Raw genomic sequence first — 144,179 nt, 5'->3', positions numbered from 1 at the left:
CAACATAAAGGTTAGGTCCTTTTATCCCTAATTATTTATGGCATCTCTAACCAACTAATAATTAGCATGAGAAGAAGTTGAAACCCATTCTCATGGTGAATGAACTACCCTCTAGACTTGAAGCTCTTAAATACAATTATTTTATACTAACACATCAAGTCTTCATCAAAGCTTCAATCAAACCTCTCTAATGGATGTTTAGCTATGGTTCATTAGACTATCGTGGAATAAATCATAAGAAGAAGAAGACATAATTAAAGTACTACTTGATTAAAAATAACTTGAATTGTATTAATGGTAGCTAGGCTAATAAAATACATAAAACTATGTTAAAGTAAAGATAAGAGGTAAGAGATAAGAGGTATGAGAGAGTTAGAGTTTTACCTTAGTCCTCTTTATATAGGAGGGGGCTAGGTTTACAATTTCATACATGGGCTTTGGAGGTATGTTTTGGGCCACTAAATCAAGCCCAAAACCTAATTACTTAAGTCCAAAAAGGGTTTCTCTGTTGGAAATTACTGCAATAGAATTTTCGTCCATGTTTACTCCTTTAATTGGATCAAGGCCTAAACCATTAGAAAGATCTTTCTGAGTTGGTCGTTTTGACATATAATAGGCCAAATCCCAAGGTCTGAGTCCAAAGATACAGCCTGTGGAAGTTCTGCTGACTTTTATGCTCTATTTCTGCCTGCATTGACTTTGACTTTTCAGCTTTGACTGGGCTTTAAAAAGGTTTTTTCTCCTTGAAACTTAGGGTTTAAACATAGAACTTCTTAGCAACCAACCTTTGCTCCTTTCTCTTGCAAAAGTGACATATTTCTTCACATAGTTGACTCCAAGACCTGAAATACACAAAAGTACGTAAACAGTACTAACTCTTATTTATTATAAAAATAATTGGTCTAAATGTAATATTATTAAGAGGTTAAAAATACAATTTTGGGCTCTTATCAAGCACCACCTATTTTTATGACAAAATCTTATTTTGGTGAAGTGTTCATAATTTTTTTCTAGACTTTAGTGTACAAAATTTATATTCCTACTTGTAAACTACCATATATTGGATTGCTATGCATAGATAACAAGTTGGTTTCTTTCGCAAGTCTTCTACATATATGTGGCATAAATATTTTATCTTGACTAGTGTTGTTATGTTTTTTACATGTTTTGCATCAAAGATGCAGAGCAACACAAAGTGAGGACTGAAACATACAACCTGTATGATAGAGTCAATTTAGTTCAAACTCAATTGAAGGAAGTCCAAAACAAATTGAAAGAAGTGAAAAGTGCTTCAGGTGCTGCGGTTTGTAAACAGGTGGAAGAGTTTGCACAGCTGAAAAAGCAATTTTCTGAATTGGTTAAAGATAAAAGGACACCAATATTGGAAGATGGCATTAACATTATAAGTGTCTCTTTGTATGAAAAGGAAAGCTTCAAGACTCCTCCTTTTGTTAAAAAAGGCAGACAACTATTTAAATCACCGCCAGAGTCTGCAAAGAAAATGAAAGTAGTCGTCGATATGGAGGTATCCTTACTTGGCCATATACAAAATATTTTTATTTAGGTGAATGATAAATTAACATTAAAATTTGTTTTCTTTTGTAAGCTCAACCGTACCTGACACTGATATTGAAGATTCTCCTTTCAAGAATTTGAAGAAGGAGTGGTTGAGGCCACACAAGTCATTGACTGCTGAAGAAGCTAACTTCTTCCGATGGATATTTTCACCGTCTTCCAACTCGAGGTAAAGGGTCTCGTCTTTCTGACATTTTTTAAAATGCTAATTATCTCATCCACCAATTCAAATGCCTTAATTTTTGGTTGTAGAGACTTCATTATGCATTCTACAAGGTGGCAAGAGACACAAAGTACATTCAGATACCTGCTAGGGAATACTAGCGTGACAAGCTTTGTATGTTGATCACCGTAATTAATGTTCAATTTATTTCCTTTTAAACTACTAGTGTTGCTCTAATACAATAGTTATTTGGTGGATTGATAAGAGCCCAAAACTGTAGTTTTAACCCTGTAACAGTCATACTTTTAGACCAATTATATGAGTAATAATTAAGAGTTAACACTGATTACGTGTTTTTATGCATTTCAGGTTTCAAAGTCCATTATGTGCAGAAATGTGCCACTTTAGCGAGATAAAGGAGCAAAGGTCGGTTACTAAGTAGTTCCGTGATTAAAGGCCAATATTCAAGAAGACAAAGCCTTCCTAAAGCCTGGTCAAAAGCTGAAAAGTCGACACGGGCAGAAACAGCAAACAAGTCAGCAGAACTTCCGAAGGCCGTATCTTTGGACTCATACCTCAGAATGGGGCCTACCTTATGTTAAAACGACCGGCTCGGAAAGAGCTTTCCAATGGTTCAAGCCTTGCCCCAATCAGAGGAGAAAAAGTGGATGAAAAGTCTGCTGAAGCCAACTGCAGCTGAAGAGGCCTTTTTGGACTGAAAGAATTGGGTTTTGGGTCTGATTCTCTGGCCCAAAACATGGCTCCAAGCCCATGCACGATTTTTGGATCTGAAAGTATAAAAACCAAAGCTTAGCTCTTTGTTAATGGTAGCTAGTTAGACCTAAAACAATATAGATAATTTTAGATCTAGTTTTCAGTAGATTAATTAAGTTTTAGTTCCATTTTCAATTCTTGTTTTAGATTAAGTCTTTGAATCATTGTTCTTGATTGATTAGATAAATAAAATAGTTATTTTGTCAATTTCTATTCTTGTCATTTACATTGTGTTAGATTTGATTTCATTTATTACTTGGTATTCAATTCTTAGTTATTAATTCGATTTTAATTATTGTTTAATTTAGATTAGTAAATTTCAATTCTTTATATCATGTTTAGTTTTAATTTAATCGAAATGATTAGTAATGATTCTCGACTAAACCTCCATTAGAGGGGGTGAGAAGCCTTGATGAAAGCTTGATTCGATTATCGTAGAGTCGTCGTAATTTCCTTTCCACTCTAGAAACGATTAGTTCACCATGAGAATGGGTTTAATCGTTCACATGCTAGTTATGAATTGGTAGGAATGCCATGTGTAATTAGGGATTAGGAAGAACCAATTGTTCTGCGAAGCAGTTCAATTCTGATTCTGACGATTAAATTGGTTAATAGGATTAAGTTGAGTTAAGGTGGAATCAATCCCCCTCTAACTCCTTATAATCGAATCAACATAGCATTCCCATAGTTATTTTGATAACCGACTAATTGCATCTTGTGGGTAGTTGCATCGTAGTCTAGTTGTCACTTTGTAAATCTCTCATTAGACTTAGAGTAGAGTAATTAGACTAGAAAACACAGCATGCGGAAGGACTAGGAGTGGAACGAACTTCCTACTCCACTATATCTCATAGGATTGAGAGTAGAATCTTTGATAAAAAATAGACACATAACATAGTTTTAGTTTACTTACGTTTTGAGTTCATCGTTCATTTCGTAGGTAGACTATTCAATTTTATCGTTTATCAAATGGCGCCGCTGCCATCTTAGTTTCACTTTCGCATTGTTTTCGTAGTGTAAGTACTTTTCTTAAAGTCCCATTTTCACCCACCCACCCTGGTTTGATTCATACTGTGGTTTTCCAATTCATCGTTGAAAAGTTCGGACAAAAATACATCGAAGCCGATCAGCTTATAAGGAGCACACCGCCCTATAGCCTAGAACACGAAAACCAGCCCTAAAACACTGTAAATTTGAAAATTACATCGGCGCCATGAGAGATGCCTTGCTAATAATTTTTTTCGAATTCAACAGTTTTGATTTGAACTTTGATTTTTCAAGTTTTTCAGTGTTCTAACTTGTTATATACACCGAACACGCCGTAAACAAGATGTTATTCATAAGCGAAGCAAGGGCCTTGTCGGTATTCCTTTCTTCCACACCTCGCGATCTCCGTTAAAGGTTTATACTAGTATATCGAAATTGTTTGGAGTGTTGATGTGTTTAGCTAAGTTTTGTTTTAGCCTTATATGAGATTAAAGGTCCGGCGAACAAAAACACCCAAGCGTAATTACACAACAACGTCAACAAACAAGTCTATCTAGTATACCACCCACTACACCTCTAGCTACTATTTCACACACATCACGACACAATGCCGGGCGAAGAAGAGACTCCTCTCTCTCGACTTCTACAAAGCCTTGGCGATAGCCCCAAATCTTGCATCGTTCTAGCGGACCGATTAAGGGGATTTCGAATCCCCAAAATATTTTAATTTGTTACCCGTTTTCATGGATTAGACCATGAGAAACCTTATCGGCATTATCGTAGGATTGAACAAGTCCTAACAACATTCCACCATCCTACAGTTGGTGCGGAACAAATTAAACTAAGGGTATTCCCTTTCACCTTAGCCGATAAGGCGGCGTCTTGGTTAACTGCCCAAGCGCCTAATTCTGTGGACTCATGGACTAAACTTGTTCAGCTGTTTATGGAACATTTTTACCCACTCCTAAAGACGGATGAGATGCTTTCCAAGATTCATTTCTTTCGACAAAATCCTCATGAAACATTTTCAGAGGCTTGGAATCGTTTCAACGATCTCCTTATAGAGTGTCCACATCATAACTTAGCGAAAGACACGTTAGTTTGTGCCTTTTTCAAAGGACTTCTACACCACCATAAAGAAGTCCTAGACATAATGAATGGGGGTAGTTTCTTAAGCAAAGGAGCCTCGGAGGCTTATAAATTTTTAGAGGATCAAACTAAGCGAAATAACAACTGGGGGGGTAGTGATGATATCCACCGCTCCGCTAGTTCTTCTAATACAGTTAAGGCCGCCGGTATGTTTGAAATTAAACACGACCCCGAGCTTAAAACTCTAATCGAATCACTCACTAAAAAGGTAGAGGCCATTTCTGTTCAACAAAAGCCTATCCCGTCATGAGCGTAAATTCAAATCCATGTAGTTTCATTTGGAGCCACGAGCATCCCGACTCCCATTGTCCCTATTGCCTATGAACGGGCTTGTTCCATTAATAGTGAACCTAACGCCCTTGGAGACAAAATCCCAACTTCGTTGGAGAAATAACCAACATGTCACACCTCCGGGTACAATAATCAATATGTTAGGCCAACACAAAGTTTTAACCAAGCTCCACCACAACAAGGGCGGTCGGGGTAATTTTAATAATTATAACAACCAAATGCAACCTCGACAAGGTCAAGCACAAAGTCAAGGTATTTATAATAATTATAATGCTAATAGAGGTATCGTTCCCAAATAATAACTATCAAAATCCACCCATAAATAATTCCGCGCGAAATAGTTCGATCCACCACCCGTGACTACTACACCCACACAACCGATCGTCTTGACACCTTCATACAAGTGAGCCAAAAACTTTTCCAAACCATGGCTCAATCTAACTAACAATGTTCTACAATCCGTTAATAATTTAACCCAACAGTTGGCTCAAGATAAAGCCCAACCCAAAGGTGTGTTTCCAAGTCACGAAATACCTAATCCTAAAACAACAAATACAGCCTTTGAGGTAACCGATAATACTAGTAATGAATATGAAAATGTAGGTGAGCTAAAGGCCATCACCACTCTCCGCTTACGGCAGAGGTTGATAACAAAGTAACTATGCCTATAGTTACCCACCCGATAGCCCTACACACCGCTATTTTACTAGATACTAAAATAGAAACTGAAGAACCTACCACTATAGAGGTACCAGTTACAACACAACCTAAGAAACAGAAAGCCACGGTTAAACATCCAGGTGATACCATTGCTAAATATAAACAGAAACCACCGTTTCCACAAAAATTAGCCGTTTTAACTAGGGATACTAATTATGTGGAGATTAGGGACATTTTCAAGAATCAAACTATAAACCTTCCTTTCCTCGAAGCTATTAAAAAGCTACCACACCATGCTAAGTTTCTTAAGGAATTGTGTACTACTAGGCGTAAGACCAATATACCAAACGACGCCTTTTTAACAGAACAATTCCCAACTCTATCTGAACATAATGGAATTGTTAAGTACAAGGACCCTGGTCGTCCTACTGTACAATGCACCTTAGGAGATTCTTATACAACGACCGCGTTATTAGACTTACGGGCTAGTATTAACTTACTCCCGTTTTATTTGTATAGACAAATAGGTCTAGACGAGATGCAACCCACTAAAATGACGTTGCAATTAGCTGATCGGTCTATTAAGTATCCTAAGGGTGTCGTCAAAAATGTGCTAGTAAAAATTCAGGATTTCTACTATCCGGCTGATTTTGTCATCCTCGATACAGAAGTCGTTAACGACTCTGTGCCGATCATCTTAGGGCGTCCTTTCCTGGCAACTGCCAATGCGCTCATTAATTGCCGCGATGGTTCAATGTCCATGTCTTTTGGCCATCTTGCTGTTGAAGTCAATGTTTTTAAAACAAAGAACACGCTTACCGATTAGCCTATGGATGGAGAGGTTAGCATGATCGAGAGTTTTGCTCGAGATTATTTCAACAACACGTTCCCTGATAATCATATGCCCAAATTTCTTTCCTTTGGAAGTTCAGACTCCAACATTTCCATCCCTACACTAGTCGATACACATATTACGGATGAGGATGAGATAGATGACTTTCTCAAAGATGTAGAGGACTATCATAGTAACGAGGATATGACCAATCTAGATGAGCAATTCGATGAGTTTCTTAGAGCAGGTGATAATTCACCCTATCCACTACACCATAACAGGCTATTTGCAACGGCAAAAAAGCGTTGCTAATAATTTTCGCAACGCTTTTTAAGCGTTGCAAATATGGCGTTGGTAAAGTGTTTCCAACGCTTAAAAAGCGTTGCAAACAGAACTTTCCAACACTTATTATAACTATTTCGTACACACATTTAAAACCTTTGCAACGGGCAAAGTTGTTAGTTAATTTTTAAAAAAAATTAAAATTCATTTGTAACAGCTATAAACCGTTGCTGATGGGTTGCTAATAAAAAAAAAATCTCATATTTTGTAGGGAGACCAGCTAAACCTACAATAAACAATGAATACAAGAATACAAAATTTCTCATATTTTGTAGCGAGATCTTAATACATTCTAAGATCGCCTCAACTATCTCATGGGGTAGATCACTCTACACCTCCACTAAATAAGCGACACGTCGTATTCATTATCAACTTCCGACATATAACGGAATCGTGTCCTAGTATTACAACGGACCAAAACAAGTTGTTATTATGCAAAAGCGGACCAAGTGATTACACCTTTCCTCGAATACACTAATCCCACTCCTAACTTATTATGTCGGTGTCCAACCAATACCCGCACGGAAGAAAAATGAACTAAGAATGACGGCCGGAAGGATCCGCCTAATTAACATGAGGGATGATAAGTGACATCTAACTACTTGAAAACAGAAAGTTTGAGTCCGCTCTGCGGCAAAGTTTGACCGATCGTTATAAATCCTCGTGAAGAGGCATGTTGATGAGCATCTGCGGGATCCTTACCATTACCATCGGGCATTCCCTCCTCTAGTCCAATACTCGAGATGGTTGGTCACACATCATGATTAGTACTTTCGAGGATGGTGTATCGATCTTGAGCCGCAGTGACTAGGCAACGAATCCAATTCATCCAATCATTTCGCTTCCTAACTTGGTCACCCCGAATCAAGAATATATTTAATCTAAGACTAGAGAAAAATGATGAGGGAAACAAGATTTATTTAATGTACTCATGTTTCCAAGCTTGAATCTATGATACTACACCAAATACAGGTTATGTTACGACACCAAAGACAAAGTTATACGACGTTTTGTTGTGCGCATCACATAAATTTCCTGTTAATAAGATTTCACTAAATTTTTAGTGACTGTACTTCCACTACGGTTGATGTAATACAGATTCCAATATAAAATTTGGATATTGATCGCCAACCGCTTAACCTCGCAAAGAAAAATTCAGAATCTCCGTACAAATATGAACCTTTTACAAAAATACTGTTTGACAACAACGGGGCACTAATTCATGTGTCATGTCGGTTCAAGTCTAAAAATAATCCATCTTAAAAAGTGTGTTGCGAAAATAACCAATCATCAAAAGAGACGAACCGGTAATACTTGTGAAGAGCAAATATATATAACGATCTTGATTATGTATGTGTATCTGATTGGGACGAAATGACTAATTTACTAGAGGCCTTCACAAGTCCGACCACATATAGTGAAGTTATTTCATTTCTTTAATCGAAACATATAGAGTTATGTATACACAACTAGAAAATATTCTTCCATTCATCTCACACTATCCACTAAGCGCACCCTTCAGTTCTGAAAACCTTCTTAATGGACTGGATAGCACAATCTTAAAGCGTATGAGTCAGTTAAGACATTAACTTTGTGCATAAATCAATAATCAGAACGAAAGAAAGAAAAAGATAATTAAATGAGGGTTTAGGCCTCGTGTTATCTGAAGATGGCAGTCTAAACAAATAAAACTAGGGATCAAAATAAATGCAAAATTGAAAATTACAGAGACAGATGTATAGTTATAGAAGGGGAGCAGAAATATTGACTACAATGATAATATGAAAAACATCAAAACCAAAAAAGGAAAGGGCAATCATGCATAAATTTTTTGTTAGTGTCTGGCTAGCGCGCCGAACCGAGGCCCACACACCATGGATCTAACTTCATCCCCATCTTAATCACCACTGAGCCTGGTTCGTTATGCATCCATTGGGCGGGGTCCCATTTTCATAAGGTCTCAATACTGATAGGGGTTGATGTCCAACTCAATTAGTTGGCTTTTGACTCTTCTATTGTGATGTGGGACTATTTCACGTCAGTCCAACACCAACAATTCTAATGAGCCCATAAAAAAGAGACGCAAACCCTCGTACAGGTCAAACTACATTCATAATTCCAAAAGTTTGAGTTATGCCAACTAGCGGAGGTAAATATACGACCACTTAGCTTACTACGTTTTAAGAAGCCTATTTGAGCCTACACGGAAATGTATTTGGGGCTGATAATTTGTGAAGATAATCCGACATCATAGGGATCATCTCACAAAATCAAGACTGTCTATCTGTAATCTTGGAACGAAATAATATCTATCTGTAATCTTCAATTGGTGATAACTAAAGGAAGGAACTCTTAAGTAAAATTGAAGTTAAATTATACAACCACTACAAACCACATAGCAAATCCCACCACTCTCTTTACTTAGTCCACTAATTCTTGCTTAGAGACATATGAGTCCTTAATATAATAATTTGTAAACAACATTCTTTGTGGAATTAATGATCAGCTAAAAGGTAAATATAGAAATATAATCACCTATGGTTCTGATAAGGGAAATGTACTTTCAAATTCAGTATCTCCAAATCTATGACCATATATCAACAAAAAAAAACACAGCTATAACCTCATAGTAAATTTCATATGGAATCATTGCCCACTAGTATAGCATATCATGTTCTGATATTAGCATGCAGTGATAAGGATTACCCCACAAATATAAGGAAAATCAGTCTATGGTATCAACTACTAGTATAAGTTAACAAGCAATATTGTACCATAATCAAAATAATAAAAACCCCTATCGAACAATTATAGTTAATACTATGAATACCAATATAATTTTAAGTTTTTAAGGATCGAGCTAACTAGAGAAGAAAACAAGGAAGATAAGTAGGATAACTCCACCAAACAGCAAAAAGGGGAACCAGAGGAGCACACTATTGGGATGGGAAATAACTATTGAGATGGGAAAGAAAACCAATATAATCGTAAGACATTTAAACGTGCCATATCAAGCCACACATTTTCCTTGCATGCATATACATTATCGATTCTGATGAATTCCTAAATCAACCCGTATTTTGATCACTAGCACTACCTCATGGCTACTCGTAAAGTCGTAAACCAAGAATGACATTTATCAATAAAACTCACTATCCACTTTAAAACTAAATTTCATTATCAAAGCTAAAATCATACTCTAACAAAGTTTCAACACATAACAATATCCATTATTATAAAACTATGAAGTCAAAGTGAACAAAATGACAAACCTGAAAAGCACACCAAGCAAGATTGAGCAAAGCTAACAGCCCCACAAAGTGAACAAACCTAAAAAACCTGAAAAGCACACCAAGCAAGATTGAATATGCTAAGTCTAGCTGGTCTTCTACATTACATGGAAGAAGGGAAATATAATACAAAAAACTTAATAGAACCAAAAGGAGATGAACAACAAAAAATTTCTTCGCCATAATTGAACAACTAAGATTTGACATATATTGATATGTATGTGGTAGAGTCAGTGAATTTTATATGTGGGAACATATTCTACGTGGGCTAGTGGGACGAATAGAAGGATACCTATGCAACTAGCTGGTCCTATGATTTTAAAATATGATTTCACTCAAACTGACAGTCTATCCAGGTAGTCATCCAAATGATTTTAGAAATGCTATCATTTAGTTAATACTTAATTCTAAAAAGAAACAATACATGTGATTCTTTGACAAAGAAAGTGTTGGTACTCGTAAATTCGTAATATATTAAAATATAACCTGAGCTCTGTGGAGAAGAATATCCAAGTCAAACCCAGATATGTTGTGCCCAACAAGGACATCACTATCTAATTTGTGTAATTCAAGCATCAGGCGATTCAACAAGGCTCTTTCACTGCAAAATAGTTAACTAAAAATTTGTGAAATTGATTTGCAAGAGGATGATGGTAAATTTTTCCAGAAGAACTGTTAAGACGTTCTCTTAGAAAGATGAAATGGAACAATATCACATCGAAACAAAGTTTACCTGCTTTCAACACCAAGTATATTCAAACCAGCCTTTAAATTTCTATCAAGTAACCTCTTTCGTGAAACCCATTGGAAAGATGCCTCCTTCAAGCTTTCTTATAACAAAAAATGGCTAAGTGCTCCAATTCTATTCAACTCGGATGCCAACATAGGAGTGTCAATCTGAAAGCAAAAAAAAAAAAACGATCGGCATTATTTCCATCATACCCAAAACCAGGGTTAAGTTGTTGCTTGTTCCTCGGGGAAAAATTTAACACTACTAATAAAACCTTGGTTATAAAGCTCCATCAAACAAAAGATATTCTTCAAGTCCAAAAGTCATGTTAATTCCTAGGCTTAAGAACTTGCAAATTTTTTAGGACTTAATTAAAAGTTCACATCAATTTTCATGTCCAAGTAGTGCTGTCTCATTAATACAACTCCATGAACAGCAATCTCATGAATGAAAAAAAAATAAAATACTACTATTAGCTTGAAGCGAGAACATGAATCTTTGTGATATTACGAGTTATTGGAACTAGACTCACATAGAAAATGCACCAATAACAAATAACATAACTAATGATCTTTATTCGAAAAAATTAGATGATTGAACTCCTGGAGAAAACTTCTTGTAAGCTATAAACGACCATTTTTTATATACGCTAGTTTCCAGTTTTGAAAAACTACTCCCTAGTGGCGTCCTCCTGATATTGGTAAACCAAAGCCAGCAGATTGTATAATGGAAGTCAGTTGGCGTCCTCCTGATTTTGGGTTTGTTAAAGCCAAAACAGATAAAGTGCCTAAGTAAAAATATCATGACTTTTGGCATCCAAGAAGCTTGGCATTGACACCAGGCACAATCCTATTCTATGCCTTCCATCTAACATAATTAGTGCGAGAGAACTTGGTGAAACCCCATCCACGTACGTCCTCCTAACTTAATAAGGGTTTGGGAAGACAAGACAAGACATATCCTCTGTTCATATTCTTAGTCTAGACATAATTAAATTAACAAATTATTACCTGAGATGCATTTCCAAGCCCTGAAGATTGTCGCTTAAGGTCTGCAACTTCATCCTCAAGTATCTTGCGAGCCTTGTCTGCTTCATCAAGTCTTGCCATGATCGCCTCATAACCTGACTCACTGCTTTCACACGCTTTCTTCTCTCTTTGAGCAATATCCTTATAAGGAGCTGAAATATTAGATTCAGTTACCATAATGAGTTGATTAGAAGGGACAGGTTTTAGACTGTTCACATTTAAACATTGAGTGATTGAGATAATATTAAATAGTACGAAAATCCAAGGACTACCTGCTAGTATGCTACCATTTTGTTCTTAGTAGTAGGTATAGGAACAAATGAAGAGTCCAGCCAACAGCCAACAGCCAATAGCTAACAGAAGTACATTGCATACAAGGGGTATGGCATAGAAGCGTCTGCGGATCGCAGCACAAAGCGGTGACTATGCCACCAAAATCCACAAACAACAAACAAGGTCATAAAAGTGCCAATAGCTAAGGAAAAGATAAACAAAAGATATTGACTCACTTACTTAATCATATCTGACGGCATAAAGCGAGCAACTAGTTACTTCATGTTCCATAGGACCAATGAAGCTGGATAACAACAGGGTGTGATTGGAAAAACATTGTTGACCACGATTTCAAGAGAGAAAGAGAGTTGTACAGGTAGAAGAGAGTACACGTGGTTCAATAAAATATTATGTACATACAATTCAACTAACAAAAAACAATCAAAATTTTAAACCAAAACAAAGTTTAATTTTGTGATAAAAATCTCAGTTGGTACTAAATAAATATCGTGAAAAAGGAAAGCCTACTACTTTGATTTGCACCAACCAAATCAAATATTTCCCATGCCCCTCCCTCAGTTTGTTCTCTTCGAAGAAAATTATGAGGGTAGAAAATAGATTATAGAAGCTTCCTGCTATCTCATGAAAATTTACCACAACAAACTGAGTTGTGCACCATGGACTTTCTCTCGTGCAAAAAAGAAAACATAATTTTGATAGAAATGTATGCGTAATATATTTATCCCACCAAGGACAACACCAACAACAAAACCCCTCTTTTATTGCTAACTGCCCCAAGTGAGAAGCAAACACCAACCAAGTCACGCATTCATTCAATCAAACACATAAAGAGCAAGACATGCTATTTAGAGAAAAACCAACAAACTACAATGAATCATCACAAATAAATCTTAGTAGAACATTTATTGTAAGTTTGACTAAGAAAAACAAGTACATATATTTATGCTACAAATCAGTATTTAGTATAGAAAAATATAAATATAAAATCATGGTCACTCCGGAACTGATGAAAAACTAAAAGGAATATAATTTGCATACACATATCACTTGGTGCACAAAACAAAAACAGAAAAGAAAACAAATAGAAAAATAACAAAAAAAAGGAAGTTGCAAGCAAAATGAAGATACACCTGTAAAAACTTCTCAAGCTCCTTTCTGAAGACATTTATAAAATCCAATTGCAAGGGGGTCAGTTTTTTTTTCCATTTTGCCTGGCAAAGATAACATTGCAATTCAATTCAAATATGTATGTGTATAGATATATATATTACGATAACTACATTCCATTAAATTCTTGTAAAATCTCAGCAATAAGACCACATGCCTAATAAACCTATTAAAGATCAAATAAGATAATAATAAAACATTGATGATGCCATACCAAGTAATCGAACCATGGTTTCCCTTCTAGAGAAATCAAGAAACATCTTTGCCAGTTCAAACAAACACATTTCAACTCTCAATTATCTAGAAACGAACTAAACAGAATTAAATGACCTAATACTTACAATGAAGGTGTCATTAAACGTTGCATAAATATGGGCCACGCCAAAAACATACTCCCCATCTCAATGCAAAGAGGTCCAAGGCTTGTCACATCTCAAACTTAATTGGCAAGAAGTCTACTAAGATTTACTCAGAGGAGTAGGAGTGTGATGACAAACATAGATCAAACACCAGAAATTTCAAAGTATAAACTCGAAATTCTTACAAGATGAGAATGAAGAAAATTGAAAAAGGAATCAGAAGATCTTGTGAAGCACGAAACGAGAAGAACACAACCTGATCTCTTAAAGTTTAAAATTTATAGTCATTCAAGTATACAGAGAATAGAATTAAAACAACAATGTCACTAAATACATAAACAAAAAAAAAATAGTCTTTTCCAAACAATCTATTAAACCAAGAAAGATTTAACAAGTAGACATAGCGAATATGAGAAAAGGAAAGGAAATTATAACGAACAAAAACATACGATTAGGAAGATAGCTTACAGAATTTCTTCATTGAAGTTTCTGGTTACTTGACAAAATCTCTTAACAAACGCTTGTTCAAACGATACAAAACAAAACCACAAATATTTCTTCAAGAATGCATAAATTTAAAAACAAAAAAACAAATGACTAGAAATGGGATTGGGATTAATTTGAAGAGCGAGAACGAGAGTGGGCTACAGAAGTTTGGTTGCACACACACTGATCTCTTAAAAGTTTGGGTTCGAATTGCAAAAGAAAGTTTAAGCCTACGGTTTGGAGTTGGTGGAGTGTGTGTGGGCAGAGAGAGAGAGAGGGAGGAGACTAGAGTGTAGCGGCGGTGAGAGAGAGGAGAGAGAAAGTAAAGTTATGTTTTATATTTCTAATTTGTAACACTTCTCAAACGCTTTTTAAGCATTAGCAATTAATTTCTGAAATTCATCGAAATAAAGTAACGCTTTACAACATTGCTAACGCTTATAGAGCGTTGGTAACTTGCTAACGCTAAATAAGCGTTGCAAAGCAAAAAAAGTGCGTGTTGCAAATATCCTATTATGGTGTAGTGATCAAGAACTACTTTCCACAACACCCACCTCGACTTCCCTCCTTCCACCCTTTCAAAGGAATCTCGAGTTTGCATTCGATCCTTTTGTTTCTTCTGTGCTTCATAAGTTTTTAAATCTACCTAGTAAACAAATACTTCAGAAGACAAAAGCGTTTGACACCTTCATTTTCAGACTGGAGACAGTCCCTACCTACACTATGAATGAGTTTTGTGCTAAATCCACATCCTCATTTTTTACATGCTGTCCTTCTACAACTTATCCATATCCACCATATTCTCCACAACCATTCACTTTTCCACACTAATTTACTAGAACACCCACTCGTTCAAAAATGAAAAAGAAGGTACATGCTAGGTTACGTAATAGGGTTATCCGACTTCGTTTTCATTTCACTAGGGTTAAGGTCCTAGGAAATCTTAGTGCTTGATTGTGTTTGGATATGTTTTCTGTGATATTTATTTATGGAATGATCCACAACTATTTCGGTTGTTGATATATGATAAACTGCATGTTCATACATATGTTTAGATAAAGTCTCGAGTATCTGACTATAAACGACTCAACTTTTTTGTTTGGTGCATTTCCTTTCATTTCCATATATTGGTGAGTGCACCATTAAGGTTACCGGGCCCTCCCTATGAAGTGTGTGGCTGTAAGTACCGGATCCTAAGTCCACATTTAACATAATTCACGTTTTCCACTCTTGCATGTTTTTCTCGGATTTTTGAGTCATGTTTATTGTACTATGGGGTGAATTATGTCTTTCTTGTTTATTGTGTTTTTTTTTTAAATATATATATATATATATATATATATATATATATATATATATAAACATAATAAACATAGTAATCTAGGAAGTCTCGGGAATCTGACTTTAAAAGACCCACTGCTAAAAACAAATTTTCCAAGCTTCGTTGTAAAAAAATTTGTTTGGGGGTGGGGTATTCGTGTTTCCGTCCTAAAATGTTTTATGTCCCATTAGAATTGCTTAGGCCATTTAATTGTAGTCCGATTCGGGTTGACATAATCTATGAATTTAGAGTTCAGTCGTTCGCATAACGTACGTCATGCACGCACTTTGAGGTGTTTTCCACTATCTTATATGTCATCCACAGTCGGAATAGAGTGTTTTATGGATCATTGGATTGGAAATTCTCTCCTGATCATTTTCATATCTCATTCGCAAAAATCGGACAGGTAACGAAGCGGCAATTTTGATTTGAAGTTTCGCGAAAATAATCGAAAAATTCACAAATTTCGATTTGGGCTTGAGCGCAACCCGCGCCCATCGACAGCACACCCGCGCCCTTACCTTCACCATCAGTTCATCGTTTTTTTTACAAACCGCCATTAACAAAGCTTCAAACAAAATCAAAAAATAATAATAATAATAATAATAAAATAAAAAAATAAATAATAAATAAAAAAATAAAAAGAAAACCTAATCAACCCACGCCAACAATCAAGACCCAACCCAAATCGACTCCAACCGCACCGCCCCACAACCAAATTACATCAACAAAAATCACCGGAAATCAAAATAAAATAAAAAATTTTGGTGCTGCCGCGCCACCACACCACCACCACCATCGTTCCTTTTAGTGAGGTGTCCCTCATTGCTTCCCCTTACCTTCTACAAATCTCAAACCTTATTCAAACTTCCAATGGCTCAACAACGCCGAATTTTACCAGAGCAAGCTTTTACAGGCGACCACTTCGCGCCGTTTTACGGTGACGAAATGATCAGTCGAGACTGGAATAGCTTGTGGTACTCGACTGAAGCCTATTACCATGAAGACTTAGTCAGACGGTTCTACAATACAAGGGAGTTGGAAGGGACTAGAATTTTTGTTGTGGTGGCGAAGAAGAGCAAGGAAGTGACTACTGGGTTGTTGGCTGAGATTCTAGGCATTCCGCCTAGAATCCATCCGATGTCACGCGTTCACGAGTCCCAATATAATGGGGTAGAGCCATTGATGAACGTGACAGTTACAGAAGGGACCTCAATTGCGAGATCGTATTGTGTTCGCCAGGCATCCCTTAGGACCAACCAGCTGGCTGCAGCTCAGTGGATTGGTCGGGCGCCCTGGAAGAAGGAGAAGGTCAGCGACATCGGCCTGAACTGCCTCCACATCTTATGGATACTCCAGGAGCAGAAGTACGAGTTCTGCATCTTGGAGTTTTTGCTTAGCATGATTAGGGGAGTAGGGAAGTCTGTTGCACCTCTCCCTGTGTTGATAACCAAGATCATGCTGAAGTTGAGAGCAGCTCAGGCGTCTGATAGGACATACATCACCCTACACCGAAACCCTCGCATCTATAAGGAGTGTGTCCAACGAGTTTGGAGGTTGGCTGAGGATAGAGAAGAAGACGAGGAGGATGGGGGAAACGAGAATGCCGAGGAGGATGGGGGAAACGAGAATGCCTCGGAGGATGAGGAGGATTTGACTTGTTTTGATGACGGAAGCCCTGGAGAGGTCTTTGGTCGGGGCCTTAAACGCATGGCCGTAATTCATCGTGGCATCGCGTTAAACAACACCATCTCGCGAAGACCTTCGGACTCGACGACGCAACTATCCATCATAACCGAGATCCGTTACCCGGAGAGGATGAGAGGTGGGAACAGATGAGGGCCGAGCTAGAAGCTCAGCGCCAGTTCCGGACCGACATGCTCGCACGATTCCCACCTCACGGGGACTCTCTTTCTGAGGACACACCATCGAGGCACGAGCGTCGTCGCCGAAGGACGAATGGTGCTGGCCCATCGAGAGCTCAGGAGCCATCTCCTGAGCGTGTGCCCTCCGCTACCAGTACAGGAGTGATTAGGGATAGTATCGTTTGATGTTCTATTTTTATTTGTAGTTTCATTATTGTCATTTATTTTCATGTAAGTTTTATTTCCGTAATTTGAATTTTGTTGTGCAATGTACTTCGAATGAAAATTTTAATATAATGTGGTTATTTTCATTATGCGTGGTTGTTTAATATTGATCCCACCTTCCCAAATTGTTTGGGGGTGGTTTTATCTATTCCAGCATTATTTTTATATGACCCTCGTCTTAGAATTTATTATGAGTCAAGGTGAAAATATGGCCGTTTAGGCATATCTATGAATAAGTATCATGGTAGGATGAAATATCGATTAAATAGGTAGATTCTATCATAAATTTAACCTAAAAGATACTAGGTTTGTTTTAGAATCAAGAAAATGAGTTGTTTCCGTTTTCGGTTAGGAAATTTTGTATTTCGAAACTAGCTGTAAAACTTTTGGCAACTTCCCGATCCGGTTTAGCAACTTAAAACCTATATAAACTTCATACATTCTACACTCACAACTCACAATACACCTAACCTCCATCACTCACCGTTCACTCCCACGAATCCCACGTTTCGTCTCATTTTCCGAAGTTTCAAAGAACTCCGAAAGCACTTTCAGCTTCTACAGAGGCGACTCTTTTCGCTTCTGCAATTTTTTCAGTTTTTTTGTCAGAGCGCACTCGCGCCCAAGGTGAGCGCGACCCGTGCTCAAACACTGGATTTCCAATTCTTCAGAGCGCACTCGCGCCCTGTCTTCCGTGGACCTGAAAAATTCCAGTTTTCTTCGGGTAGTTTCCGGATCATTCGCACCTATTCCAGAGCGTAATTTTGAGATGACATCTCCAACATTGATACCGGAACAGTCTTTCAAAGATTTTTTCCAAAGCACTACTTATGGTGCTTGGTTTTGCGAAGCGATCACATACGTTGGTTGGGAGCCACTTATGGTAAGACCTGATGCACTTTATTCTCCAACACTAGCATCTTATTTTTACGATAACTGCATTTTCTTTGAAAGATCAGATGGAGAACAAGTGTTCTCCATCAACATTGATAATGAACCAATGGAAATTACCAGGTTCTTGCTAGCATTTGTTCTTGGACTTGCTATGCCCGCTGAAATACAAGACCCATGGTGTTATTGGGTAGATAATATGTATGTCTACACTTATGAGTTTTTGCATGAGTCGTATGGGGCGGGCATTTTCCGTATCGAGGACCAAGGGGACTATAACGTCGCTTTTGGTAGCCTGTCCATGAACATAGGAACTGTTATGTTTTGGATCATGCTAAACATTTTCGGGGAATGGCGTTTTTCTTCTATGAATGATGCCACTTGCAGCGTTTTCCTTGCTTTAGCCACGGGACGTATGTGTCATGACCTTCCCCGAACCTTGATGTCTAGTTTAGCTCGATCCCATAGCATGAGGCATAAGTTCCTTCTTATGCATGTTCTAGTTTCCCGTATTATGCTATGTTTCTTTCCTATTTTTTGTACACGTTTCACGAATTGGATTACGGTCGACATTGTACGACCCACCAATAGTATTATTCGATCCTTCCGTGCAATGACTTGGCAAGGGTGGAGGATACAACCTCATCAGGTTGCACCCTACACCCCGTCAGACCAAGTGGCCCTTAATAGGTTAGCAATAATAGATGATAAATGGCGGGAAGCCTGGCAAATTATCATGGCATGGCAGGACGCAAAGGAACCTCACTTCTTTATGGAAGAAGAGGATGAGGAAGATAATGAGCAATGCGAGAGATAAGGTAAGTTTTCATTCTAGTTAGTGTCTGCTTATGTCCCAAGCAATTTCATTCTTGTTAACCCCATAATGGGTAGAACTTCATTATAGAGTTAAGCGTCGGTTTTTATTTCTTATATTAGTGCGTTCTAACTTTGTTTTGCAGATGTTCCCTGAATTTCACACGTTTCAATGGTATTTTTCCTACCCTCTTTATTTACAATACTTTGAGGACAAAGCATGCTTCTTGTTTGGGGGGGGGGGGCATAGAAACACTTGTAATTAAGGCATCTGCTAGGATATAGATATGTATAATATGCATTTGTTTTCTAGTTAAAATTTCAAAAATTCAAAAATATAAATAAATAAGTTATGCTATACACTTAGGAATATTGGTATTGTTTTCTTTCTCTATGCTCTTAACAATCTAAAAGTCTCACGTAGCTTTTGCATCAGAATAATTGTTAGGAACTTAGGTTAATATGTAGGTAATAATCTTTGCATCTATCTATAAATATATTACATGAGTATCTATGATTGTTAGAAGTAAGTTTCTGAAATTCAGGCTAGAGTACTTATTCTACAAATCCTGTGAGAATATAGCCTAAAGCCTTATATGAGCGAAACATTTGAGAAATGACACAAGGGAGAAGTAAAATCCGGATAGAGAAATCACACGTCCACTTGCTTAATCATTATGTCATATCCTAAGTGAGAATTTAGGCCCTATTTGGATCGATATAGCCAGAAATTCAAACCTATGGATTATTTTTCGCTAGTCGCCCCTCTGAGCCTTTCTTTAGCCTTTCATAAACCACAAATCCTTTACCCTGTTACAAAACAAAACAAAATAAAAAATTCAGCCTACCCAATTTAGATAAGTCTGAAAATAAAATGAGGAAGAAAGAAGAAGAGAAAAACTTGTGTAAACAAAAGTTAGTTAATGGCTTCAGAAAATAAAGAAAAGAAGTTTCCATCCAAAGAAAAGAAAAATAAAAATAGAAATAAAATAAAAACTCCAAAAATAGAATAAAAGGGAGTCGAAAGCCAAAGAAAAGAAAAAGAAAAAAAAATGGCTAAGGATGGAAACAAAGTGTAGAAGCAAAAGTAAATAACAAGGTTTTCTCTAGTTACATAATCAAAGACTCTATTATCTCGGACTTGTCCTTTTTGAATATCCATTTCCTTCCTTCTTAAACCATCTCCTAATCCCATGACACCCTAATAAAGACCTCTAGCTCAATTAGGAATAGGTTAGTGTGATAGTAAGTGGCAGATGTGTTTGATCGACTCCGACTTCCTTGTTGTCATTGAGATTGTAAGGTAAAGTGTGCCCACTGCTGGAGTAATGAACTTGAGTGGAAAAATCAGTGTTGTATCTTGACTATTATTGTGAGAACCTACTTAAGGACGCTTATTTCGAAGTTTTCAAAACTAACCTGCTAGGTATTTCATAGTATTACTCATTGTATATATGTTTATTGTAGATGATTGATTATTATGCATATATTAGCTTAGGTTTTGACTTGATTACTCTATATGCATTGCTAGTGAGAGGTATAGTTAATTTAGAGCATGAATACGGAGACAATAGTTTTATTTCTTAGTCATTGTAGTATTGATGAAGTTTGTGAGTACCTTCACTGGAAAACTCTCACGAGGCTATAACTCATCCACTAGGGAATTCCTAGTGGTTTAAGGCCTTGTTGCATATGGTCAATGTAATCGCACTCAGCGAAACGAGAGTAGATAGAACTCCATTTTTGGTCACTTATTCTAATTTCTCATCTTTACTTGAGGACAAGCAAAATGTTATTTGGGGGTGGTTTGATAAGAGCCCAAAACTGTAGTTTTAACCCTATAACAGTCATACTTTTAGACCAATTATATGAGTAATAATTAAGAGTTAACACTGATTATGTGTTTTTATGCATTTCAGGTTCCAAAGTCCATTATGTGCAGAAATGTGCCACTTTAGCGAGATAAAGGAGCAAAGGTCGGTTACTAAGTAGTTCTGTGATTAAAGGCCAAGATTCAAGAAGACAAAGCCTTCCTAAAGCCCGGTCAAAAGCTGAAAAGTCGACACGGGCAGAAACAGCAAACAAATCAGCAGAACTTCCGAAGGCCTTATCTTTGGACTCAGACCTCAGAATGGGGCCAACCTTATGTCAAACCGACCGGCTCGGAAAGAGCTTTCCAATGGTCCAAGCCTTAACCCAATCAGAGAAGCACAAGTGGATGAAAAGTCTGTTGAAGCCAACTGCAGCTGAAGAGGCCTTTTTGGACTGAAAGAATTGGGTTTTGGGCCTGATTCTCTGGCCCAAAACATGGCTCCTAGCCCATGCACGATTTTTGGATCTGAAAGTATAAAAACCAAAGCTTAGCTCTTTATTAATGGTAGCTAGTTAGACCTAAAACAATATAGATAATTTTATATCTAGTTTTCAGTAGACTAATTAAGTTTTAGTTCCATTTTCAATTCTTGTTTTAGATTAAGTCTTTGAATCATTGTTCTTGATTGATTAGATAAATAAAATAGTTATTTTGTCAATTTCTATTCTTGTCATTTACATTGTGTTAGATTTGATTTCATTTATTACTTGGTATTCAATTCTTAGTTATTAATTCAATTTTAATTATTGTTTAATTTAGATTAGTAAATTTCAATTCTTTATATAATGTTTAGTTTTAATTTAATCGGAAATGATTGCGTAATGATTCTCGGCTAAACCTCCATTAGAGGGGGTTGAGGAGCCTTGATGAAAGCTTGATTCCGATTATCGTAGAGTCGTCGTAATTTCCTTTCCACTCTAGAAACGATTAGTTCACCATGAGAATGGGTTTAATCGTTCACATGCTAGTTATGAATTGGTAGGAATGCCATGTGTAATTAGGGATTAGGAAGAACCAATTGTTCTGGGCGATTCAATTCTGATTCGACGATTAAATCATTAATAGGATTAAGTTGAGTTAAGGTGGAATCAATCCCCCTCTAACTCCTTATAATCGAATCAACGTAGCATTCCCATAGTTATTTTGATAACCGACTAGTTGCATCTTGTGGGTAGTTGCATCAGTAGTCTAGTTGCCACTTAAATAAATCTCTCATTAGACTTAGAGTAGAGTAATTAGACTAGAAAACACAGCATGCGAAAGGACTAGGAGTGGAACGAACTTCCTACTCCACTATATCTCATAGGATTGAGAGTAGAATCTTTGATAAAAAATAGACACATAACATAGCTTTAGTTTACTTATATTTTGAGCTCATCGTTCATTTCGTAGGTAGACTATTCAATTTTATCGTTTATCATGGATATTATTATATTTATCGCAAATAGTCTTTGCTTAGTGTGCTTATCTAAATGACAAGGAAGGAGATACTACTACCCTATTGTAAAGGTTATTTTTGTTTTCCCTTATAGATTCAAGAAAGGGAGGCAGATGATGTGTAAATATGATATTGACCGAGTTCGTATTGATGAATTGCCTACGTATCAAGTCTCTATCTGGGGGGACTTGAATCAGGTCAGACGTAGTTCCTCATCCTCTTTATATAGGCAAGGGGTTAGCGCCTCCGGTTCACGCGCATCAGGTCAGATCTAGGTCTTCAGGTCACTCGCGCGCCATGATGATGAGTTAAGGACATTTATGGTGAAGCATGCCTAAAGCTCCGGTTTTGATGATGGTATTTAAGACTTACGTTACTGTCCGTTGGTGCGAGCGAGAATCTTGAAGATCGATGTGCGATAGAGGTCATTTGTGCGTAGTGAGTCACTATGAAGCGAGCTCGTGTGACGAAGACTTCAGGTCGGTTGACTATTATTTAGTCAGATCGATTGCCATAGGTAAGTCGCTATGAAACGAGCTTTGAGGACGAGGATCGAGGGTCGATCTGTATTCATGTTTGTGCTAGACACGTGCTTGATATTCATTAGATGTGAATATTACTCCCTCACACAGCCCCATCTCAGTAGGTTGTTAAGTTCACGTTATCGATCTGCTGAGAGTATGGAGTTTGCGCGTGTGCAGCACGTGGTACGTGTGATTTGAAAGGTTACAACTGAGATGCCTCATTTTGCGAGAACACGTGGCATGCTAGGTTGAAATAAAATGATTGTGTTTTTTTCGAAAAATGAACTGGTGGGTGGCTTGTGATATACTCCTGGAGAAGTGAAGAGCTCTCATTTGCTTCCCTTGAGAACGAAAGCTAAGGTCAGTTTCCGCCATTTTCATTTCTTCCACTTTCCTTATGTTTTCTTTACTTTTGTTGGTATCTGGTTTTGGTTTTGGTTTAGTAGTTGTTGAGATCTTGAAGAAAGGATGAATAATGTTTGATTCTGATGATACCCGTTCTGAGGAGGTTAGGGAGGTTGAGTTGAGTGAGGAGATAGAGGATGTTGGTTTTGAAACTGTGGTCGCGGTGGTGAGCAGTTTTGGAGCTTCATCCTCTAGTGGGTTGCCTCCTAGGGTAGTAGATAAACGAGCTTTGAAAAGTTTCGGTGACTTGAGGCGTACTTATGGCATATTTTGTAACGATCTAGAGATTCACGAGCTGGGTGAGGACACTGACGTTTTTAGTAACGCGTTCGTCCCTCATGATTATGGTGTGGTTATCTGCGAGGGACAGCTTAGAGCGGGGTTGAGGTTACCGTTTTCTCGGTTGACATGTGAGTTTTTAAATTTTTGTGAGAAAGTACCCTACCAGTTCGTTGGGAACACATGGTGTTTGCCTAGGGTGTTTGATCTTTTGAATGAGAGTGATGAATACAACATTGGTGTTGTGGATATTGCTGAGCACTTTGTTGTGAAGCAATCCAGTGCCAACAACTTGAGTTTACAGACTTTGACTAGAAAGTCTAGCGTTCTGGATGGAGTTAGTAATGAGCCTTAGGAGAGGAGGCCATTTCTGATAGTTGGTAATTTTTGTGTCCCTAGGTTTGGTGTGGAAACTAGCTAGGGTGTGTAATTTCACTGGTACGTGCTAGGTTGTATGGTTTATCCATGTCTTTATTTTGTGTGCGATGAACTTGTGCTATAACGAACTAACCTTTGACTTTCTTATGTGCAAAGATCGTTATTGCCAGAAAGAAAAAGCGTAGTGTGATCGAGAGGTTCGCTTGTTTAACTCGTGCTGAGAAGCGAGAGAAGCTCCCTGAAGTGGCCCATTACTTTGTTGAAAGAGGTGGTCATGGGATCAGGGCGAAAAGGAGGGAACAGAAGAAGAGGTCTAGGGGTGAAGACGTTGTGAGGCTTTCTAGTGATCAAAGCATGAATCGTGAAGATAGCGGGATAGTAAGTAGGGAGCAGAGGAAGAAGAATGTTGGTGGGTCAATGCGGCCTGGTGGAGGTGCTAGTGGAAGGGGGAAGGAACAGGAGAGCTTCCCCGTTGATGTTGATAACATCTCTTTCGTTCCTCATGAGCAAAAGAGTTCCCTTAAGAGGAAGGCTGAGGAGCCTATTTCTAGGGCGAAGGTCGCTAGAGTGGCTGAGGTCATCCTTGGTGGTAGTTCTAGTGCTGCTAGTGGGGAACGAAGTGGTGGGAAGTCAGCTCGGTCCTCCCAATCTAGGATGGACTTTAGCATTCTGGGTGACGGGGACGCTGGTACTGCTGCTGAGAAGACGAAGGAGAAGGCTCCTGTTGTGAAGGCTGGGAAGGGTCATGTTGATGTTGGTGGGGATGACCTGCAGCGTACTCTCATGTATGTACACGAGCGAACTGGTCGGGGGGTGATTGTGAAGAAGTCGGACTATAGTTATAAGTCCTCAACTGTAGCATCGTGCTTGCTATAGGGAATTACGTTGGATCGTGATCAGAAGGATCTGGATTCGAAATATCTGTCTGAGAACATACGAGCGTTGGATCGAGCTCACTGCTTGGTAAGTGCCAACCCGTTATTTGACAATGAAGCTTTGTTTTTGCTGCTAATCGTGTTTACTTGGCTGCAGATTATAGCTGGGTACCATAAGATGAAGATTGTTGTTCAGTTCGCTGAAATTGAGAAGAACGAGCTGGAGAAGCTGAGGGACAAGCTTGCTAGCATTCGAGATGTGTAGCAGGCTGAACAGAAGGAGTTGCTTGACCTTCAGGGGCAGGTCGCTACCCTGTCTTTACGGAGTACGATCGCAGAGAACCGAGCAGCTGAGCTGGAAGGGCAATTGACCACAACAATGACTTTGCTGACAAGTGTAAAAAGGTAGCAGTGGATGCTAAGGAAGCATATGATCGTATGATCACCGAACTAGAGGAGCTAGAGGAGATGCATGAGCAGCTCGAGATAGAGCATGAGCAGCTCAAGGAGGCGTATGCTCGTGCAGTCACGGGTAAGAAAGAGTCTTTCCCATCGTAGATGCAAGTGGCGATCTTGTTATGGTACCCACTCCTACTGCTCCTGATGTTGAGTCGCTTGCTGAGACTGGCATGGAAATGAACTCTGAAGTTCCTCGTGCGTTGACCTCACTCCAGGTCGCCTCCGAATCTTCTGTTGATCATCTTCAAGTTGATGATGTTAACCAATTTGTGTAAAAAGTTATAAGTTTCTATAATTGGCTGTGGGCCTAATATATTAGAACTGATAACTTGGGGAAACCTGAGCAGTTCGTTTCTATGATGTGTTTTGAAGGAGAATTGACTGAACTGGTTTCCCGAATTGTTCTAGGCAATTCGCTTTGAGTAATTGTTATATGGCCTATGGCCCGATACATTCAGAATTGATAACCTAGGCTTGCCTGGGCAATTTGCCTTTATTATATGCTTTATTTCGGTAACTTTAGAGAACTAGTTTCCTAAGTCTGTTCAGGAAGTTTGCGCTTTATATTTCTGAAATGCATGCTTATTTTCCTTGCTCTTTTCCTTGACGTCTTAAATGCCTTTTGCTTGATACTGTTGTACTTGTACTGTGTTGTGTGTTCCCACTTGTGAGAAATCTTGCTCATAGAGAGCGTTCTGCAGTGAGTTGCCTCTAGTGTTGTAGGCTACGATTAGTGAGAAGTGATGAGGCTATGTAGCCTGTGAGCTCGAGTGAGCGTCCCGGTCGTAAAGAGCATTTTCCATCTTAGAGTGTTCTGGTTAGAGTGGACCTTAGCGCATGTGTAGCACGTGTGAGGATGTGAACCGTTTGGGAGCCAAAAAAGGTAACCTTGCTGATTAATGGGATTTTCAAAAAATGGTGGTTCTTTCGGCACGTCAGTTAGGGTTTTGGTATATTTATGGTATACCTTGGGAAGTGGAACGGTTTGCCTTAAATACTTTTTGTGTTAGTCTTTAGGGTTACTGGTTCGCCATCTTTCTTAAGCTTTTTGCAAAAGGTCTTGCTCAAGTGCTGCTAATGCTCTTGCCAAAGTACTGTCATAGCTCTTTCCCAAGTTCTTTAACGCGTCAGGTTCATTTCCTCCCTATGTTCATTGCTCTGCTTTGGTGATATGTAGGCTTTGTATGGCTCTTTTGGTGACTGTTGTGTTTGCAGAATGTCTCGGACAGATAGGGACGACTTTGAATATTTGGTCCCTCCGATTGGAAGGGTGAGGGAGACTTCTCTACTGGTCTTGAAGGAGATTGAATTCTTGCCATGGCGTTCTCGTGATGTGGGTAAACGGAAAGCAGCTGCTTTTGACACAAAGGCCAGGAAGCATTCTAAAAGTGCGGGTCGCTCTGAATCTGGCTCGTACAAGCGACCTGGAGTTGTGGTGATCCGGGGCCCGAGCTCTGGGCGTGGGGTCGACCTGGGTGCTCGCATTCATGCTATGGCTGGGAAGGGAAAGGTTGTTATTGGGGAAAGGTCTGGGGCTGATTTACTTGGGGGGCAGCAGGATGATGACCTGGGAAGACCGCCATCTATGCAGGGAAGATGGGGAAGAGGTGTAACGCCATATTTAAAATACGTATTTTTCTATTTATTAATTAATTAAATTATTTATTTAAAAATTGGTTGGATTGGATTTGGGATACGCGGGCCTGATTTCTGGGCTCGAGTCTGTGTTGGGCTTGGGTTTCAGACCCAAGTATATAATCACATTATTCTAGAGAATAGGGTTTTAGAGAATAAAAAAATAATAAAAATGGAAGTAGAGCTAGAAACTCGTTTGCTGGAGGGTGGAGCGCGACGATTCGGACGAGGAGGGATTCGTCGAGTTGAGTTTTAATACAGGTGAGTAGATATTTTATGGATTTTTACTTTTATAAAATCCTTGTTACTGTCAATTTCTTTTATGTTGAAATCTGTCGTGTTGTTAAAAACTTAACTCTCTGAAATTTGATATTGAACTGTCCTAACTGTTGAAACTCGGAAAACTGAGATGAAACTGTCGAAGTTTGATTTGGGCTCGTTAATGGCGGCGTGAGCCCAAACAAACAGTGGTTGTGTACATGGCTTGAATACTGTTATCCTGTATTGTAGTGTGGGTTGATTTCGGTTTGGAGGTTGAACTGTTATACAGTTTCGGATAGGTGATTGAACTGTTAGAGCTCGGTAGTGGTCGTTAATGGCGGCCAAAGCTACAACCTAGAAATCGCCAGTTTATGCTTTGAATTTTTTTTTATTGAAACTAGATAATGTGATTTATGTTGTGATGATGGTGGGATGTTGTTTGGTTGTTAGTCGATTGAATGGTGGTGGTGGAAGCTTGAAAACAAGCTGTTAATGGCGGCCAAAGAATCGCCCAGTGGATTTGATTAAGTGAAAGGTTGTTGTGTGGGTTGGACGATGTTGGGGGGGGCTAGTGTAGTGTGTAAGGGATGCAAATGGGGGTGGTGGAAGCTTGAACCAACCATTAATGGCGGCGGGAAGTATTTCATATCTGGATTTAGGAAGAGTGTTGATTTTATGATTTTCGGTTTTTGCATTTGTTAAAGTTGGTTTTTGATTTGGGGTAAAACCGATTTGATGAAGTGAGGAGTGGTGGCCGGTGGTGGCTGGTGGGATGAGGAAGATGGCTATTTCGGGCTTGGGCTTGGTCATGGGCCGTAGCTAAGTTTAATTGTTTAGTTGGGCCGAAATTGATTTGTTTTGTTGGTTGGGCCGAAACTGATTTTATGTTTTGCTTGGGCTTGGCCCGAATAACTAAGTTGGTTTTGTTTGGGGCCCAATAATCTATTTTAGTTTTGGGCCAGTTCAGTTTAAGTTTTTGGGCCGGTTTCAGTTCAATTTTTGGACCGAACCACTTAACTGTTTCGGGCCAATTTCTAATATTGTTCGGGGCCAGTCCATAAGACTTAAAATAGAGATCCAAATGGGTCTTTCAACATTTAAACTTTCGGGTTCTAAGGTTTGGGCTTGGCCAGTTGGGTCCGAACCATTACCTTGGTCATGAGCCCATGAGCCATGCACCTTGACCTTAGCCATGAACCATGGCTATGACCACGCACCTGTTGAACATAGAAATGACAGTTTGACTTCTACAATGATGTGTTGACTTTGACCATTGACCATTGACCGTTAACTTTGACCGAAAGCTTTGAGGAAAAAGCATCAGGACACTATAACTGAGAGATCGGTGATGATCAGTTCAATGATCGACTTGCATGAGAAATTGGGTGTAGTAACTGAGCATGCCAAGCAATGCAAGTTGGTTGCTCGGCAGGCTCAACAGGCATATGATCAAGTGTGCGAGGATTACACATTGCTGGAGGAGACATACTTTGAACTGAGAGAAGAGCATGAACGTGGGGCTCAAGACGCGGGTGTGTTTGTTGTAGTTGGAGATGTTAGTAACGCTCTGTCTACCAGTATTGTTCCTGCTGATCTAACTCTCATGCCTGTTGAAGATAAACATGCTACTCCCGACGCGTGATCACTGCTGGTGCATTTCTTCTTATTTGGTGAGGTTTGTTTCTTTGTTCTCTCTAAGTCCAGAATTTTTAGTGGTTGTAAAACTATAGAACTAGTTTCCTGGGCTTGCCTGGGCAGTTCGCTTTTTGAAATGTTAGGGCTCTTGAACTGATCATCACCGATCAGTTCAATGCAAGTAACTGAGCACGCCAAGCAATGCAAGTCAGTTGCTCGGTAGGCTCAACAGGCATATGATCAAGTGTGCGAGGATTACACATTGCTGGAGGAGACATACTTTGAACTGAGAGAAGAACATAAACGTGGGGCTCAAGACGCGGGTGTGTTTGCTGTAATTGGAGATGTTAGTAACGCTTCGTCTACCAGTATTATTCCTGCTGATCTAACTCTCATGCCTGTTGAAGATAAACATGCTACTCCCGACGCGTGATCACTGCTGGTGTATTTCTTCTTATTTGGTGAGGTTTGTTTCTTTGTTCTCTCTAAGTCCAGAATTTTTAGTGGTTGTAAAACAATAGAATTGGCTTCCTGGGCTTGCCTGGGCAGTTCGCTTTTTGAAATGTTGGGGGCTTGGCCCAGATACATTAAGAGCTGATACCCTGGGGAAACCTGGGCAGTTCGACTTATCTATTGTTTTATTTTCGAGATCTGAACGAACTGGTTTCCACCTAAGTGGCAGTTTGGTAATTGTTTAATAACTGGTTTCCTGAGTGTGTTTAGACAGTTCGTATGTGCACGTAGAAATGCATGCATATTTTGAAGTATGTTCATACTTTTGGCTGAATACTTGCTACCTATATTTTCGTAGGAATTAAACCTAGGAATATATATCCCGTTGTCTAGGAAGACATATGGTGTTATGAAGCGTTTGAGCATTTTAGCTTAAGCGTACGTGCTGCTCTCGGAGAGCATTCTTCACATTGCTAATCCTAGCAATGTAGGTTTTGGACTTAGCAAGAACTACGTAAGGCCGTAAGCTATGTTTCCATTAGCTCGGGTGAGCGTTTTAGTCATTTCAAACGTTTGAGCTTTGGAGAGCGTTTAAGTTCGTTTACCTGTTTTGCCCTTGGAGAGCGTTCTTCGCTTATTTGACTATCGAAGTGTAGATCTCCCTCTGGCGAGTAGTGTTAAGGCTAAGTAGCCTGTGAACTATGTAGCTCTGGGCTTCAGTGAGTGTTTTGGCATTCAGAACGTTTGAGCTTCGGAGAGCGTTTAAGTTCGTTTGAATGTTTTTCCCTTAGAGAGCGTTCTGCTCTTAGTTAACCCTATAAGTATAGGTCTCCAACTAGCGAGAAGTATTAAGGCTAAGAATCCTATGAGCTATGTAGCTCTGAGCTCAAGTGAGCGTTTAAATGTGGAGAACGTTTAAGCTTTGTAGAGCGTTTTTAGTTCGATTCCGCGTTCTACTCTTCGAGAGCGAGTTGTGCGTCGCTTTGACAATACTTCGAGATTGCAATGCATTGATGCAAAATAAAAAGTATGAGTATCAATACTAAAAATAAGAATTCATGAAATGGAATTGTTTATTGATAAAATTTCTTTAATAAGAAAGTATTCCAAGGACGTGGAAGTGCATGTCCCTCTTGGATTTTGATCCAATATGCTCCATTGCCAACGACTCGTTCCAATATATAAGGGCCTTCCAAGTTGGTTCCAATTTCGAGTCATCCCTGGTCTTTTTCAAGACTAGGTCTCCAGGTTGGGAACTTCGAGGGTTAACCCGCTTGTTGTAAGTCTTCCTTAGGGTTTGGTGGTAAGATGCCACTCGAATGGCTGCTAGGTCACATCGTTCTTCGAGTAAATCGACCTCACGGGAGAGAATGGAATCATTCTGACCAGATTCGACGATCTCTAATCGATTCGTTGTAATTTTCAGCTCAGTAGGGATGACGGCCTCAGTACCGTAGCATAATGAGAATGGTGACTCTCCTGTACTAGAACGAGCTGTCGTTCTATGAGCCCACAGAATGTTTTCTAGTTGCATTGGCCACTGGCTTCTGTTATTTTCATTCTTCTTTTTTGAGTTTTCTAGGATTGCTTTGTTACTAGCTTCCGCTTGACCATTGCTCTGGGCGTACTGGAGAGTGGAGAATGCGTGAACGATCTTCCACTTAGCCAAGAACTCTTTCACCATTTTTCCTTTGAACTGAGAACCACTGTCCATCACCAATGTGTGGGGGAGGCCAAATCTGGTAATGATGTTGGTCCAAATGAAGTTTTTGACATTAGCCTCTTTGACATGTGCCAATGGAATTGCCTCCACCCATTTGGTGAAGTAGTCTATTGCAGCTAGGATGAACTGAAAGCCTGTGCTCTTATGTGGAATGAATGGACCCATGGTGTCCAAGCCCCACATATGCAATGGCCAAGGGCTAGCAATGTTGATCAGTTCCCGAGCTGGATGAATGATGTTGTGCCCAAATGTTTAGCATTTAACACATTTGAGTACATACTTCTTGGCATCAATCTGCATTCGTGGCTAGAAGTATCTTGTGAGATCGCTTTATAAGCCAAAGAGCGACCTCCTACGTGGTTACCGCATTCTCCCTCATGAATCTCTATGAAAATCGTCTGACCTTGTTCTGGGCTTATGTACCTCAGATGTGGTCCTCCAGCTGATTTTCTAAAATGTTTCCCGTTGACGAGGTAGTAGCGACCTGACGGATATTGAACTTTTCAGGCCTTTATGCGATCTTCTGGTGCTTTGCCTAGCTGAATGTAATCTATGGTAGGTTGCATCCATGTTTGACTCATCTGACTGTCAGAGAGTAGGCATAGGGCGGTAACTTCTAGGATATGCTCATTTCGGTAACCAGGTCCGTCTACTACTTCAATGAGTAGTTTCCTAGGGTCGCAGTTTGGTGTTTGGGTTGCAAGGTATGCCAAGCTGTCAGCGTGGCGATTCTCATCCCATAGAAAATGTTGTATGGTGACTTTTTTGAAAGATGGTAATAATTGATCTATAACTTGAAAGTACTTAGAAAGGTTACCTTCATTAGTGGTATACTCATAAGCGACCTGGTGAACGACCAGTTGTGAATCGCTAAAGACTTTGAGCTCCTGAACATCGAGCTTTAATGCCATACGAAGTCCCATGATCAGGGCTTTGTACTCCGCTTCATTGTTTGAAGTCGCAAAATCAATACGAACTGACTTTTCCACCATGGAGCCATCTAGCGAGACCAAGACTATGCCGACTCCACTACCCCCTGGATTGCTAGCTCCATCTATGAATAGTGACCATACCGATAGGTCCCATTGTTTAAAAGTTGGGACGCTCTCCTCTGGTTCCCAATTCAGGTCGTCCACTGGGAAATCTGCTAAGAAATCAGCAATGACTTGACCTTTCTGAGATGTTCTTGGGGTGAACTCAATGTGGTGTTCACCGAGTTCTTCTTCCCATACTACCATGGAGTTATCTTATTGGCTTTAAGAAGGATCTTCTTGAGTGGCAGGTCGGTGAGCACTTTGATTGGATGTGCTTGGAAGTAGGGCCTGAACTTTCTTGCTGAATAAAGCAGTGCCAGTAGTGCCTTTTCAATGTGGGAGTAGTTATTCTCAACTGGCAGCAAAGTCTTGCTTGTGAAATAGATCAGTTTATCTGCATTCTGGTCCTCTTTGAAGAGAACTAAACTGATAGTGAAGTCAGAAATTGCTAGATATAGCCCCAGCGTTTCATTATCAATCGGTTTTGCCATCACAGGTGGTGTTGTCAAATATTCCTTGAGAGTAGAGAACGCTCGATGGCATTGATCATTCCAGGAGAACTGTTCTCCTTTCTTGAGGAGTTGCAGGAAAGGTCAGCATTTGTCTGACGCTCTCGATATGAATTGGTTTAGGGTGGCCACCATTCCTGACAATTTTTGTATTTGTTGTTTTGTTTTTGGATCGGGCATATCTAAGAAAGCTCAAATCTGGTATGGGTTTGCTTCAATCCCTCGTTGGGATACTTGATACCCCAGAAATTTCACGGAGGACACGTCGAAGACACATTTCTCTGGGTTAAGCTTCATCTGAATTCGTCTGAGTCTGGAGAACGCTTTTTCAAGATGGTCTAAGTGATCTCTAGATTTCTTGCTTTTTACAACCATGTCATCAATGTAAACTTCCATGGTGTCTCCTAACATGTCCTGGAACATTTTAGTTACCAATCTTTGGTAGGTCGCTCCGACATTCTTTAGACCAAACGGGAGGACGTTGTAGCAGTAGATGCCCTGTTTTATGACGAATGATGTTTTCTCTTGGTCTTCTTCGGCCAGAAGAATCTGGTTGTAGCCGCTGTAGGCATCCATGAATGACATGAGTTCGTGGCCAGCGGTTTGGTCTACGAGCTGGTCAATTCTTGGTAAAGGGAAGCTGTCTTTAGGGGTATTTTGATTGACGTTGGTGAAGTCGACACATAGGCGAACTGTGTCGTTCTTTTTTGGGACTGCCACTTTGTTAGCAATCCACTCGGAGTAGTCCACCTCTCTAATGAAGCCTACCTTTTTGAGATTGTCAATATCGTCATTAATTGCTTTTCTGAACCTAAGAGATAGTTTCCTGGGTCATTGGCGAACTAGCTTAGCATTGGGGTTTGCATTTAACTTATGGCATGCAATATTAGGATCGATTCCGGGCACATCAATATATGACCAAGAAAAATCATTTTTATTCAACGATAAAAAGCTTACAAGTTGTGCCTTGAGAGTAGGGTCAAGGTTGGCTCCTACATAAACAAACTTAGGGTCTGATAAGAGCCCAAAACTGTAGTTTTTAACCCTGTAACAGTCATACTTTTAGACCAATTATGTGAGTAATAATTAAGAGTTAACACTGATTACGTGTTTCTATGCATTTCAGGTTTCAAAGTCCATTATGTACATAAATGTGCCACTTTAGCGAGATAAAGGAGCAAAGGTCGGTTACTAAGGAGTTCCATGATTAAAGGCCAAGATTCAAGAAGACAAAGCCTTTCTAAAAGCCCGGTCAAAAGCTGAAAAGTCGACGCGGGCAGAAACAGCACACAAGTCAGCAGAACTTCCGAAAGCCGTATCTTTGGACTCAAACCTCAGAATGGGGCCTACCTTATGTCAAAACGACCGGATCAGAAAGAGCTTTCCAATGGTCTAAGCCTTGACCCAATCAGAGGAGCAGAAGTGGACAAAAGGTCTGTTGAAGCCAACTGCAGCTGAAGAGGCCTTTTTGGACTGAAAGAATTGGGTTTTGGGCCTGATTCTCTGGCCCGAAATATGGATCCAAGCCCATGCACGATTTTTGGATCTGAACATATAAAAACCAAAGATTAGCTCTTTTTTAATGGTAGCTAATTAGACCTAAAAATATATAGAATTCTAGATCTAGTTTTCAGTAGAGTAATTAAGTTTAAGTTCCATTTTCAATTCTTGTTTTAGATTAAGTCCTTGAATCATTATTCTTGATTGATTAGATAAATAAAATAGTTATTTTTATCAATTTCTATTTTTGGCATTTCAATTTATAGATCTAATTTTAATTCTTGTTGATTATCATTTCGTAGTTGAAGTAGATTGAAACATTGTTAGTTAAATTAGTTAAGTTAGAATTTTAATATGATGAGTAGTTATAATTCAATGGGAAATGATGGGTTGATGACTAAAGGCTAAAACCTCCATTAGAGGGGTTGATGAAGCTTTGATGAAAACTTAGTGGTATAGTGTAGTAGCGTTGTAGAATCTATTCCACTCTAGAAGGTCGTGACTCGCCATGAGAATGGGTGGACGACCTCACATGCTAGTTAGTATTTGGTAGAAATGCCATGAACACTAGGGATTAGAACTCGAAATTCTTGCCGTAAGAACGTAAGAATCGAGATACAAGAATCTATGCTAGGTTATTAAGTTGGATTCGAGGTGGATTCGATTCCCTTCTAATCCTTTATCTAGATTCAAAAACAATCATATTTCCATAGCATTAAGTAGTTTAAATTCAACATAATCAATTTCATATTGTATCGTAGTATAACACCCTTCGTAAAGCTCTCATTAGACTTAAGACTCGATTAATTAGACTAGAAAACATTCCATCTTTGGAGAACTAGGAGTGGAACAATTTGTTACTCCACTCTATTTCGATAGAATTGAGAGTAGAAACTTTGATAAATATAGACACGTAAATAAGTTTTAGTTTACTTACGTTTTGAGTTCATCGTTCATTTCGTAGGTAAACTATCAATTATCATTTATCAAATGGCCGCCATCTTAGTTTCACTTTAGCATTGTTTTCATAGTATAATTAGTCATTTTTAAGTCCCATTAAACCCACCCACCCTTGTTTGATTCATACTGTGGTTGTCCGTTTCAGCGTTGAAAGTTCCGCAAAAATATACACGCGGAGCGACCACCTTCTAAGCGAAAGCCTGCACCCAAAAAGATCAGAAACACCGAGCGACCAGCCCTAAAACACTGTAACTTCAAGTTACACGCCAGAGCGACAGCCCTAAAGTGAGCGCCGCGTGCCTAAAGCTAAATTTTCCGGATTTCTACAGGTTTGTTTCGAACTTCGATTTTTTAAGTTTTTCAGTGTTCTAACTTGTTATTTACGCTGAACACGCGTAAACAAGACGTTATTCATAAGCGAAGCAAGGACGCTATCAGGTATTCCTTTCTTCCATACCTCGCATCTCCAGTTAGAGGTTTATACTAAAATATCAAGATTGTTTGGAGTGTTGTCGTGTTTAGACTTAGACTTGCATGAGATTAAGATCTGGTCGGAGAAAAACACCGAACATAATTAACCGTCAGCGTCAACAAACAAATCTATCGAGTATACCAATCACTACACCTCTAGCTACTATTCCACCAACCACACCGGACATAATGGCTGAAGAAAGAGAGACTCCTCTCTCCGACTTTTACAAAGCCTTGAGCGATAGCCCTAAATCTTGCATCATTCTAGTAGACCCAGTGGGGGATTTTTGAATTCCCCCAAACATATTTAATTTGTTACCCGTTTTCCATGGTTTAGATCATGAAAAACCTTATCAACACATGTGTAGGATTGAACAAGTCCTTACAACATTCCATCATCCTACGGTTGGTACAGAACAAATTAAACTAAGGGTATTTCCTTCACCTTAGCCCGATAAGGCGTCTTGGTTAACGCCCAAAGCCGCTAACTCTGTGGACTCGTGGGCTAAACTTGTTCACCGTTTATGGAACATTTTACCCACCCCTAAAGACGGATGAGATGCTTTCCAAGATTCATTTTTTCCGACAAAATCCTCATGAATCATTTTCTCGAGGCTTGGAATCGCTTTCACCGATCTGCTTATAGAGTGTCCACACCATAACCTAGCAAAAGACACGTTAGTTTGTGCCTTTTTCAAAGGACTTCAACATCACCATAAAGAAGTCCTTGACATAATGAATGGGGGTAGTTTCCTAAGTAAAGGAGCCTCGGAGGCTTACAAATTTTTAGAAGATCAAACTAAACGTAATAACAATTGGGGGTAGTGATGATATCCCCCGCGCTGTTAGTTCTTCTTCAACAGTTAAGGCCACTGGTATGTTTGAGATGAAACCCGATCTAGAACTTAAAAATTTAATCGAATCTCTAACTAAAAAGGTTGAGGCTATTTCTGTGCAACAAAAGCCTATCCCCGTCATGAATGTTAACTCCAACCCATGTAATGTCTGTTTGAGTCCTGAGCACCCTGAATCCTATTGTCCTCTCGCCTATGAACAACAACAATTAGAGCAAGACAATGTTTGCTCCATTAATAGCTATCCTATTCCTAATGCCCCATGGAGACAACATCCCAACTTTAGTTGGCGAAACAATCAACAAGTTTCACCTCCAGGGTTTAATAACCAAAATGTTAGGCAAGCAAACAACTATAATCAAGCTCCACCTAGGCAAGGACAGGGACAAAGTCAGGGAAATTATAATAATTATAACAACCAAGCGCAACCACGACAAGGTTTAGCACAAGGTCAGGGTAATTATAATAGTTATAATACCAATAAAGGTATCGTTCAGATTAACAATAGTAACTATCACAACCCACCCATAAATAATCAACGTGAGATAGTTCCAGTCGCACCACCTGTGACTACTACACCATCACATCCGGATCGTATAGACGCCTTTATACAGGTTACCCAACAACTTTTCCAATCAATGACTCAATCAAACCAACAGATCTTACAATCCATAAATTAGGGCTTATAACAGTTAGCCCAAGAGAAAGCCCAACCAAAAGGCGTGTTTCGGACAAAGCGATACCAAACCCTAAAAACAAAGAAACACAACCTTTGAGGTAAACGGTAATACTAGTAATCAAACCGCAATCGTAGGTGACCTTAATGCCATCACCACTCTCCGCCTGGAAGAGTGGTTGATAACAAAGTAACTATGCCTATAGTTACCCCATCGATACTCCCTACACCGATATCGAACTAGATACCGCGATAGAAACTCAAGAGCCTACCACCGTAGAGGTACCGGTTAAACAACAAACTAAGAAACAGAAAGCCAAGGTAACACATCAAGTCGAGCCATACGCTAAATATAGAGCTTAAACCACCATTCCCTCGAAAGTTAGCCATGCTAACCAGAATACAAACTTTGAGGAGATTAGGAATGTTTTCAAGAATCTAATGATAAACCTTCCTTTTCTCGAAGCTATTAAAAGCTCCCTAACCACGCTTTAAGTTTCTTAAAGAGTTGTGCACTACTAGGCGTAAGACCAACATACCTAAAGACGCCTTTCTAACCTGAACAGTTCCCAACTTTATCCGAAAATAATGGAATTGTTAAGTACAAGGACCCCGATAGTCCCATCAGAAATGCACCTTAAGAGATTCCCCACGATGACCGCTTTATTAGACACGGCGAGTGTTAACTTACTCCCCGTGATACTTGTATAAACAAATAGGTCTACAGAAATGCAACTTACAAAAATAACGTTGCAATTAGCGGACAGTCAATTAAGTATCCTAAGGGTGTAGTGGCAAACGCGTGCTTGTTAAGGTTCGATTTTTACTATCCCGCTGATTTTGTTATCCTCGATACGTAAGTCGCGAATCTGTACATCGATCATCTTAGGGCCCTTCTTGGCAACCGCCAACGACTTATAAATTGCCGCGATGGTAAGATGTCCTTATCTTTTTTGGCCATCTTACGGTTGAGGTAAATGTTTTTAAAATGATGAAACAGTTACCGATTCGCCTATAGATGGGGAGGTTAGCATGATCGAGAGCTTAGCTCAAGATTATTTTAACAACACGTTTCTCGAAAACAATATGTACAAATTCCTTTCTTTTGGAATTTCAGATTTTGTAAATGACTCCTACTTAGAGGAAGTCAACACCATCTTTGAGTCCACACCAATTGTAGACCCTTCGATTGCTCCATATACTGAGTATGAAGACTTGCTACCTAAGCAAGTATTCATTATGCAAAATGAGGACCCCGACGAAACATCTATTGATTTTCCTTCCACCCCAGTGCTTAAACCTCTTCCCCCGGAGTTAAAATATATTCAACTTGATCCGGATGGTAGTCATCCGGTAATTATATCTTCTCTGTTATCTAAGAATGAAGAGACATGTTTAATCCGGGTGATTAGGGAACATCGGTCGGCGATTGGTTGGTCCCTAGCCGACATTAAGGGAATTGACCCTAATGTTTACACTCATCGTATCCATTTGGAGGATAACGCGAAGACTTCTCGTGAACGTCAGCGTCGCTTGAACCCTGCCATGAAAGAGTTGGTTAGGGAAGAAGTCTTACGATTACTTTCGATCGCGGGTATCATATACCCAATCTCGATAGCGAATGGGTAAGCCCCATTCATGTAGTTCCTAAGAAATCGGGGAGTTACCATGGTTCAGAATCGGAAAGGGTGACTATGTTGTCACCACAAGGTCCTATGAAATGGAGGATCTGTATTGATTACAGACGTTTAAATGCTATGACATGAAAGGATCACTTTCCTTTACCTTTTATAGATCAAATGCTCGAACGCCTAGCTGGTCATGCTTTTTATTATTTTCTGGATGGCTACTCAGGCTATTTTCAGATTATTATTGATATTAATGACCAAGAAAATACTACCTTCACATGTCCCTTTGGAACGTATGCCTATAAACGAATGCCTTTTGGCCTTTGTAATGCTCTTGGTACCTTCCAGCAGTGTATGCTTCATATATTTAGTGACATGGTAGAGCGCCTTATGGAAGTTTTCATGGATGATTTTTCTATCTATGGAGACTCCTTCACAGACTGTTTGTCTAACCTGTCTAAGATTTTGACACGGTGCGAAGAAAAGAGTCTCGTTTTAAATTGGGAAAAGTGTCATTTCATGGTGAAAAAGGGCATAGTACTAGGTCACATCGTATCTAGTGATGGCATAGAAGTAGATAAGGCCAAACTAGATAAGATAGCGACCCTACCTAAACCACGGACTGTCCGTGATATTAGGGCCTTTCTAGGCCATACAGGTTTTTATAGGCGGTTTATTAAAATATTAAGCAAAATTACTTATTTATCTTTGTGACACAAAACCACTCTTTTTCACACTCTATATTTTTCTAATATAGTAAAATGATTTGGGACCATATTTTTCTAAATAGTACTCTTCGGATACTATCATGCTACATTACAGAGTGACCTGGAAAGCCACAAGACATGTGCATCCTGTTGTTTGTGCATGCTTGACAAACAACTAGTACTGATAAACCGATAAACACCAAGTGAATACACATTCTCGTCTACACATTTTATGTTGCCTTTGGATAAACATCAACGCCACTCTAATAAGCGGACCGTGTATTGAACATGTAGTCAATGAATGCAAGAGCGATTTTTTTTGGGGGCTTTCTAATGGTCGGGAAAATGAAATTCCTTATCAAGTGACTACCATTGACGATTGCGATTCCCTACAAAATTAGCGATTGTTCCCTATTTTGAAAATTGGTTTTGCGATACTCCCATGAAATAATTTAATTCAGATTACCCCCCACATTCTAACTTTCCGTTAGTCAAACAGTTAGTTGACTTCGTTAACCGTAGTAAAGATTTCAGGCAAATGATACATGTCTGAAGGAAAGGTTGTTGAGTCGGAGGATGAAAGGGAGGATATGACATGTCTCGGATGACGATGCATTAGATAATTGTAGTTCTAATTTAGAACGCATGCAAGTGTTGCAAACTGGCTTGCGTTGCGTTTATGGTATTTGTGAAGATATCCGAGATAGACAGATTGTAGTTCGAAAAAAGCAAACGAACCTTCAGACGAGACTTGAAATGCTCGAAAAGGTTCAGGACGATATCTTGTCTAACATGGAGACTATCCACCAGCATCAACAAGCCCAGTATGCATTACTTAGGACTGAGAGGGAAGCACAGCGCTTGTTCCGAATAGAGATGCTACGACGCATGCCACCCGTGGAGGACTCTGCTTCAGCCGAGTCTGACAGGCATGAGCGTCGTCGTAACCCAACCCAACTCAACTCTAAGGTTTATCAAAACAGAGTAACAGGGACGAATTGCTAATTAAATGGTAATAATCAATCACAAACAATACTTGAGCAAATATATAACCATATCCAAAGTCTCAAATATATATATATATATATATATATATATATATATATATATATATATATATATATATATATATATATATATGGCCAGCTACCTTGACATACTATTCTAACATACTATCTTGACATACCCAGACAACCGTTAGATCTTCCAAAATCTAACGTCTAGATATGCGTCTAAAAAACCAAACAAAGATTAAAAAAAGGGAGGGCAAAAATGACATTTACGTTTTTCTCATAAACCTTTTCTTCTCTTCATTCACGCTTATAGCTCATTGCTGAAAAAAATTCTCAAGTCGCCGTCCGTCAACGTCACTATACCAAAAAATAAAAGGAGCAAAAAACGATTTGCTTTTTTCAATTTCTACTAGTTTTGTTTCAGGCAATCGTTGTAAGAGGAATCCATATTGAAGATGAGCGTGTATCCCTTCCTCCCTCAGAAGTTTTACATGGAGGAGATGAAGATTAGAATTGATACTCCCTTTAGGGTCGAATTTTCAATTTTTTAACTGTTTTTTTTTTTGTAAAAGATGTTTTTCAATTGTAAAAGTTAATTTCTTATTTAAAGTTTTTCACATTTTCTATTGTCATTCTTGATGCATTTGGGGATGATTATGCTTGAACCAGTTACCCATTAAAAAAATGAAGAAACAGTTATCATTATGATTATCCTTCAGAAGTTTCTTCATGATGCTGAAACGACTTTTATAACAACCTTAGATTGAGATTTCACCCACCATGTCTCTTAACAAGGGATCAGTTTTTAAATGTTGAAGCAATTGCTCTTTGTACATAACTACGAGGGGCTTACTTCCTATTTGATGGCTTCTCATCCAAATATTGATATAAAGGTATGAATAGGGAAATAAGTATCCGAAGGATAGGTCCTCCAGTTATGCCAGCATGAGGCTTCATAACCTCAAAATATAGCATCTGTTGTTGAGTGTTAGTACCTTGGAAGGTAATCAAGGTGTCTCATTGTATCAAGCTTGAGAGCAAGTTCTAGTGTCACAACTATAATATCATAGTATGGTTGTCATCATGAAACCAGAGAAGAGGACCAAACTACAATAACACAGAACTTGATATTCACGTTGCTTTGACATTTCCCAAAAGAATTCCGTCGTTATCATTATACTCGAAAAAAAAAAAAAAAAAGTAGAGCATGGTATTATGAGTTAATTACTGATCATATTTTGATTAAGCATCGTATAAAATATTCATTGACCAAAATTTAAAATTTGCTTCTTTGTATGCTAAGTGCTAACAAGATATGAGGTTATGTCATGAGTAAAAATACAAATGACAGGTGGATATCAAGACAGGAAGTAAAAACGCAGACAGCTCAAGAGCATATCAAAGTTAAAAACCAGCTCTTTCTTTAATTCAGAAGGTATATTAATTTAAGGAGCTCTAACTAGTAACATGTTAATTTGAACTGCCATGGATTAGGTTCTTTTTTGTGTTTGGATTGTTTCTTAGATCTCTTTCATGTTGATACTGATACACACCTTGCACTTATATATGTGAACTGACAATTTCTCGATAGTAACAACACCACCAACTTAGCTTGCAATCCTATAAATACAACAGATCAATACAGTTTTCTTATTTAAGTTGGCTGGAAAGAGCTGCTTCCAAACATTATTCTTTTTTGAATCATCGACCAGTGTATCCGTCCTCAACTTTTGAATTTAAGAGTCAAAGCAGGGAGAGTACAGGTTAGAAAATTGGAATAGTTTAATTTTCTTCCCATTCTTCCCTGTCCCTAGGAACAGCTCCAAAATGCTTAACCAAGATGTCCGCCACAAGTGGAACCATGTCCTTACAAGGTACACTCTTCTTATAAACATGTACGAGATGAGAGGGCGAAAACCTATCCCTAAAAAGTGGCTCCTTTAGAAAGGCGTCAAGTTTTGATTTCTCAACAATAGAGATAATAATATTTTGTTCCACAGTCCGATGAAGCTCACGGCGAACCATACCGGCTATTCGGCCTACTTCATCCTCATTTATACGTGAATGAAGAAGAAGAAAATGGTTTTTCTTTTGTGGAAAAAAATGAAATGTCAATTTTGCCCCTCCTGTTTAATTGTGTGATTTGTTAATTAGAAATGCATATCTAGACGTTATATTTTGGAAGATCTAGATGTTAGATTGATCTAATGGTTGTCTGGGTATTGTCAAGATAGTATGTTAGAATAGAATAATTATGTTAGAATTGTATGGATAGTATCTCTACTAGTAGTATAGCCTATAATAATCATGGCCTCTTAAATTCATTCGGGTATTTTTATGATAGTATAATACCCTTAATGAATAATAAAATCAGATGCCTAGATATTTTTTAATAAGGACTACTTTGTCTTTTTATGCCTTTATAAATTTTCAGTACCGATATTGTCCTTAAATAAAAATATTGCTTAACACCTTTAAATAGGAGCAATCAGTTTTTTCATGTGGCAGTATATTAGAAAACCAAATCTACGCTGATTCTCATATGTACGCCATACTATAAATGTCATTTAATTACTATCAATAATTGGGTTATTTAATAAGAGGTTAAGAAAAGGGAAAGTCTAATCAGAATACGAACCGATTCTTTTCTCTTCTGTTTCTCATAATTTTATTTTTCTCACAATGAAACAACTACTCTCATATTGGTTGAAAAATCTAATAACCCCAACTTGGAGATAACGGAGGTGGAGATATACAGGTAACCTCCGATTTCTTAGTTATTTGTTTCTGAATCAATCTATTTCATTTTCAATGACTGTTGGTTCCATTGATTTTTTTTTTTTTTGAAGTTGTGCTTAAGAAAACTTGATTATATCGCACTTGACCCCGTTCAATGATTGTTGGTTCTATTTATATCGCACTGGATTTCTATCTTCATATCTGCTTAAGAAAACCGTTTTCTATTTTTTTGGAATGACTGAGTAGTGTTTGTTTAATTCGAGCTATGGATGGATTTAGTTGTGGACTTTCTTGTGATTCACAGTAGAGCTTTGTTTCACTAAGAAGTCGAACAAGTTTTGGGTGGATTAATTCTTTCTCGCTTTTACATTTCAGCTAATCTATAAAAAAATTGATTCAATTCCATTTTTTTAATTTCGGGTTTTTATTTCACCCAAGGAACTTGTGTTCAAGGAGCCGGTGTAATTGCTTTTAATTTTCTGAGTTTTAATTTCAGGTCTTTTAAGCAATGACTGTTCCGTGTTAAAGGAGCTTTTGTCTATTGCTTTCATAGCTGATTCTGTGTGGTCAATCAATGGGTGCTGTGTTCAGCAGAGAATTTGACGTGCGTATTGTTTTGGGATGTGCAATTTTTTCCTTGTTGTATTTATCTTAAGAGGCCTCGGAGAGCACTGCCAGTGCTTAGCTGTTGGCACCATCAGTTTTTTTAGTTAAAGTTTTTATTTTACTGTTACAATTCCTTTTTATGGTCAGAGTTCTTTTGAGAATGCATCAACTTTCTTCAGCAAACTTTTGCCTATTTAGCTAGAGAACTAAATTTAAAAAAATGCTGATTTGAAATGTTATTTTGCATTTGTATTGACAAGGGAATGATATGGATAGGACAGAAGTGTTTTAGGAAAGCCCATGAGCTTCTACACAATGTATTAACTGAATTGTTCGACTAAGAAGTGTTAACAGATATAGCTTCTACACTTCTTCATATGTTGCACCAATTCGCTTTCAGATTCATGTTCTATCTTATTCTATTAACTGAATTGCTTATCTTTATTCATTGCAGGTTGTCACAACACCAACTTCAGCACCGAATGCTATATCTGTTGAAGCACTCAAAAAATACATTCTGGTGTCACTAATACAGAATGGGTAGGTTCCCTTAAATTGTTTCTTAAACTTCTGAATATGGGCTTCACATTGGGATTTTAATTCTTGAATCTTTCATCTGGTTTCTTGATTAGCCACTTACAATTTTTGCACGTTAAGAGTTGTATTTTTAAGAGTACGTTATCACACTGTACATTCTCAGTATCACACATTAGATTATTTGGTTTGATGAATAGTTGTTGGTGAAATTAAAATGAGACTGTGTTGTGTTTTTTGTTATGATAGCTTCCCTTTCATAACTTTTTTTATTACTCTAGCTTTTTTTTTACTGTACTATAGATTATGAGTCGTCTTTGTCATGTCTTTAAGATATTTTCCAATGTTCAAGGCTCTTGGGTCTTAAAAGCCTAAATATCTGTGTTGCATGAGTACGGGTACGAGTGTCCAATTTGGACATCGGTACAGAGATTTGGACACGGCATGTTCTAAAAAGCAGATACGTGGACACACCTAATATTTATTTTAATTTTAATTTTTTTTTATTAGAAAAACGATTTGGCAATAAGGTTATTTAAAAGATAAGTAAAATTATGTGGTTATAGGATCTCTCAATTCTAATATTTTATGTTTCTGTAGGTCATATCTTATAAAAGATACATTATCCTACACCTCTTATTGTAGGAGTGTAGGTGTCGTGTCCCGCACTGCATTACTTACACGGGAGTGTAGGACATGGCAACACGAGACACAACAGAAAATATGAAGTACCCATGCAACATAGCTAAATATAGACCGATTCATCTCGGTTAGGCGCATTAGTGAATCATTGGTAATCTCAATTGATGGTGATGGTTGGCGTACATGGAATAGTGATTGCATTATGTTTTACAAACTTATAATGCTGAAAATTATAGGATGAGAAAGAAGCTAAAAGAAACACTTTATCAGCTCTTCGTTCACTACAAAAGAAACGATGTGATTGTTGGGATGGAAAATTAGGCATATAAGTTCTCATGCATATTTGGGGGGTGGGTGGCTGGTTTCCCTACATTATTTGAAACCATTATCCAAATTTACAGTTGGGATTGGTCTTTGTATTTAGTGTAAAACCAAGTCTGGGCAAGTGAACGAGGGGAAGATGTGCAAGAGCATATTCCTAAAAAGTGTTTACAATGGTAAACATACAGAGTCCCTACATTCTCATAAACCATTATCCACGATTACAGTTGGGACTAGTCTTTTAATTTAGTGTAAAACCCAGTCTAGGCAACTGAACGAGGGGAAGATGTGTGAGAGTATATTCCTAAAAAGTGTTTACAATAGTTAACTTACCAAAAGTGTTTTAGATGTAATGGGTAATTTTGTATACTGTCCCATGATGTTTTGTTCTCCCTCCTCTAATTTAATTGCATTACATGTTTGCAGGTTCTGAAAAAGGTAGACATGATACGCAAGAATGATGTGGAGAGTATTTTAGTTGAGCGTGATAATTTGATTTCGGTTCGCAATCCTTTTGTGGTGAGCAGTCTAGATAGCATAGCTTTTATTACACCTTTATCTCTAACTAATTTCCATCTTATTTGTAACTCAAATTTTATTAGGTACGGTTTTTCTATTCCTTCACATGTCATGAGAACTTATACCTTGTGATTGAGTACTTGAATGGAGGAGACCTGTTCTCATTGTTGAGAAATTTAGGTTGCTTGGATGAAGATGTTGCTCGTGTATAAATTGCAGAAATTGTAAGCTAAAAATATTTTGTTTTTACTTTGCATGTGCATCTGTGGAAAGGGAAGAAAAAACAAATGTAAAATCAAATTGTGTGCAGGTGCTAGCATTGGAATATTTACATTCATTGCTTGTGGTTCATCGAGATTTGAAGCCTGATAATTTGCTGATTGCACATGATGGTCATCTCAAGGTTAGCATATTTACAACATTAACATTCTACAAATAACATTTCAAATTTGAATACCTAACTTATTGAAGTTGTTGGTTTTGCCTTCATTTTCCATATCGTTCATGTGATGTATGTCCTATTGCTTATCAAGAACTTGCTCCCTCTTTACTGGGATTGATCATTTCGGTTGTTTAATACTCTTCTTTGATTTGTAAATTTTTCTCATGTATGTTGCTCCATCCAATGACCTTGTGTTGAGCATTCTTAATTCTTGAATATCCTCATCTTTTTCGTCATATTTTGGAAGCTTTCGAACAAGTAAAATTCTTACCTAGCTGACTGTGATTGGGAACAGTTAACAGACTTTGGGTCATCAAAGGTTGGTCTTATCAACAACACCGATGATTTGTCTGGTCCAGCAGTTAGTGTGACGACACTACTTGAAGAAGATGAACCTCAGCTATCGACATCTGAGCATTTAAATCAGCGTGAAAGAAGGCAGAAGGGTTCGGCTGTAGGCACACCTGATTATTTGGTACCCGAGATACTCTTAGGGATAGGGCATGGTAATCTCTTTGATTTTCCATTTTCCCCTTGATCTATTTAACCACTCAAACTCTTTGACTCTTTGTAAGATCTATTTAATTACTTTGTGGCTTTTTTTTTGGTTAGGTTATTATCTATTTCATGGAGATGGAGTATTCGTAGGGGTCTTCTCATATCCAACATGATTTGGCGTCCTTAATTAACTTAGGTATCTACTTTTCAATCTCGGTTTTAGTTTTGTTTTTAGATTTATGAACTTTTGAAGTATTTGTTGTTTCGTGCCTAACATTTAATCGATATTTTTGTTAATGTGGTTCATGAGTTGTGATTTTATTTTTTGTTTCATGAGCCTGGATAGGCAAGCTAATTCGAATTATCCGCGGTTAAGAAACTTTGATTTGTGAAAGCTGCATTCATGGGCCGATGGAGTTACTGAATTCAGGGATGGGCGAAATCAAGAAAGTACCAGCGAGGCAGTGAATGGATATTATGTTGCTGCCCTGTTTGGATTTAGTTATGGTGATGCTCGTGTTAATGATGTTGGATCAACACTTGCAGCGATTCTGGTGCTGATTTCGGGTTTAGAGTGTATAATGATCATCATTACCATTTGGGATACTTTCTTTATGGTATTGCAGTGCTTGCGAAGATTGATCCAACATGGGGTAGCAAGTATAAACCTCAAGCGTACTCTTTGATTGCCAATTTCATGAGCCTGGATAGGCGGGCTAATTCGAATTATCCGCGGTTAAGAAACTTTGATTTGTGGAAGTTGCATTCATAGGTCGGTTGAGTGACTGAATTCGGGGATGGGCAGAATCAAGAAAGTACCAGCGAGGTAGTGAATGGATATTATGTTGCTACCCTGTTTGGATTTAGTTATGGTGATATTGGTGAGTTGACCACATTACGTAACTATTGCTTTCTTTGGTGGTGTCAGGCCTATCAATGTTGACAACAATTATTTCCTAGAATTGGTTGTTGAAGACTTCAATCTCTGTCAAACAATCCAACGCAAAGAACTCAAACAGCTTGAAAGGTACTTGATAAAACATAAAAAGATAGTTTACCTATGAAATGAACGATAAAACTCAAAACGTAAGTAAACTAAAACTTAATACGTGCCTACATTTATCAAAGATTCTACTCTCAATCCTATGAGATATAGTGGAGTAGAGTGATTCGTTCCACTCCTAGTCCTTCCGCATGCTTGTTTACGCGTGTAATTACTCTCTACTTAAAGTCTAATGAGAGATTTACGAAAAAGGCAACTAGACTACGATGCAACTACCTACCTAAAATGCAACTAGTCGACGATAGGAATAACTAAGGGAATGCTACGTTGATTCGATGATAAGGAGTTAGAGGGAATTGATTCCACCTTAACTTCGACTTAATCCTATTAACTACTTAATCGTCATAATCCGAATTGAACTGCTTCGCAGAACAATTGGTTCTTCCTAATCCCTAATTACACATGGCATTTCTACCAATTAATAACTAGCATGTGAACGATTAAACCCATTCTCATGGTGAACTAAACGTTTCTAGAGTGGAAAGGAAATTACGACCAATCTACGTTAATCGAATCAAGCTTTCATCAAGGTTTCTCAACCCCTCTAATGGAGGTTTAGCCGAGAATCATTACGCAAATCATTTCCGATTAAATTTAAACTAAACATGATATAAAGAATTGAAATTTACTTAATTAAACAATAATGAAATCTAATTTAATGACTAAAATGCAATAAGGACAGGAATTTAAATTAGATCTAGAAATGGAAATGACAAAAATCGAAGTTGATAGAAATACTACTTTATTGATCTAATCAAAATGAAGAACAAGATTCAAGGGTTTAATCTAATACAATAATTGGATTTTTAAACTACACTTAATCAAAAACAATTAAATAAAACTAGATCTAGAAGCTATTTTAATGGCTACTTTTTACTCTAACCTATCTACCATTAACCATCTACCCTTAACAAAGAGCTAAGCTTTTGTTTTATACATCCAGATCCAAAATCGTGCATGGGCTTGGAGCCATGTTTTGGGCCGCAGAATCGTGCCCAAAACCCAATTATTTCAAATCCAAAAGGCCTCTTTCACTAGATTCGGCTTCAACAGACTTTTCGTCCACTTTGCTCTTCTGATTGGGTCAAGGCTTGGACCATTGCAAAGCTCTTTCCGAGTCGGTCGTTTTGACATAAGGTATGCCCAATTCGGTGTCCGAGTCCAAAGATATGGCATTCGAAGTTCTCACCGACTTTTGCTCCTTTATCTCGCTAAAGTGGCACATTTCTGCACATAATGGACTTTGAAGCCTAAAATGTATAAAACACGTAATCGGTATTAACTCTTACTTATTATTCACATAATTGGTCTAACAAAGATGATTATTAAGGGGTTAAAACTACAGTTTTGGGCTCTTATCAGTACTACAATGCATGCGGTCTCGAAGAGAATGTTATCAAGAATATCGTTCCCCAAGTTGAGAAATTGGCTCTCAGTTCTCTTCGCTCTTGGGACACTGCTCAGTTCATCAACACTTTCCAAGAAATGAAGACGGTGCGTGATTAAGTGTATCAGTACTCTCTCTCTCTCTCTCTCTCTCTCTCTCTCTCTCTCTCTCTCTCTCTCTCTCTCTCTCTCTCTCTCTCTCTCTCTCTCTCTCTCTCTCTCTCTCTCTCTCTCTCTCTCTATTGAGAGTTACAAGCTCACAGTGGGAGTTTGAATTCATTTGATTATTGTTTTTCGTTGTAATGCACCGCAAAGACGCCGTTTAATGTGGCACTACTTTCAATACTTGGCAAGGATGAGATTATGTACGAGAAAGAGCTCGAGTTGTTATTATGTAATCGGAGAAGGGGTACAATTCCATGCCCATCAATCTTCCAGGGACACTCTTCAACAAATCCATGAAAGCAAGGAAAGAGCCGCTCATATTCTTGCCGGATCCTCTGTTCAAGGAGGCGGAGGAAGGAAGGATGTTATGACTTGCTTGCATCTTTCATGGGTGATAGTCAAGCTCTCACTGATGAGCAGATCACTGATAATGTCATAGAAGTCATCTTTGCTGCCCAGGATACCACAGCAAGTGCACCTCGATCCTCAAGTACCTTGGGGAGAATCCCAAATTCTATAAAGCCGCCACCGTAAGGATTCTCGTCACACCCAATAAAGCAAACCAAGATCATCATCTCGATCCACGACTTAACCAAAACCGCTTATGCTAATCAAACTTTTGTTTTGTTTGTTTGTGACTGACTTTACAGGAAGAGCAAGAGTTTATACTTAAAAAAAAAGTGCGGTGATGAGAAATTACTGAATTGGTCGAATACAAAGAAAATGCCAATTACCGCGAGGGTGATTCAAGAGACACTGAGGGTTGCTTCAATTCTATCTTTCACTTTCAGAGAAGTTGTGGAAGATGTTGAATATCATGGTTTGTAACGCTATTGCATTCTAATTCCCATGTATTATTAGTTTTTCGTCTTCGCAAAATGAAAGAAAAAGAAAAATGACTAATTGCGTATAAAATATCGAATCCAATCACAAATGCCCATGTCTTATTAGTTTTTGTGGTTAGTTTCTGATCATATTCTTCTCTGTAATAACCTATTCATGGTACCTTATACCAAAACATGAAAAGTAGATACCTGGTTTATCTAAATCAAATTAAAACGTTTGTCTAATTCCCTAATTCAAGTGAAATTCTGGTGAGAATCAGACAATGGGTTTAATCTCCCTGGTACTTAAATGGTTGCACAAAAACCCCCTATAAGCAAACAAATGCATAAAACCTCACTATTATTTAAAACATAACATCAAAGCCAAAACAGACCAAAATACCCCTGTGAAAATCGGGCTGACGTCATCAATATTTGCTTATAATTTCGGCTTAAGGACAAACCGGGCTGACGTCATCCTATGTAAATTTGTATTTACATATGACAATATAAAATTACACAGTCTTCTTAACCTATTTAAATTTAAATTTTCATATAAAATTTTTTTTCATAGGAAAATTTAAATTTATATTCTGTCTGGTGTCGTCGGAAAATTTTCAATCCCAAAAGTTATTATGTAAATTTAAGTTTTCATAGCTCCACTGACTATATAAATATAGGTTTACATATATATGACTATGTAAAAATACATTTACATATATTCTGTTAGGTGTCGGAAAATTTTCAATCCCAAAAGTTACTATGTAAATTTAAGTTTTTATAGCTCCAATGACTATGCAAATATAATTTTACATATATATATGACTATGTAAAAATACATTTACATATAGTCGAGAAATTTTCAATCCCAAAAGGGTAAAAAAGGAAATAAGATAAAATGGGAAATAAAAACAGACCAGATTTTATCTCTTTTTTGGAAAACAGGGAGGTTATTTAACGAGACCTAAATAATAGGGAGATTATGTGATATGGGTCAATGGGAGGGAGTTTATACTCAACCGAGTTAGAACCAAGGGGCTGAGCCTCATTTCTTGGAATCAGCAAGCAGCCAGGGACATTGACAAATTTAAATAGTACCTGATTAAGCTTAACCTTACAGAACTCAACTCAAAGTAAACCATTCCAGATGAATGCGTGCATTATTATCTTTCATAAAACGTTGCTTCAAACTCCTATTTCCACTTTTCATTATTTTTCCAATTTTCATAAAATAATTTGAACATGTCTTGAGTACGGTAAAACAAACAATACAATCCCATCAATAGAACGGAAACAATTCCAAAAATTTTGAAGTTCACTTTCTTATTTTTGTTTATACGAAAAAAAAAAAGAAAAAACTATTGTCGTTGATCGTAATGTACAGATGCAACCTATTGTCGGTACGTACATAAAGGATGCAGATGCATTGATTTAAAGTTCCATGTTTGTCTATTCAAATTCATTGTGATCACCTACTTTAGCTTTTGTAATTGTTAAATTTAAAGAATGATAAAGTGTATCAATGGATAATTATAAATAAGTTGTCACTTGTAGTATGGTTGAATCATCTGACATATCATCCAACAATGGTGTCATGCATGCTATGACTTCTTTTACTAAATTCATTTTTACATTGTTTATATTATAGCAAAAAATTCAGAAATTGCCATCTTTGAAAATTCCTAGGTTGATTCAGGTAATAATAATCCACTCGACACAAGTCACAAGGACCTTTTCATTAGTGATAAGTCGACCGATCTATTTATAAATAACAAGATTCCTGATGATTTGATTGTATTTTTACAAAAAAACATTCGAAGATTAGAAGGTTTTTGGATGGGATCAAGTGATCATCTGCTTCCTTTTTTTAAAACAAGGGTCAATCAGATCAAGGAGATAGACCCCTATATATTATAGTACAAGTATGCCTACTATGTTCTTTGGTTTTGATCATTCCTGGTGAAAACTTGGTTTAGTTTCATATAGTCAGAGATGATCTACCTTGATATAAGATTTTGGTTTTGAATCAATTACACCTAATTGATTGAGAATCAATATAGATGATAGTAGAGATAACAATGCAACCGATATCTCAATTATTATATCCTCAGTAAATAACCTGAACTCTTAAATTCATCTGGCTTTTTTCCTACCGCTTAATGCCCTTAAATCAAATTATCTAATTACTTTAAGAATGACCACTTTGTCATTTCATCCTGCTTAATTTATTGCTTTTGATGATACCTTTAAATATACATTTTTTTTGCTAAGTAGGATTGTATTATATCACTGTAAATAAAAGTGTACATTGTATAGAGAAAAGTAGAGAACAATTCAAGTCTTCAACATTCTTTGTTTAAGCCCTTAAATATACATTAAGGAGCTGGTAAGAAGTGATAAACTTAAGTGTGCTTATTTTCGACGTTCAGTTACAAAAATAGTATCAACTATGGGTTGTAGCAATAGGCACTTAACGTGATTAAGGCTGATTAATGAGCAAATGGATGACATTTCTAAACTCGACTTGATCCAAGGAGAGGTACTATTCAATTTCCACTCTTATTTGTTCTTTTGTTTTTCCATGGGACACAATGTTGATTTTTGGTACCCGTGAAAAACTAATGTTTTGGACTGATATTGGTTTATTGACACATGAACCCCCCTCTAAATGAGTGGTAACATTGGCAATGTAGGACAATCTTATGGTTTGTTTGATGTATAAGTCAAATCTTAGACGAACTCTATAACTAGGACAGTGTTACTGCAATTACTTCGAATTGTTGGTCTAGGAATATATATTGTGAAATTGTGTTTGGCAAAGAAATTGGAAGCTAGCAAATAATCTAATTGCATTGTTTCCAGCTTTCCATAATATCAGTAATTAGTAGCTGTTGTTTACAATTTTGTTTTGTTGTCAAATTGAGAATTGGATTTTCAACACCTTGAACAATTGAAGGACGACTTCTACACAATATAGTTGTATGGGTTTCCGTATTTTCAAAACTTTTGAGAAGTCTTTGTTTTGAAGAGTTCAGATATTAATAAGACTCTTGGGTAGATATCAAATTTGTCCAGTAGTTGCACACTTGCCAAGTCTTCGTGAATAATCTGCCTTGTGCTAATATTTGTTTACATATGGCTTTTTTGATTGTTTGCATGCCTTTAGGTGTGAACGTATGATATTTCGTTTGAGTTGCTTGCGAAATTGGAAAAGAGGCCTAGGGATCTTTAGTATAAACCTGCAAGGATATGTGCTCAATTGATGATGTGGAGCATGAAAACATCATTGGAGATGATGAAGATAGCTCGGAAAGAGAATTGTAGGTAATCTCAGCAGTTACTTTTGGACGACATTGATTTCAACTTACGCTGTAGTAATTTGTAAGGACACTATAGATAGCTTGGGAAAGGAGTCGGAGGAAAGTTCGAAAAGCTATGGAGAGTCTGAAGAAAGCATTTTATGGTTTTTGGATTGTATTTTGATCTTTGTAATCTATCATTTTTGCTGATATAATCTTAATCGAGCCCGATAGATGCGATTTTTTCTGCATTTTCTACCATCTATTTATATATTGTTTTCAATGTCTAACAAAGATATGTCGAAGATGATGATATAGGTTTGAATTCATTATTAATTTCAGGAATCCTTATTCATGAGCTTCTTTGTTAATTCATAAATCACAGGTTAGTAATTTGGTTTTATTAGAGGATGTTTTTGGTTTTTTTGATTCTGTCATTGGTTACTAGGGGAAAAATTAACATTATTACTTCACTGCTATTCATTCATACGTTACTATGCAGGACTGATGATCTTAAGGCAAAATTGTGTGGGATCTCAAGTACACCAACTTTGTACATTAACTGCGCATAGATATTGGAAGATGTATAAGCTGATTCAAGATGTAATAATGTTTCTAAAATATATTTAGGGCATCATACTAATTGTGGGATGTATGTCAATGACTGTTGTTAACATTCTCTTTATAACTTTTGGCTATTGCATAAATCATGCATTTCGATTTATATATTGGATCTTGGAAAATGTTGCGCATAATACAAGTTTTCAATCTTAGATAATGTCCCTAATATGTATTTTTTTTATGGGAGATAATGTCTTTGATACTTATTTTTTATGGGAGATAATGTCCCTGATACGCATCAATGTGTTCTATCTTTTTTGGTTACATCAACGTGTACTTATTTTTAAGAGATGCAACAAATCTATATTTTCAATTGAACTCTGATTCAGTCTACTATCCTTTAGTTATACAATTGTCATAAATGAGTTTCCAAATACTTTGAACAAGAAATGTTTATTTTTTATATTCAATATTGACCGCAGCATAAAAAAATGCTTCTAAAGGAAGAACTCAACCATGTTGGATATAAAATAAATACATGTTTATATTATTCTTCCAATCAAGACATTTTCAATTACATTGTTGTTTTGGCCACGTGCAAGCACGTGCACTTTTGCTAGTATATATAATCAAGCACCAACATTCACCAAATATAAAATTGATTAAATAACATACCATTCCATATTCCACTAATTTTCAATAAAAATATTTCTACAACCCAACAATCATCTCACACTAATACCGGGAATCTACTATCCATACAAGTTCATACAATTATTCACATTAATCAAATCCAAACCAACATATAAATACACATATGTGAATACCAAACTTCACACAATTCAACATAGCGAGCGATCCTAAAGAACAGAGAAAATGCTTGGAAGTATGTCAGATACAGCATAGCGAATGGCAATGGGATGAGTTTTTGGCACGGCCCATGGTGTGCAGGCCCTCTCATCTTGAATCCTGATGCAAGGTTACTCCTAACTGATGTAGTACCAATAGATGCGCTAGTCAGTTCAGTGATTGTAAATGGGGAGTGGGCAAGGAATATCATCGATCTACCTAAATGTGAGGTGAAGATGTGTGATAAGAGCCCAAAACTGTAGTTTTAACCCCTTAACAATAATACTTTTAGACCAATTATGCGAGTAATAAATAAGAGTTAATGTTAATTACGTGTTTTTATGTATTTCAGGTATTGAAGTCAATTATGTGCATAAATGTGTCACTTTGGCGATATAAAGGAGCAAGGGTTGGTTGTTAAGAAGTTCTGTGATTAAAGGCCAAGATTCAAGGAGAGAAAGCCTTTGTAAATCCCGGTCAGAAGCTGAAAAGTCAGAGTCAACGCGGGCAGAAACATCGCACACAAAAGTCAGCAGAACTTTCAAAGACCGTATCTTTGGACTCAGGCCTCGGAATTGGGCGTACCTTATGTCAAAACGACCGGCTCGGAAAGAGTTTTCCAATGGTCTAAACCTTGACCAAATCAGAGTAGAAGAAGTAAACAAAAAACTTGTTGAAGTCAAAGCCAGTTAAAAAGGCTCTGTGGACTGAAGAAATTGGGCTTTCGGCTCGATTTTCCGACCCAAAACATGGACCCTCAGCCCATACACGAAAATGTGGATCTAGTCTCCTCCATTTCCACACACAAGACTTAGCTCTTAAGTATCAATTAGGTTAGGATATAAGGTAGCCATTAGAGAATATTTTAGGTCTAGTTTTGAGTTTTTGAATTAGTTAATTAATTAGTTTTCATTCCATTAATTAGTTTCATTCCTTGTTTTAGATTAGTTATTGGAATCATTGTTTATCATTCATTAGATAAATAAAATAGTTAGTTCTTGATAATTTCGATTTTGTTATTTAAATTTGCTTAGATCTAATTTCAATTCTTGTTTGTTAATGGTTTCTTAGTTGTTAATTTAGATTTCAATTATTGTTTAGTTAAATTTAATAAAGTTAGAATCTTTACATTATGTCTTATTCAATTTCATATGGAAATAATAGCATAATGATTCTAGGCTAAACCTCCATTATAGGGGGTTGAAGAAGCCTTGATCAAGCTTGATCCTTGTTAACTTAGAAATCATTGTGATAATCTATTCAATTCTAAAAAGTGATTAGTTCACCATGAGAATGGGTTTGGTTGCTTCACATGCTAGTTATAAATTGGTAGAGATGTCATGTATAATTAGGGATTAGAATTACCATTTTGATATGCGAAGCATTGAAATTAGGATCACGACGAATCTTTGTTAGTTGATTAAGTCGAGTTAAGATGGATTCAATTCCCCCTAATTCTTTATCTAGATTCAAACCTTAGTATTCCGTAGCATTTCGTAGTTTGAGTTAGCGTATCTTGTTCTTAGAATTTACATCGTAGTATAATCCCACCATTACTCTCATTAGACTTTGGATAAACTGATAATTATAGAAAACTTTGAATGCTAAAGAACTAAGAGTGGAACGAATCTTCTATTCCAACTCTATTTCAATAGTATCGAGAGTAGAAATCTTTGATAAACAATTGTCTTCGTATAAAGAAATAGTTTTACTTCCGTTTGATATTCATTATTTATTCAGAGTAGAATTATTCAATTTTATCGTTTTATAAAATGGCGACGCTGCCATCTTAGTTCCCTTTAGTATTGTTTTCTTTAGAATTGTTAGTTTTCCAAAGTCCCATAACCCACCCACCCTTGTTTGATTCCCACTGTGGTTGTCCGTTTCAGCACTGAAAATTTTCCTTGCAGAATTACAAGGAGCACGAAAAGTGCCTTGGGCAAGCTAACTTGGAGCGCCACCCGCTTCAAGGCGCTGAACTCCACTTTTTAGCTAGCTAAGCGACCACCGCCAAAGGCAAAACACAAGCACCCCCCAGCGCTGGACCTTGAGTTTTTCCCTGAGCACGACCCAGCCCTACCAAGGCTAAGTTCGAAGCAGCCGCCCGGCGCCCTAACGCCCCTAGAACTCGGCTTGACTGAAACCACCCAGCCTTAGGCCTATTCTCGAGCGACTGCGCACCCTCTGCTGAAACTTCCTGATTTCCACAAGTTTGTTTCAAACTTCCATTTCTTTCAAAGTTTTCAGTGTTCTAACTTGTTATACACACTGAGCACGCGTAAACAAGACGCTATTCATAAGCGAAGCAAGGAGGCATTCAGGTACTCTTTTCTTCCACACCTCACATCTCCTGTTAGAGCTTCATACTAGCATATCAGGACTGTTTGGAGTGTTGTTGTCTTTCATTAAGATTGGTTTAGCCTTGCATGAGATTAAGGTCAGGCCGAAGAAAAACGCCTAATGTAATCAACCGGCAACGTCAACAAACACTCCTTTCTAATATACCACTCACTACACCTCTAGCTAATATACCACACACACCACCTGAAATAATGGATGAAGAAAGAGAGTCTCCTCTCTCTGACTTTTACAAAGCCTTAAATGATAGCCCTAAATCTTGCATCGTTCTATCGGACCCAGTGGGGGTTTTTAATCCCCCCAAATATATTTAATTTGTTACCCGTTTTTCATGGGTTAGACCATTAAAAACCTTATCAGCACATGCGTTGGATTAACCAAGTCCTTACTACATTCCACCATCCTACGGTTGGTGCTGAACAAATTGAACTGAGGGTATTTCCCTTCACTTTAGCCGATAAGGCGGCGTCTTGGTTAACTGCCCAAGCGCCAAATTCTGTGGACTCGTGGGCTAAACTTGTTCAACTGTTTATGGAACATTTTTACCCACCACTGAAGACCGATGAAATGCTATCCAAGATTCATTTCTTTCGACATAATCCTCATGAATCATTTTCAGAGGCTTGGAATCGTTTCACCGATCTACTTATAGAGTGTCCACACCATAACCTCGCGAAAGACACGTTAGTTCGTGCCTTTTTTAAGGGACTGTTACACCACCACAAGGAGGTGCTTGACATAATGAATGGAGGTAGTTTCCTCAGTAAGGGAGCCTCAGAGGCTTATAAATTTTTAGAAGATCAAACTAAGCCTAATAATAACTGGGGGGGGTAGTGATGATATCTCCCGCAACGCTAGTTCTTCTACAATAGTAAAGGCCGCCGGCATGTTTTAGATGAAACCCGATCCGGAACTTAAAAATTTAATCGAATCTCTCACTAAAAAGGTATAGGCTATTTCTGTTCAACAACAGCCTATTCCCGTCATGAATGTCAACACCAATCCATATAATTTATGTTTGAGTCCAGAGCATCCTGACTCCTATTGTCCTCTCGTTTACGAACAACAAACATTACAACAAGATAATGTTTGCTTAATTAATAGTTATCCTATTCCTAACACCCCTTGGAGACAACACCCGAATTTCAGTTGGAGAAATAATCAACAAGTAACACCTCCAGGGTTTAATAATCAAAATGTTAGGCAAGCAAACAATTATAGCCAAGCTCCACCACGACAAGGACAAGGTCAGGGTAATTATAATAATTATAACAACCAAGTGCAACCACGATAAGGTCAAGCACAAGGTCAGGGTAATTATAATAATTATAACAATAATAATTATAATGCTAATAGAGGTATCGTTCCGGTAAATAACTATCAAAATCCACCCATTAATAATCAACGTGACATAGTTCCTGTCACACAACCTATAGCTAACACTCTTCCATAACCGGATCATTTCGATACCTTTATGCAATCTCAACAACAGATTTTACAAGCCATCCAACTTTTCTTACAGCAATTAGCACAAGAGAAAGTACAACCCAAAGGTGTGTTTCCAGGTCAAGCAATAACTAATCCTAAAACAACAAACACAGCCTTTGAGGTGAACAGTAATACTAGTACGGAAAATGCAAACGTAAGTGAGCTAAATGCCATCACCACTCTCCGTTCTGGGAGAGTGGTTGATAACAAAGTAAATATGCCTATAGTTACCCCACCAGTTGTCCCTACACCGGAGATTGAACTAGATACTGTAATAGAAACTGAATAGCCTACCCCTGTAGAGGTACCAGTTAAACCACAACCTAAGAAACGTAAAGCAAAGGTTAGACATCAAGTTGATCCATACGCTAAATATAGAGAGAAACCACCGTTTCCCCAGAAATTAGCTATGTTAACTAGAGATACAAACTTTGACGAGATTAGGAAAGTTTTCAAAAATCTAACAATTAACCTACCCTTTCTAAAAGCAATTAAAAAATTACCTCACCATGCTAAGTTTCTCAAAGAGTTGTGCACTAAAAGGCATAAGACTAATATTCCTAAAGACGCCTTTTTAACGGAATACAATGGAATCGTTAAGTACAAGGACCCTGGTCGTCCTACTGTATAATGCACCTTAGGAGATTCCCACACGACGACTGCTTTACTAGACCTAGGGGCAAGTGTTAACTTACTCCCGTATTATCTAACAAACAAATAGGTCTACAAGAGATGCAACCTACTAAAATGACGTTGCAATTAGCAGATCGATCTATTAAGTTCCCTAAGGGTGTGGTTGAAAACGTGCTTGTTAAGGTCCAGGATTTCTACTATCTTGCAGATTTTGTTATCCTCGATACAAAAGTCGCTAACGACTATGTTCCAATCATTTTAGGGCATCCTTTTTTGGCAACTTCCAACACGCTCATAAACTGCCGATGGTTCGATGTCCTTGTCTTTTGGCCATCTTTCGGTTGAGGTAAATGTTTTTAAAATGATGAAACATTTACCAGATTCGTCTATAGATGGAGAGGTTAGCATGATCGAGAGCTTAGCTCAAGATTACTTTAATAACACGTTTCCAGAAAACCATATGCATAAATTCCTTTCTTTTGGAAGTTCAAATTTTGTCGATGACTCCTACATAGAGGAAGTCAACACCATCTTCGAGTCTACACATTGTAGACCCTTCGGTTGCTCCATATACAGAGTTTAAAGACATGCTGCCTAAGCAAGTATTCATTACTCAAGATGAGGACCCTCCAGAAGCATTTATCGATGTTCCTTCCACCCCAGTGCTTAAACCTCTTCCTCCTGAGTTAAAGTATATTCAACTTGATCCAGATGGTAGTCATCCAGTAATTATATCTTCTTTGTTATCTAAGGAGGAAGAGACACGGTTGATCAGGGTGATTAGGGAACATCGTTCTACGATTGGTTGGTCCCTAGCCGACATTAAGGGAATTGGCCCTAATGTATGCACTCATCGTATCCATTTGGAGGATAACGCAAAGACTTCTCGCGAACCTCAGCATCACTTGAACCCTACCATGAAAGAAGTGGTTAGGGAAAAAGTCTTACGGTTACTCGATGCGGGTATCATATACCCAATCTCTGATAGCAAATGGGTTAGTCCCATTCATGTAGTTTCTAAGAAATCAGGGATTACCATAGTACGTAATGCCAAGGGTGAATATGTTGCCACGCATGGTCCTATGAAATGGAGGATCTGTATTGATTACAGACGTTTAAATGCCATGACACGAAAGGATCATTTTCTTTTACCCTTTATAGATCAGATGCTTGAACGCCTAGCTGGTCATGCTTTTTATTATTTTTTGGATGGCTACTCTGGCTATTTCCAAATTATTATTGATATAGATGACCAAGAAAAGACTACCTTCACATGTCCTTTTGGAATATACGCCTATAAACAAATGTCTTTTGACCTTTGTAATGCTCCTGGTACCTTCCAACGGTGTATGCTTCATATATTTAGTGACATGGTAGAGCGTTTCATGGAAGTATTCATGGATGATTTTTCTATCTATGGAGACTCTTTCACTGATTACCTGTCTAACCTGTCTAAGGTTTTGACACGGTGTGAAGAGAAGAGTCTGGTTTTAAATTGGGAAAAATGTCATTTCATGGTAAAAAAAAAGGCATAGTACTAGGTCACATTGTATCTAGTGATGGCATCGAAGTAGATAAGGCCAAACTAGATAAGATAGCGACTCTACCTATACCACGGACTGTCCATGATATTAGAGCCTTTCTAGGCCATACAGGTTTTTATAGGCGCTTTATCAAAGATTTTTCAAAAATAGCTAGGTCGTTAACTAATCTGCTCTTAAAGGATGCCATCTTTGATTTTAATTTTAACTGTAAACAGGCTTTTGAAACTTTAAAAACCGCCTTAACTTCTGCACCCATTATACAGCCTCCCGACTGGTCTAAACCTTTCGAACTTATGTGTGATGCTAGTGATTATGCAGTAGGTGCTGTCTTGGGACAGAAACTAGATAATAAATCCACTGTTATTTATTATGCTAGTTAAACTCTAAACGATGCTCAAAGGAATTATACAACTACTGAAAAAAAATTCTTAGCAGTTGTTTATGCTTTAGATAAGTTTCGTCCTTATTTGGATGGTTCTAAGACTCTAGTTTACACGGACCATGCAGCCCTTAGGTACCGTCTCGCAAAGAAGGATGCTAAGCAGTGATTAATCCGATGGATTCTTCTCCTGCAAGAATTCACATTAGAAATAAAGGACAAACGAGGGGTCAAAAACGTAGTTGTCGACCACTTATCTAGACTTACAAACGGCGATGATAGTGATTCTGAGTCCATACCGGACTCTTTTCCTAGATGAGCATCTGTATGCTATTTTTTCTGCACCATGGTATGCTGACATTGTGAATTATTTAGCGTCTGATGTTATTCCTTATGATTGGTCAAGAAATGAATGTAAGAAGTTCTTTGCCAGAGTTAAGCTATACTACTGGGATGTGCCCTACCTTTTCAAATATTGTGCAGATCAGATTATTCGTCGTTGTATTCCCTAATGGGAATATAATGAGGTTCTCTCATTCTGCCATGACAAAAAATGTGGTGAGCATTTTAGTGGTATGAAAATAGCTGCTAAAATTCTTCAATATGGGTTTTATTGGCCTACTCTCTTTAAAGATGCCCAAGTGCATTGCAAGACGTGCATTCGTTGCCAATAACTTGGGCAAATCATGAAGCGTAATATGATGCCATTAAATCCAATCATGGTGGTAGAAATTTTTGACGTATGGGGCATTGATTTCATGGGTCCCTTTCCAGTTTCCCATGGTTTCATATATATTCTAGTTGTCGTGGACTATGTGTCTAAATGGATAGAGGCCATGGCTTGCCGTAGCAATGACCATAAGACAGTTGTGTTTTTTGTTAAAGAGTATATTTTCTGTCGATTTGGCATTCCCAAAGCCATCATTAGTGATGGTGGAACACATTTTTGCAACAGAGTTGTTGCATCTCTTGTGAAAAAGTATGGAGTTACACATAAGGTAGCAACTCCGTATCATCCACAAACTAGCGGAGAAGTAGAAGTTTCTAATAGGGAAATCAAAAAGATTTTAGAAACAACTGTAAATCCTAATAGAAAAGACTGGTCAAAGCGTCTATCTGATGCCTTATGGGCATATAAGACTGCTTTCAAAACTCCTATAGGTATGTCTCCCTTTAGACTTGTATTTGGGAAACCTTGTCATTACCCCGTTAAATTGGAGCACCGTGCTATGTGGGCTATAAAAAGCCTTAACTTCAATTTTGATGAGGCGGGTGTCAAGCGCAAGTTGCAATTGAATGAGCTTGAAGAAATCCGTAGTGATTATTATGATCTCGCGAAGGATTATAAAGCTAACATGAAATGTGTTCATGATAAGCAAATATTGCGCAAAGAGTTTGTGGTAGGTCAAAAGGTCTTACTTTACAACTCCCGTCTACATATTTTTCCAGGGAAATTAAAAACCCGTTGGTCTGGTCCTTTTCTGGTTACTGAAGTCACCCCTCACGGGGAAATCACCTTAGTAAATCCCAAGGACAACAGTACCTTTCAAGGCAATGGCCAACGGTTGAAACATTTCCATGAGCTTTTGTCCCCTGATGTAAAGGAAGTCCTTTTACAGGACCCTATCTATGCGGACTGACCTTTTCGTTAGTGTACTTCCTTTCATTTCCATATATTGGTAAGTGCACCATTTAGGTAACCAGGCCCTCCCTATGGAGTGTGTGGCTGTAAGTACCGGATCATAAGTCAACGGTTAACATAATTCACATTTTTCACTCTTGCATGTTTTCTCGGTTTTTGAGTCATGTTCTTCTATGGTGTGAATTATGCATTTATTGGTTTCTTGTTTTTCTTATATTAATTATTTTTCATAAAAAATAAAAATTGTTAAAATCATAAACATAGTAATTTAGGAAGTCTCGGGAATCTGACTTTAAAAGATCCACTTTTAAAAAAAATTTTCAAACTCTGTTGTCTAAAATTTGTTTGCCATCTTCCCACTTCCGCCATTAACAACTTCAAACCCTAACATAAAAAAAAAAAAAAAAAAAAAAAAAAAAAAAAACCTCAATACACCCACGCCCACAATACAATCCCAACTTCAATTCTTCTCCAAATCATTCCCCCACCAATTTCCACCTCCAAAAACATTAGAAAATTTTCAAAAATCCAAAAAATTTGAACTGTCGCGCCACCACCATCGTTTTGTTAGTGAGGGAGTCTCAAACTCTATCCCCACATTCCATTTAAACCCCCAAATCGTTCCAAATCTCAATGGCTCAAAGACGGAGGATTTTGTCGGAGCACGCGTTTACTGCCAACCACTTCGCACACGTTTTACGGTGACGAGATGGTTAGGAGAGATTGGAGTGGTTTGTGGTACTCGACAGATAATTTTTACCATGAAGATTTGGTCCGACAGTTTTATAGGACGAAGGAGTTGGATGGGAATAGAATTTTTGTTAAGGTGGCTGGGAGGAGGAGAGAAGTATCTACTGGGTTGTTGGCTGAGATTTTAGGCATTCCGCCTAGACGCCATCTAGATGCCACATTACAGGATTCCCAATTTACTGGGGTCGAGCATTTGATGAACGCGACTGTTTCGGAAGAGAACTACAATGCGAGCTCGCATTGTGTTCGCCAATCATCTCTCATAACCAACCAGCTGGCTGTAGCTCAGTGGATTGGTAGGAATGTCATAGGGAAGGAGAAAGTCAGCGACATCGGTCTGAACTGCCTTCACGTTCTATGGATACTCCAAGAGTAAAAGTATGAATTTTGTATTTTGGAGTTTTTGAGTAACATGATTAGGGGAGTTGGGAAGAGTATTGCACCTCTCCCTATTTTGATAATGAAGATCATGATGACCTTGAGAGCAACTCCGATGTCTGATAGGATTTGCCTGAAAGAGCACCGAAATCCTCATATTTATATGGAGTGTATCCAAAAAGTTTGGAGGTTGCCTGAAGAGAGGGTAGTTGAAGAGGATGAGGAGGACACGGCATGTTTTGATGCCGATGCCTTGGAGAGGTGTAGGTCGGATGCAGAACGCATGACTGTGATTCATCGTTGCATGCGTTCTCTCAATACTATTTGTGAAAACCTCCGGACTCGGTAGGCTACCATGCATCATAACTTCGAGACTCGTGCCCAGTGCGAGGATGAGCATTGGGAACAGACGAGGGCTGAGATGGAAGCTCAACACAAGTTCCAAGACAATATGCTTGCACGTTTTCCACCCCAAGGGGGTTCTTCTTCTGAGGAGCAGTCAGTGAGGCACGAGCATCATCGCCGCAGGACGGATGGCTCTGGCCCATCAGGAGCTCAGGAGCCATCACCTTCCCATGTGCCTTCCACTACCAGCAGCGAGTGGGTTAGGAATATTATGAGTTGATGTTGTTTTGTATTTGCTTTTTATTTAATTCAAATGTTAATTTATGAATTCTGTAGTTAAATTTGAATTTGGTTGTTAAATGTTGTTTGAATTTCAATTTTAATATAATATGGCTCTTTTCAAATTGTGCATTGTTTTTATCGTTAATTCCACCTTCCCGAATTGTTTAGGGGTGGTATTATTTACTCTAGCATGATTTGTGATATGATCCTCCAGTTTAGAATTTGTTTTGGAGTGAGGGTTGAGAATATTGCCGATATGGACATGGCTATGAATAGATATTGTCGTAGGATGAACTCTCGATGAGTTAGGCAGTTTCTATCCTAAATTCAATCTAAAAGATATTAGGGTTGTTTTAGAATCAAGAATATGAGTTGTTTCTGTTTTCGGTTTTGGAAATTTTTTGTTTCCGGCAATTGCCTTAAAGCTTTTTGGCAACTTCCCGATTCGTTTTAGCAACTTAAAACCTATAAAAACTTCATTCATTATACACTCACAACCCACACTACACCTTACTTTCATCTCTCACCTTTCACTCCCACATTTCCCATTTTTCTTCTCCATTTTAGCAACTCAAGAAATCGAGAGCTACCAAGCCTGCAAATGAGGAACCTACATCTCTAGGCAATCGGCCGGCCAGAATTTCATTAGAATTCCACCAGCCTACCAAGCCTAGAGCTGAGCACGACCTGCGCCCAAAACACTAGAATTCCAATTTTCATCCCGAAGCGACCAGCCCCATCCCAGCAAAAGTGAGCGCCAAGTGCTGGAACTCGAACTCGAAATCACCAAGGCGCACCCCGCGCCCTGACCCCCGTGGGCACGAAAAACTCCAATTTTTTGTGGGTTGTTCCAGGATCATTACAGCTGCTCTAGAGAGTAGTTTTGTGATGACTTCTCCTATAGTAATACCGGAGCAGTCTTTCAAACACTTGTTGGGGAGCGAGACTTATAGACATTGGTTCCGTGAAAGGATCATGCAGTTCGGATGGAGGCATCTTCTGGTAAGTGAAGACGACTCGTATTCACCTAAGCTTACTGAATTTTTTTACAATAATGTTAAGTTCTATTGTAACCAGGATGGAGAACAAGAATTCTCCGTCACGGTTGATGACACACCACTAGAATTCAATAAGTATGTGGTAGCAATAGTTTCGGGAATACCAATACCTGATCCTATTCACATGTGGGGATATATGACCGATAATGCATACCTCTATGACTATACATATTTCCATGGGTATTATGGGGGAGGGGTATTTCGAATAATGGACCAAGGGCGTTACAACATAGCCCTTGGTAGCCTGTCCCTAAATGTAGGCACCACTATGTTATTCATCCTGATGAATATTTTAGGAGATTGGCAGTTTACCTCTGCAAATAGTACCGTTGGTGACGTTTTCCTTGCTTTAGCTGAGGGACGTCACCGATATGACATTCCCCGAGTATTAGTGGCTAGTCTTAAGAGAGCCCAAAGCATGTGACATAAGTATCTTCTTATGCATGTTTTGGTTTGGCGTATCATGCTCAGTTGTCTACCTGAATTTTGTACCCAGTTCACAGATTGGAAAAGGGTTGAAGTCATGAGACCCACCAATTGGGTGGTTCGCTCATTTTAGTAATGACTTGGCGGGATGGCAGGTGCAACCTCATTTGGTTGTTCCTTACACCCCATCAGACATAGTAACACTAGACAGGTTAGCATAAGTTGACGACACACGGCGGCGGGCTTGGCAAGTTATCATGGCATGGAAGGATGCGAAGGAACCTCCTCTCTTTGGAGAGGGAAATGAGGAAAATGCTTAAATGAAAGTTAAGGTTAGTTTTTATTTCAGTTAGTGTCTGCTTTGTCCCAAGCAATTTATTTCTCATTAACCCCATAACAGGTGGAACTCTTATAGAGTTGCGTCAGTTTTTATTTTCTATATTTGTATGTTTAACCTTGTTTTGCAGATGTTCTAAAATTTCAAGCGTTTCCATGGTATTTCTCTACCCTATTTATTTAAATACTTTGAGGACAAAGCATGCTTCTTGTTTGGGGGGGGGGGCCTAGAAACACGTGTAATTAAGGCATCTGTTAGGATATAGATATGTATAATATGCACTTGTTTTCTAGTTAAAAATTCAAAAAATTTAAAAATATTAATAAAAAATTTATGTTGTACACTTAGGAATATTGGTATTGTTTCCCTCTCTAGGCCCTTGATAATCTAAAAATCTCACGTAGCTTTTGTATTAGAATAGTTTTTAGAAACTTAGGCTAATATGTAGGTAATAATCCTTGCATCTATCTATATATATGTTACATGAATGTCTATGATTGTTGACAGTAAGTTTCTGAAATCTAGGCTAGAGTACTTATTCTACAAATCCTGTGAGAATGTAGCCTAAAGCCTTATATGAGTGAACATTTGAGAAATGACACAAGGGAGAAGTAAAATCCGGATAGAAAAATCACACGACCACTTGCTTGATCACTATACCATATCCTAAGCGAGAATTTAGGCCCTCTTTGGATCGATATAGCCAGAAATTCAAACCTATGAATTATTTTCCGCTAGTTGCCCCACTGAGCCTTTCTTTTTCTTTTTTCCAAATAAGATAAGGTTAGGCAGACCCTCACCTGTATTAAATTCAAGAACTACTTGCATAGACATATCCATTGACATCCTCTTTTATATAGGCTTATAAATCTATATCTAGAGGATGCCCAAAATAGACTGTAAAAAGCTATTTTCCTGTACTAGAAACATGCCCATGAACTAACAGCCTAGCCAAGCCCAAAGACAAAAAAAAAAAAAAAAGACCAAGACTTCATGTCTACCGGCCCAACAGGATCAAACCCAAGAATAGAGGAAGGATCTGGGCAACCCGAACTCCTCCATCTCTACCCACCTGTAAGCAACCAGCGCCTAAGGTGGTGTCTTCCCCATCGTAAGGCTATGGATTAGCCAATTCGAGAAGCTATTGCCAACTCCTCTCATCAAAAACCCGAATACAACAATCATATCAAAGTTCATCAGCCAAGAAAAACGTTTTCCAACCAATCGATCTACAATATCCGCCCATAAAGAGCAGTTGACTGAAGTGCAACCATTAACTGCTATTGCCTCCCTTGTTTCCAGCCAAACACAACTTTGTTTCAAGTCCCAAACTTTAGAAAGTTCTCACACCATATCCAAACTTTTTCAGCTTAAAACTCCAAGAACAACCATAGTAATGGAGCCATGGCTTCGACACAACCCAAACTCAGCAAGACTTCTACGGATCAAGAGTGGTTAACTATCCTTTCTACCCATGAGCAATGAACAATTGTACCTATAAAACTTTTCAGATCTGTCGGCTAGATCGAGATGCAACACAATCAGCCAAGACCAAACTTTTGTTGCCTCCTGTGAGAGCTCTTGAGAGAGATCGCGTGCTAGAGAGGGGGTGGTCAACATATCCAGCCACCGACCATCAAAGTTGATGTCGGTGGCTGGACAGTAGGGCACTAGTGGCTGGTCAGGGGCTCTTTTTTATCCGAAGTCAAATGCGCTGAGCTTTTCTTTAGCCTTTCATAAACCTTAAATCCTTTACTCTGTTACAAAAAAATAATAATAATAAAAAAAACAACAACAACCTACCCAATTCTTTGAATAAGTCTGAGAATAGAGATGAAGAATAGAAAAGAGAAGAACCTTTGAAATCAAGAATTCGTTAGTCGCTTTAGATGAGAAAAGTAGGTTTCCATCCAAATAAAAAAAATAAAAGAAAAGAAAATAAAGAGTTAGAACTCCAAAAATATAATCAAGGAGTCAAAAGCCAAAGAAAAAAAAATATGGCTAAGGATGGAAACAAAGTGTAGAAGCAAAAGTCAAGAACAAGGGTTTCTCTAGTTGCATAATATGAAGCCTCTATTATCTCAGACTTGTCCTTTTGAATATCTATTTTCTTCCTTCTTAAATCATCTCATAATCCCTGCAACACCTAATAAAGACCTCTAGCTCAATTAGGAATAGGTTAGTGTGATAGTAAGTGGCAGATGTGTTTGATCGACTCCGGCTTCCTTGTGTGTCATTGAGATTGTAAAGTAAAGTGTGCCCACTGCATTAATCGGAGTATGCGAAACTTGAGCGGAAAAATCAAAGTGGTTTTTGTCTTGACATTTATGTGAGGACCTACTTAAGGACGTTATTCCGAGTTTTCAAAAACGGACCTTCTAGTACATCTCATAGTATTACTCATTGTATATATGTTTATTCGTAGATAATTGATTATTATGCATATATTATGTTAAGTTTCGACTTGATTATTCTTTATTCATTGCTAGTGAGATATATAGATAATTGGGAGCATAAATAAGGAAACAATAATTTTATTTCTGAGTCGTTGTAATATAAATGAAGTTTGTGAGTACATTCATTGGAAAATTCTCACGAGGCTATAACTCGTCCACTAGGGAATTCCTAGTTGTTTAAAGCCTTGTTGCATATGGTCAATGCAATCGAACTCGGTGAAACGAGATTAGTTAGAACTCCATATTTGGTCACTTATGCTAATTTCTCATATTTGCTTAAGGATAAGCAAAATGTTGTTTGGGGGTGGTTTGAAAAGAGCCCAAAACTGTAGTTTTAACCCCTTAACAATAATACTTTTAGACCAATTATGTGAGTAATAAATAAGAGTTAATGTTAATTACGTGCTTTTATGTATTTCAGGCATTGAAGTCAATTATGTGCAGAAATGTGCCACTTTGGCGATATAAAGGAGCAAGGGTTGGTTGCTAAGAAGTTCTGTGATTAAAGGCCAAGATTCAAGGAGAAAAAGCCTTTGTAAAGCTCGGTCAAAAGCTGAAAAGTCAAAGTCAACGTGGGCAGAAACAGCACACAAAAGTCAGCAGAACTTCTGAAGACCGTATCTTTGGACTCAGGCTACAGAATTAGGCGTACCTTATGTCAAAATGACCGGCTCGAAAAGAGCTTTTTAATTGGGCAAACCTTGACCCAATCAAAGGAGAAAAAGTGGATGAAAAGCCTATTGAAGTCAAAGCCAACTGAAAAGGGCCCTATGGACTGAAGAAATTGGGCTTTGGGCTCGATTTTCCAGCCCAAAACATGGACCCTCAGCCCATGCACGAAAATGTGGATCTAGTCTCCTCCATTTCCACACACAAGACTTAGCTCTTAAGTATCAAGTAGGTTAGGATAGAAGGTAGCCATTAGAGAATATTTGATATCTAGTTTTGAGTTTTTGAATTAGTTAATTAATTAGTTTTCATTCCATTAATTAGTTTCATTCCTTGTTTTAGATTAGTTATTGGAATCATTGTTTATCATTCATTAGATAAATAAAATAATTAGTTCTTGATAATTTTGATTTTGTTATTTAAATTTGCTTAGATCTAATTTCAATTCTTGTTTGTTAATGGTTTCTTAGTTGTTAATCTAGATTTCAATTATTGTTTAGTTAAATTTAATAAAGTTAAAATCTTTACATTATGTCTTATTCAATTTCATATGGAAATGATAGCATAATGATTCTAGGCTAAACCTCCATTATAGGGGGTTGAAGAAGCCTTGATGAAGTTTGATCCTTGTTAACTTAGAAATCGTCGTGATAATCTATTCAATTCTAGAAAGTGATTAGTTCACCATGAGAATGGGTTTGGTTGCTTCACATGCTAGTTATAAATTGGTAGAGATGTCATGTGTAATTAGGGATTAGAATTACAATTTTGATATGCGAAGCATTGAAATTTGGATCACGACGAATCTTTGTTAGTTGATTAAGTCGAGTTAAGGTGGATTCAATTCTCCCTAATTCTTTATCTAGATTCAAACATTAGTATTCCGTAGCATTTCGTAGTTTGAGTTAGCGTATCTTGTTCTTAGAATTTACATCGTAGTATAATCCCACCATTACTCTCATTAGACTTTGGATAAACTGATAATTATAGAAAACTTTGAATGCTAAAGAACTAGGAGTGGAACGAATCTTCTATTCCAACTCTATTTCAATAGTATCGAGAGTAGAAATATTTGATAAACAACTGTCTTCGTATAAAGAAATAGTTTTACTTCCATTTGATATTCATTATTTATTCGGAGTAGAATTATTCAATTTTATCGTTTTATCAATGTAGATCATGAACACAGAGATTAACTCGTACATGTCGAAGGACCAAATCATTTGGACCCCATCGAGTTCAGGGATGTTTTATGTGTCCTCTGCCTATGCAGCCTTAAAGAATGTCAGAAGTAAAGTAAAATGGTACAAGATTGTCTAAGGTAAGTTGTCAATGCCTAAGCACTCCTTCACCTTATGGCAATTATTTTCAGGATCGCTACCAACCCAAAATAGATTAATGGCGAAAAAAGTGATTGGATACTCGCGATGTTGTCTCTGTGATTTACATGAGGAAAGTTTGGTGCATCTTTTCTTTGAGTGTTCTTATTCGCAACTGGTGTGGAGCAGTTTCAAAGAGGCGCCAGGAAGAGTTCGGAATTCACATGAAGAATGGTATTACATCATACGAATTTGCAGACCAAAATCTATGGCCTCTGAAGTGTTGAGAGCGCTAACTTGTGCCGCAGTGCAAGCTATTTGGAATGAGAGGAATTGGAGGTTAAAGAGGAAGCGGTTCTTCAGTACTGATTCAATGAGCATGAAAGCTTTAAACAACATGAAATTGTACCTGGGGAAATCATTGGAAGCAGTAAAGGATGATGTTGTTGTGCGAACAGTTTTGACAAAGCTAGGAATCAGTGTTAATTTCACGCAGAGAGAGAATCAGTGGGTCAAGTGGCAAAAACCTGAAAATGCCATTCCTGTCCTTAACACGGATGGATCACTGCAGCAGGGTAAAGCAGGATACAGAGGGGCATTAAGAGATCGAAATGGAGAGGTTCTCATGGCGATCTGTAGAAACTCTACAAGACACTTAGTCTTACATCAGGAGTTACTTGGGGTCCTAAAAGGCCTCGAAGGAGTGACCAAAATGAACATAAAGGAGGTGGTAGTGCAGTCTGACTCACTGAGGGTGATACAGATCTTGGAAAAGCGGGAAGCTCCACCTTGGTATTGTAAGAATCTAGTGGCTCAGATTGGGTGCGAACAAGCAAAATTTGAAGAGGTCAAGTTCCAACATGTGTTCAAAGAACGAAATCAAGTTGTGGATTACCTGTCAAGAATTAGTAGTACTTGTAGTACTCATAGTACAGACTGTTGTAACCAATGCATGTACTTTATCTCCCCCATGGATCAAAAACTTAGTGAATTGATTAAGGGGGATAAAGAAGGAAAGTTGTACTTGAGATTTTGTCATTAATAAAAGGTTGGGGTCCCCTTAACCCCTAGTTGTGGAAAAAAAAAACTCTCACAAACCAAACCCACATAATTTCATATTCAATAATAAATCTTAAAACTTCAAATTTAAAAATCCAACATCAAATTTTATCGTGAAACTACAAATCCCCAATGCATTTTAACAATAATCCATCATACAGTGCTACAAAACTAGTACAGGGCTATAGTGTTACAATGATACCTACATACGGAGCTACAATACATACTTATGCAAATCTTCATATTTCCGTATCAAAATATATTATACATTTTCGGTCATAGTAATTAAAATAGAGTTTAGAAATTTCACTATGAGCATTGAATTATGTCGAATTCAAGTTGAATTCTAAAAACCCCCGATTTCAAGGGTTTGAACAAACAATCACTACAAATAAATTTTAGTAGTACAAAGATGAAGCCACTCACTTAGTTATTGAAAACAACTCCTCAAAGAAATTCCCCGAAAATTAGCGCCGCTTTTTAGGCGTCATGATTGTCCAATTTAGCCCTCTCTCTCTCTCTCTCTCTCTCTCTCTCTCTCTCTCTCTCTCTCTCTCTCTCTCTCTCTCTCTCTCTCTCTCTCTCTCTCTCTCTCTCTCTCTCTCTCTCTCTCTCTCTCTCTCTCTCTTTTTTGTTAGGGAAAACGATACCAATCTATCCCCACTAAAATAGCTTGCACTTGGACAATCTACTACACCAATAAAAAATCTAATCTTTCACTACAACCAACAACCACAATCCTAACTATGGATATAACTATCACAAACAAGCAATAGAAATATTAGAGAAAGTAAAACATACCACAATACAAATATGTACTCTGGTTTGGCCAATGATGCCTACTTCCACAAAAGTTAATCCTTTTATAAGTATGGGAAGGAAGACTACAATCACTCCCCTCAAGTCTCTCAACCTTACTAGATCTCTCTTCTCTTCTTACAAGTTTTTCTCTCTACAAGGGTTTTCTCTCAATTTTGATTGCTCTCAAAATTGGGTTTCTATTCAAGACTAGGTTTTTGAAAACCTAACTTTTGTTTTTATAGTTATCTGAAATTTAGGCGCTGTCTGTGAAATTTCACGTTACTACAGAAAAATCAAAAACTTGAGATGTTAAGGCATGAGTGCGGGCGTGCGCCCTCTTATTTTTCCATCTCAAAACTCCACTAGACATATTTCATGATAGGGCTGAAAAAAAATATCTTCTTTTTCACCGTAAGGGCGCGGGCGCGCCTTGGTCACGACCAATCTGGGCACATACACGCTCAGACCTTTTCACAAGAACAGTACCAGTTTCTCTCATCTTCCTCATGTGAGGGATAACTCCAACACTTCTCTTTGCACACCATCTCTCTTTCTTTCATTCTTTTTCTTTTCTGCTTCTTCACCCCCTCCTTCTCTACTCTTCTGTTTTCTTCTTTTCTTCTTTTCTATCTTTTTTTTAAAACCCAAAAAGCCTAGCCCAAAAATTAGATCCAAAATTTACATAAAACCCCCTCAAAAACAGTTTTTCTACAAAAAAAAAATCCCTAAAACAGTTTTTGGAACCCGGAACTTTCTAATTATACTAGTATAAGAGAGAGAGAGAGAGAGAGAGAGAGAGAGAGAGAGAGAGAGAGAGAGAGAGAGAGAGAGAGAGGCAACCTACATTTTGGGCCACATATATAGCCCCCACCCCTCACAAAAATGTTCACTCCACTCACTTGATAATAATAGAATAGAATAGATATTAATAATTACACCTCTGGAAGTCACACTAATAGTGATTTTTTTTCGATAATACACATTATATAAGTGATTTAGAAAACTTGGCAAAATCACTTTTAAAGTGATGTTGAATACATAGATATTACATCACTTTATAAGTGACATGGTGAGTGACAACACCTTTAAAGTGATGTTGAATACATAGATATTACATCACTTTATAAATGACACAGCGAGTGACGTAAAAAAGTGTTACTACATCACTATCACAACATTATTTATGTACAACTCTACTATGTCAGTTTCTGAAATAATTGATGTTAAAAAACAATTGTGATAAAAATTACTTCACATACTGAGAAAAGTTTTCTTATGACATCACTTCACTGAAAGTGATGTAAAATTAGTGATGTCATATGTCATATTTGTTGTAGTAACATTGATTGTTCTATATGAACAATGATTGTTCATAGTCCAATAGTGTTCTCACTGATCATTCCTTATGTTGCTGAGATATGAACAATCATTAGTCATAGTCTAATATGGGTATGAACAATCATATGGGTATGAACAATGATTGTTCATAGTCCAATAGGTGTTCTTACTGATCATTCCTCATGTTGTTGAGGTATGAACAATTATTGTTTATAGTCTAATATGGGTATGAACAATGATTGTTCCTTATGAACAATGATTGTTCATAGTCTAATAGTGTTCTCACTGATCATTCCTCATGTTGTTGAGGTGTGAACAATTATTGGTTATAGTCCAATATGGTATGAACAATGATTGTTCATAGTCCAATAGTGTTCTCACTGATCATTCCTCATGTTGTTGAGGTATGAACTATTATTGTTCATAGTCTAATATGGATATGAACAATGATTGTTCATAGTCCAATAATGTTCTCACTAATCATTCCTCATGTTGTTAAGGTATGAACAATGATTGTTAATAGTCCAATAGATGTTCTAACTGATCATTCCTTATGTTGTTAGCTATGAACAATAAGGGTATGAACAATGATTGTTCATAGTCCAATAGATGTATGAACAATGACTGTTCATCCAATACAGGTATAAACAATTATTGTTCATAGTCCAATATGAGTATATATGTTCATATGTATATAGTCCAATTATTGTTCATCCAATATGATTGTCCATATGTATTCAATCAATCATGCAAATTAGTGAATCCATATATTAGGACAATGATAAATTACTCTACATCGAGAAGTTTCTAAGAATTTTAACAAATAAGTACTTAGAACCATCCTTCTTCATATGTACGAGAGCAGCTCAAACATTTTATTAGCAGCCTTGAGTTGGGCAAGATTGGTAGCAATTTTATCTAGTTAAAATGATAATATAGTAGTAAAGAGAAGTATTCCATGAATCTTGGAATTTGGCACCATTATCAATTCGAACCACAAAATCGATACTGCAGTGTTTTGCTCTGCATCCTATGATTTCTAAATCCATCCAATATCAGCTCCTTTTCCTACACTTCAAAACGCCTTTCTCTCACTCTGTGAAACCGACACCAAACTCTGGTTCTCCATATGTGATAGAAGATGGGGGTTCCGACACTCAAATTGGAAAATGGGGAAAGAAATGGCCAAATTCAATTCAAACTTCTTTACAATTTTGGGAATTTGTGTTTGGGGGGTTTTTTTTTTTTAAGAATGTTCGTTGAAAGTGGTGGGACAGTTTTAACTGGTAGGCAGTTATTTTAAGGGTAAATTAGACTTTTTAACTAATTAGGGGTAATCAGGACATTTCAGCGTCCCTGTCCTTGTGAGTGATTTTAAAATAACACTGGTTCTAAGAGTGATTGTTTGTTCCGGCGAGTCCTTGAGAGTTACTCCCTGATATCATATATATCTAATACTTGCAAGTTGCAACCTATGGTCGGTCAGTGTGTTTGATGAAGGGTGTGAAGGACTAATATACACAACCAATGTATATTATACACGTGTCCAGCGTAAACAAAAATACCACACCGACCTCATGTCCTCATCCTCCGAGCTTGCTGCATAGCAATTCACCGTATGCAAGTGGTATACTCAGATCGCTTCAGAGCAACTCACATCATCAGCTAGCATACCCGATCTAAGATATTCGTCCTACGAGCTCGCTCCAGAGTAACTCAACTCACATACCCTCACACGGAATGTTCCATTTAGTGACATCATCCATTATCTAGATGCAATCATTATCAGAGCCATACTGACACAACCCACTACCGCAATATACAAACTACTGCAACCACTCCCTATCATTACGGAATTCCTACCAACACCAACCCTACACGCATACCAGATCTCAACCACACATCTGTACTTGTCAGTACACGTGTTGCGTAAATCTTCATGCTCAACAACTATAAATACCACCTGCATGAACTACGTCAGACCTGATTCTACTCTCCCCCTAGAAGTGAGAGATATATACGTAGGCAGTTCACTCAGTAACGAACTCGGTCTTTCCCATCTCCAAACCCATTCTCCTCCTAATCACATCTGTAGGGTAGAACTAAAATCCACATTTACATTGGCGTCGTCTGTGGTCTCGATTTCTTGAGAAACCACTTTCCAAAAACAAAAATACTCAAGCCCACGAAGCATGGCAAGCCTCAAAGCTCAAATCCAGGGCTTAGCAAGTCAGTTAGGAACAATGAATGAGCACATCACCCTGCTAAGGCAGGAGAATGTTGCTTTGAAAACATAAGTGGACGCACAAACTCCACCTGGCGCGTTAGTAGAGGACGGTATCAACTAAGTAAATCAGCAGATTAACAAGCTTTCACAAAGAATAGATTAGAGCGCATTCAAGAAGCACGCCACTCAGATCGTTCAAAAGATGCTAAAGACGTACCGGGCGTCCCCTTTCACTGCTAAGGTACTCAGTAAACCTTCCCCTCCAGATTTCATCCAACCAAACTTTGCAATGTACGATGGTAGCACATGTCCCGGTCAACACGTGGCTCGCTACATTTAGAGCCTCGCACTCTATAGTGCCCAAGAGTTCGACCATCTCCACGACAAGTACATCAAGTTGCAAGAAGGCCTGAAACGTCAAGGCTTAACAGAAGAACAAGAAGGTCGCCTCAACTCCTACTATCAAGACCCCAAAAGTCGCCTCAGCTCCTATTATCAAGACCCCAGAGGTCGCCCCAACTCCTGTTGACAAGACCCCAGAGGTTGCCTCCGCTCTAGTTGACAAGACCCCAGAGGTCGCCCCATCTCCTGTTGTCAAGACCCCAGAGGTCGCCCCAACTCCTATTAACAAGACCCCAGAGGTTGCCTCCGCTCCTATTATCAAGACCCCAAAGGTCGCCTCCGCTCCTGTTATCAAGACCCCAGAGGTCGCCTCAGCTCCTGTTGACAAGACCATAGAGGTCGTCTCCGCTCCTATTGTCAAAACCCCAAAGGTCGCCTCAGCTCCTGTTGACAAGACTCCAGAGGTCACCCCAGCTCTGTTGTCAACCCCAGAGGTCAATCAAAGCTCCAAAACTGGGGCTACCTATAGTTAGGCCAATTCAAGGCTAGCTATCAACTGCGATCTCCAAATCATGATGCCCACTAGAGCTGCCAACTCACTAGCGCAGGCAAACTCACTTCGGTCCTGACGCCCACCTGAGTATCACGCTCACTTGAGCTCATAGGCTTCTTAGCCTCTACAGTTCTTACTAGTTGATGACCTACAACTCTAGGCTCAACTCAGAGAGAACACTCTCCGCGAGCAACACGCTTTCTTAAGCTTCCACGCTCACTCGAGCTCAGAGGCTACATAGCCCACCAATTCTCACTAGTTGAGGACCTACATTTCTAGGATCAACTCAGTACAGAACGCTCTCAAGGAGCCGAACGCGCAAACAAACTAAACCACTCTCAAGAGTTCAAACGTTCTCAAGCACAAAACGCTCTCTCGAGCTCATAGGCTACCTAGCCGCAATACTTCTCACTAGTTGAAGACCTATATTTCTAAGATCAACTCAAGCATCCGGCTCACTCAAGCTCCAAGTCTCCCTCGAGCTACAACTTTCTTACTAATTGAGAACCTACACTTCTAGGATCAATTTAGTACTTGTCAAACCATCATCACTTGCATCTTCAGTTACTACTCCGCGTGCTTCCCACGTGTGGAATTACTCTCTCATCAGGTCGCCCCCACATAATTGGAACGACCTAATGAGAGGGGGCTGTGTAAGGGACTAATATACACAACCAATGTATATTATACACGTGTCCAGCGTAAACAGAAATACCACACCGACCTCAAGTCTTCATCCTCCGAGCTTGCTGCATAGCAATTCACCGTATGCAAGTGGTATACTCAGATCGCTTCAGAGTGACTCACATCATCAACTCGCATACCAACCCTACACGTATACCAGATCTCAACCACACATCTGTACTCGTCAATACACGTGTTGCGCAGATCTTCATGCTCAACAACTATAAATACCACCTGCATGAACTACGTCAGACCTGATTCTACTCTCCCCGTAAGTGAGAGATAGATACGTAGGCAGTTCGCTCAGTAACGAACTCGGTCTTTCCCATCTCCAAACCCATTCTCCTCCTAATCACATCTATAGGGTAGAACTAAAATCCACCTTTACAAAGGGTGTACATTAGAGATCAAGAACTTGTAAGGTTTACAAGCATAGAACATGTTGACTAACATAGAAAATCATCATAATAAAACAACTAATTATTGGTCTTGAACAAGATCTTCACAATATTCCTATTATCCCATGATGATTCTGTTGCTCACTTGCTCTAACAATTTCTATATCATCAATATATTCTCATATGAACCATCCTATACACCAATAATTGCTGATAGGCAAATTGGCATATTTCACCCTCGAACTTGTCAAGTTTTACCACTTACCCCCCTAAAGTTCAGTTTAGGCAATTTTAACCCTGTACTTGTAAAACGTATCCACCTTCATATTTCCGGTACATTTTCGCACCAAGAGTGACGTGGAGTGGCGATGGAATTATATTTTATGACGTGGAATTTTTAATTTTGCCACGCCGTAGAAAATATAATTCCACGCCACTTTCAAAAGCCGGAAATGAACTGGAAAAATGGAGCTGGATACGTTTTACAAGTCCAGGGTTAAAATTGCCTGAAGTGAAGTTCAGGGGGGTAAGTGGTAAAACTTGACAAGTTCGAGGGTGAACACTGCCTTTTTGCCTTGCTGATATCCTTGATGTGAAGGTATATGCTTCTTTCCTTTCTATATATTTAGGCACTTAACGATCTGCTCTTCATACCAACCAAGCTTATCCTTATTATAACTAGGTGGGATGTTACTTTTATTAGCTATCTGTAGAAACGACATGATGGGCGCTCAATATACAACTTCAGTTTATTGAGCTTCTCAACTTGTTCTTTTGGGTGCTGCTGGCTGCTGGAGTGTGAGGCAGACCTTCTGATATATCTAGCTCAAATCTGGAAAACACGCCTCCTTCATTCTCTTGATCTATTCATAAGCTTCTTCTTGGCAATCATTAACTGTATTTGCATTATTCCCGGTTTGAACCCGGGCGGGGCAACGTGGGATTAATATCGGAAGATTGCCATTGTAAATATAGAGCAATCCTGATTTCACCGAAAGATAACCAGAAGGACGAAGGAGTTGGAGTTTTCAAATAATAACCTGATTGTCCTTGCAGTGATCTTCTCCAGACTTAAAGAGATGTTCAAGTGAGTATGTAGTAGTGTCACAGTGCCTTACTTCCATGCGGAGGGAAGAGTTCTTGATATCAATAACGTCTGCGTTAAAGAAGAATTGTTGGTCCCATACTGGACTAGTTGAGGTGCCTTGTTTCGTTATCATATAACTGGAAGTATTACTAATTGGTCGTTTCTGTATTGTGCCTTGCTTCTCTCCACAAGGCAACGTAGGGCTTGAGATCACCTTTTCGAAAATTCACATTCTTCAAATGCTTTGCTGAGATGATTTTGACAATTAGATAACTCACCATCCTTTCTTCTACTTCTTCCTTCTGTGCAATAGAACCACCAAGTGAATCCCCAAGAACTCACAGATTATAAATTATAAAATTAGCACAGAAAGGTATAAACTTATAAAGCACACACTATTGGAGTATTTATAGACCCCATATTATGTTTTTTTCTTCATGTTTTGGTGACGGCCCTAAAAGCCTAAACTTAGGAACCGAACCCAATTCCAATAAGGAAACGGGAAACCACATCAATGTGGGTTTCCTAAGCTGAAAAGGAAACCCAATATGCAACTAACTTATGGTGCCATGATCTAATGTCTAATTTCATCACCATGGGCTTCTGTGGATCTCAGCACAAGTTCATAAGTCGCATTGCCGCTAACATGGATCTGAGCACAAGTTCACAAGTCTCATTATTATGTCGCATTGCTGCTAACGCACTTCGGCTTTACCAATAATACCGATGTGAAATACTAAGATTATCATGTAGATGAAATATTCGGATCATCTCTGTTTTACATCCGCAGTTACATAAAAACCGAGAGATAACATGCATTTCTCATGGCCTGCTTTAGCATTTAGCTAACATTTTATGTTCTTTTACCTTAAACCAAGAGAAAATTAACATAAGTTTTTCTTGACTTCCGAGTATTTTAATTATTTGTTTTTCTACCACACATCTGACTGCAAGTGATGGAATTTATTGACGGTCTGCAGCAAGTATGTATTCTGTGGTAAGAGCAGAAATCAAAACAATTGTTTCGAAAGAGAATTACAGGGAGATATTATGTAGATTAACTAATTCATTCAGCAAGGAAATTATCTTAATCGTTATAAAGGACATGAATCCTGCCATTCGCCTCTAAAACTATTCATGGAATCAAAAGTATGGCTAAGGGCATCTCCAATGGAGAGTGGAAAAATCCACCTCCACATAAGCGCCATTAGGATTATACACTCTAGAAAAATCCCAAATACATAAAGTATATATTTACTATTTGTGGCTATTCCAATAGTAGGTGGAGCTAAGATCATTGCAATGACAGTACCAAATTAATTAAGATTTTTCTCCAAGAAAGGCAACACAAATAAATACTTCCACAAAAAGACTGTTTGCAGCAGAGTCAAACCCAAAAAAACTGCCGAGCAAGGACTAAGTGACCAACAGGTGGATATTAGCCATTAATGAAGGTTTACTTTAAAAATTCTATTGAAGGCACAACCTAATTCCAAAACGGAGCAAATCTAGGGGTTCCTTCCTTTACTACTTTGAAAATATATGTAGTAAAAAATAATAATAAATAAATAAATAAAAATCTAAGGATAATCAGACATGGGACATGAGCGTTTTTCTAGTTGAAAGTGCACAACGAGTTTTCAAGACATCCCTTTCGTGTGCAGATGGCAGTCCATTATGAGCTGTTGATAAAATTTTCTATGTTTTTTTCTTAGTATTTTATAGCTTGTACTATAAGATATCTCATCCTATTTCTTTTCAATATATATATAAAACTATATTTTACTGAAAAAAAACATGGAGAGTTGAACTCTGTAATATGAAGAGATTAGCCTGTCAACCATTTCGAAATAAACAGAAAACTATGCAAACAGATTGATCCATGGGATGCATAGATCTTTATAAATCTTGAGAGCTAAGGTGCAGGTGCTATTTGATGGCTCGAGATTTGAACTAGATAGTTTATCTGATCTGCTCAATAAAGCTTGAGCAACCACAAATTCATCTTACTACAAGCGGAGCAGTAAATATACAGTATATAACATCGAGAAAATGTATCATATAAACCACAGCTTACATAAAAGGGACCACCTTCACCTCTCAAATTTCAGAGTCCATGCCAAAAGGCTTACTGGGTTGGAGGATTGCCTACAAACAGAATGTAAACCCATCAGTTTACATGTCATAAAGAAAACCACACAGTATATATAAAGTTGTATGTACAACAGTACAAGTATACAAGGTTTACTAAACAAAACAAAATCTAAAAAATTACAACACTTTCTATAACACAGGCACATCTTTGAAGCATTATTTGTAACAAGCCAATTGAAAAGAATGTTAAGGTGCCTAAAACGGATCTTCAATTTATAGCTTATATCAGTAACAACTTCAATGCAAGATGTCCTTTGCTAAGGCCATGACACCTAACAAAGCAAAACAAAGACAAAAACACACAAGTTCGTATCTTGAGGGCACAAAAGGTCATCATTACAACCACAGAACGGACAGTACTGATTGTTTAGATACCACATCAAAATACAAGGTCAGTTGGGCAGCTATGCATGATGAACCTGAAGGGGGGAATAGGAGAGAACGAGTCATTCAATTTACAAGATTTATAATACAATATATGGAAGAGTCCTATTTTACAATCTGAAAACCTTTAAAATTAGCAGTGTCGAGTACCTATAAATACTTTTCACAAATATATGCCCCTATAAACAACGCAAGTTCTCATCAATTTCACCCATACTGACCAAGTGACCATATTCTGAGAAATACAGGGCCTTCGGCCTAACATATCTCTCTAGTGCATGAAGGCACAACCGAAAATATGCCTACATATCTGCTTAACCGAAAATATGCAAAATATTATTTTTCCTTGACCTGAATAACACTTCAATATTTTCCAATATATCCGGAAGCGGGGTCCAATATCTCGGATGAGATTGACATTTTATGACATGCACCTAGAAAGCTATCAATATGCTCCAGAAAAATATTCCCTCATTTTAGAATTTGCTATAACAGCCAAAATAGTAACTTAATAGAAATAGGTATGTAGATAAAAAGCTAGTGCACTTTACAGGTCAGAATTATAAACCCACCACTTTTTATAGGCCACTTGCCTATAGACCTATAGTGTATTCCAATACATCTGTCATTAGTTTCAAGGGAGCAAAATCATAAAGAACCAAGATTCACATTGGGTACAAAATTCGAAGTTTGCCATCTAGTGTCATTCAGAGGTGAGATTACAGCATTGTCCTTTATAAGTCTGCCAAGGGTTAAGCATAACACTTACTGTAATAGGCTGACAAGCACCTTCCTCCTCAAAACAATATGTTCAACAAACCTAGTACTAAAAAGGACTCGAGGAGTTAGTGTCAATAAGGGATCTGCAGTTTATCAAGAAGTCTTTGGTTAAAGCATGATACCTACAAAAACAAAACGAAAACAACAATACACAAGTGGTTTTATAGGGCGCAAAAGGTCATCACACACCACCAATACCACACAGAAAAAATGCTGGCTGATTAAGTTCCAACATCAAAATACATGGGCAGTTATGCATGTGACCTGAGGTTGAATAAGTGAGGACAAACAAAATTAGGCCCATGTACCTACAACACATAGAGATGCATCACTTAGAGGTTGTATCTCTTCTGCCCAGACACATATAAATGCACCCATACCACCCAACAATCCTCAACCAGAGTTAAACATAGTAGAGCCACCCCAGACTCCCAGAGACTAAAAGTTCAAAGAAAGGATCACGGCAGAGGATTGGAGTGCATCACCTCCATATTCTAATATGCAAGTTATTCAACGAAGTATGAAAACAAGGATAAAAATAAGTCATCCAATCTATAAGGTTTATATTATATAGAATAATTTTAGTCTACAATCTGAAAATATTTAGACTAAACGAACAAGAAATCTCCAGTACCCACTGACACTTTCCACAAAATATTCCCCTGTATAAATATTCCCCTGTAGAGAGTGTAAGTTCTCATCAATTTCACCCCTACAAAACATATTCTGACAAAAATAGTGCCTTCGGACTAATGTATGGCTTTAGGGAATGAAGGCATGTTGATGATATGCCATATATCTGCTGATCTTTCCACCCTTTCCCCAAATTTTGCCTTGACCAGAATATATCGGTCCAATCTTTCCCAAAAAATTGGAAACTCAGGGTGCAATATATTGGATGAGATTGATACTTTTTGCCATGCACATAGGCACCTATCAGCAAACCCCAGAAAAAAATATTCCATCCTCTTAAAGTTTGTTCACAATTGTGTTACTTAAGGTTTCATTTTGAGATTTTATGCTTTTGACATTGTTTTGAATAATTAAAATTAATTCACCTTGTTACACAACTGAAGGGACAGATTTCGGGCGAGCGGTTTTGCTTCCCAGGAGAAAAATAAGCTGGTCATGCAGATCATGGTGGAAGGCCAGCAAAAGGGGGTCGTGAAGTGTTTCAAGCCAAGGGTAGCCTGATGGACAAGCTCACAATACTTAATAAGGACGTAACCAGTGGCTCGACGGAGATGCTTATTCCATTCATTTGCTTAGACATTAAATGTCTAGTTAAACAGTGAGCTTCGCAAAGGGACACATGACTAAAGATGCTTATTTATTCTATATCTTTCTGTTCTATGTGAAATCTTTACTTATTATGAAAGTGTTATTTAGGGCACTTCTTGTAAAGCACTTCAGTAAAAAGATTGAGGCTTACTCCTACATCAAGGTTAAGTTAACAACTCACACTTAACTAAACTTGTTTTGATCAGTAAAACTATAGATTATAATATAATAATAATAATGTATTTTATTTTTTATTTTTTTTGGAGAGGAGTATTAACGGTGTCACAGTGGGGTGGTCTTGATGAATTAGCTGCTGCCTAACAATTAAAGTGCTGCTGTAATCCGATTATTATATTAATATATTAACTTTTACATATCAATAAATAATATTAATCATGATGATGCGGCGTCAGAGATTCACACTGCAAGTAGTACAAACAAACTCAAATAGGCTAAGCCTCAACGACGACGTCCCACCTAAAAATAAGACACCCAATCCCATTGGGTAAGAAAGACACCCAATCCCACACTAGTGATTTACATTTAACTATAAGTTGCTGGACATCCCTATACTCATCCTCGATAGTGAAACGATTATATTCAAGCCATATGGATCACGTGACTGCGTGAGTAACAATCTTTGCCAATAGGCGACCAATGTAACTCGTACTTAACTAAATTAACACACTAGTTATATCTTTGGCTGGAAAAAAGAAATGCCCACCCACGATTTCCACACACATTCACATACACAAGATATCTGTATGGTGACGCCTGCATTATCAGGATTCGGGGAGATATGGTGTTAGAGGATCGCGTACCGATACACTGAAAAGTTTTGTAGTCGAACTTCTAATAAAAAGAAGCGCTGATGCCTTTGTAACCAAATAAAGACTTAGAGCAATTGGAGGTTGCTGGAATTAAAAGTAAGAAGGTACCTCATGTACAAGATGTCAATATCCTAGTGCAAGTCCCAGATTCATCCCATATAAATTCTCACACCATTTTTCATACAATTAGCAGCTATTTCAAGTTCCTTCGTGACAGAATAGCTACAAAAAAGTACATTTAGTAGTCCATTAGTCCAACTGAAGCTGGTAATGTCAAAATGTTATGGTGAGTCAGTTCTGAAGATAGTCCAAAAGGAAATAAAAAATAAGAAAATTACCTTCAGATATACTGCAAAAGCTTGCTCGGAGGAAGATTTCACATGGATCAACTCGATGCATGGAAGGCAAGATGGATGCAATATGTTTTTCCCTGCAGTGAACAAATGTCAATGTACAGTTACATAGTTGATCAGATAATTTTCAATGCAGAAAGTTCTTGACAAAAACAAAATTATTTCAATGAAGAAATGTAGCTGAGCAAGAACAGATCAACCAAAAAAATGTCTATGAAAAGCTAGCCTAAGTTATATGAACAAAAGCTATCTCATGGCTTCCACAATGAGGGGAAAAAAACACTTATCCATTGTATATATATACCATAGTTCCGTTTACCATACTTTTTATAACATGGTATAAACTATGGTATAAAAAATGTGGTAAACGGAACTTGCTCATATATATATATATATATATATATATATATATATATATATATATATATATATATATATATATATATAATTATTAAAAATTAATTATTCCTATCCGTATCCCCGTTATCTTCAACTGCACGCGACATATTTTGAAAAAAATCTATATATATATATATATATATATATATATATATATATATATATATATATATATATATATATATATATATATAGTTCGTGTCCATGGTCGGACACATATTATATTTAATTTACCTCGAAAAAAAATTTCTGATTTACCATCTAATTTAATAAATTTATAATTATTAAAAAATTAATTAATTATTCCTATCCGTATCCCCGTGTCGATCTTCAACTGCTCACCGTATCTGACACCCCGTATCCGTGTCGTACACCGACACGCGTGCCCGTGTCAATATATATATATATATATATATATATATATATATATATATATATATATATATATATATATATCCATTGGCAGGAAAAAAAAGAATTGAGTGACAGGCAAATAAGAGCAATTATCTAGTGAACATTTTGCTTCCATAAAAGAAGTACAGAGATCAGATTGCAACATTAATATCCTGAGTTTTATGAGATATACGTAAGCAGGTTAACAGCAGAAGGAGAAGATCTGAAGTTCAGATATATGCAGGATTCAACCCTCATCCTGATAAAATGAAAGGTAATATTTACCGGATTCTAAGGACATTGAAAAAAATTATAATTGAGGGACGAATTTTACACGAAATTTGAATTTGGGGTACAAACTTTTTTAAGCAATTGTGGAGAACCAACTTTCACTTTTTTGCAAAGTTCGGTTCCGTTTGTGTTCCGTCCATTATTATCACATGTGTCATTTTTTTTTTTATTTAACGTGGATATTCGAAACAACGTACAGAACACAAACAGAAGCTATTGTTGCAACAAACTGATGTTGGTTCCCCAAAATTGCTCAAAGAAAGTGTGTACCCCAAATTCAGATTTCATGTAAAGTTCGTCACCCGTTCTTGATTTTTTTCAAGGAAATTATATCAATAAGAATTCCAAAAAGATAATTTCTGGTTGATCACTTGATCGCATATTTTTGAAGAGTTTATCATATTTGGATGACAGACTTTAGTTGTTTACCTCGCCCATGACGGAATAAATTTCTTATTTGGTACATCTTGTTCATCTTCTTCTGCTGCTTCATCTTCATCATCCGAGGCTTGGTATGGGGAAATCTCATATGACTTTTCACCACTTTCTCTTGTAAATGATAAACCACAATTATTTGGCTCACATATACTGTCCAGTACCTGCAAGAAGTAAAATACAATAAATAATAATCATCCTTCAACCGAAACCATCTCCAGTCTCCATCCATCAAGATAATATATATTCCCTCAATAATAGTGAAAATTGTACAAGAAGGCCTGGAAAGAATGATAAATATGCCTCATGAGTTTAAGTTCATTATGGAAACATCTCTTTTTCCACACATCTAACTGAATCATCATTCTACCACTTTATTCTATTTCAAGACCAAATGAAGCATAAGTTAGACACCTATATAACAGCTCATATGTGCTTTTCCAGGTTATCATGTGGCATATCTGGTAGAGGAAAATTTGTATCTTGCTTCAGCGTTTAGGTATGTTCTCCATTCAATCACAGACAATATAAAAGTCAACATAGGCTGTGTTCAATGTCATTGGTCATTAGTTCTATATGACTGAAACCCATTGAAGATGAGCAGTTGAGCACTATAAGCTAATGATAAACTACTTCACTAAAAATCGATAACAAGAAAATAAAGCCAATAAAGAAAGCTTAATAAAATAAATTAAGCTGGCAGAACGGTACAAGAAAAAACCTGGGAAACAGGAGACCTCTAGGACTTCTTTTGCAAACCTATGACTCAAAACTCATTCATGGCAGGGAAAGGCTGTTTTAAGGGTCACACCATATAAAATAACAGACTCCATTGAAAACACAAGATGCTCAGACCAATGGTACAACTGTACAAAAAGCACTTGATCTAGATGAAAAGGCATCCAACCTCATAGGTCAATTTTTTCAGTCCTAACAATTAAATTAGTTCCTCGCCGCACGCCCCACCAAGAAAATTTTGCAGTGAATAATTGTTTATGGCAATGGCACTGAAATTTTTTTGCAGTACAACTTCCAGCACTCCTAAACCTATGTACTCAGTGCTAGTTCTAACCTTATCATGATCTGCTTTCACTCCCACAGAGTCTTTACGAACATCACTTGCTTTTTCAGCATTTCCTACTGGAACCTTGGCATTCCTAGTGCCAGTTTCCATCTTTTGCCTACAGTCAGCAATCTGGCTTCCTTTCTCTGTTTTCTGATTTTTCTGTTCTTTGTTTTGCACTTCTTTTTTCTTGCCTTCTTTGTCATCCTGTAGTGTTAAGTGACAGTTATTTCTACCACAGAGCATCATGAATAAAGAAAACCCAAATTGATATAAATACTTAAATAGTGCAGATAGAATCTTACGGCAGCTCTGCATCGTTGCACTTTCTCCTCCTTTTCAGCATGCAGTTTGTCTTGTAACCTTCGTGCTTCTTCAGTACACTTCCGCTTCCTTTCCTTCTCCTTCCTATCTTCCTCCTCCCTTATCCTTTTCCTTCCTGCCAAGTCAGCTTCTTTTTTCTTTCTTTCCTCTTCACTCTTTTTGTTTTGCAGCTCCAATTGCTTAATCTTGTCTTGCTCCAGTCTTGCTCGCTCAAGCTTTGCTGCTTCTTTTTTCATTTTACGATCATTCTCCCTTTTCTCTTCAAGCTTTTTTGCAGCCACAGCAGCCTCCAGAGCTTTAACTTTAACATCTCTCTTTCCTAAGAAGTATCAAGACCCAAAACATATTAAATGTTATAGTTAGGCAGCCTAAGATAATACAAAAATGTCCAATAAGATGCATAATTAGAGTGATCTATCTATAAGGATGGCCATATTTGTTAACAGAAGATCTATCATTCACGCTTGAAATATTGGTATGCAACTAATTAAAAGGAAATAAATCTATAAATACATTAAATATGTCCAAATCCACATAACATCGTATTTGATGAAGCAAGTATACAAGTTGAAATTCTAGACAACAGCTAAGAGACAAAATGAAACTAGAGTTTCGAGTTAAAAAGGACCATGACATTAATAATGTATCTATTGCACAACACTCCGACTGATGAAATATCATATCATACTTTATTAAAGTTCAGTTATTTGGTCAAGTTATTCATAAAGTTGGAGAGACTAGTCTGGATGCAGTTCAAAATACTGGTGTTCAGTTGTTAGAGAGAAGTGTGTTGCAAGTAAAACAAGAGAGTAAGTTATATTGATATGGATATGTGAATCCGTGTTCGACACGGATACGAAGGGTCCAACGTGCAAAACACCGATGTAAAGGTATATCACATACTATATGTGCATGTGTCGTGTCCTTCACGGATACGAGGACACGTATCTGACAGTGATAATTTTTAGAATATGGTGTGTCCTTGTAACATAGTGAGAGACCTATAGTAATTATCAACACAAATAGCCATGTCGTGGGAACCTAGAAATGGGTAGGCAAGTAACAAATGTTTATAGAATGAGCATTGTTGAGATAAGGATGAGTAGTAATTGTCAACATGACATGTATGGTATGTTCATGTATATAGAGATCACTGATCAAAGAGGAGCGCCCAAGTTAAGAGCTTAAGACCTCTAAATGCAGTAAAATGTTGAAAGCTCTAACTAGGATAGGGAAACCATGAAAACAATAAAAAATGGACTGATAATGTAACTCGAGAGATCTATAGAAATCTATAGACAAATGTGATTATCACAGACAGCTCTACATAAGAATTCAATGGAGAAAAATGTAGGCACAACCACAATATTTTGAATGAATGTGTGTCAACGATGAGGATGACCTTATTCATAGTGATGATAACTCTCAGTAAAAGATGCTGGATTGATTCATATTCATAGTGATTGAACGCTCCTATAGTGATTCATATGAAATGAACACCATTTCATAGTGATTGATTCATATTCATATATCAACAATGTATCGCCGTAAGAAAGTAGGAGGGGTTAAGCAAGTGAAGTAACCTACATAACTGATTTTAGAGATTCACAATTCCACCTATTAACAGAAAAAGTATGGAGTTTGATGGAGAATATCAATTATATAATATGTACCTGTAACAAGTGCAGCTGGCTGTCGCTTCTGTTGAACAAGGGGAATAAAGGATGACATGCTAGAAACTATGTTACCTCGTCTACACCCCTTACCAGCTAAACTCTGAGATTCTTTTCCTTCACTTGCTTTTCTCGATAATTTTGGCCTTGTACTATAAAGAGAGTCAGAGACCTTGCTTACACCACCCTTTCCACCTATTGAGGACTTCTGGTTCTCCTTATCCTTCTTAGCTCTTTTTTCTTCACCATAAGCATTCCTGAGCTTCTGCTTCGCACTGATTTGCATCCCACTCACGTTGGGCCCCATGTTCACAGATTCTATACTACCCTGTCATGATGATTCTTGGTCACAGAAATTGATGGCAAAATTTTGCTGTTAGTCATGTCCACAAGTGGTCTTCTATTAGATGAGCTAGTACTATCTCTTGGACTGGTTTTCTCATTCAGTACATGAAGTACCTCATCCAGATTTTCATTTTCTTCACTAGTGCTAGTATTTTCATCAATGCGAAAACAAGTTAGTTCTGGGTTTGTATTCTGCAGCTTCTCAAAACTGCGACCAGCAGGCACTGAAGTATTTCTTTGATTGAACGTCCTAACAGGAGGTGTAAAAGGAGGTTGTGGAACACCCCAGTCTAATTGAACAGATGATGGCATGCAATCAGAGTAGGAAGCAAGTTCAGATTCTTCACCAATTAGATTATAACTACCGTTTAGTTGCTTAAGATCTTCGTCGCTAAAGGTAACAGTCCTTTTCAGATCCATGCACTCGGGAAGACCATCAGGTAAAGACTGGTATAGATCAGGTGTTCTATGAATTTTATGCTTTGAAGACCATGCTAATGGGGTGAGCATGCCAGCAGATTTGCACAGTTTCTCAATGACACTGATACACTCATTTGTAGTTGTCGGAAGATCTATGTTGCCCAAGCTTATTCTTTCTCCGGGAAGTGACAATATTTGCTTTGACGGCAGACCAATGCTGAACCCCTCAAACTCAGGCATGGATTGATTCCCAGTAACATCCTCAAGACTCGGGGACCTAACAGAACAGTATGAAAGCAACTGTTCTCCAGTTGCAGATCCTCTGTTCTGCAAACCTCTTTCAGCAGAACCTAACTGATCCATATTTCGGATGTCTAGTGCAGTTTCATGAAACATGAGATGTCGGTGATCTTCTGCAGGTAATTGTGTCACATTGAGATCTGTTGACCCTGTGTCCTGTAAAGCTCTTTCAGTAGAGCCTAATTGCTTTATCTTTTGGATGTCTAATTCAATTTCAGGAAGCAGAAGATATCGCTGTTCATCTGACTCTAACTGTGTTATGTTGATATCTGTCGACCCTGATAGACAGTCTTCGGCATTGTCACAAACTTCTTTGCCCAAATCGGAAACAAGAGAAGCATCTACCCCTGTTTGCTCAAATCTCAAGCAGGTGTTTGTGTCTTTCTGTCCACCTTCTGCATCCTGCTCACCCTGTTAAGCAAAGTTTAAAACAAAAATTAAATGCAAATAGATTAAATCAACTGAATAGTTTACTAGAACCAGAAAAACGACCACTACAAACTAACAGAAATTATCTTCTGTACATCTGCTGACCCATGCAGACTCCTTTTTTAAAGACCTGCAGATGGTGGTTTTGATGCACATCCAAGCACCATGCAGCTTGTGATCTCGATGCTGGATGGGACACACCATTTAGTCGGGCCCCTACAGTTCACAGTAAACAGATGCTTCCAGAATAGTTATCTGGACCATAACTTAAACATCAAAACCCTGTCCCCTCTATTTGGATTTGGTAATTGATACCAATTCTATCAAGTCCATATATTATGTTAGGCCAGAAGCCAGGAAAGAGATGGAGGGGGTTACAAAGTTGAAGCAAAACAAAACCCTGGAGAGAGAACAATTACCTTTTTGTCTTGAGATTTTAATGAGGTGTCACATCTTTCTGTCTTACAGCGTTTGGCACTCCGAGAAAGCCTTTTACAAGGTCTCTTAATTGCATTTGAGTTCGATGTTTTCTCATCAGAAGACGAGGTAACATGCTTGAACTCCAGGTCAGTCTTCGAGCCATATTCTGCATTTTCATGGAATCTAGATACACCATTTTCATGAATCTGATGAAGTGGCTCGACCCTCACTAATCTTGACGAATTAGTGAACGCGGTACTTGATCGACCCTCAATCTTTCTTCGCTTGTACTGAGGCCACGAATTCTCTGAAGCATTGTTTGTATTCTTTTTTGATCTCACAGACTTCCTCTGGAAAGAAGGCTCCTCTGACTTTAAGAAACCATCATTATTATCATGCTTGGTGTAGCTCCTTAACAAGTAGGGAACAATTCTTCCAGTACTACTGGTCTCAGCAGATTTTGGTGTGATTGTCTGTGTTAATATACTTCTGTTAGCTGCATCGGCTGCATCAAAATGCTCAGTTTCTTGGTGTTCCAGCAACACAGCATGTTTCTTGTGCAAAGACAAATGGGTAACACCTAGAGACTCAGCGGGTGTCGGTGATCTAGCATTACCTGGTGACCCACTCCCTTTCTCTTTTTCAGATTGAAGAGTAAGACTTCCACTCACATTGCAATCTTCAACTTCATCAAAAAGCAGTTGCTTTGGCTCAACAAATATATTATCATCACATGGAGGGCTAGAAAACAAAAATTCTGGCACTCCAGAGCTACTACCTACCACATCAGATTCCAAACGACTAGAACAAGCGCCAACTGGCTGACTTGAAACGGGTCCAGTATCTGCAACCCCAACAATGCTTCCACATTAGAGAAACCCAGTTCTTAAGAATTTGAAGTTGAAAACAAGAGGCAGGCTAACCTTAAGAAGTGAAAAGATGCTCGTTTGATTCATAATCATAATGCATGTTTAGATGAAGCAACAAACTTGTTTAAACATAATATGACCATCTCTTCAGAATGTTGATAAAACGAAGTATAACTAGTAGTACACATGACTGAATGCACCAACTAATCAACCATCTATGTCCATAAGAAAGTGGGAGGGGGCTAAGCAAGTAGAGTAATCCATAAAACTGATTTTAGTGAGAGATTAGAAAAACTTATGGAGTTTGATGGAGAATATACATAGGCTTTGAAAGGAATTAGAAGAAACGAAAATGGTAAATAACAAATAATATGGTCACAACTCTCAATCAATTAAAATATGTACCTGTAACCAGTGCATCTGGCTGTCGCTCCTGTTGAACAAGGGGAACAAAGCATGATGTGTCGGAAGCTATGTTAGCTTGTCGACACCCCTTGTCAGATAAACTCTGAGATTCTTTTCCTTGGTTTCTAAATACGTTATTAGCCACCACATGAAGCTTCTGAGTACACGTCTCACCCAAACCAACTTTGTTTTGATCCATGTCTACAAGAGCATCCAAAGTGTCTTCTCTACACATCAGTTCGGAATTTCGTTTCTTCTCAAGAAACTGCGCATTATGCTTCTCAAGGAAACCATTAGAAAAACTCACTTCCCCTAGAACCTCAGCGGGTGTCGTTGATCTAGCAGTACCTAGTGACCCTCTCCCATTCTCTTTATCAGTTGTATCCATAACACAATTTTGGACTCGATCAAAAAACAGTTGCTTTGGCTCAACAAGTAGACTTTCATCAGTTGGAGGGCTAGAACAAGCTTCATAAACATAGCCATTACCAATGCATCTCTCCTGGTCAACAATATCAGTACCATCATTACTCAAACGAGCGCGCCCTTCATTTATACCACAACACTCGTCACTACTAACTACCTTTATCAATTCCTCTTCCCTATTATTAATATTACATGTACCTGATTTAGTCAAACTGGCAGTGTTTCGAAGCTCCAAAGCCTTTTGCCTTGACTTTGACCTTTCTATTTTTACCACTGATTCAATATCATCATTTTTCGTTAAAAATAGATTGTTGTTAAGATTGCTACATCCTCTCGGAGGTGGGAATAATTGACCTGAAATAAAATATGTGTCAAGTAAAATAATAATTAGCGAAATTAGGGTTTGTTTGTTGTATACCTTGAAGCCAAGGAGGAGGAGGGATTTGTTTGATTAGACAAACAGTAGCTAAGTACTGATTGAATGAATCACTTTGTTGTTTCGTTTGATTTACTATCCAATTTGCTCGCTCCAAGATCTGGACCAACACTTTTTCCACTGCTGTCATTTTTTCCCCCTTATTCTATTTTTCAAAATCGAATGGCGTTTTCACAGTTTCATAACCATCCTACTAGCCTCAAGTGGGCTTTGTGGGTTGGGCCCATTTCTTGCAAAGGTTATTGAAGAAGCCATTAGACATATATCATAGCCGGGTCTTCCCGTAATACCTTTCCCAATATTGACTATGCAAATCTCCTTATTTATTTAATTTAGAAACATCTCCCCCACTAAATTTAGTGAAACCCTAATGGTGAAATTCCTATCCTACCCGTGGGCCCATACATCATCACAATTAGTCCAAACCTATTATATTTATATTCTCTACAATTATATTATGTGTATGTTGATGATATGAATAAACTGATTGGAGTGTGTCTTTACGGTTATAAAACTGTTAGATTGAAATATTTGATAGAGTTGAGTCCTAACGAAGTAATTGAAACTCTTCATTATTGTCTTTAGTGATGGGTTCATGGGATCCCCTCCTTCCTCGAATACCTAGCAATTGAATTCGTAGCTTCTACATTGTCATGGGAGCCTTTCCCCAATTGCACGTCAACAGGGTATCCGATCAATGTGGTTTTTAAACCGGCCATGGCGCTCTGATTGTCGGTCATTAAATGTTTGGGGATTAATTACCGACTGCACACGAGTAACATAGTTCAGAAAGTGCATACTATCGGTCGCAATAAAAAGTGACAGTATATTGGCTTGTCATGCCAATTTTAGAGATGGCTATCCAGCGGTTTATAAGAAAATCTCACTCAAACTAGAAGCCAAATGATAAGAATCACTTCATCAACATAAGGTCCAATTTGAAAAAAAAATGTCATCTTGAATCAAACTCAACATTTTTTTTTAACAAATGCCAATAAGTTTTCATATTTTTCAACAAAAAAAAAAAAAAAAAAAAAAAAAAAATTTATTTGTTTGGTGGAAGACACTTGAAAAACTAATTTGTTAAAAAAATATATAATATTCTTTAATGTTTATTAAAAAAAATACAATACCTACTATTTTTTCATAACATAGATCATGCGAAAAAACATGCTCATCAAGGGCGCAAGTAGGTTAGTTTATGTAAAGAATATGCAATGATCATGGATGTAGAGATTATGAATAATGCTACTATCGATCAATGAGAACAAGGCAATTATATGAATGTCTTCTTTGTGTTGACTTCGTTATACTCTTCTTTCACACTTTACATGGTATTAGAGCAATAGTTATTTTTAATTGCTCATTATTGTTTTATTTTCTCTAATATAGTAAAATTTTCAAAGTTGTTTGTTAAGAAAAGATGGTGTCGGATGACATCACATCTACTGGGCAAAATAACAAAAGTCGAAACTCTTCACCTCCATCGTCTTTCTCAAAATGTTTGCACAATTTTGAACATTTTTTTGTGGAAGTATACATCTTTAAAAGGGTTATGAGGTTCACTAAATGATCTTGAGGCTTAGAAACTTTATGAGGTTAACTATTTTAATGGGTGCATTAATCTTGAGGACTACAAATTGTGAGGAATCAATGTTGAGTGAAGCCACAAGTAATAACTTTTTAATTTGCTCTATCAAAGATCTGAACAAATAGTTTTTCCACTAGTGGCGCCACCGTCATATATTTTTATGTTTTCTTTTCGACAAACAACAAAATTGTTTCCATTTAATAGATTTCTTCTTTAAACATGATATGGCAGCCCTTATTCTAATTTGAACAACAAAATCAAATGTGTTTTCATCCCCTCCCTAAAACCTGTATATCTAATTCAAACTAGTAGCGTCACGTGCAATTCACAAGCCATTGAATTCGTAGTCGCATCAAATGTATTATATTGTAACAGAATTTTAACTTTGTTTTATTGTGAAGGTATATGCATTGTTGCCAAAAATGATTAAAGAGGGGCAACACATTTTGTATAAGACCCAGTGTATTGGACACACATTTTGTATAAGACCCATCATATTGGAGTGTATTGGACATGCTACACATTTTATATAATCCACTCTATTCATAAAATGTTACAATTGTAACACACTCTTAATTCATAATTGCAAATTGATTTGATTATCCATAGAAAATCAAAATGTCCCTTAGTAAGGGTGATCATTACCCATCTTGCGCTGGCAGTTAGGCTGGGCCGGGGTTATCACCGACCCATTGATAAAGTATCCAGCCATAGGGGCGTAATACATATGTTGTTCTTCAAGATTGTTAGGCATACTAACGGATCGTACATGGGTTGGATCTGCCCGCTTCACATCTTTCATAAATGGGCCTCCTCTCCTTCCCATAGACCTACCATCATTGTTTATTTGCCTATATTTTTCCAGAATATTAGTAAGGGGATCAACGAAATTCAGAAATCCTAGTTCTTGTATAGCCCATAGCACATCCTCAGCAGTAACTGTTCTGCGTTGTTCTTGTTGACAGTGCTCATTAGCATTAGATGTGACTATCTTGATGTACTCTGAGACACATGCCTGTATGGCATTACTAGCGTCATCTGAGATATTAGCATTGTTTGGGAGGAACTTTTGTAGAAGGCGCTTGACATTTTTCATTGGCAAATATAGATTAGGGTCTAACATTGGCCGTTCAGTTCGTATGGCTTCACCATCAGTGTTGTTCTTCTTCAAAGATCCTAAAAATCAACATGAAAAGATATATAAGATGATGAGAACCATACTCCCCACCGTCCACAACCACCAGTGCTCATGCGTGCACACACACATCTACCACAAACAACTAATAATGGCTATCTCAGGATTTTGATTTTTGCACGATGAATTAAAAGCAAATAAAACTAGTTTCTTTGAAACGACCGAGAAACATTAATTCTAAATTGCATGATCATTCAACACAGGTTAACTGTAAAAACCTCACAAAATGAAATAAATTAACATTTGATGAACTTACTATAGAGACCAAGAAGACGTCTATCCAAAATTAGTACCAATTTAAGACCATATTTTATGACTGGAAGAAATGTAATTGGTAATAGATGAATAAAAAGAATCCCATAAAAGTCATTTTAAACTATTAGTAATGGTACCATCATATCAAGTAGATAAAAAGCTTAAATTGTATCATACTTTTGCATGCAAGTGATGAAAATGTATCAATTGAGGAAAAAAAAAAAGACAACGGATAAATAGAAGGTGATGAACTTGGAGTTTTCAATATCTGAGTCCAACCAAAAACAGTCTAGAAAAGCTAGGAAACTAAAATAAAAGAGATCCAGGTTTAGAGTGTACCAGAGATTGAGTTTTGGGACATTTGAAAGCCACTAGTACGTCTACTTTCCATCACTATTTCTTACTTTTTCTTGTCTCCTTCACCCTTTCTATGCAATTCACTAAGACATGTAAGCTATATTTATAGTGATGAAAAGATGGCGTTGTAAACGAGGGAATCAGCTATCCATTTTCTCACAAAGATAGAGTTAGATTATTTATCGGTTAAAGATTGTTTCAGATTAATGTTTCGAGATCGTGTAAGATTTACTTTCCAAAAAGATGGTTAGGTGGATAGGATCATAACCACCATCTCAAAAAAAGAAAATAGAAATTTGAAAATATTTATAAACTAATTAAGTATGTTTTGTAATATTTAATTAATGTTATTTCTTCCCGTTGAATGCATACATTATTTTCTAAGTTGTAATGACCAAATGTAAACATGAGACACATATGGATCAAAATGAACACATGCTCCTGAGCATCTCGTGCCAAACATATACACATCAAGAGGTTAGCTGAGTTAGTTGATCATCACAAATATGATTTTTAAAACTTACCATACTGGAACAATAAGCCCATTTAATAAGTGTTACATAATATTATTATTTGGATCACGCAGCAGCCTCAATCGAGGAGGTTTAATTTGGGTGTTCTCTTTGGAGGTTGGAACCAGACCCAGCCTAGAGGCCACCATCTAGGCTCGTTGGGGACAGAACCCACATAATCCCCACATCATGAGACTCGAAGTCTCGAACTCGAGACTTCATGGTGGGTACGTAGGTACACACCAACACCCTCCTTGACATGTAGGTAAACACTAACACCGGATGATTCCCAATTATATTATGAGATATTTCTCATATCCCAAAATGTATTTTGTATAACTTTTAGATATATCTTTTAGATCGGTTGTGTTTGCATATATTTTAAGTTCTAGAGCACTATAAAATGGAAAATGTTGAACAAATGACAAATCACTTAGTGGACAAAGCGTACAAGTCACTTTCATCATATTTTTACTCCCCATCTTCGGTCTACCTCACGGCTGAACCACCCAGATTATATTAGAGTTTCCACTTAATTAGCCGATTGCTAGGAACCTAAACAGTATGCAGAGAACGATTGTTCTACCTGCTATACTAAATACTAGAAAGAAGCTAGAGATCATTTAAGATCACATGAGAGATATGGCTTAAATTCACTGATCACTAGAGGTCCACCTAAGTAGTATTGTCATCATTCCCACCAGTTAGGATTGATTAGAACTCTAGCCATCCACACCTAAAATGCCCCTAAGGTGTAGTGTGTTAGAGCATGACTGACTCTACATTATATCCACGGAAGAAGTTCATGTAAGGAAAACCAATGTATGTTTAAAAATCATCATAATCTCTAAACCAACTAATCTTTTAGCCACCATTATGTTCTTAGCGAAATTAGAACATTGACAAGTAGTTAAAGCCTTACCTAGCTAATGAACAATATGTATACTGTTTTATTGTGCTACTCAACCCACAACGGTTTGTTAACCACCATTGCTGACAACTTAACGTTTGCGCTCAAGCCTATTAGATACTGGGCCTACCTCAAGAAAATAGATTCCCATCACCCTATATCGTCTTTGTCCACAACCAACGTTCTCATCAATTCTAGAATCAACAATATGATCACCCTCACTTTTGGGGCATATATAAAGTCGACACAATTCTTCCACCTTGTGCAACAACATGATGACCCTTGTTCTATCATTGACTTGTAAACCGAGGAAAATCTAGTGCATTACGAACCCTAATGATTCACTCAACTCCTTAGAGTTTTTACCCATATTGATTGGGAGGACTGTATATGTATATACTGGAGTACGTATCCAAGACCCATTCGTCTAATTCTCAATTCTTAATTTTCTTTGATTAAAATAATAGGGCAGCAACATTAATTAGCACCCCACCTAATGGGATTATTAGCATATTAGCACCCCACCTAATAGGATTATTGGCACCCTACCTTTTTTTTTTTTTTTTTTTTTGGCACTCCTTCATTAACTGATACAACTATTGTACACCCATCCAGCCATTTACCATACACAAAGTACCCCATTTCAATTAAATGAATTCACGCCAAATATATATGCACCACTTTTGCAACAACATCGCCATCGCCTTGCAAAACCAATGTCACCACCATCTTCCACCACATATTGCCCACCAACTTTTTTTTACATCACCCCTCATGCAATATATACCACTATCATTCATTCATTCCCATCACACGCCGCCATCCCTCATCCCACCACCACCGTTAGCTAGAGTTGTTGTCACCAGGCCACCGTAACTGTTTTCGAATTTGACACCTCTATCCCCTGACTATCCACCACCATCATCTCCCATCCCACACCACCACCAAATTTCCAAAGTGCCTAGCAACAAGGGACTATTATAATACTAGCTCTAAATTAAAACAACTAATTCTTGATGGCACAAAAGCGTCAAAAGATCATCTTCTTTTACGAGGGTTCTGACTGTCACAAAGCGGCCAAACATTTTGCAGTTGTTTTTTTCTTGATGGTCCGTAGCAATTTGACGGTTCATCATTGACGAAAATAACATCAATTATTGTCGATCAATGGCTGTCATTTTCCACCAACAAACACAAAAGAATGATTTAAAGAAATTGAACTTGCTACACTTCTCATAAAAAAGAAAATGAATAGTAACATCATTTGCCCTAATAAGGAAACCAATAACATCATAGAGTCCGAATTTGTGGACAGACTTGTCCACAAACAACACCTTTCTATTGGTCAAATCCATTTTCGGACAGTTTAACAGTTTTTTTGGGCAGTAAAATAGTTTTTTCGGGCAGCCACTCCACCAATCAGCAACTAAGGTCTTGTGGACAGCAAGCAGTTGCCTGTCCACAAACTTATTCTGTAGCATCATATTCCGTTGATCTTCTCGGTCACAAACAATAGTTTATACAATCATTTAGCTAGAATTCAACTAGTATTGAAAATGTTTAGAGTTAAACCATTTTTTTTTTCTCATTTTGCCTTCATGCATGAAAGAAAAACCAACGTACACAAGAAAGAACTTTTTCAATGAACAACCAATTCAACTCTTCAACAAAGTACTTTCTTCGTTCTTCCTCCATCATAAGCTTTAGGTGAACATCTCCGATCCAAGTGCCACAACCTCTCCAAGAAGTGGATCGGACAGTCAGACAATTCGACAACTTACGTGAGAAATTCCAAATATCTCGTACATGTGCGAGATATTTTTTAAGTGGTGAATAACGTAACTTCAAAACTACCTTGAGCCATCCTAACAATTAACAATGAGAAAGTGACGAAAGGATGTGGAGATCCTAAAAAGAGAGAAGAGAACTAAGACGAAGAAGATTGAAATAAAGAATTGCAGAAGTTGGGGAGGATAATAGGTTTTGAGAGATAATTTGATATGATTAATAATTGAATGTTTGTATTCCTATTACACATAGCTATTTATAGCTTCAAAATTAAACCCTAGACGAACATATAACAAACTAAAAGGCCATTGGAATTTAAACTAGTTTGGCTTCGGGTCCATGTAAGTAATCTTGGCGCAAGCGGAATTAAGTAGCATAAGGAAGAAGTAGCTAGGCATCCAGTACTATACATTGTTCCAACAATTTGTCTACCAACCTACGACTCAATTTCATTGCAACCCTGAAATAATCAACTTGTTCAAAAAGAAACAATAAGAACTAACATAATGGAAGACTAAACAAACAACCTTTGATGTATTTCTATAACCATTGCTAAAACTAACAAACATTTTAAAGGGATTGACCTAAGAAGGCACTACACCCTATTTGTGAGTTGTGACTGAAGTGGTTTTCAAATATGCTGCTATTGTGGAATCCTTATAATTAGCAGTAACTAATAAAGACATATATGCCTACCAATCTAAAGTATGCAAAATGTGGTGGTAGTAGAATTAACAACACCTAAGCAATCTGAAAAGTGTTATAGGTCTTTGTGGCACACATGACTACATGAGAACTCAATCAATGCCTAATAAGAGTAAGTCCAATAGAGAGCTGCTAAATTGGGCTGCTAAAAGGTGTCACATAGGCTTTTTAGCTTGCCCAGCTAAATTTGGCTGCTAAAAGGTGTCACATAGGCTTTTTAGCTTGCCTAGCCAAATTTGGCACTCCAAAATAAAAAAAACCAATCCAATCACATTTTCTGTTTTGAAGTGCTAAATGATACGGATGACATAGTTTTTGCCGTCCGTCTATTATTTTGTAATTTGGTTTGAATTTTTTTTGGATGGACGACACAGTTTGCCGTTCGTTGAAATTTAACACACGGACAGCAGAAACTATGCCGTCCGTCTCCCAAACTTATTATAACAGCTGCTAGCAAGGTCCTAACTTTGGCTGGGTTTTTTACTCCTTCCAAATTTAAGGCCCTTTTAGCAGCCCCATTGAAAATGACTTTTTTGTAGTTAGGGTGTTATATTTGTCTTTAGCAGCCCATATAGCCCCCATTGGACTTGCTCTAACAAAAGCATAGGCATGCATAAATATACAAACAGTTAGCAGTACACACGAATGACATTATATATTTTGTAGCGAAAAAAAAAAATGACATTATATAGGAGGCTAATTGGTTTTGGTCAACTGCGGTCAAGTGCCAAAACAAAGTCTGATTTCCCATTTATTTTATGAATTTATTGTTTTGCCCTGGGCACTTTTAGTCTACTTTTAGTCATCCCTTTGTATTATATTATCGACTTAAACCTTGTACTTTCAAACTGGAGTCAATAGAAAAAGGATAAATTTAAGTAATGTTTAATTAGTTGATAATCTAGCATACCAACTTTTTTAGGGTGAAAAAATAACATGGGATATAGAAGAATTATTAGGTTGCAAAAATTAGCACCATAATAAATATAACCATCTTGATAAGTAAGCACTTGTTACTTGGCACACACACGCCTACTAACACACTTTTCTAAGTAATAAAGAAATTTATGTTTGCAAACCAATAGATCTATCAAAACTCTCACAGATCATACATATTTCTATTTCTTATATTTAGGAACAGTGTATTTCTAATCTCTTTATTTTAAGATTTTAGAACCACCTCTTAATTATTCTAATCAGCTCTCTCTTTTTTAAACAATTTACAAAAAACTCATTCACTTTACTGAAATTAGAATTAGCTTCATATTATTTAAAATAATTTAGAAAACCTCTTTTACAACACTGAAATTATATTCAACCCCTCTTCATGTTTTTATATTATTTTTTATATTAGAACTATAATTCATAAAATCATACTACCACAGAGATGTTAGAGCAAGCGACATGTTTAAAAACTTAAAACAACACCGATGCGTAGCACGGTTTGCATACTTGTTGTATATAATAATTGAACTTTTCTTCTTTTTTCCTTATTGTTTTTGTGTCTTGTAGTGACAAGAATGGTGGTTATCCATTTAAACATTGTACACGTTAATGGAAGATGATTCTTATGTACATCTACATGTGTGGGAAAACATGCAATAAGAATTATACAACAAACTGAAACAGAATTTTTAGCTACAGGGATCAAGCTGTGGTGTAGCAAATCAGAATTAGATCATTTTCTCAACTTTATCGAGCAGCTTCACCCTTTGCATAGACCTAATCAACAATGTCAAGAAAACACCTGCATTGATTGGCAGTTTCAGTTTATTAGTCCTTGAAATCAATTGAAATGATGGTCAACTGATTTTATTCAACCATAGTTGAGACACAGACCGGCGCCAACAAAAGATCCATTTGCAATTACTTGGCTGCCCTGGCTACTGAGAGTGACTCCAATGTTGGCCAATGTCCCTCCTAAAACTGTGTACATAGTTGCCATCTGTAGTATGGTTGCCTTCCTGGCTGCTCTTTCAGACTGGTAAAAAGGTTTTGCAATTTTGAGTTAAAATGAAACTTTACAAAAGAATGTGCCGTTGTGTCTGTATGTGTTTCTCTGTGTGTGTTTATACCATAAGGAGAACATCAGCCCACGCTATAAAGAAAATGACCAAAGCTAGCTTGTATCAACAATTTAATAAACCAGAAATTATTTATTATTTCCCAAAAATTACATATTTTTAGCCAAAAATAAAAACTGACAATCCATCAAAATCTTTCTAGTCCTTGTTCCATAAGAATCGCAGTAGACATACAATCTTTTACTATAATGCAAGTTCTAGAGGATGTTAACTTGATTTTCTTGCTAGCTTGAAGAATCCTAAATGTCTTTTTTACTTACTACTTTAGTTCATCAATGTTAATCTGTTCCCTCCACATATTAACTTGGAATATATTCCATCCTTTTACTAAAATTTTGTTTTCATCATTAGTCTTTGTAGTTTGAAACCTAGATGTAACTAAATCTGTTGAAAATATAAACATTTAAAGGAAAAAACTAACCTCAAGAACTCTGACTCGGAGTTTCAGATCTCCTGACTCGAGTTGTCTCACAAACTCCTCTATGCGCTGAACTCTGTTTGGCATTGAGATGGTAGAGCTTCTGACCTGTAATTATTCATAAAATACTATTACAGCTCATATAAAACTACTGAGTGGGTTTACCTCAAGAAATTAAGTACCAGAGGATGCTTTAAAAAGATTTTGAATGATTAGAGAAAAGAGTAATAAGAAAATCTGAAAGCCACCGAACTTGTGGATCACTTTGATGAGTTACTCTAGACTTATAAAAAGTGATCAAATGGGAATTCTCCATTTGTTTAGAGACTATAGTTCTAATGTTTAGTATATACAGTCATAAAGTAAAACTTATTAAGCGGAAGTGCATGAAATCCATCCCAGTCCTCCTACACAATGCTTCCTTCACGTGAAATATCATCCTAGAGAATTATTAGCTACAAGATTTGGAAGAAAAGACGGACACCATTTCCAGCAAAACTACTTTGTTTCACCTTCAAGAGGAATTGGTGTTTCATTGTTGGTGGGATCTGCTTTGCCTAAGAGGACTTGTACTCCCTGTTAGCTCTTATAGATCAGAAGACTGTTTCTTCCATGGGATCTAACCTGGATGGTATAATAAGCCCGTGTTCCGAAATCAGAGTCAAATCATAAATTATCAAGCCCACCTATACTTGTTCGCGATGGAGCATGTTCATCAAATCAAGATGTGAAGGCAGCAAGATTGTCTTGCAAGGGTCTCAACAGCACTCCAATGTGGATTGACAGTTTACGTGACAAGGTGGATGTAAGTACAGTCCGAGTCTGTGTATGTTTGTTTCTTGCAAGATTGGTTGTCATCCATGGAGTGTGCAATGTGGCCAAACCACGTATATCTTCATCTCTTATCTTTATTTATTTTGACACATAGTTTCTTGTGAAATCTGGCGCTTCCATGCACAAATGGAAATGAAGGCCGATTGGCCGAAGTACCAGCATTGGGGGACTCGGGTTTGATCTTTATCTAATAAAAAACGTATTATTGTGGGTCTAGAATCTAGCTTGTTATTTTTAATCATCTTTGTTCTACATGAGATGACTCAGCTTCTTTAATTAAAAAATTTCACATCTACTCTTCATTCATCAGACCGTCTGTTGCTTTTCACAGTTTTTCATTTCTGTCATCAAAATCTGGTAATTATAAATGGTTGGAAAAACTACAATCATAGAACAAACAAATTTTTATGCTATGTCCTCAGGGGCTAGGTGAGGCTCTAGGCCTCTCAAGTGACGCTAGCCGCCTAACAGCGCCTTCGACAGTAACCTGCAACAATTTTCACATTCGCTCCTTCAACAACATAGTTTTCTAGGAGTCGAAAAATGTTCTGCATATATTTGGTTTGGAACTTCAATTTTTTTATTTATATTTGATTCCTATTTTTCAGGTCATCTTTGTTTCTATGCAATTTCTCCTGTTTATTTCAGTAAAAGTGAGGTCATATGACAAAATGTAAATGAATCACATTCATATTTATCATAGAGAAATGAATTCATGCAACAGTTGAAACTCAAAACAAGAATAAGGTAATGAGAAGTGTAAAGAAAGTACATCATTTGCTTGTCTTCTTATCTCCTCCACAAGTTGTGTTCCACCACGCTGCTTCTGCCTTATATCGAGTAACTCCTGGAATTTGTTTAAAGTCTATAATATTAGAAAAATTTTATAGACTTCAACGTCGAACGACATTGCAAAATCACCGCATTGGGAAGAAAAACAACTATCTTATTAGCACCACCACTGAGATTGGAGAACAATTCTTGTTGTCCTGCTTACTTGTTCTACTGTAAGTGTTGCTAAACTAGACAAAATGAGAATCTTCTGTGTACCTGTGCATACGGTGCAGCAATCTTCACAAATGAGAAGTCTGGATTTAGCGTATACCCAATACCTGTAATAGAGAAGACACAAACAGAAACAATTGAGGTGACATGATCATGTAACATAGGACATTTTAGTTGCTTCTTGTGATTATCTTTGGGTGAACTAATTTATTGTTTTTTAATGTGTTAGTTGCTTTATAAGATCCGTTGCTTCAAGGTTTCATGCTTTTACCGAAATTGGAGACAAAAGGAAACTTGCATTGCCTATCGTCCAGACATTTGCTGTATGTGTTTTCTTTCATATCAGCAATTCTTTCTCTTGTTTTCAAAACCGGCCATTGCTTCTTGGAATGCAATTATCAAACTACACTTGCTTCTGTGCAAGCAAATTCAAGCTAAGTCATATCTAAGGAGTTAAGAATGAACCTTCAAGGGTCGAAAAAGCCCGTATGACAAAGGTAAAGGTGGATGGAAAGCGGAATGGCTGATCTGTTGCTATTGCAAATAAATCCTGCAAAGGAAACTAAGACTTTAATAATGGTGTAATGCTTAACAAGTATATGTTCTAAGCTATATACACGTTTGCTTATCCTAGGACCAAAATTTCTAATTCTGGTCCATTAGGCATGCAACATAGTGTCCTATTCAGCCGAGGACTATCTTAGGCAAAAGCGAGAGACCTCACTAACAGGAGAGTGGCAGTTTGTCATTCGTAATGACTTTTATTTTAACAGGTTCGTTTTATAAGGGTTCTTTGAAAATTTTATATACCTCACCAATTGCAGACAAGGTCTGCTCCTGATCTGGCGATTGATTTAGTGAATTATCAAGAAAAAACTGCACTGATCGCCTCACCTACACATAGAACATAAAAAACCTCAGACCCGGAAAACGTTATTGCTTCAAGATTCAAAGGGAATCACATCTCTAAATAAGACACATTTAAATGCTTATTTATCATCACAACAAGTAAATGTCTGAAAAAGGTCACATATATACCGATGTCATGTCTCCAGTGGGCTGGAGAGCTTCCAGATCTATCAGGCATTGTATTACCTGCACAGTAGCATCTTTTTAGCATCGGGCATTGTATGACCTAAGAGGAAAAAAATAGTACATAAATAACTCAATATTTTCTACCCGTCCTCCCTAAGATACATCCACGCTCAACTCCAGATATATTCCCATCTATAAACAAAGTGCTAAACAGTATATCTTCTCCTCATGCACTTTTGACCAAATGAACAACAACCTTTAATAGACATGATCACCTCCTCCATAGGTGTTACCACCCCTTTACTATGTTTCATATATTTTTCCAACTAAATGCTGCAGAAGATTACAAAGGATGTCACATACTCCACATGTGGTTCCCTTTCAAGAAGTGCCATCTCAAGGGTCATGAAGCTAGTATTGGAAACGTTGTAGATGATTGTGATGATTTATCAGTCAGAAAATTGTTAAACTTCCTTCCCTAGTACAAAACCGATTTCATGTTGTATTTGGAAAAGCTACCAAACTTTTTCTATTAGCACAAAAATAAGTGGCGGTCAGCTGTTGAGACTCATGAAAAATAAGGGAAGGTTCACATGCGTATAACTTAATCCTGAGTTCTGTACCTTACTTCTGTCAGATATAGGTGGGTATTACCCATGTTCAGAAGTTGTACTAGACGCATTGAACGTTTCCCATGAAACATGAATAAGACACACAAAAATGCGAGTGTTTGTGTGTGTGGGTGGGTGGGGGAGCTACCAACCTTTTTTGCATCTTTTTCATACAAGGCATAGAATATGTCAAGCAACCTCTTCTTAGTGAATGATTTTATCTCTCCCATCATACCAAAGTCATAGTAAATTAGTGCCCCATCCAGGTCGATAGCAAGATTTCCAGGATGTGGATCAGCATGAAAGAAGCCAGTTCGCAATATCTAAAATAGTACACATGTGAAATGTCAATAAACAAAAATTGCATGCCTGGTAAACAAGGTAATCATGAGAAAAAGTAGTTAAGCATTAAAGCTTATGGATGACTTCTTTAAACTATTAATATTGTAAACTGCAGTCAGTTTATCTGTTCAAGGTTGTTATTACACCATATGGTAGCAAACAGCTCAATTTTACTGAAATAAGGAAGTCCAGTTTACCTGAATCAAGTAAGCTTCAATAACACGTGAAGAAATGAGAGAACGGTTGTATCCCCTTGCATCAATAATTTCCAAATTGTTAATCTTGATGCCTGTTACAAGATTTGCCAATAAGGAATACTGTTAGCACCAGCAAAAAGTTCAAAATCAACTCAAACAACGGAAAAACCATTGAAACTTAATTTTTATAATCATGATGTACATGTGTTGCAACAAGCACACAACAGGAACACTAACAAACAGGTATATAGTTTTGAGAAAGAAACCTGGAACATACTCCAATGTTAAAACCTTTGTGGCAGTATAATCCCAAAAGACCTCCTACAAGAGAAACACCAGAAAAAGGATGCCTTTTGTGATATTCCCTTTAACAATTTTTCCACTATTGAGTTATTAGATCCAATAAATTGACTACTTACATACCGGTACACGGACCCACTTTACATTGCGAAAATCCCGACGGAATCTGTCAGCATTTTTCCCTTCATTTACATAATCAATCTCCTGATACAAAATCCTGAAAAGAAAAAAAAAGTATAATGAAAGTTGTCAATTAAAAAATTATCAATTACCTAAAAAGTTTAGTTTAGTTTTATTTATTTATTTATTTTCATTTCATGGTAAATTTAGACTTTACTTAAAGCACAAGCAAAGGTAGGTTGAGGTAATCTACATGTACAAAGAGATCAAGGTATTATTGCATGCACAAAATAAATAACTGAGCATCCGAACTCCTAAGCCAACCAATGTAAATCTTGGTATATTATAGAATCCCATCTAGGCAAGAAGGACAGATGCTGTCCATATAACTCCTTAAACTTTTGGTCCATACATAGAGTGGTCCTTTATTGAGAAAAATGACTTTATAAAAGCTAGTCGTATCACCTTTAAAGCTTTCAGCCACATGGCTGATAGCACCTGGAAATGGAACCAGACTCCAAGGCAATTACCTGATGGAGAGAATGGCTCCATATATTTTACCAAAATGTAAGAAGATCCAATACTGAACCAGGACTAACAAATGGAATGATAGATTACAAGTGAAACGGGGAACGGGGAACGTCCCTGGAAAGACACATAAAAAAAGACATGATTCACTAACTTAAAATTCTTAATGCAAAGGGACATCAGCTAACAATGATTTCCTCTCTTCTTCTAATATTCTCAATAATAAAACTTTATTCCAATGCAGCACTCCAAACATAGAAGTGATCTTGGAGAGCATTTTAGACAACAAATCCCATTCCTGCTAAAGTATGTGACATTGTGTAGCTACACACTAGTGTTCCTAGCCTTAATTGAGCTTTCATGCTCTTTTCCTTTTGCAAATTTTTCAGGTCTTGGTGATGTGCCATGTGAGTGTCCTTGTTTTTTCAGATGCATAGTTTGTTATCCCTGATTATTCTTGTAAATTTGGTTTTTTACCAAATGAACTTGCCAGGGATCTCCCATACTTCGTAAAAGTTCCACGAAGAACTACTCTCCATGAAAAAGGAGAAGTAAAGATACTTGGAGGATGTTTTTTACTAGATACTTACGTAGCACATTCTTCATATATGCCCATCCAGTCCCTCGTAGGACCTCCAAGAGTCTCACTTCTCTGAAAATACTCAGCAATCAGCTTTAGATTCTCTGGAACAATAGAGTATAATTAATTAAGATAATCTAAGAGAAGTCTGATAATAATATTAGCAAAGCAATAAGGAATGAGGGAGAAAGTATGAGGGAGAGCACACACTCAACTCAGATGGCACAGTTCAAGGGACTAATGGTGGATGGGCAGTAACAATAAGGAATGATCAAGGTGAAGTGGTAGTAGCTGCAAAGGGGAAATCAGATTATAACTCTATTGCTTTGGTAGAGTTACAAGGAATAGAGCAAGGATTGAGGCTAGCAAGCAGTAGGAGTATCAAGAAGGTGAGAGCGCAAACTGATTCACAAAATGTAGTATCCTTTGTCACCAAGGGAAACTACCAATGGCAGGCCAAGCACATGATGGGAAGAATTAGAACATACATTGAACAGATGGAAGTTTTCTCTTTGAAGCATATATATAGGGAAGCTAATAGGCTGGCAGATAATTTAGCTTCTAATATCCCTTCTATTAGTTTTGTTGAAATTGTACCAAGTTCTTTTTCTGAAGATGCAAGGAAAATAGTCTATGAGGATGTAATACGCACAAAAAGTATCTGAGAATGTAATCAAGCTTTTCTAGATGAAAAAGGGTAGGGGACCTCTCTAACAACCTCACTTATCCATCATATATATATATATATAGCAAAGAAAATCGAATCCATGACGCAAAACGAAGGCATGTCTTTAATAAGATTTATTTGCTTCTAAGACATCTATAACTGTATTTGCTTGATATTTTTTTCCTTTTTCTATTTATTTTGAAAATATAGAACTTTAATTCCCCAACCTTTCAACTCTTAACCACTAGATCAGTGGATACCTTCATTAATCAGATTTATTAGACAATTTGGTTTTTGCTAGGGAAGTTAATAAGTGTATTAAATGAATGAAGAGAAGAAGGGAAAAAGGAGGTTACACTCCTCTCAGAGAGAAGTTTGATCACTCAAATACCAGAGATAACTATATATTGTCTATATGGCATTTTCCACTTATATATCCATGGGGATCTACCATTTGTCAAGCAGCCGCTTAAGCATCTACCTTATGCACCCCAATTCAGTGATTCAGAACAAGGATTCAATTATATCCCCAGCTCTATTTGCTGGCCTGGGAGAACATAGGATTCCCATGTCATCTCTACAGCACAAGGAAAAATATACGAAAAGTCCATCCACATATTGCTGATGAACGGTACCCAGTCCTGATTTCCGGCTTAACGACATTAAAATTGATTGATTTGCAATCATTTTCATGATATTAAGGCGTCCGATTTCCTTGGGAAACACTCTCTTTCCAATTTCCTGGTGTTTAAAATCACGAAAGATAAGATCAAGTCGAGATGATTTGGAGCATTTAAGATTGTAGAGAGGAGAACTCCTAATCTGATTACTATAAAAATTAAACAAGTAACAGAAACACAGAAAACTAGCAAAAGGATGCATCATTGCAACAATTCAAAGCTCATGAGGGTAATATTGGGATGTGAGGAGAAACATTATTGAAGGATGGTGTCTTTAGGTAACATTTGCACTGCTTAAAAGATTGGGTGAAAATAAGAAGACTCTATCATAAGAATTAAAACCAGTAAAAGCGCAATAGACGTGTGGAACTGAAGCTGAACTAAAGAAGGTTTATACCAGTCTGCAAAGAATGGTCCTCACTTACGTAAATCAATATCAAAAAGCTTCTTGAGACCAGGCCTCTGAACTTTCACAACCACTATTTCTCCATTGTGTAAAATTGCACGATGTACCTAAGGGCCACGGTCTCAAACCACATAAGAAGAAGACCACAACCTCATATGCATTCACAACAGATAGATACAAAATCAATAATAGCAGGTTACTCTTAGAACTTTAGATCAATGAGATGCTTAAGTTTTCATTATCTGCTACTTATAATAGCATGGAAGTAAACTAAACAACAAGAACTGTTCTTCTCCATTATCTTAAACACATTTTTTGCAGATTTTTTGTGGAATAATAATTTCTCTTATTTGAACAAGACATCTCAAGTAGCTTTGTTCTATTTCTGGATTATTCAATTTTTTCGCAATGCCATACTGAAATTATGATGGACTGTAAAATTTAGTTGTAGATTGTATGCTTTTTAGCTACTACAATGTTTGACAAACACATGTGCACCTGAAACCTTTTATTGAAGTATAACACAACGACAGCACATTTTGGGCATTCCAAATTCTTTCTTTTCTGTTACTGGCATTTGCATAATTGAAAGGGGAGTCGGCTTGCAAATATGATATGCTATCCTCTATAGAAAAAGAAAATTGTGTACAAGATCTTGTCTGTGAAGCATATAAATGCATCCCTTACTTGAAAAATGGAGCAAATACCTGGCCAAGACTAGCTGCTGCTATTGGTTGATCTTCAAACTTCTTAAACAGGACATCAACTGGTGTTCCCAATTCATTCTCTATAAAAGCTCGGGCTTTCTGTGGCGAAAAAGCAGGGACTCTATCCTGCAATATCAGATGGAAACCATTTCAAATTACTTGAACAAAATCACAATAAGACATACCAGTAATTTAAGTACTCAGTATCGTCACATCCAAAAAGGATAAGGATTTGCAGGACGAGATATGATGAAGATGAATACCTGCAACTTGGCAAGTTCATCCACAAACTCTCGAGGGAACAAGTCAGACCTTGTGGAAGATAGTTGCCCAAGTTTGATGAAAGTTGGGCCAAGTTGCAATACACATTCCCGTAACCATGAAGCAGTTTTCCGCCTTCTATTTTTCTGAGAGAGAAAGCAACCGCATAATGAAAATTATAGGCCAATTTGCAATTATGTTTTCCACCATCCATTAGAAATTGAAATTAATGTAAAAACCATAATATAGTTATTCCTAAATAGATATTACAAAAGCCATTCAAGGAAAAAGGCAACTACTACAGTCATCCCCCAAGGGTAAAAGATATGTAGAACAAGATTGTGGGATTCACCTGCTTTTCTTCTGTGAACCCTCCAAGATAAGCCCATTTCGCGTTGTCCAAAAGAAGACGAACACGAAGGGAGAGAACAAAAGACCAAACATCAATAGACCTTTGCCAAGAACTATAATTTTCATTTGCCCAGCTAAAACTTTCATCTGAGGGCAAAACTTTCAGCGTCTCCACAGGTGGAAGGTCTGTATATCCATTAATCTTCCGTGTTTTAATCGGAACAAGAACACTAGAGACACTAGTTGTTTTCTTAACTAGACTAACACTCCTTTGTGAGCCATTACCATTACTAGTCCTCCTTGCTACTTCCTGGGTAGGTACCATTTTAGTAGCCCGTCCATTAGTAATCATTCGTGATATCACCTTAAACCTCGAATAATATCTAGTACTTGTGGCATAATCATAGGTGCTAAATTTTTCTTGAACAGAAATTGTCCCAGAAAAACTTAGATTCTCTACTAATAAGGACTTCACTTGATCAGTTTGGTAAAAACGGGCGCAGTAACAGCCATGGGAAGCTAGTATTGCCACCATGACAATAAATGATCCAAGAACCTGGGTATAATAACAAATAGAATCAATAATTCTACATGTACAAGTTAAAGCCAATGGACTAGAGAAAAAACCAAGAGTAGAATATACTTACAGGAGTTACAGGTGTGTGTTAAGAAGTTGTAAGAGCTGGTTGTTGACGTTACAGTGAGTGATGGACAAGTAAACGGGAGAAACAATAGTAGCGTGGAGGAAAAAAACTGTTTGTTTTTCAACTCAAAACGCAACGTTTTGTTTTGTTTATAGTTCGGAAGAAGTTGGTTAGTTTTTTGCTTGTACGTTATTTTAGGTAAGATGAAGACAAAAAAGTAGTGATGAGTGGATCTCAAAAGAAACGAGTACCACTCCTGCTTTCGTGCGACATTAGCTGTGCCACGAAGTCAAGTTTACTACTAAAATAGACCCAGACGAATTCACTCCACTTGCCAAACAAAGGACAGCTCTACTTAGGAATCCACAACTGTTACCAGTGGATGTGGAAATGCACATTCACATGAGCACGTTGTGCATGTGTTTGTGTTGTTTCAAGTTAGGTGATAGTACTTTCACTACCCAACAAAACAAAAGATCCGAGATGTGAAACCAGGATTTCCAGGGTATAATCTCGTATAAATGTCCAGCTACGTTTTGCTGGGTAATGGTAAACTCACCCCAGATTCCACCCAACGTTTTGCTGTTTCGATAAGCCTAATTCATTCCAATGCAGCCTTCAGCAGTTCATCGATTGCCATGGGCATTGTTACTAACAAGGAACTAGGAGAAATACAGAATCTAGTGCAGCAAAGGCTGTGAATGAGCAGTGTTGTTACTCAGGGTGACCTGTTTCAAGCCACTTGCTAAGTCGTTCCTGTTGCAATATGAACAAATGATTTGGGCAAAGCCTCAGTAACCGTGAGCCAAGATCCAGTCTACAAGAAATGATGAACTTTCAGAAGTAGAAAGAGATGAAGTCTGACATTGTAGGTTCCATTCCTAGTTTGTTTCAAATCTTAAAAATTCCATTTGGATAAAAGAAAATCTAATATATATAACCCGCCCCAAGATTAACTAATCCTTGTTCACTGAGATAATTACAGAATTTGGTCAAGTCAACCATCATCTCCCCATCACATTCTGGAGACCAAGTGTAGGCTACAAAATTCACTCGATCTTCGCTATACACTGTACTAGCTCCTATATGTACAAAATCCCATCTTTCCTCCATCAATATTAGTTTGAATAGATGCCCTTAAAAACCTAGGTTACATTGACACGCCGTATCGGATACAGATACGAATTGTCGGACACAGCAAAATATCAAAATTCGAGGTAAATTACATGCAATATGTGTCCGACATGGACACGTGGATACGTTTCCGACACGGATTTTTTTCAAAATATGGCGTGTCCATGTAACCTAGTTAAAAACTAAGGACCAAAAGATTACAATTAACATTCTTTTAATCGCTTTGCGGAAATTTCAGTCCCATTCATACTCTCATTGTGGCACCTCTTCACAATGCTTCCATTACTCTTGGGAAACCCTTCATCTCCTTCTGAATTCAGGACAATACTGTCATACTCAATAATGTTGGTTACTATGGCACAAACAGCAACATCGCTTCTCGGAGCTAAAATAGTCTTTCTTTCCACAACAGCATGCTGCCCACAGCACAAATCTTGAATTGCAGTGTCCCTTAGGTTCTGTAAGACGGCGCCCTTGTCAGTTTTGAAGCTATTTGTCAAAACCTGCACAGCAAAAGATATAGCAATGACAACTTGCAGATTTTCTTCATCTCATTTCCCATTCTCTCAATAGAACTAAAATTTACACGTAGCTCAGACTAGAGATGCAGGACAAATACAAAACACACAGAAGCTCAATTTTAAACGATTAACAAATTTTAATCAAATACGGAAGTGAGCAAACTGATAATGAAAGCAGTACAGCCATTTTATGGATCTTATAGGCCAAGAAATAACCTAATTGATTTGTAATAGAAGCATATTTCCGGGGCAAAGAAAAAGAAGATAAGAACATGAAATAAGTTTAAAAATGGAAAGTGAAACTGCCAAAGTACAGAAAGAATAAACTCGCGTTAGGACACGTTATTGCATTGCATGGGTATGGGTACGAGTGTCCGATATGGACACTAGTACAGAGATTCTGACATGGCAGGTCTAAGAAATCAGATACGGGGACACGGCTAGTATTTTAATTTTATTTACTTTTATTTTTCGTTTAAAACAAAACTATTTGAAAAGAAGGTTAAAATATATGTTTAAACACAAGAAAGACAGCCCATAATAGAATGGGCCAAGTCTTTCTTGAAAGCCCAAACTGATTCTTCTAGAAGCACCCAGATAAAAATGGGCCAATATTTGAATTTAGTCATTTACTGAAGCCCACAGTACAAAGTCTAATAAGGCAGCCCAATTTCTAAAACCTGTTTTTATTTTGCTTACATTCATGACTACATGACTATAGGATCAAAGCTTTTAAAAATGAAAACCCTCTCTCTCTCTCTCTGAAAATCTGAATCTGGATTTTTGTTTGGGTTTTATAGATCTGCACCCCTATTTTAAAACAAAATTAGACTTGCGCCCGCCCCCCACCCCCAAACTCACACACCGTGAAATGTCTCTGTTATCTCGTGGTGAAATGTCCTAACTACCCTTTCTTGGTTACCTTAGAATGAGGGTGTTTCTCTCTTGTTCCAGATTTGTATTAGGGGGGCAAGTCTAAATAAAATAGTAATGTTGGGGGTGTTTATCTAATTATAGGTTTATATTGGGGGTGCAAGTCTAAATAAAAAGTTAGTAAGTAGTGTAATTCAGGTGTAGTTATTCTAGTTGTACTTATAGTCTTGACTAACTGAAAACCAACTAGAACTTTGAGTTAGAACTATGAGTTATGAATGACAAACTCGATGTACTTTTGTCATTAATAGTCTGGAGTTATGGAGTTAGGTTTTAGGTAAAAATGAATGTTTTTTACACAAATGTACAACTAGAATGTTTTTTACACAAAGGGTAGTTAAGACATTTTACCACGAGATAACAGAGACATTTCACGGTGTGTGAGTTTGGGGGGCAAGTCTCATTTCCCTGAATTTAGGGGGGGGGGGCGCAAGTCTAATTTCGTTTCAAAATAGGGATGCAAATCTATAAAACCCTTTTTTTTTTAATGAAGTGATCACAAATCTGTATCATACCGGTGTCAGAGTCGGTGTCGACACGACTTGGGACATGGATGACATTTACACGTACTCATGCAACACAACATTATTCTGAATAGGTAGGGCACTAAACAGGGAACATTGGCCATTTCAGGGATCTTATCACCTGAGAAGACAACTTAATTCATTTGTTATAAAAGCACGAATTAAAGGGCAAGGAAACGAAAATAAAAACAGGAAAGAAAAATACAAAAACATAAATGAGGAGAAGTTCTGTATTGTAGGTCTTTTACCACATACACCATACACTTCAACAAGATTCCACCTTTTAGTACGACAATGAACTGAGCACTTAGGTTCTTTTTACCCTTATATGTATTACTTAGCATATGTGCACACAACAAAATTTTGCTATTAACTCATCTATTAGAGCTCAAATCAAGATGCGCAAAAATAAAATAAAACAAAATTTTAAATTAAATTAACTTCTTCTAACCTCAAAGTTTACAGGGAACTCAATACTAGCGCAGGGACACCCACAACCATCGCCGAAGTTAAGCTTTACCAACAATTTGAATGGTCCTTCCAGCATCTCCCTGGTAATGGAAAAAATGAGCAAGGTAAAAAAGCAAGTAAAAGTGGATACATCTTCCATACTAAACTTCATCTGTATATTTCTTCAGTGAGAGAGAGTGCTTTGGCATGATTATATGTTCCGTGAGCTGTATATTCTAGATGGGATATAGAAGATGGCTGGTCCCATGTACTGATTGGCAGCAGTGAAGAGTGAAGATAGATAAAGTGGTATTGCATGCAACTCAAGGACAGTTCTCAAACATAAATCACAGGCCCCAGTTGCAAGATACTCCAACCTATTGCACAGCCTGGAAACACTTCATAGTACCTTCTTAGCTTAAATGGTTGTTTACACAGATGAGCGGTCTTCAATTCTGGCCTCTCCGGAAAGAAAACCTAAATTGGCAATGCAGAAGGATTAATAAAATCAAGCCATCGTTGGTCAGGGCTGATAAATTATACTCTAATTTACTTTTCTGGTGGCAGGCGGGGGAAGGTCTAAAATTTACTAGGAAACTCCCAACTCTACATTTCATAAGACCTCATTCTGAAATCTAGAATTATTGCAAAAAATCAGCTGGAGTAATATCTTTACCTCAACTGATCGGAGGAATGGCAATGGCGCCCTCTGTCCATGCACACTAGCTATCCTGAGATTCCATGTCACATATCTCTTATCTGCAGTACAAAAGGAAGGACCATGACTAAGTCTAGAACCTGGTGCTTTAAATATTCGATCAACTTTTGTCTCTGTATTACATGCATTAAATATACAAGTAGTTTTGAGAAGGAACAACTCACTTTTGTGTTGATTCATATTAAACGTGGGCATCCAACTTAAAACCAATTGGTGATAAGTGGAGAGGCCCCAAGATTTATATATCTTTATGAGTGGCTCCAAATACCCGACATGGGATTATAAATCTCAACACGCCCCCCGCACGTGTGGCGTATTTTTTAGCTTAACAAGTGAACAATGTTTAAATGGATGACGTGGAGTACATCAGCCTTTTGGGCCACAGAAATAGCCCGTTCTGATACCATATTAAATGTGGGCATCCAACTTAAAACCAATCGGTGACAAGTGGAAAAGTCCCAAGATTTATGTATTTTTATGTGTGGCTTTGGATACCCGATATGGGATTATAATCTTAAGAATTCACATGCAAGGGTAGAACTACAGATATACACATGGAATCATGAGAGGAAGCAGTGAGCCAGTGACCATCCACATACAGGAGGAGATAGTTTCTTCTACTCAGCTATGCAACATGCATTGATACAACACACCTAAACCTCCACATAAGGTGCTGAAAATCCAGCTACTTTGGACGAAAACACTTTATCCCCAATCCCCATTCAAGAAGGGGGTAAAAGGCTCCTCGAAAGCTACAGTTTTTAGATGTCCACATTGGGGTACGAATTTGTACCAAATGTACACGTAGACTGTAAAAAACAAATAATGTGAAAGGCTATACAACGAAGGAAATATACCTGACTTTCTAGCTGAGTACTTAAGAACGACGTTGACAAGATCGATGCGAACATATGGAGAAATCCGCAGATTAAGGAACTTAATGGCCCCAGCTATAACCTGTTCTTGTTCATATTAATACTGATATATTGCGAGATTTGACAAAAACACAGATAGGCGGATGATAATTGCAACAATACAGATAAAGTACTGAAAATGTAGGGCATGAGATTCAAAGTTGACGGAGATAGGCTTAAAAGATCACAAAGATAGTCAGCATAGTATTGGGATACTCGATCCAACTTGTATCATTGATAACAATAGGAACTGAACCACTATGGCAAGGAAAAGTTTGATTCAGAGGGAGAAGAAGAGGCAGATATTAGAACCATATGAGTCTGACTGTCTGAGCGAAAGCGAGTTCAGGTCCTATAAGTGGGTATGTGGCTGGTGCGTGCTTTTTACTTATTATCTACTGGAGGCAGGTGGGCCACTTCTTAGATGCTGAAGGGACTCATTTATTTTATTATATTTTTATTTTATCGGTAAAATGCATGTGTATATATATAATCATTAAGGTCAGTGGGAGCTACCAGGCTGATTAAGGGACAAGGTCACTCTAGGGGTGGGAGGATGACCAGTTGAACATAGGTTTTTAGCTATAGTTGGGATTTTGTTTTGATATGGTACTAACATAACCATGACGAACATATAATTTTCTTTGTACTTGGGCAGGCTAGGGTCTATGGAGAAGTAGCTACTTGCTGATAATCTACTTGATGTAATTTGGATACAGTTTATCTATTAAAAAACAAGGGAACTCTGAGGCGTTGAGAGTGTTTTAATGTTTCACCCAAAGGATAAAAATTTAAAAAGAGTAAGAAAGCAGGATAAAATATCAAGATATCAAGTACCATGGTTGATAAAGTGTATTAAAAGTTGTGTGGAGTACAGTGATACTGTGAGAGTATATTAATAACACAGTTTTTTCCATATTAATGAAAAGTTAAAGGGCAATCAATAACTTTTTAACAGAGAAGATGGTGATTACAAAAAGATATTCTAGGTGGAAATAGGATGTTAAAAAATCAAAAGCCAGATTTCAAAGTAGGAACGAAAATAGAGAACAAAGAGAGGATGCATAGAACCAAGGTAATAACACGAGAATAACGGGCAACTCCTATATCTAATCATGATCAATGTATTAACAAAAATTATGATAAACTCTAGTGACCTTCAAAGTGCAACTGGAAAAGGAAAACAAAAAGATGAGTAATAAAATACAATATGTAAAAGAAATATAGATATAATTATAAAAAGATATAAAGTAATATAGAAACAAAAATAAGGGAAGAAATATTGATAGAGTTCAAAAGTATTCATACTAATAGTATAGATAACAACAACATATAAACTAAGTTATTTTTGAATCCCTGATTTCCTGTTAATAGTATCGTTTGTCCCCTAGGGCATAGTAAAAGAAATTTGGACACAAATTTTGGGAATAACTTATTTGCTAACCTGGCGCATGTATTGAGGTACATTCATGAAAAGAGTGCCTAAATCCGCATGCTGACCCAGGTTCCCTCCCTGGTTTGAATTTCACTCGGTCTAATAACCCTCTCAATCATACCCCTATCAAGGTAGATTCATTTCTTCCCAGATTAGGAGGATCACTTCCCTACAGTCATAGAGCTGTACATACATAGTCATTCCATCATAATTGAGACATGTTTGATTACAGCTACCGCAATCCAGTACGATTCTGTTCAGACTGATGCGGTGCATGGACTAACCGTGGACCATCTTTTGTTTTTTGCCCTAAGCTTAAAAGACCATGTGAAATGAAATTGATTCAAAAAAATTCATAATTAGATGGCTTTAGGTGTGCAGAATTATGAATCCTTGGCTAGTAATAACTAATAAGCAGTATCCATAATGCTAAAGGAAATCCCACGAAAACACACTTTGGAAGAGGCTATGTAAACTCAAGCATACGAAGGAAAAACAGAAACGGAGCCACCAGACCCAAAACGAGAAGCCTGAAGACCTAAAGCCACCACTAATACAAGAAAGTAAAACAAAAAAAATATCTCTAAAACAAGAAGCCCGACAGCCTAAAACCACTACTAATACTGGATGTTACAGGTAATGGAGAACAAGGCTAGCTAAATATATCATAAAACTACCTACCTTCACCATCTTCAAAAGAATCAAGCATGTGCAAAGGTGAAAAAAATGACAAAAGATGCTTCTAACAAAGTAACAAGTCGGTGCATCTCATATTAAGTGAGATGTACTCTTTCCACTGCAGGGATGAACATCAAATGGTCCCACAAGTCATGCAACCTTTGTAGACCAAAAATATACCTTATCTACTCGCCCATGAATCACCAAATTTGCTTTCTTATCCTTTGGGGTATGCTGCAAAAACACCAATAACATTTTTATCAGCATAAAAGGAATCACTTCTCGATGAAAAAATGCCGACACAAACTGATGTAATAGGCATAATAGAGTGTCTTATTGGATGTCTTTTTTATTTTTTTTGTTTTATTTTATTTTAGATGGCCATGTCAGCCCAAGGAAATTAACCTCAGCTAGATATTTTTTTAAGGTTAAAGGAGGAAGATAGTATATATATAGGATGACAGCCTCCTTTACTGATCGGTTTTTGGTGTTACTGAGAAAAAACAGATTTGCTATTGATTTTTATTTTTATTGAGAAATTGAGCGTTAATTGATTGTTTTATTATTCCGCTGCGATATTCACATAACAAATGTTCTCACATAAACACCAATGTCTTCAACATAATATTCTAAAGAATCATAAGTTCATAACAAAGAGCAAATGCTGGGGACTCTTTCACACTAACAATATACATGCTTATCAGCCAAAGTTTGTCACAAGATACAATAAAGTGCTGGTTAAAGCATCTGGCTTTCTGCAAAGACATCTCTATCCTGGTAATCAAACTTCTTTTAGATAATAAGAGAGAAGCTTTGACGAGATGATTGTGTTTGGATCCATCTCATGGTGTTGGAAGAAATAAAAAAACATCTACAGGCTGAACCAAAACTTAAACAAAAGGAAGTGGCATCGTTTTATAGACTGCCTAAATCAAAGCTCATTGAGCCACCAAACCTTTGATCGAATGACGATCTGCTCCACAGTTAGAGGCTTTATCCTCAAATTGTCTTATATTCCATTCTAGCCACACACCCCACATAATAGCAAAGAGTAGCATGTTTCATAGTTTGCACCACTTTGAAGAATGTACTCTCAAACCCCAAGACGCTAAGAGACCAACCAACTGGGGAGCAACCCAATTAGCCCCATATTGATGGACAAAGAAACACCAGACTTTCCGAGAGTAATCACAGTGAATGAGAAGGTGATTGACGGACTCCTCATTACACAAGCAAAGTAAACAACAATTGACAATGATTTGTTCCCTCCTACAAAGGTTGTCTACGGTTAGGATTTTGTTCAATGATGCACACGAAATAAAAAAAGAGACTTGAGACAGAACTTTAGACCTCCAAATAAAATTAGAAAGAAAGCTAGTAATAGGACTTAGAAGGAAAGGTAGGAATAGGACAAGCACGCTGGCTAATGGGAAGGTGTGAACACATGGAAAAATAGAAATATTTGGAAGAGAAGCTTCCATTCTTGTCAATAGACCAAAGGCCATTATCTCTACCCGGTCTCACAAGGACAGCTTCCAACCTTACCAAAAGGGCAGCAACACCTGCAATATCCTGAATGCCCAAGTCCCAATCAAGTAACCCATTATTTAACTGCATTCGATTCTTAAACCCTGGGATGGCATATAGTCTCGGATTCCCAGGAACATTAAGAACAAAGGTCTCTCCTCCAACCACTTATCCTCCCATAATCTAATCCTATCTACACTACCTAGACTAAAATTAGACCATCTCTTCTTCTTTTTTATTGGTATAAAATTGTATTGATATAATAAGATAGAAACATTGAAATAGGTAGGATGAGGTATCCTTAAAATAGAAGCAACGAAAAGAAAGAGCTAATATATGTACAAAAGTTCGACAACACAAAGGCCTCAAGCCAAAATGTCTTCCCATTACACACGAAGTGCTCAAAAGGAATGTTGGTAGTTTCCTCATGAACTTCAACCCAGAAGAATAAGAGGCCCTTAATGGACATGATCACTTCCTCCAAAGAAGCCCCGATCCCTTCAAAAATCCTTCTATTCCTTTCCATCCATAGCCCCACAATATAGCAAAGGGTATCATTCTCCATAAGCATCTTCCACTTTGGGACTGCAATTTCGAAGACCACGAGGCCAACACACCCTTCACCGAACCTACCCGGACTAACCCAAAGAATCCCTGACCACTGAATAAGATAGCACCAAACTCGCCAAGAAAAAGAACAAGGAAGGAGGATACGGTTCATTGACTTACCATCTCTCAAACACAAAGGGCATACATTGACTAAGGCTTCCTTGAAATGTCTATTTCTAAGATTATCAACCGTCAAGATTTTGCCTAAGGCTGCACACCAAACGAAGAAAACAACCTTTAAAGGAACCTTAGAACCCCCGAATAATATGACTAGGAAACAATGAGTGCCTAAGAGCGGGTGGTGTCTTATGTGATCTCAAGGCATAATACCAAGAGCTAGTGGAAATTTTCCCTTTGTTATCGAGAGACCGGAGACATTTATCTTTATCCGGTCTCACAGGTGGGAGGAAATCCAATATGTTTGTGAGAGCTACCACACTCACTATATCCCTATCCGAGAAAGTTGTATCAATACTCATGTCCCAAGCAATATTTCCATTATCAATCCTTATGAAAGAACGGACTGCCTGATTTTATATGGCATCAGAAAAATCATAAACAAGGGCCTATCATTGATCCAAACATCCGCCCATAACCTGAAACTCTCACCTTTCCTAAGACATATCTAATGTTCTTTTGAAACTCTTCTGAAACTTTTAAAATGCCTTTCCAAACTCCGCACCCATAAGGGCAAGGCCACTCAACCACCCAAGATGGCTCTCACCGAACCTAGACACAATGACCTTTCTCCAAAGATTGTCCCTCTCTTTTCCAAATCTTCACAGCCACTTACCTATCAAAGCTATGTTAAACTCAAGTAAGCTCCTGATACCTAGGCCACCATTCTTTTTAGATTGAAAAACTAAATTCCAAAGAACAAGATGGTATATATGCCTCTCCTCCGTGTCGTCCCAAAGAAAATCTCTGATGATAGCCTCCACTCTATAAGCTATAATACAAGGCATATGAAAGAGAGACATATAATAAACAGGAAGGCTAGACAGCATGCTCTTGATCAGAATGCTCATATCACCATAGGACAAGTGCCCTACGAATCCATTTCCAAACCCCCACAGTCTAGGGGGCTCACACAAGGGCCATTATCCCAACCGGAGTTGGTCTCAACAAATATAGACTTAATGACCCTACTCCAAAGTCTCTCTTGCTCATTTCCAAACCTCCAAAGCCATCTACCTAAGGGGGAGGTTAAACTCACGCATTCTCCTCAAACCCCAACCCCCATCCTTTTTAGATGAACAAACTAACTTTCAATTAACCAAGTGGTACATATGGTACTCCTCCATATCGTCTCACATAAAGTTCCTGATCACCCTCCTAATTCTCTTAGCCGCACTGTGGCATTCAGAAGAGCGACATATAATAAACTAGGAGGCTAAAGAGTGTACTTTCAATCAAGATCACCCGAGCCCCTTTTAAAAAGTGTTTCCCATGCCAACCCTCCAATTACTCCGAAAGTTCTCAATAATTGGGTCCCAAATAACCACGTTCTTATTTCCAGCCCCTAAAGGGAGGCCAAGACAGAATGTAGGAAACACCCCTGCCTAATACCTCTAGAACTCTAGAGAAACCCTACCTGTGACCCATTTAGTAGAATAGAAAAGGAAGCAGGAGACACCTCCTAATCCATTTTTCCCATTTCCACCCAAAACCCATCCGACTCATGACATGGTCCAAGAAGTCCCAACAAACATGATCAAAGGTAGTCAAGTCAATTTTGCACACCAACCCCGGGATCCCTTTCACCCTTTGGTCTTCAATTGATTCATTAGCAATAAGCACCACATCTAGGAGTGGTCTGACATTAACAAAAGACCTTTGTTCCTCCACAATTAATGTATCAATCACCCCTTTGAGCCTTGGTAATAATCTTATAAACACAATTAACAAAGCTAATTGACCTTAAAACACTAACATCTCCTGCCCCTTTGTTTCGGGATTACTTTGACGAAAGTATTATTCAAATTTTTAGCCAGAAAAGTCGTCTCCCAAAAATTCCCAAATAGTTTCCATTAAGTTGTCTCTCACAACGTCCCAACACCTTTTTAACAAATTCAGTATTAAACCCACCAAGACCAGGTGTCATATCGTTGCCAATCTCAATGATAGCCCTCCACACTTGATCTTCTTCAAAAGCTTTCTCTAACTCCACCTATTGTCATTGGAAATACTATCAAGTGCGAGATCATCAACCAAGGGGGGGAATCTCCAGCAGCTTGGGTCACTGAAAGAGGTGCTGCGCCTTCCACAGCAGCATCAGAAGCATCCTTGCCTGAATTGACCAATATAAAATCATTGGCTTCAACCGTAACAGGAACAAGGTCAAAAGGTAGACAAAAATCCCTTGGAATAGCCACATGACGCATAAGTAACAAGGTTTACTGTTGTCCTAGTGGACAAAGAACCTAAGTTCCCAACGACATTCAATACAAGCACCACCATCACTACTACGACCACCATTTTTGCACCATTTGCATTTCCATCCACCATCTCCATTTCCACCACCACCTCTACCAACATAAACTTGCCTTTGAAATTCAAATATAAATTTTAAACAGAATCATCATAAAATACTAACCAATCATGAAACCCAAACCTTACAATAACATTCCTTTGAATCCTCTTCATTCCAACTTGACAAGAAAACCCCACTTAAGATTGAAGAAAAAGATGAAGTTTTGAAGAAGAAGAAACATATGTTTTGAGATAATTGATAATTTGTTTGATTGAATAACTGGATTATCAAAGAACTCTACATTAGCCTCTTTATATAGATGATAACCAAGAAACCTAGAATTCTAAATCTAATTAAACTCATAATAGAAAATACTAAATAATTTTAATTCATAATTCTAATTTCCAAAACTATAACCTTCTCGTCATCCTACATCACAATGGAACCACCCACCCCACTTTTCTCCACCCCAACTAATTATTTACATTTACTTTAAATTGGTACACCTATTACAAATAAAAATAAAAAACATTGGGTATTACGTCTTGAGGCGCGCCTCAAGCCTTCTGGGAGATTAGCACACTGAAGCTTAAGCTTCAATGGACAAGTAACCCAGGATCTTAAAAACCGAGGCTTTTTTTAAGTTTGTTTTACCTTTTCTTCTCACAAGTCACAACCACCCTCAATTTTTGTTCAAAGGACAAATTAGCCTTGTACATGTGGAAAATTGTTCAATTTCAAATGTACAAATAAATACCATTGAGGCGTGATTGAGGCTTACCCTCAAGCGCCTCAGAGAGGCAGAGTGCCTTCAGACTAAGATGTGTTCTTTTAAATCAAGGGTACCATATCACGATTCACGAATACTTCCATGAACCTATATTGTTCAAAATCCACCTCTTCAAACACCTTATTATGTTTCTTTCACATGTCCTACCACCCTAATATAGTTTGCTTGTCTGTTACTCTTTTGTTTTCCTTTTGAAGGTACAGGGGTCAGTGGATGTACATGGGTTGTGGTCCTTTATCAATAGCTTTTACTGTTGTTCTTCGTATTGAAATAATATTTCCTAATCTATAAATCCAAATCCTTTTATCCATAATAAAAATGAACTCTCTTACTAACTTTGGCTATTGCTCTAGAAACATAAAAAATAATAATATATATAGTGTCAGTCACAACATGAGTATATATAGAAGAGGTTATCTGTGTCTTCGTCCATCTTTGGAGATGACTATAGAAAAACACAATGCAGCAAGACAGAGAGAGAAGGCATATAACGTACATCACATGCGGAAGCTTTTCATGAGATGCTATATGTCTTGAGCCGAGAGGAATTATACACCAATTAAATAAGAAAAATATCTACTCCAAAAGTAACTATAATTCATAGGTTCAATGTTAACATTAAAGCACATCTCCTGCATTTACTGTTTTTTGAATGGTTATGGACTTCATATATGCTGCCAGGAAATACGAATACCTGAAGATTTACAATAACTATCTTCCCCCCACCTCGGATACATTTTAAAGGCAAGTTGCAAGCAGGAGTTATCTGCAAACTGCACAAAGTAGGAAGGAACACTGTAATCCAAGCAAACTTGCATAATAAGTAACAAATCAGGTACAAAAAACAAAAAGAGCAGCACAATCCATTAAAAATGGCAAACCCAACGCCCCTCCCCCAACGCCATCTCCAATAAATATCCAGTAAAAATGTTAAACTTATAAAAGAAAATAAAGAAAGAAATTACCATAACAGCAACAATACAAAATCTGGAAACAAACTTGCTTGATCGTGGTGCAATTATTTTAAACCAGCTTTGGAACTTAATCTTAAAATTGTCTGCCCTTGACAGAAATGTTGCTCAGTTGCTCTAGGCCACTAGGCATTACACTCTGCTCAACTCTGATCAATACTTAATCATAAAAAATGACAACCACTAGAATATTCCCTCAGAAAGCACTTAAACTTATTTGTGTACTTATGCAGTCATTGTAAAGATCACAGTTTGTAGCAAGAATGACCCTATAGAATAATCTCTAGAACTATATTAACCTTTCAGACAACATTAAGGCATTCCTGCTTCAGAAACAGTTTGGAATTATTTATATTATAGTTGAAAGAAATAGAGATCCCCACATAAAAAATACTTATGACACTGAAAATACCATTATACGGCACAGTTAGAAATTTCAGAACAATCTGAATATTTTGTGAAAATATTTATTCTAGTGAGATAATCATATTTTCAAATACTAGAGCAGATTTTGATTTCAATGTATATTGATTTCTTAATCCAAGGCTTCAATCATCTTCATGCAGGTTCGAAGAGCAAGTTTTATTTGATATATATGATTTGTTTGAAACACATTAATTTCAGGGTGTTACTCAGCCTATCAGGGATTCAAAGGTATGCAACCCCATAACCACCTGGTTCCAAGACATAGTACAACATCAGCCATTCTACAGTGCTTCTCTGCTTGATTCATCTCCTTTGGAGGTAAGGCATCCTACAAAAGAAGAGATAAGCATGATCATGAATGGAATGAGCAGTGATTACTCAAACAACACAAAAAAATGATGTAATCCAAGAGAAAGTAAAGCACACTTTAACGGGTGAATACACAATCCTAGGATATCACAACTAAGTTGTCAGACCCTAGTCTACTTATCAACTGCCTCTCAATCCCAAGTGAGGTGTCACCAAAAGCCCCAAGAAATCGATTATGTCTATTACACCCATGTCTAATTGCATGTTAGACCCATGTGACGTTTATACATTAATTGAACAACAAGAAACTATTTCTTATACCTGCCGGATTTAAGATCATCAATTGGTTACATCACAATTGACAAATACATTACTCTATAAAGTGGTGGATCCTCTATTGGTATTCGTGATATCAAGATATAGTCTAAGAATAGACATCACTGTTTAACATCTCAAGTAATAAATTTGTCATATCACAGTTTGACATCTTTTTTTTTTTTTTTTTTTTCGATCGATAAAACACAATTCATAAATTAGTCAAATAATTACAGTAGGCTACAACATGGTCTTCATAGCAAGAAGTTACCATATGACACACCTATACCTTTCCCCAATTATAATCCCAACTAACTTACTATAGGACATCCCAATTACACATGAAATCTTGATACGTAACCCCTTTCAAGATATGATTCGAACAAGCCCAATCAAATAGCCCCTCTTTGATCCCCTCCACAACCTTGATAAGCCCTCTTTCTTGAAGTTCAAAGATCCCAGAGCTTCTCTCCTTCCACAAAATCCACATAAGGCACTTTGGAAGATGATACGTTATCCACCCACCTTATTATAGAGCGGTAGGGCCACGATCTTGCTACATAAGGCCTCTCTAATATTAAGTGGTGGAAATCATGGTTTGCCAAATGATGAGAAGAACACCTCCCAAGTTGCATGAGACGGAGCAAGTGAGAAGTAGGTGACCCACATTCTCTTCCATTTGTTTACATATAGAACACATTCCGAAGTTCCATGCCCCTTTCACTTATGACATCAATGGTCTCGATCCTCCCCAAGTAGACAACCTCACAACCCAACAAAAGAGAGCAACTTTGAATGGAATGGAAGCCAACCTAATCTTTTTGTACAGATATCTTGAATGATGTTTGCATCTTGTAAAGCTACAAAGGAATGTTCCTTAGCCAAGACTTCATAGAACAATCGTACCAAAAACTCCTTGTTGCTTTCCCAAACACATCTCCTTCTATCGACCTCCTAGAAAGCTGGGCAATTAAATCGTTGAGTACTCGCCGAGTAATCGGTAAGTACTCCCTACTCGATACTTAGACGACCCAAATAACAATTTAATCCCCGATCACAATCAAGCTCAAAAACTCCCCGAGTACTCGGCCGACTAGTCCCAATTAGCTGATTTTTAACCGATTAGCCGAGTAATTGTGTTCACTATTTCATTGTTAAACATCAAACTCGACATTTCACCGATTCGATCAACCCTCGATTCTTTAAAGTTCTAGACTTTAATCATATTTATTTTAGTTGATTGAGTGTTTTGATTGTTTATTGATTGATTGAGTTCTTAATTGGCTCCATTATGTTGGTATTTCAATGTTAAATATATTTAACAAGTATTTATAAGGAAATATAGTGTTCTAAAAAATTGCTCAATTAATGCTAATTAATCCTCGAATATCCATAGCTTTCAACCTCCCAATTATATACTCCCACATACTACCTCTTGATTCCCACTCTCGATATAATCCGAAATATTTGCCTTTTTGTTAGAAGCCAATATATACACATCACTAAACTTCACCTTAAGTGGCAAATCTACCACCCACATGTCCTCCTGAAAGGAAATAGATTCACTAGTATTGGGCTTTAAATATACACCTTTAAGAAAGTCATCGCACCAACTAACAATACCCCTCCAAAGTGTAGTCCCATATAGGTTTCTAGGATTATTCACAAGCCACCTACTACCACCCTCTCCATATTTTGCTACCACAACCTTCCACCACAAGCTCTCCTGTTTCTCCCCATATCTCCACAGTCATTTGGCCATCAATGCTCTATTCATTAGCAATATATTTTACACCACAACTCTCCCTTTTCTCTTTGGAGACAAAGCCTTTCCCATTTAACCAAATGAATTTTTGGTGTCTCCCCACACATCCCTAAATGAATCTTCTAAATAACTTCTCAAGATGCTTTGCCACCCCTTTTGGAATTGGAAACAAAGAAAGATGGTAATTAGGAATATTTGCAAGAGTAGACATGGACAAAGTAAGTCTTCCCCCAAAGTTGCATTGCTCAGCGTCTATCCACATGCTCCCATTTAGATTCTTGTATCATAATAAAATTCACCTTCCACTTCCTCCTCATTCTCCTAAACCATCTCCTTTTTCCTTTCCCTCACCCCATTAACATTTCATGATAAGATTTTTGGCTTCATTGACAAAAACTGACATCTCTTACCTCCTCTTCAATATCCTCTTCCGAACATTCACAGTTGACCTAGTCTTCATAATCCGAATCCAATTAAAACATGAAGTTTTCCCTAACAATCCAGTCCCTCTTTCCACCTCCACTCTTTGCTCCTCTCTTTCTTCCATTAACTCCTAAATTTTACCTCACCCCCCACCTCTCACCAAAGAACAAAAGTGCCTCCTCCAAACTGTCCCTCACCACAGCCTCTCCTTCCTCCCCCAAGAGCCACACCATCCTCACTGTTTCTATCTCCCTCCCCACCCCTCATGCTATTTTCTCCGTCACCACGCCTCTCACTGTTTTTCCCCTCGCCACCCCTCTCTCTATTTTCTCCCTCGCCATCCAAAATAAGATCTATGCATTTAATAATTAGAACATCAACATGTAGTAAAAAATAAATGCTCATTGGCTTTGCAAAGGCCACATATCCCAACAGACAACTCATGATTATACATCGGGCAATACAAGTAACGACTCACCTCCCAATCAAGAACCGTGTCTTTCAATTTGGCACCACACTTTTCATTAGAACAACGCCTTGATGTTTCCTTCAATCCGATGGTCTCCACCTCGAAATCCCGCACATACCTAGATAAATTCAAGTGCATCGGACACAAAAAGACACTTGAATGTTTCAATACCTTTTTCGGGTGAAATAAGACAGCAATGATAAATAATGGAGAAGTGAATTATAGAATACAAGAAAAATAGAGGTGAACATGGCATCATGGCATCAGCATGCACCTAAGACATCCAAACTCCGTTGGCAACCCTTAGGCCGCTCATCATTGCCTCACCCTAAGCCCCAAGAAAAGAAGTGGAGGGATTTATTCAATTACACCGAAAGAAAACAAAAGGATAACTATCAAGTTGCTCAAAAACCCAATATAACGGCCCTCAAGCTAACGATAAGGTCATCAAACGTCAAGCCTTTCCTAACAACAGATAAATAGAACCTGTACCATATACATGATTTAACCTTAATCAAGACATTCTTTGGAGTAGTTACTTGTCATAGAATATGTGGTTGTTCTTGGTTCTCAATATCACAGGGAGAAGTCTCCAAATAAATTAACCAATTTTTTTAGAAGTGATGCTCAGCTACAAGTCAAATCAATCCATAAATTAAGTGAAACTTCTCTAACAAATGAGCAAGTGACAAACAAGTGCGCAATTGACTCCTGTTTCCTACTAAAGTATTGGAATATTGAGACCCCATTCTGTTAGGTGAACTATACTGAAGATCCTGGACTGGAACCTAACCTTCGATGCAATAAGTGTACACAGTAAAAGGATTTAACAGAAAATAAGCCACTTTTTACTCCATTTACAATATATGTACTTCAAAATAGAAAAGTACCACTTTTGACACTCTCCGTTTTCTCTTTTTATCAGTGACAATCTCCTAAAATCAAAAGTAGCATTTGAAAGTTCAAGACTTACTCTACTCCACAGGAAGGGCAAAGTTCCCTAAAAGAATTCCCATGTAACTCAGAAAGTTTCTCTCTCGGTATTCCAGAACGAAGATGGAGGCTATCGACATTCTGTGCACAATTAAATGTTAAAACAGAAATTAAAAGGTTGAGCACGAAGGCATAACATACAACTTCGCATTGAACAAAATGGTTCATCAAGTAATACAGAATTCCAAGAAGATAAGACTAGCTATAATATATGCTTAATGGCCCACCTACCACAAAGAGTGCATGTGCTCATTTACAATCAATTGAATTATCCAATAAGTTAATGACATCTTGGATCGGGTTTAGCTCAATTATTAGAATAACAAACATCTCATGCATACATATTTGATGATTGCACAAAATAATAGCAAAAAAGATTTTTATTCACACTTCATTTTGTCCCCAACTTATTATCTAAAAGTCTTAATTAGATCATCATGCTTTATCTTCAATTTTTCATGGAGCTTGGATTAAGTTCCTTTTAAGTTGACATAATATCTAAGGCTAGAATTATCGGCAAGTAAATTTTGTGGAACAGATTCCAAAAGTGGTACCTGGCTAATAACGAACTTCAAGATCCCAGCCTTCTCTAGTTCAACCAAGGCCATATGAGTAAAACTCGGCATTGCACGATGAAATGGTAATGATGCTTGAGGCACACCTTTCCCTTCACGCTGCAGCACACAAGAGTTTAACAAGGTGCTAAGAGTGACTACTGATACATGTAGTAGTATTACCTGAAGTGTCCAAACTCCCTTGGGACCTCGAAAATCAGGAATACCACAAGAAGTTGATATTCCAGCTCCTGTAAATGCAACCAGATGCTTGCTCTACAAGCCATAGGTTAAATATAAAACATTCCGACTTCTTTATACATATATTAAAAAAAATATGAATGATACTCACTTGTTGTATCAACAAAGCAAGCTCTTCAATCTGAAACATCAAAATGTAATCAAGCAGTCAGAAATACAAAATAAATACATAAATAAACAAGTACAGAAACTAGTTACTTTATGTTGGAGTATCGTAGGTGAATCGAAAATTTCAGACATTCCAACGCTGCCGACATCTTCTTTGTAAGACAGCTTCTCGGCGTAACCCAACGACATTTTTTAATACGCTATTAATTTTGGAGACGGGCGACGAATTGTTTTGTTTGTTTGTTTGCCCAAACTGTTCAAGAGCAGCCTTTCCTAATTTTGCTCTTTGCTCTGTGGGAATTGACTTAAATGTCCCTATGTTTTTCCGTTATTTAATTTCGTGAATGTGTGGAAAATTAACACGTCGTCCCATACTGCCAGATGGAAATGACCAGGCAAATAAAAAATGACCAACCAAATCTCTACACTATATCTAAAGGACTCCAGATCATCTCTGTAACCGTGTTATCTCGCCGTTGATCCAAATCCGAAATGTGTGTGTGCCTCGATACTTGTGTGTGTGCTCTGAGATGTGTGTGTCTGCGCCAAGATACGAGATGTGTGTGTGGTACAGATATCTAAAATCTAAAATACTTTAAAGAATGCGGTTGTTATCTACAGTCCCACAACAGTACTTTAATATTTTTTTAGATAACTCTTGGTCTCTTCAACCATTTTATTTGGACGGAACTGCCCATATCCATTTGATTAAATTACAAAATATCCCATCAAAATATTAAAGTAAATTTGTAATAATAATAAAGACAATTATGTCATTTAGACTCAACACACTTTTTCCACACCACATATCAACTACTAAACATCATGTGCAAAGCACATGCATCATGCTAGTAATCAAAGACCATTAATACTGAGTAGTGGAAAATGCTCCTAGTGACCCACGTCAGCTCCTCTTTTTTTCTGAAGACTGACACATCAGATTTTATCTAAAAAAATGAATTCTACGTTTTTTTTTTGGCAATTTCAATTGTTCGTCACCCAAAATAGATAAAAACCTCTTTCTATACTTTTTTTTTTCAATTCTACAAAACACTCCCAACTCTAAAAAAAAATCATCTCTTCAAACCCTCTCTCTTATTCTTCTATTCTTCAAATTAAAGTGCCAAAAACTATTAAAAGTGGCTTTCACGTCCAATATGGATTGGAGTTAGGATCAACAAAAAAGTTACCCATTCACACTTTTAGTTTTCCATTGGCTTTTCTTCATGGTGCTATAATTTGATTCGATTCTTTGTGCTGAAAAATTCACGATTTACTTCTGTATATTGATGTCTACAACGAGTTTGGAGTTAATGCAGGAGGGAGGCCTGAAAATGCAAGATGGCGTGCATTATTGCTGTCTAATCAATGATCAAAAGTAGCGTCGTCAACCTCAAGTGTTTGGTATTGGTATGTCTATAGTGTTACGAACTTACGATCTATCTTTTGGTGGTCTATGTCTTTGAATATTTGATTTATGCAATTGATTTATTTACAACCCACCCCCCTCATACACATATTGTTATGGATTTTAATTCTTGAATCCTATTCATTGTGGTTTTCTCTATTCTTCATTCTGCTTTTCCAGTTATGTATTCAGATTCTGCTGAATTGGTGTAATTTTTTTAGATTAAATCTATATCAAACTATTTATTTGTACTTGAAATGATACGAATAAGTGTTATATTAGTGGTTTGACAATATAAAATTATAGAGACTAGGAGGTGCTATTAGAAACTTAACAGGTGCAATGTGAAAGGTTTAATAACTTATTTAGTTTAATGTTGACGCCATCCAGCTCTATATCTTCTACAAACATGCGTAGGCACTGTCTCACTTTCTTTCTTCCAGTTTTTATTTTCTTTTTTTGCTCGATTGAATACGATCGTCAATAAGATTATTTTTTTCCTCTTCAAATTGGAAATTTGGATAATCATTAGTTTTCAATAGATACTAGATAGTACCTTTCAATTTAATTTTGGAGTAGATGAGGATTTTGTATGTATATCTTTTAATTAATAGCAGTCGAAGGAACCCATTTTGCTTGAGGTACAAACTTCCATAATTTTTGTATTTGGGTTTCTTTAATTTTTCTCTTTACATATTCCTGTTTCATTCTTTTCTAATGAACAACTTGATCTTTTGAGTTTCCGAAAACGCTTTATCAGTTATGGAATGAAAGACGAACACAACCATGGGAATACAAGGTATGGCCGTCTTAAAATGTTATTCATTGTATCGGTTGTAGTGAGCATAAACATTTTGTTAGTAGGCCTAGCACAGCTCGCAAAGAATCATTGTAACAGACACTTTGTACTTGGCAATTTGAGTTGCACTTTGAGAATTTTAAATTTTGCAGAGCGAGGGTTGAATCGCGAAGTCAGTTCCTTGGGTAAGGTCTGCCTCACCAAAAGCATTTTCATATCAAAACAATTTCTTTAAAGTTAAAAGCATCTATGCAATTAATAATTGTTACTCGAGACAGTCCAAATGCACTGAGATCTCATGTTCTGGAGGTATCCTTAGGTGCTGATATAATGGACTGTGTGTCAGGTGTTGCTGCTAGGCCACCATTTTGATAGAAGTAACTGCGTCGAAGCTTCAACATATACTGAAAAATTGGCTCTTCAACAAGATCAAAGAAGAAGAGACTTCACTAGGTAAGTAATTGAAGTTGATGTACCCTTTTTTGCAGATTTCAATTGTTCGTAACCCAAACAAAGATAAAAAAAATGCTCCTAGTGACCCACGTCAGCTCCCTTTTTTTCTCTGAGACTAACACATCAGATTTTATCTAAAAAAATGAATTCTACGCTTTTTTTTTTTTTTTTCAATTGTTCGTCACCCAAAATAGATAAAAACCTCTTTCTATACTTTTTTTTTTCAATTCTACAAAATACTCCCAACTCTCAAAAAAAAATTCATCTCTTCAAACCCTCTCTCTTATTCTTCTCTTCTTCAAATTAAAGTGCCAAAAACTATTAAAAGTGGCTTTCACGTCCAATATGGATTGGAGTTAGGATCAACAAAAAAGTTACCCACTCACACTTTTAGTTTTCCATTGGCTTTTCTTCATGGTGCTAGAATTTGATTCGATTCTTTGTGCTGAAAAATTCACAATTTACTTCTGTATACTGATGTCTACAATGAGTTTGGAGTTAATGCAGGAGGGAGGCCTGAAAATGCAAGATGGCGTGCATTATTGCTGTCTAATCAATGATCGAAAGTAGCGTCGTCAACCTCAAGTGTTTGGTATTGTTATGTCTATAGTGTTACGAACTTATGATCTATCTTTTGGTGGTCTATGTCTTTGAATCTTTGATTTATGCAATTGATTTATTTACAACCCACCCCCATCATACACATATTGTTATGGATTTTAATTCTTGAATCCTATTCATTGTGGTTTTCTCTATTCTTCATTCGCTTTTCCGATTCACGTATTCAGATTCTCAATGAATTGGTGTAATTTTTAGATTAAATCTATATCAAACTATTTATTTGTACTTGAAATGATATGAATAAGTGTTATATTAGTGGTTTGACAATATAAAATTATAGAGACTAGGAGGTGCTATTAGAAACTTAACGGGTGCAATGTGAAAGGTTTAATAACTTATTTAGTTTAATGTTGACGCCATCCAGCTCTATATCTTCTACAAACATGCGTAGGCACTGTCTCACTTTCTTTCTTCTAGTTTTTATTTTCTTTTTTTGCTCGATTGAATACGATCGTCAATAAGATTATTTTCTTCCTCTTCAAATTGGAAATTTGGATAATCATTAGTTTTCAATAGATACTAGATAGTACCTTTCAATTTAATTTTGGAGTAGATGAGGATTTTGTATGTATATCTTTTAATTAATAGCAGTCGAAGGAACCCATTTTGCTTGAGGTACAAACTTCCCTAATTTTTGTATTTGGGTTTCTTTAATTTTTCTCTTTACATATTTCTGTTTTCATTCTTTTCTAATGAACAACTTGATCTTTTGAGTTTCCGAAAACGCTTTATCAGTTATGGAATGCAAGCTAGACGAACACAACCATGGGAATACAAGGTATGGCCGTCTTAAAATGTTATTCATTGTATCGGTTGTAGTGAGCATAAACATTTTGTTAGTAGGCCTAGCACAGCTCGCAAAGAATCATTGTAACAGACACTTTGTACTTGGCAATTTGAGTTGCACTTTGAGAATTTTAAATTTTGCAGAGCGAGGGTTGAATCGCGAAGTCAGTTCCTTGGGTAAGGTCTGCCTCACCAAAAGCATTTTCATATCAAAACAATTTCTTTAAAGTTAAAAGCATCTATGCAATTAATAATTGTTACTCGAGGACAGTCCAAATGCACTGAGATCTCATGTTCTGGAGGTATCCTCAGGTGCTGATATAATGGACTGTGTGTTAGGTGTTGCTGCTAGGCCACCATTTTGATAGAAGTAACTGTGTCGAAGCTTCAACATATACTGAAAAATTGGCTTTTCAACAAGATCAAAGAAGAAGAGACTTCACTAGGTAAGTAATTGACGTTGATGTACCCTTTTTTGCAGATTTCAATTGTTCGTAACCCAAACAAAAAAAAAAAAAAAAAAAAAAAAAAAAAAAAACCTACCACTTCTTATTCACTGCCATTACCACCACACTTGCTACACATTAGCCTCAAGCCATGGCCACCACCACAGCGCCTGCAACTCACTTTTCTTGGGCACCCATTTACAAGAAGCCACTATCTAAAACTCTGGTAGGAATTGAAGTGTATTCTTTATGGCAGTACTGAATTAGAACGAGTTCTAGAAGCATACCTAATCCAAACAGTTCGTCTCCTCCGTATTCCCAAATACTAAAATCACAATTTCCGTCAAGTCTCTTCGATTCTTCCCAATAAAACTTGCGAGAAGTACGTCCTTGAAGATTGAAAGATTCAATTGCTATGGACTCTGGTTATCCGGATCAAGGGTTCCAACCGTAAGTCGCAAATCAACTTTATATTTTCCCTTCCCACAATTTTTGGATTTTCGGATCAATTAGTAGTATGAATTCATGCTATTGAAAGTGGTTTTCTAAAAAAAAATCCCGGCTTTTCCCTCCTGTAGTACAAGTTCTTCTGATTTGTTGTTTCATTTGATGTTTAATTTATTCTATGCTACAGGAAATGTTGTCTACAAAGAGTAATGTACATTTGTATTCCAGTGTAGATTCCCAGTGTAAGTTCAATCTCATTTCACTGTAAGTTCCTCCCTAATTTCCGTTCTTGCTTAATTTGGTCATCTTCATATGTATCCATTTCCGTTCTTGCTTAATTTGGTCATGTTCTCCATATTTAATTTTATGTGTACATATATTTATCATTTTGTTTGTATCATTGTATGTGTTTACCTCTATAGGTCAAAGTGGCTATAACTCAAAGAAGGAGCTTTAATACGACTCATCAGGTTGAGTTTTAACACTTTGAAGGTTTTGTTTTTTCAATTATGAAATCTACTTTCAATTGGTGTAATATGATATTTCCATGTTGCATGACTAAGGAAGCTCATGCAAGGATGGAATGCTAGAATGCTTCGTCCTTTTCATTGAAATCAGTGGGGACAATATCCATATATTATATATATACTTCGATTTTTTTATCCATTTCGGTGTAGACACCCTCCTGACGTTTACCAAAAGAGCTATAACTGCATCTATGATATATAGGTTGATAAAAAGTGCGCAGAACTTACCTCCTCCTACTTTTGGCTATTTTTTGCTTCAATATATAAGAGATTGTCCAAGATTTGTTTTTTACGGTGTCATTCCTTTCTTTCTCCATGCAAGACTATATTGAACCAATACCTATTAAATACTTAAGTTAGATGCTAAGTTTATTGACAAAGGCCTCGAATTTGCACATGCGATTTCAGAATACAAAGTTAAAGCAGGACAAGCGCAGACTATCAGGAAATCTGAGCCTCTTGTAGAGTTACTACCTAAAGCACGACCATCATCTACGCTGCCATCATACTTTTTTGATACGAATGAAACGAAAAGGCAGAAAACTGGTAAAACAAATGATTTAAGTTTCCTTCTTTGAATGATTTTTTCGTCATCAACACCCTAAAACTAGATTGGACTTTTGGTTTCTCTCTCCAAATATGGTTTTTCCGGGTATCGGGTCATCCTTTATAGCTCTAATCAATATGACAAAACAAAAAACAAAACATTTTCTTTAGGACTAGAGTACTATACTGGTGTTAGTGAGCTCTCTACTTCTTTGTTAGCCATGAACACCTTTTTAGTTGTCCTTTTTTTTCATTCATTCGATATGGTATGTAACTATCATTGACAGATTGTGTTATTTTAATCATTGAACAGTTGAAAATTATAGGATTAGGTACTTGAGAGAAGATTGGAACTGGCACTCTCAGGGGTTCTGTCAAGTCTTTGGATGCTGTTTCTTCAGAAACGGTTCATGGAAAATCAAAAAGTTTTGCTTCGACTTCTATGAAGCCACTTGCATCGAGAAAACCGGATAAAGGAACCATCTATTGTAGTTGTTGCAACAGGAGAAGGGGAAGTAATCCGTCTATCCATTCCAGTCACACAACGCAAAGCGAAGACTAACACAAGAGTCGGGGGTCTCTTCCCGAAGGCTTCTTTGATGGCATGGATATCGATACAACAACAACTATTAATGGTTGAATTTGCATGAGCGATTTCGTGAGTACAAAGTTAAAAAGCGGGACAAAGCGCGAGAATATCGAAATCCGAGCCTCCCCGTAGAGTTACTACCTAAAAAGCATGACCATCATCTATCTTTGCCAGACTTTTTGAACGCGTGATTTTTAAATGGAATGAAAAGGCATTTAATTAATTAAATAAATTATTTTATTTTCAAAAATCATTTTTCATCATCGGGATATGTGGGCCCTGGATTTGGGCCCGAAGTTCTCTCTCCAAATATGGTTTTTCCCAAGTATATAAACACATTTTTCTAGAAAATAGGGTTCGAGAAAAAATAAAATATTAAAACAAGACATTTTTCTTTAAGACTAGAATCGGGCTATAGAATTCGGTCTTAGTGAGTAGCTATTTTGCTATTTCACCGGATTTGTAGTTTACACACATCGGGCGATATTGTTTACGTTTTACTTTTTTTTTTTCATTCATTATTTTATTATGGTATGTAACTATCATTGTTGATTATTGTTATTTTAATCACTGAATAGTTGAAAATTATTTTGTTTTGGGGGTTATTTGGTATTGGATTTGGTGAAGATTGAATCGGCACTCTCAACCTCAAGTCCTTTTTTGATGTTGTTTCTTCCGAAATGGTTCATGGAAAATCAAAAAGTTTTTCTTCGACTTTGGGATTTTCGTGGTTTAAACCGGATTGTCGGAAACCACTTGCATCGAAAAACCATAAAGGAACCATCTATTGCGGTTGTTGCATGAGAGAAAGGGGAAGTAATCCGTCGTCTCATCCATTCCAATCAAGAATGTCAATTTTCGAAAGCAAGCATTTTGACAACGAGAAAACGGGTTCTCTTCTTGAAGGCTTCTTTGATGGCATGGATATTTGTTTTATGCAACAACAACTATTGATGGTTCTAATGTCAAGCAAATGGGCCGAGAACTCTTCCCGATGGCTCCTTTGCCAATATGGATTTTGTGACTTACCAAAAAGGTGGATGGTTCAAAATCAAGCAAGTGAAGGATCCTCTTCTGAAGGTTTCTTTGAGAAAGGATGATGCCCACACAAAGAGGGATGTTGTTGGTTCAGAAGTCAAGCAAGTGAAGGGTGCTCTTCTTGAAGGCTTCTTTGATAACAAAGATCTTGCGTCATCAACGCGTGTCATTGAGCCTTGTTAAAATTGATATCAATGAAGTTCTTCTTCTTATTCTCGAATCTCCTGCATGCGTGTCGATGTTTGTAATTACAATTTGCTCATTCAATTGTGTAGCACTTTGAAAAATAACATTATTTATTGTAACGTGTAAAAAGTCGGAATATTAACTTCCATTAATAATTTTATTTGTGATCATGAGTTTTAGCCCGGAACGAAAACCTTTAGGACTATTTTTTAAAAAGGTTAAGTATTTATGTATCTTATTTTGTATAGTCATGTCTTTTTTTTTTCCGTTATTCTATCTGGTATTATTTTTAGAATTGTAGTCCATTTGATTCTCCATATATTGCACTTTGTGTTTGTGTGTGTGTATGTGTTGTTTCGACCAAATATGATCAAAACACCAAGTGTTGATGAAAAAGACGAAGAACCCGTTAGAAAAGTAATTAGAAAAATGATGGTGATCGGGGAATGATGAGACTTGCGGTTGCCTTAAGCGTTTTTTCAATTATTAGTGGGATCAAGTCTCAAGAACGTAGTTGAATGAAAAATAGTTTGGTATTTATATAGGTAGAGTAGAGAGTCCTTGTAGCTCAAGTAATCTTGTAGCGAGTAATAATGTGATATACTATAACTTTCAACCGATAATTATCTCTTTGATAAGAAAACGAATCTGGACATAAATCAACGTTTATTAGTGGCAAGCCATGTGGCTAAGGTTCACCTTAGCCACATGAGTTAATCTCATTTGTATATTTTATTGATCCATGATATTGCGGGAATTTTGGGCTTTAGCCCGTCGGTAAAACTAATAAAGTGGAGACTCCTACAATGGACATTTGCCCGCGTAGGTGGGGTGGTTCAATGTCGAAAACCCTTATTTGGCATCATCGAACAAAGTTCATATGGCAAAAGAAATCGAAAGAAAAATGAAAACACAAGCCGAATGTATAACGAAAAAGAAATTAGAAAAATGATGCGAAAAAGAAATAATGGAAAATTGACTATCGTTGAAAAAAATCGTGAATTAAGCGGTAATGAAATAATGTCAAACTAACATATCACGGGACGAATGTAGTTAAATAAAAGATGGCCGAAAATGCGTTGCGAAAAAATAAAATATGCACGAAAATAAAATTGCAAAAAATTTGATTGGCGAAAACTGTACCGAAAGGTGCAAAAAATAAAATTATTTGTCACGTAATATCTGAGAAATTTGAATTGACGATGCGTGCCAACGGAATATCGATACTTGGATTATACCGTTGAAAATTAAACGTAGGGGCAATTTAGTAATAATAATAATAAAAGGAAGTTAAATACGAATTGGACTCAAAGTGTTCGGATGAGATAAGAATATGGAGTAGATAAGATTTGAGATTAGGGATGAAGTTGAAGTTGGAGCAGAATCCCACCAGCACTGGAAAACCCGCTCGTAAACCTATATAAGTGTTGTGGCCGCACATCCCAATCCACAAAACACTTTATGCTCATCCAACAAAACAAACGTAAGTAGAAAAATCTTTGACATCGCACAAAACTCGACTTCTTCCGTATTACTGCTGCTGTGTGGTGCCTTCCATCGAACTATCACCGCTCAAATTTCATCTTGGATTCCACGGTAAAAGCTAAACTTATACTCCTTATATTCAGCGATAGCAATGATTATTTACCACCAAAGGTCCAAGCGATCATGGTAGGAAAACCTAGTTCTTGTGGTGTGCGTCCCAGTAGAATTGTGTGAGTCGTCTCCATCATAACGAGCATGGAAAACACGGGGAGAAACTCCTTGGCGGTTTACATTATGCACATGAACCTTTCTACTCCCAAGTCCCAACATCAAAGGTACGACCCTCAAGCCCCAGTTGTTCTTCTTTCCTTTTTTTTTTTTTTATATATGCATGACCTTGAACTGTTGCATCTTGGCCTTAGGAATTCTCTGTTTCGGACATGTGGTGGCGACACAAAAATAGCTTAACTTTGGTTTTCGTTTTTTTTTTTTTTTTTTGTAGTGATCTTCACCGGAGAAAACGATGAGGAAAGAGATACTAAGCGCTTATGTTCAAAGTTTATGTTATCAAATACGATCGATTACATCGCCCGGTTAATGAAGGGCACCGTACCTGTATTTGCCTTGAGCTGACCGGTTCACCCTTGTGGAGCTAGTGCATCCGGTTTTGAGCTATCGGACCGGGTTTTTGCGGTAAAAAAACGACGTATTACGGATGAAAGATAATCGAGAAAAAAACTTCGAAGTGACGTCGGAGACTTGGTGAGGTGGAAAAAGGTGACGATACAACGACTACGAAACCGCGTCGATGGTCGCTTAAGGAAACACGAAAAAACTAGGACTTCGAAATTTGAGATGGAAGAAGTGTACGAATTTGAAACAAAAGTCGAAGAAGATGAAGTAGTAATGGCTTACACACAATTAAATTGCGGGAATACAATTCCGTTGAACAAAGAAATTCAAGCAATTATTGGAGTGGTGGCGATTGCACCGACAACCGCCAATATCGCTTAAGTTAATCTTTACGAGAGCGCCGTTTACAAAATGAATTTAACGAAGGTTTGGGGCTTAAGAAATCTTCGCCGGCGTTGATCTGACCAAAAGCCATCTTGGCGAAAGGGTACATAAAATTTGAAGTTGAATTCAAGGATTCAAACAGAACTTTTAAAGGGTTTCCAAAAGTATACACCATATGGGATAGATTTCTGTACCACTTGCGAGGGAAGTGGAATCCAACAGAGTTTAAAGTGCCGAACAAATTTCGAGGTAAGCCAAAACATAAGTATTGAAAATTGTACTACGAGTAAACTGTTGACTAACACGAGTTATTTTGTGTCTAATAGAAAATGGGAGTACACTACCAGACATTGAATTGGACAAGGAAGTGGAGAACAACCTTCGTTTCTTCTTTCATGAATGTTCTGACGAAAGATTGGTAGATCTGAGCTATTTTGATGATATTGTTGATTTCCAACACTATATGGGTATTGAACAACAGCTCGATAGGTCCAAGGAGACACATAGTGAAATGGCGAAGAAGAATAAGATTCTCAGAAATGCAATATTTGGCAGCGATAGCGATAGTGAAAAAGAATATGGAACGTAATTAACACAGCGAGAATTAGTGCTGAGCATGCCAAACACAAATAGCGAATTGTACAAAAGAAGATGTTCCACAAGAAAACGGGTGAACGGAGACCAAGAGAGACAACCAACGTTACAATGTATGATGCCTCGAGGGACGAGACTACAATGCACAAAACAGCCCAGACAAAATAAAGTACATTCTCAACACAAAGAGGAAAATGTATGTACCGTAGAAAACATATATATGTAAAAGTGTGGGGAGATGTAATATCTCGCCTGGTTTGGCATATCTGAGGAAAAAGAATGGCGGGGAAAAGAACGAAACCCGATACTTACAAAAGATAGTGCAGCCAAGAACACAAAGTCGGTGAAAGAAAACAAACGGCAAAACAAAATGCAGAGAGCAAAGAATCCAACCACCACGGCAGTAATCTTGTCCGGGTAATACTACTTATGGAGGAAAACCACATAATCGTTATGATGAAGTTGACCGTTGACTTTTACTATTGCGTTAGGGCCGGTAAAAGAAATTTATGTCCAACACTAAACCGATGAAAATTGGTAGATGAAGCAAAGATGTTCAAGTCTGGACGACGAAGCGAAGGTATCGCCAGGGATCACGCCAATGGAGGGGTTCGAAAAATATCAAAACTGTGACCAGAATACGGAGAACATCAGAGAATATGACAGAGCAGTGTCAATAATTTTCAATAGTATGAACCAGGTATGATAATATTTTTTTATCAGTTATTGCAAACTTGTGTTTAAGTCTGAAAGATTGATGAAATCAGATATATTTTGCCTTGAGTTAAAAGGGCGTAGTAATGCAGACCAAAAGAAATTCATGAAACAATTCGCGAAGACAAGTATCGTTCAATGAAGTCAATGCCGTGAGAAGAAATAGAGAAAGTCAAAATACTCAACCAAAAATTGGA

The 144,179-nt window shown here is 37.5% G+C and overlaps 6 protein-coding genes, 3 long non-coding RNA genes, 1 other non-coding gene and 2 pseudogenes across 14 annotated transcripts; 3 read left to right on the top strand and 9 right to left on the bottom strand.

Annotated features, from left to right (window-relative positions):
* Positions 1-4,488: 4,488 nt before the first annotated feature.
* Positions 4,489-4,582, bottom strand: LOC147474559 (small nucleolar RNA R71; annotated as a pseudogene).
* Positions 4,583-10,823: 6,241 nt separating this feature from the next.
* Positions 10,824-12,201, bottom strand: LOC147474558 (uncharacterized). The gene is made up of 3 exons (XR_015207351.1): positions 12,094-12,201; positions 11,804-11,973; positions 10,824-10,960 (listed from the first exon to the last, which is right to left on the bottom strand). It is a non-coding gene; the product is annotated as an uncharacterized LOC147474558 (long non-coding RNA).
* An 18,346-nt stretch (positions 12,202-30,547) lies between these two features.
* Positions 30,548-31,171, bottom strand: LOC147474557 (uncharacterized). Its single transcript, XM_086585114.1, has one exon. The coding sequence runs from the start codon at positions 31,169-31,171 to the stop codon at positions 30,548-30,550; it is 624 nt and encodes a 207-aa protein (XP_086441240.1).
* A 12,594-nt stretch (positions 31,172-43,765) lies between these two features.
* Positions 43,766-44,693, top strand: LOC147474556 (uncharacterized). The gene is made up of 3 exons (XR_015209726.1): positions 43,766-43,875; positions 44,138-44,194; positions 44,332-44,693. It is a non-coding gene; the product is annotated as an uncharacterized LOC147474556 (long non-coding RNA).
* A 26,430-nt stretch (positions 44,694-71,123) lies between these two features.
* Positions 71,124-72,086, top strand: LOC147474555 (uncharacterized). The gene has a single exon (XM_086585112.1). The coding sequence runs from the start codon at positions 71,124-71,126 to the stop codon at positions 72,084-72,086; it is 963 nt and encodes a 320-aa protein (XP_086441238.1).
* A 9,298-nt stretch (positions 72,087-81,384) lies between these two features.
* Positions 81,385-90,200, bottom strand: WYR (inner centromere protein, ARK-binding region protein). Of its 3 annotated transcripts, none has more exons than XM_086582764.1 (8): positions 89,894-90,200; positions 88,202-88,539; positions 87,906-88,103; positions 86,828-86,997; positions 85,301-85,392; positions 85,071-85,184; positions 82,841-82,934; positions 81,385-81,681 (listed from the first exon to the last, which is right to left on the bottom strand). In XM_086582764.1, the coding sequence occupies exons 1-6, from the start codon at positions 90,198-90,200 to the stop codon at positions 85,156-85,158; spliced, it is 1,134 nt and encodes a 377-aa protein (XP_086438890.1). In that variant the 3' UTR covers positions 81,385-81,681; positions 82,841-82,934; positions 85,071-85,155. The 3 variants fall into 3 exon arrangements, with proteins under 3 accessions (XP_086438890.1, XP_086438889.1, XP_086438888.1); XM_086582763.1 differs by having other exon boundaries at positions 82,841-82,897; XM_086582762.1 differs by lacking the exon at positions 82,841-82,934.
* On the bottom strand, positions 87,122-87,208 carry LOC147474554 (small nucleolar RNA Z266). The gene has a single exon (XR_015210006.1). It is a non-coding gene; the product is annotated as a small nucleolar RNA Z266 (small nucleolar RNA).
* LOC147474552 (uncharacterized) lies at positions 90,021-94,110 on the bottom strand. Of its 2 annotated transcripts, XM_086582761.1 has the most exons (5): positions 93,926-94,090; positions 93,706-93,861; positions 93,082-93,583; positions 91,807-92,651; positions 90,021-91,369 (listed from the first exon to the last, which is right to left on the bottom strand). In XM_086582761.1, exons 3-5 carry the CDS (start codon positions 93,467-93,469, stop codon positions 90,212-90,214), a joined length of 2,391 nt encoding a protein of 796 aa, XP_086438887.1. In that variant the 5' UTR covers positions 93,470-93,583; positions 93,706-93,861; positions 93,926-94,090; the 3' UTR covers positions 90,021-90,211. The 2 variants fall into 2 exon arrangements, with proteins under 2 accessions (XP_086438887.1, XP_086438886.1); XM_086582760.1 differs by having other exon boundaries at positions 93,082-93,861; positions 93,926-94,110.
* A 2,049-nt stretch (positions 94,111-96,159) lies between these two features.
* LOC147474551 (nuclear transcription factor Y subunit B-1 pseudogene) lies at positions 96,160-97,375 on the bottom strand (annotated as a pseudogene).
* A 5,288-nt stretch (positions 97,376-102,663) lies between these two features.
* LOC147474550 (Protein kinase superfamily protein) lies at positions 102,664-113,214 on the bottom strand. Its single transcript, XM_086583506.1, has 18 exons — positions 113,030-113,214; positions 112,384-112,938; positions 112,034-112,177; positions 111,771-111,896; positions 111,083-111,170; positions 109,321-109,414; positions 108,206-108,299; positions 108,049-108,103; positions 107,783-107,874; positions 107,396-107,566; positions 106,636-106,692; positions 106,408-106,491; positions 106,063-106,147; positions 105,643-105,704; positions 105,365-105,439; positions 103,762-103,866; positions 103,096-103,237; positions 102,664-103,003 (listed from the first exon to the last, which is right to left on the bottom strand). The coding sequence occupies exons 2-18, from the start codon at positions 112,915-112,917 to the stop codon at positions 102,930-102,932; spliced, it is 2,082 nt and encodes a 693-aa protein (XP_086439632.1). The 5' UTR covers positions 112,918-112,938; positions 113,030-113,214; the 3' UTR covers positions 102,664-102,929.
* A 722-nt stretch (positions 113,215-113,936) lies between these two features.
* SRT1 (sirtuin 1) lies at positions 113,937-132,616 on the bottom strand. Of its 2 annotated transcripts, XM_086583508.1 has the most exons (14): positions 132,417-132,616; positions 132,310-132,339; positions 132,141-132,233; positions 131,958-132,077; positions 131,384-131,484; positions 130,420-130,528; positions 127,378-127,457; positions 126,427-126,505; positions 120,514-120,567; positions 118,164-118,263; positions 117,265-117,347; positions 116,998-117,065; positions 116,590-116,689; positions 113,937-114,663 (listed from the first exon to the last, which is right to left on the bottom strand). In XM_086583508.1, the coding sequence occupies exons 1-14, from the start codon at positions 132,513-132,515 to the stop codon at positions 114,364-114,366; spliced, it is 1,416 nt and encodes a 471-aa protein (XP_086439634.1). In that variant the 5' UTR covers positions 132,516-132,616; the 3' UTR covers positions 113,937-114,363. The 2 variants fall into 2 exon arrangements, with proteins under 2 accessions (XP_086439634.1, XP_086439633.1); XM_086583507.1 differs by having other exon boundaries at positions 131,958-132,233; positions 132,417-132,605.
* A 1,621-nt stretch (positions 132,617-134,237) lies between these two features.
* On the top strand, positions 134,238-134,878 carry LOC147474548 (uncharacterized). Its single transcript, XR_015207275.1, has 3 exons — positions 134,238-134,533; positions 134,686-134,718; positions 134,853-134,878. It is a non-coding gene; the product is annotated as an uncharacterized LOC147474548 (long non-coding RNA).
* Positions 134,879-144,179: the final 9,301 nt, after the last annotated feature.

This window comes from Coptis chinensis, chromosome 9 (genome assembly GCF_015680905.1).
Source record: "Coptis chinensis isolate HL-2020 chromosome 9, ASM1568090v1, whole genome shotgun sequence".
Classification (NCBI taxonomy): Eukaryota; Viridiplantae; Streptophyta; class Magnoliopsida; order Ranunculales; family Ranunculaceae; genus Coptis; species Coptis chinensis.
Note: the sequence above shows the minus strand (reverse complement) of the source record. Positions and strands in the feature narration are given on the sequence as shown.

Excerpts from the sequence above, each read along its gene's own strand:
- LOC147474557 (XM_086585114.1), bottom strand. The coding sequence starts at position 31,171 with ATGGACAGTGGTTCTCAGTTCAAAGGAAAAATGGTGAAAGAGTTCTTG.
- LOC147474555 (XM_086585112.1), top strand. The coding sequence starts at position 71,124 with ATGGCGAAAAAAGTGATTGGATACTCGCGATGTTGTCTCTGTGATTTA.
- WYR (XM_086582764.1), bottom strand. The coding sequence starts at position 90,200 with ATGGGGCCCAACGTGAGTGGGATGCAAATCAGTGCGAAGCAGAAGCTC. Across the intron at positions 88,540-89,893 it reads GCCAGCTGCACTTGTTACAG|GAAAGAGAGATGTTAAAGTT; the intron begins GTACATATTATA and ends GATACTTCTTAG. Across the intron at positions 85,185-85,300 it reads CTTTTGCAGTATATCTGAAG|CTATTCTGTCACGAAGGAAC; the intron begins GTAATTTTCTTA and ends ACTTTTTTGTAG.
- LOC147474552 (XM_086582760.1), bottom strand. The coding sequence starts at position 94,073 with ATGACAGCAGTGGAAAAAGTGTTGGTCCAGATCTTGGAGCGAGCAAAT. Across the intron at positions 93,862-93,925 it reads TCCTCCTCCTTGGCTTCAAG|GTCAATTATTCCCACCTCCG; the intron begins GTATACAACAAA and ends ATTTTATTTCAG. Across the intron at positions 92,652-93,081 it reads GCCAGATGCACTGGTTACAG|ATACTGGACCCGTTTCAAGT; the intron begins GTACATATTTTA and ends TTGGGGTTGCAG.
- LOC147474550 (XM_086583506.1), bottom strand. The coding sequence starts at position 112,917 with ATGGTGGCAATACTAGCTTCCCATGGCTGTTACTGCGCCCGTTTTTAC. Across the intron at positions 108,300-109,320 it reads ATATATGAAGAATGTGCTAC|GATTTTGTATCAGGAGATTG; the intron begins GTAAGTATCTAG and ends TTTTCTTTTCAG. Across the intron at positions 103,238-103,761 it reads TCCGAGTCAGAGTTCTTGAG|TCTGAAAGAGCAGCCAGGAA; the intron begins GTTAGTTTTTTC and ends CCTTTTTACCAG.
- SRT1 (XM_086583507.1), bottom strand. The coding sequence starts at position 132,515 with ATGTCGTTGGGTTACGCCGAGAAGCTGTCTTACAAAGAAGATGTCGGC. Across the intron at positions 117,348-118,163 it reads GTACTCAGCTAGAAAGTCAG|ATAAGAGATATGTGACATGG; the intron begins GTATATTTCCTT and ends TTTGTACTGCAG. Across the intron at positions 116,690-116,997 it reads CAACCATTTAAGCTAAGAAG|GGAGATGCTGGAAGGACCAT; the intron begins GTACTATGAAGT and ends TTCCATTACCAG.